Source organism: Schistocerca gregaria, chromosome 3 (assembly GCF_023897955.1).
Source record: "Schistocerca gregaria isolate iqSchGreg1 chromosome 3, iqSchGreg1.2, whole genome shotgun sequence".
NCBI lineage: Eukaryota > Metazoa > Arthropoda > Insecta > Orthoptera > Acrididae > Schistocerca > Schistocerca gregaria.
The window spans coordinates 718269742-718413920 of record NC_064922.1 but is presented as its reverse complement, the minus strand read 5'-3'; positions in this window follow the sequence as shown (position 1 = coordinate 718413920).

Here is a 144179-nt window from a genome sequence, read left to right as displayed (position 1 = left end):
CCACATTTGCAACCGATTTCGTAAACTCCGTTGGCATAAAATTTGTTGGTTGTATCTCTCTTCGAGCCCAGAACGTCTTTCAATTTGTTATTGCTACGAAAAATATGCTGAACACCTGCGCGACGGAGAATTTTGCCCAGGCTTTCTGCATTTCCCTATTGGCCTCCTCCATTGGCGCCATAGTTTTATGTATCATCCTCTTGCCGTAGCCATTAGCTCCAAAAATGGACCTGAGGTTCCATAGTTTAGCTTCGAGACTGTCTTCATTGCTGATCCTCTAGGCCTTTTTAGTTAAAGTTTATAGGGCCAGTTTCTTTTGCGACAATGAAATTTTATTGATTGTGACAACGGTCACGTTAGCCTACGTTTTCATTTAAAGAACCTGTATGGGTAGGAGATTTACGGAAACATCAGGAAGCTTGAATCACTGAACAGAGGCAAACTGCTGAAGGATTTTGCGTTCCTTACGAGGTGCAGGGACACTAGACTTGCGCCAAAATTTTTATGACTTACGCACCACATAAAATCGAACAAGACCAGGAATAGCTGTATACAAACCAGCAAACGTTTGTTGCAGGAAAGAATACGCCACATTCGTGGTAGTCTTGACATGAAGAATATGACATTGTGTGAACTGGACCTCTTTCTGAGTGGAAAACTGGATGAGGATGACTGGGAGAGGGTCGACAGGTTAGCCTTCTAACGAGCCTCAAGATCAAATAAAAGTACCAACAGCCGGCAGATGACGAAGTTCGACAAATTACTACAGAAAACGAGTGAAGGGCCCATTCTCGACATGCGACTCACAGAGGTGAACCTCCCCAGCCACACAAATTGTGGCTTGAGGGATGAACTATGCAATCGCACCAAAACTAGAGCTGGAAGAAGACATTATCGAATTAGTGAAGCCTTCAGTTCGTCATCTACCACGACCAGAGGCAGGAAGATCCGGCACGAAATAATACCAGCCTTGGCGCACCCAAAGTCTCCGATGCAAAACATCAGTAAGGAGGAACGCCATGCCGTTTAGGAGCTGACGAGCAGCTCTCAGATAGCAGTAATACATGCGGACAAGGGAAATGCCACCCAAGTGGTGGACACTGTAGATTATGACAAGCGGATGGAAGATCTTGTGAGTGAACCTATTTACCATGAACTTAAGGGGGACCCGACGGCCAAGATGATGAAATCGATGCAAGCGCTGCTGAAGCAAACTAGGATGAATTCTAAAGCAGCCTGAAGACTCATTCCACAAGCTCCACAGGCACTAAGAATATATGATGTACCGAAGGTCCACAAAGAACTTTCCTTTAAGGCCGAAAATGAGTAGTAATAATTCACCGACCTACAAACCAGCAAAAGAATTGGCTTCGAAGCTTCAATATCTAGTGACCCACACAAATTAATTCGTCAAGGACTCCACCATCTATGGAACACTTTTAAAAGGAAAGCGTGTCTCAGCTACGGCTCTGATGCTCCGTTTTGACGTGGAGTCCTTATTCACGAATGTACGCGTGACGGGCACCACGAACATCTTTTGACGACCACCTGTTTCAAGTGGAAAGGGGATTTCTATGACCAGACAGACGGTGTAGCTATGGGCTCCCCTCTTTCGCCTGTAGCAGCAAACTTTTTATGCAAACGTCTGAAGAAACAGCGCACCATTACGCCCAAACTGTGGCTACGATACGTTGACGATACATTTGTCATCTGACCACACAGGAAGAAGAGCTTCAGAACTTCCACCAACATCTCAATCAGCATCAAAACAAAATTCACTTCACCATAGAAATAGAAAATAATGGGGCATTGCCTTTTCTCGACGTGGAAGTTTACCTTAAGCTTGATGGGACGCTTCAACACAGAGTTTATAGAAAGCCCACCAACACGACAGGTACTTGAATGCATCCTCCCACCACCATTCTACACAAATGAAATCGTTCCTGCAAACATTAACTGAGAGAGCCTACAGGGCTAGCCATGAACAGAATCTCAAAACCCAACTACAGAACCTCAGGTCCATATTTTGGGCTAATGGCTACGACATGAAGATGATACATAAAACTATGGAACCAAAGGAGAAGGGCAATAGGGAAATGCAGAACGTCTGGGCAAAATTCTACAGCTAGCAGGTATTAAGCCGATTTTTCGTAGCAAAAACTAAATAAAACACATTCTGGGCTCGACGAAAGATACAATTCACAAGTTCTATGCCACCGAAGTTTACGAAATCTGGTGCGAATGTGGAATGGTTCATATAGGCGAGACGGGGCGTCCAATAAGAGCAAGGTTGCCTGAACACGAGAGATACATCCGTCTCAAACAATACAACAAATCAGTGGTTTGGCCGGCCGAAGTGGCCATGCGGTTCTAGGCGCTCCAGTCTGGAGCCGGGTGACCGATACGGTCACAGGTTCGAATCTTGCCTCGGGCATGGATGAGTGTGATGTCCTTAGGTTAGTTAGATTTACTTAGTTCTAAGTTCCTGGCTACTGATGACATCAGAAGTTAAGTCGCATAGGGCTCAGAGCTATATGAATGAAATCAGCGGTGGCAGAACACCAGGAACAGTGCAGGAAGAAGATTGAATTTCGAGAGCCCCGTGTGTTGTCGAAACAGCCCTTTAGCTTGTGGAGGAAGATCAGAGAGGGTATAGAAATAGTCAAGCGGCCCGACAACATTAATAGAGACGGGTACCAACTCCCAACGTCTTGGCTACAAGCAGTCAAATCTTTGCGGAAGGACAGCTCTCGCAAAGACGCAAAGCTACAGACTCGCAGTAGGCCACAGCGGCGGAGGGTACACAGAGTGCTGTCCGCCCTAGTAGATAATAGGCAGCTAGTAAACAACACTAGGCAGCAGTCGCCACTCAATTTCCTATTCACCGATTTCCACCAATGGCAAGCAATAAAGAAAACACCATTGGGAAACGCCTATTTCCGTCAATGATAACACGCAATGCAAAGGCCAATAAGGGAACACCTAATACCCTTCCTCCTCACCACTATATCCCCTCCACAGTATATAAGTAATCGGACTGCACCCTGAGGAATGCGTCTTGCAATAGTCGGCGAAACGTCGGAAATTTATTGTTGACAATGTGGTCACAATCCCAGATGAATTTTATTGAGTGACAATCCATTGTGTCGGGCACGGCCGGTTGTCAGTTCCTGGGAAGGAGTTCCATTGTTGCTGCACTTCATCGGTTAATACAGAAACGGTTAATGCTGTTTTTTGGATGACGGTGGATTTGTCGTCCGGTTGTGTCCCGCATCTGCTCAACTGGAGAAAGGTCTGTTGATAGAGCAACCAAGCATCATGTCGACACTGTAATGCATGTTGGGTTGCAACAGCGGTGTGTGAGCGAGCGGTGTACTGTTGAAATAGACCACCTGGAATGCTGCTCATGAATGGAAGCGCAACAGATTGATCACAAATCTTGCTTGGATGGCCACGACAGTGTTTCTGTTGTCATACGAAATTGGAGGCCAGATCATAATTCGAGGTGTTTCTCCAGTGTGTCTAGCACGGAGACAGAACGGTTGCAAGTCCTCAACTGGCGTCCTTCAAACTAACACACGGCAATCACTGGCACCTAGTCAGAATCTGCTTTAGTCAGAAAAGCAGTAGACCCATACGCTGTCTTCCGATGAGCTCTCACTTGAATCCATGGCGGTGGTTTAGGGACAGTAGAATGGGGGCTACAGAGCGTCTTGCTCGGAGCAGTCCTTAAATTAACTGTAATGCCTACTGCCACTCTGATTGCTGCTGCAGTTGTAGTGACACGCGTCACAGCAATAGACTGAACACGATGGTCTTCCCTCTCAATAGCGCCACCCAGTTGTCCAGAGCCATGACCATTTGCGATTGCAGTTTATCGTGACCTCTGCTGCCATCATTTACAGTGGCTCAAATCCTGCCAAGACTTTCTACAGTATCGTAGAAGGAACATCAACCCTCTCGAAGCCATGTTACACGATCTCGTTCAGACCGAGTGAAGTGTTGATACTAAAGTTTTGACTAACATCAACTCAACACGTCCACCCTCAAAGGTAGCTTAAGTTGACGTAGAAACACGCCTACTAACTTTCGTTTAAATGACGCAGCTCCTTCTCGGTGTTGCGATTTTTTTCCGTCAGCGTGTTTACTTGTCGGCAGTCTTCAGCCTGTTTTCATGTAGTTCGTCACCATTTTTCTTCCTATGCCCTTTACTGTCGTTTACAACTTTATGTTGTACCACATAGACGTTTCCCCGATATCTTAACAAATTATGTGGTCGTCATGCTCATTGTTTGTCCTCCATATTTTTCCTATCCGTTTCAAGATTAAAACAGTATTGCTACGAGGGGACAAGAACGAAATCCCAAGTGTGCGAAGAGCTACAGTAATTGAATTCGTAAGTCGCGTTCTTACGTTGTCAGTACGGATTGATTTTTAATTCAGTGGTATTATTAAGAAATGTGTGAAGAACTCTGCCAACAGAACCACAACATCTTGCTACGATTTGTAAGTCGGTGTGGATCTGCAGTTCAAAATCGAGCTACTTGGCACAGTAGTTAGCACACTGAACTCGCGTTCGGGAGGTCGACCATTGAAATCCGTGTCCATCCATCCGGGTTTAGGTTTTCCATGATTTCCTTAAATCATTCCAGGCAGAAGCCACGAAGGTTCTTTTGGAAGGATACGTCCCGTTCCATTCCCCACCCTTGAAACATTCCGCGCCGGCCGTTGTGGCCGAGCGGTTCTACGCACTGCAGTCTGGAACCACGCGACCGCTACGGTCGCAGATTCGAATCCTGCCTCGGGCAGGGATGTATGACATGTCCTTAGGTTAATTAGGTTTAAGTAGTTCTAAGTTATAGGGGACTGATGACCTCAGATGTTGTGCCCTATAGTGCTCAGAGCTATTTGAACCACTGAAACACTCCGAGCTTGTGCTTGGTTTCTATAGACCTTGAGGTCGACAGGACGTTAAGCCCTAATTTTATTTCCTTCTTCAGTTTACAGTTTTCATTTTATTTACACAAGAGATGGAACTCATGAAATGTGGAATAACTAATAAACACAATGACGGGTGAGTGTATCCAACTCCCCGAAGGACTATGGGAGCATAAAATCCGCTTTCCTATGATACATGGGCATGAGTTGTCTCGTGGCACATTAGAAGACGTTATTTATCTGTAAATTGTCCGTTATAAATTATCCACGAACTGGGAAGCGTCGCCTTTGAGGAAACATGTTTATCACACACTATCTATGCCTCACACGACAGTAGTAACCCTGTCATTTAGTGAAAAATTTCAGATCAGTAGAGTGACGTAACAGGTTTAAATACTGATATCGATGTATGTCATATATAACGACAAGGTGCACACATAGATAGATAGAGGGGGGGGGGGGGGGGATGGAGTCAGATGCTGAGGCATGTCGCGCCCGTGTATGTTACTGTAACAGGAGAGACTCAGATACGTGCACAATGCCTCCTGTAATACTTATTCGTTGCCTTTATGGATACATGCATTCATGATAACTTTCTAGTTTCGATCAACAAATTCTCCTGTCTTGTAAGAGGGCCTGGCACCTCTTTTTAAACATTCAGCATACGTTTATATTTACCTCCCTTCACGAACGTTACCAGACATCCCTTTAATCATATATCAGAAATCAATAGTTCCCAAAGGCCGAAATATACTCGTTTTACTTGCATAAGACGGACATAATTACTAGACTGAACCATCAAATTGTTTACGAAGCTTTCAGACTACAAGTTACTTATTCACAGGAAATAAAAACAATTCTCATTTATTTTTCTCAGTTACACATTTTAAATTCACTTTAAGACAAAAGAAAAGGAAGGAATGACGCACCACAAAGGAATTATCCGAATGCGACTGTAATCGGTAAATGTAGTACTTATACGCAGACGGAGAAATGATTACTATTTCATAAAAATTGTATAACATATTCAAGAGAAAGAGCCTCACAAATTGAGGAAGTTAGTAATGCGTTGATCCACATATGGTCCTTATACGAGTAGTTATTTGGCCTGGCACTGATTGATAGAGTAGTCAGATACCATCCTGACGGATTTCGTGCCAAATTCTGTATAATTCCCGAGGTAGATGGTAAAAACCCTAGATGGCCCGCCCATAATGCTCCAAACGTTCTTAATTGCTGAGAGATGTGCCTACCTCTCTGGCCAAGCTAGCATTTGGCAAACAAGAGGGCAACAGTCACTATTACTATCTTTCTGAAACGCAAACCCAGGAAGGCTTGCATTAAAGGCTGAGTAAACGGGGCGTAGAATATCGTCGACTTTTCACCGTGCTTTAAAAGTGCCGCACATGACAACCAAAGGGGTCCCGCTATGATATTCAATGGCATTCCATAACATCAGTCCAGGTTGTCGGGCCGTAAGGCGGACAACAGGCAGGTTCGTCTCCCACCGCTCCAGACACGTCTTACATCTCCTCGGATTGCGATTTCATTGACTGGATTACGACTGTCTTTAGCGAACGATGTCATTTCGATCTGAGCCCCGATGACCAGGCTAGAATTGATATTTTTTGTCCTGCCAATGTTCACACATAAAACTTTACTTTGATATATGCGTGTGTACATTCTAATATGTTTTGCACTGTTACGGAATATACCATTCTCACTGTTCGGGCGATTGAATACTGAATTCGGGTAACACGAAACCAGTCCTCAGTTAAATAAAAGCGAAACTGAAACTTACCACTTTGATTGTTTTGTACATCAATTTGGTTAACATAAGTTAAGTCCCGTTATTAACCCAGAATGGTTGATATCCACAGCTACATATATCTGAAGATGATCCAGAGACATCGAAACACGTCATGTATTTGTGAAACGACGGGTTGTTCTTACAACTACATAGATCTGAACATGTTCCAGAAAGATCGAAACATGTCACTTACTTATGAAACGAGAGGTTGCTGAGGCAACTACATAGATATGATGGTGATCCATAAAGACAGACACATGGTATATATTTAAAAATGTGCAACTGAGAGTGAAGAATAAATTATAATTGTTTTAATCAATACAGTTGCTGTAATCTCGTGACCAATATTTCGGCCGTGCTCGCAGAAATAGTTCTACCGATTGAGGAGAAATAAAATAATCAGACACTGAAATGGGTTACCAAAGGGTAACTGGTAACACTAGTACAGCGTACTCAAAATACGTGATACAGCAGATCTTACTGCCCGACAGAGGTGCAGAGATGCATGTAATTCCTAGACCCAGAAGTGAGCTTAGTCGAGTGTCGTAGAAGGTGTTGGGATATGATAGCGTAGATGGCAGATAATTAAGAATTACCTGTCGAAGAAAGGGTGAGACGATCTCCGATATTTACCGCGATAGACTGTGAGAAACCTCCAATATTTCTTAAATTCTCACAAACGTTAATGCTGCGGAAGTTCTGATGCTTTCTTCAAACATTTACGTGGATTGTCTCGCACGGCATAACATAAACGGGCATACATAACAAGCTAAAGGACGCAGTGAAAAATACCAGACCAGTATTCAGCAACTTCGTCAATCCATCCACGATTTCGTTTTACTCGATTATCGTAATTCAAGTAAGACACATGGCGGAACGGTTCTTTTGAAAGGGCACGACGCATTTCTCAGCACATTATTTGCCATCCTGGCCTTGTGCCCCGTTTGAATACTAATCTTCCTTCCTTCATTTAAAGTAATTATAAATCCTTGAAAAGATCATCGAATCTGAAAGTATTGCACCTCATGTAGTATCAGTTCCTCTCATATACATGCAGAACGGAGATTCAAAGTGCAGGTGTAACTTAGAGATTTAGGTCCAGTTAGCATCTTCCAAAATGTGAGAAAAAGAAACACACTACTGGCCATTAAAACTGCTACACCAAGAACAAATGCAGATGATAAACGGGTATCCATTTGGCAAATATATTATACCAGAACTGTTATATGATTACATTTTCACGCTCTTTGGGTGCATAGATCCCGAGAAATCAGTACCCAGAACACCCACCTCTGGCCGTTATAACTACCTTGATACGCCTGAGCACTGAGCCAAACAGAGCTTGGATGGCGTGTACAGGTACAGATGGCCATGCAGCTTCAACACGATACCACAGTTCATCAAGAGTAGTGACATGCGTATTGTGACGAGCCAATTACTCGGCCACCATTGACCACACGTTTTAAATTGGTGACTGATCTGAAGATTGTGCTGGCCAGGTCAGCAGTCGAACGTTTTCTGTATCCAGAAAGGCCCGTACAGGACCTGAAACATGCGGTCATGCATTATCCTGCTAAAATGTAGGGTTTCGCAGGAATCAAATGAAGGGTAGAGCCATGGATCGTAATGCATCTTAAATGTAATGTCAACTGTTCAAAGTGCCGCCAATGCGAACAAGAGGTGACCGAGACGTGTAACCAATGGCACTCCGTGCCATCACGCCGGGTGATAAGGCCAGCATGGCGATGACGAATACACGCTTCCAATGTGCTTTCACCGCGATGTCGCCAAACACGGATGCGACCCTCATGATGCTGTTAACAGAACCTGGATTCATCGGAAAAATGACGTTTTGCCACCCAGGTTCGTCGTTGAGTAGATCGTCGCAGGCGCTCCTGTCTGTGATGCAGCGTCAAGTGTAACCGCAGCCATGGTCTCCGAGCTAATAGTCCATGTTGCTGCAAACGTCGTCGAACTGTTCGTGCAGATGGTGAAAATCCCGTTAGAAAAATTTATGAATTACTGTGCTGATAAACCCCTTACCATATTTGATTTTCAAACACCTGAGTAAAACTGAACGTACTCAGACATTACTATCTTTACTTATTCTGATCAACACTAAACTGACTCACAATCAACGCAATCTGACTTTCAAAAATCCCTACAAAAGAATGGCCCTGACTAACAATAACCTAGACCTTTCCTGAATCACTTACCTCACAAAAATCTTCGTTACTCGAACTATTGCAATATATAGCGATCGCCAATACTGCCAGCTAAATAACAGCTTCTAACTACTGAAATTACTAACTACTGATAGGCATAGATAGAAAACGAAATATTTTGATAGAGAACAAACAATGCATTTACCTTAATACTGTCCAAAAGTCATATATATCAGTTCGTGCCATCCAGTAATACAAATTTACTCTCTCTGATGGACACACGTCCAGATCATCTGCTCTCAGAACTCTGCCGTCGCTCTCCCCACATCCACCACTGCTGGCGGCTCACTTCCAAATGCACCAGCCTACTTACATAGCCCCCATGCTCCCCCCAAGAAATTGTACCAATTGTTTTGGACAGTCGACAATACAGATTAGAATTTTTTTGTAATTACAATAACAAAGAAATCCAATGCACACACTTATTAATATAATATTGGTCAAAAGCTAAAATTTTCTCACTGTCCATAAAGACAGTCCTGACCACTCATCAAGGTATTAATTACAATTTTATGCACATGTCTGAGCAGTAAAAGAAAATGCTCACAGAAGTAGTGGATTTCCATGAAATCTTGAAGAAGTAGTGTTGTCCTTCCAACAGAAATATAATACTGACTCTTGACATGCTCACAGGTAATGGGCCACAACAGAGCAAACCCACAGCAGAGTCAGTCGACGTTTTGAGGAATATTGATAGGTAGGTCATCACAGAGCAGACCACTGTAGTCCTGTTAGAGTTTACGGTATTGGTGGGCCACCAGAGGTGGAGACTGACTGCAGTCCTTGTAGAAATAACGGTGTTGGTGGGCCATCAAAGATGCAGACCCACTGTAGCCTTGTAGAGATGGCCAGCAGCCCATCTGTTACGACTGTGCGGTGCCCAATCACCATCGAAGAGTCATGTGGACAATATAGAAAGTCCATAAACCACCATTTGGGAATTATCCTTAGAACCTGCAATACTGTTAACCACTCCCTTGCTGAATTATTAACACACGTGCAAACACTAACAGTCCCAACTTCTCACATATTATGCATATACCATGTCCAACAGAAACGTGTGCAGTGAATCGAAACTTAATTTGAAGAACTGCTGTCTATACAATTATGAATTTACTACACGTGAATACAATTACAAAGGTGCAAAATAAATCATTAAAAAACATAATAGTACAGGTAACATTTGTAGTAACACAGGCTTTACAAAAGAATAGAAATAAACATAAACATCAGTGTTACAGGAATTATGACATAATTAAATACATAAAAGATCAGAAAAGCTTTAGAAAATAATGTCCAAACATATTTACAAAGTAAATAATGTATGATTAATGAAATTATATTTGAGGATAACAGTATTCCTCATCACAGTGAATGTAGCTTAGTACTAGAAAAATTCTACAACTTAAATCTTACAAGCTAAACACATAACGACAGGAAAAACACAAATACACAAGGGCACACAAACACATTGCGGAATAACACAAAAGGAAAGGACAGCATTAGTTTTCAGTGTAACATTTGCTACTGCAGTCCAACCCAAAACTTCATTCCATAGATCTTTCCAGCAAAAAAAAATCCTATCTAACCCTGCTGTCCCTAAACCCTACTGTTTTGTTCGTAGCGTCTTTCAGAATAAATATTTCTCTTTGTACCATACTCCTTTTTGCCCAAACTATTTTTCATATAACTTCTGAATGCATTCTTTCCCTATTCTTCATAGTTAGTTTCTTATATAGTCTACCACATCTTAAGCTAACTTAAATCTAATGAGCTCAGACATAATTACCGTGAAACGAGGCAATGCAGCAGCACATACCAAATTAACACAAACAGCAGTGACAAAAAAATGTAAAAATGCAAATTGGCAAAGCAAGCAACAGTATATCTAAATTAGCAAAGCAATTGCAATATTGCAACTAATATCAGACAATGTGCAGCAACAAGAAAAATAAATCAGTAGTAAAACTGGATTAACAGAGTAATACAAAGTCAAATTTGGTAGCGCTATGCCTGGCAATTAGCAGCAGCAAATGCAACAAATTATACATAAATATGACATAGCTAAAGCAGAAAAAATAGTACACTAAAGACCACAATGCAAATATGGGAAACGTCTATTCCCATCTTTGTGTCTATGTCATTAAAGTGGTGGACCGCAACAACTTATTCTACAAAACAAAACAAAAATTACCAAGTACTTGAAAAGAAAATTATGTGTGCAGTTACTGTTACTAGTCCCTTTTTATTGATCTTTCCTTTCCAAGTGCTCCCTTTTTGAAGAATGTGGTTCATAAAATTATAATTTACCAGATCTGTTGACAGAAAGAGTTCACATTAGCAAATGCATTTAATTCTATTTTATAAAACCAATGCTGCAGCACAACTGGAAACCAGATATCAAATGAAATAAGCTACTATGTACAAAGCGAAGTATAAAAACGTCATTCAATAGCCATGTGGCATTTCATAAGTCAGTAGAAATTCCATCAACTCTCGTAGAAAGACATTTGTCATAATCAGGTGTGCAGATGTAAGAATGTATCTCATCAGTTCATAAGCATTTCGTAAGTAGCACAATGAACGAGCTTCACAGTATTGTCATATGTTTCCAGGTAATGCGCTTGTCGTATTTGCCAAGCTTTCTACAAAGGAATGTCAATAGCGAGGTTAATGGCCTCTTTTTTCTCCACCTAATGGCTTCGTCTCCCGGTGACTGTGCCCACAAAGCATTATGTCAGGGTCACTTCTTACCGAAATATTTAGGACAGCAGTTTGCGCTATAGTGACAGTCTCATATAAAAAATTTCACACGTCGAGAATTTGCGTTACAAATAAGTAGAAACAACATCCTATAAATATAACAGTGTCCAAAAAATTTTCTCAACCATAGTCATACATTCACGCATTTACACACACTTTATAACTCTTAAAGTACGATTCTTCGTTTCAAGCATCCTTTTTCACAAATCAGAGTCCCTAACCACTACTTATTATTCCTTACTTTATTACACATATACATATTCGTCGACACTTCTTCAATTTTTCGTCACAATAAATGCATAGCATAATCAAATTCTTCATATAGCATCTGTTTATTGATCATAAACATACCTCAGCAGCATAATACACATCGATGTCGTAATAATAACATAATAACACCTCAGTGAAATCTTAAAAACGTCGTAGCTTTCTGCAATATTTTCCAAACGTAAAAAAAAAAATTCTCTGCTCATTTCAATAGCGTCATCTACCTCAAACGTACTTTAAAAGTCATGATCCCATGCCAAATACATCATTGAAAGCTCTCATAGTGTCACAATGGTTTCGAAAAAATATGAACAGTTCATAAAATACGGACAAAATACAATTTCATAAGTGTGAAGTTATCCAACTCTGTAATTACATAAACATCTGTCACTGACGTAGTGAAAAAACATGTTTGTCTGTCTCAGTTAAATGATCAGATAGCAGTGTACTTCTGTGTTACAGAAATATGGTACCGATGTCTAAAGTTGTATAAGCAAATACCGTATTAGCTACGGCTCCTAGCGCTCGCCACGCTTAGTACACAAAGTAGTCGTGTACCCCCTGAGGATTAATGTAATTATACCCTGAGGTGTTACAGATTACAGCGACGGATTGAAATGTATCACATAAAAACTTTGTATCTTTGTAATTCATAATTCCTTAAAATAAATGTTTTAAGTAGAACATTAATCACTCAAATACGTGTAGCGTCGAGCTAAACTGTGCGTTTTGCTCTAAGATAATCTCTGTCATTACATAAGGGTAAAAAATGTGCCAAGTGTCGTAATTATCGTCGTGCTTAAGCAAAGTTCTGTAGAAGTCAATGTACTTATCTCGTAATAAACAAAAGTAAAATGCTATGTGTATAGATATCGTAGTTATTACGTACGTTACCGTGATTATGAAAGTACTAAACTGTAACGTATTGTTGTGCTACGAAAAAGGTTGTCTCATTGTACCTATACCACAAAAGTTACTACTAAAACATGTTTACTTTCCATAATAATTCAGAAAAACTGTGCAGATATGAAACAGATGAAGTGCTAAAGCAATAATATAAATTGTGTCACTCATTATTAGCGTCGTGGTATAGCCGTATAGCTGTCAAAGAAACCAAATTCTAAGTCATCTTTAATCTCACATAATGTACTTCACATAAAGAATGTCTGTTCAAGTAAACCAAAATGTTGCATTAAAATCTCATTAGCAGTATATGTTCTAAGTATGTTAGCCATATATTCGTTACGTAACCGTGCAACTAAAAAGCAAGAATGTAGAAATAACAACACTGTGTCGTCTGTTCACTATAACAATGCATTCGTAAATATTGTCTGAATATGTTCCCTAGGTTCTAGACTCGGTAGTTAACTTCAAAACATTGCTGCATGTTAATAATTTGTAAGTGGGACAAAGCGTACAAGTAACGTGAAGTGAAAATTTTTATAGCAAAGACTAAGTTAAAAAGCAGATTATCTATCAATAAACGGTTTTACATATGAAATGTGGTGGAATCCTTTACTCTTCCTAATACGCAGATTTTCAACTTCAACGCAATTATCATGTGGTATACGTCAGATTCTGTAAGGTCCATTGTAAATCACAAAGAATTTGTGACACAAGTGTTTCTTCTTATGTGACAACGAATGAGCTTTAATGAGAATTTTCTGACCACCATATAATTTCTTTGCATTTACTTCAGCGCGTAGTTTTCCCCTTTGTCTGCTGCAGAATTTATAATTTTAATAGCCAAATCAATAACGTCTTCGTGTAGAAGTTTACGTATATTTGGAAAAGGTACAAGCTCTCTGATTCTGTTCTGTGGTTCTTCATTGTTCAGTACAAGAATAGGTGGTAAAGCAGTGGTGTCATGAGGCATTTGATTCAGCACGTTTTGAAATAAATGTAAATATCTGTCCCAATACTGATGATTTCTGTGACAATAAAGTTTGCAAAGCTTATTGGTATATTTCAAAATCCGTTCAGACGTGTTACAGTGTGGTGAGTGCAATTAAATAAAAACAGGTTTGATTTTTTGATTCCGAAGCATGTGTGGCCAAACAGCAAATCTGAATTGCGATCCGTTATCTGAAATGACTTTACTAAATTGTCCAACCTCACGTAAGAAATTTTTAACAAAGGCGGTGCACAGACCGTCCAGTGGCTTTACGTAACGGTGTGAAAGAAACAAATTTTGAAGTAAGTTCAACAGCGACTAGAACATGCGAAAATCCATTCGATGTTCTCACAAGGGGTCCCAAGACATCAACAGCAGCAAATTCTTTTAATTTAGAAGGAATGATAGGAAACAACGGAGCACGATATGAGATAGTAGATGGTTTAGTCTTTTGACAATGTTTACAAACAGGCAAGACTCTTCTAATTCTCTTTTAAATATTCGTTAAAATAACAAGTCGTCCGAAGAACATGATAAAATTTTCGTGGACTAAATGTGTACAGCTGAAATGAATGTATCAAATGAGCTCATTAACAAAATCGTCTGGAATGCAAAGTACCCATAGCTTGTCATCAACAGTGCAGCGTTTGAACAGTGTGTTGTTTCTAACCAGATAATAATGCCGAATCTGTGTGTGTGTCTTTTCATGCCATTTACTTTTGATGTCTTTCCAAATCGGATCTTTATCTTGTTCCTGAGCAATGCCCTTTAAAGATGTGGTGATGAAGTTTTCAAAGGCGACTTTCTGAATGTAAAGAATACTGAAATTTTTCTCGTGGTTGCTTTCTGTGTTACTTTTCTGAAGCCAAGCCGGTGCACGGGGCAGTGCGTCTGCAACAATGTTCTCCTTGCCGGGAATGTAGACTATTGTGAAGTGGAATTCTTGCAGAAACAATGCCCAACGTTTTAATCTGTAATGATTTAATTTTGAAGACATAAGAAATTGTAATGCACGATGATCACTGTATACTTCTACGTGCTTACCAGGAAGAAAGAAACGGATTTTGTTAAATGCCCAAACGATAACTAAAGCTTCTAATTCAGTAACGGAAATTTTTTTTTTCTAAGATTGTTAGCACTCGGCTAGCAAAAAGCAATGGTTTTCTGAACAGTAGCGTCATATTCTATGGGTTCTTGAAATAAATGGGCACCAAGGCCAACTTTAGAAGAATCCGTGCTAAGGCAGAAATATTGTGACAGATCTGGATGAGCCAGTATTGGCGTATTAAGTAGCGCTTCTTTCAAAGAGTTGAATTCCAACTGGGCCTTTTCGTCCCAGTTCTAAATAGTATTTTTTCCAGTGAGAGAACAAAGTTTTGGTGTAACTAGAATTTGCACATTCAGAAACCGACGGTAAAAATTTACGAGGCCTAGAAAACTGCGGACTTTTTTGTGTGGGTGGAATAGGAATGGCTCTGATTCCTTTTAACTTTTCAGGTTCCGGCTGAATGCCTTCAGAAGAAATAATGTGCCCCAAAAACGTCACCTTTGTCCTACCGAATTCAGACTTTTCCTAAGTAAACTGTAATTCCATATTTTGTAAAAATACATAACACACTGTTGAGAATGCGATTACTTTGTTCAAATGAGGCTTCTGCTATCAGAATATCGTCCACATATAAGGTGATGTGACGTTTTAAGAACTCAGGTAATATGGATTTTAGCCCACGAATGAATGCTACCGAAGAAATGTTCAAACCAAAATGAGGTTTCCGAAATTGAAAACAATCGCCGAAAAAACAAAGAAAAGCTGTGTATTTTCTACATTCTGGATGAAGTTCGCTCCGATGAAAGCTGGATCTGAGATCAATGAAAGACAACACTTTTACACCATTAACATTTTGAAGAAGTTCTTCCAATGTTTGATGCTTGTCTTTTTCAGGAATGATGATAGTATTGATTTGTCCCGAATGTAAGACAAGCCTGATCAATCGATTTTTCTTCTCAAAAACATGTAATGGATTGTTGTATGAGCTTACTGCGGGCTCAACAATTCCCTTGTCAAGCATAGATTGTATTTCTGTTCTAACACGGTCCCTATAATGTGGCGGAATTACGTACAGTCTAACGCAAAATTTGGTATACTCACGAACACGAAATTGGTATTGAAATCCCTTCATTATTCCTGTTTCATGAGTAAAAGACTGTGGAATGTGCTTGTAAAATCTCAAAAAGGTCAGTGTCATTACAATTCTCAATTGTTTGAATTTTATTCTGAATTAACTCATTAGTATAAAATACGCCGTCGATATCATCCCTATCAATATTTGCAGAGTGATTGTTAGTGTCAAGTTCCGTCGAAAATTCCGGACTATTGTCCAACAGAAGGTTAAGGCGGTTAATTTCCTCGTTATGGTTTGAGAGCCAATCTTCAAATTTCTAAGCTATTGACTTACGTTCTTTCTCTAAACTTATTTCAGAATCGTGAAAGTTTAAGATTGTTTTGTATTCATTCAAAAAGTCTACTCCGCATATAATTTCCGTCTACAGTAACGGAACAATAAGGAAGTTCATAGAGAAGCTGTGGATTTGACAAAGAATTTCTAAGTTGGTTTGTTAGAGTACATCTACAATTTTTCTAAAAATTTAACGTTGTAATTTAATCTTACGTAAAGGAAATGTGTGGCAATCGTTCGATTTGTTACATTTGGTAAAAGCTGTTTCATTAATTACTGAAATTGGACTGCCAGAGTCAAGTAGTGCCGTAAATTTTACGTCATTTATTGTAATGTGAATTACAGGATATGCAATGTTTTACCTCGTGTTCCTGGAGTAAGACGTCCCTAATGTCTTCCATTTTTACGTAATTACTAGCCACGGCAGCTACGCCGTCAGCTTCATAAGTACGTATTGTGGCTGCCAGCGGTGTGAGTCATTCCCTACTGTCTCTTCGTTGGAGCGCATCGTTACTGAGATTAGGAGACCTAACTTCTACAAATTCACTTTGCCGAGAGGGTCCTACCCCGTTTGAATTCCCCCAGTTCTGATGAAATTCAGGTCTGTCGCTATGAAGGTAGTTTCCATAGCTCCTTTTGTGTCGGTCATGTGGTGGAGAATTTCTCCCTGAACCGTAACTGCGCGGTGGACCGTTGCGTCTGAAATGGTTCTGTCTCCCTTGATAATAATTATTTTGGTTCCCATATCGTCTATTTCTCTGAATGTCTCTTAGTCATTACCACGGAGATGTGACCTTTCCCTGTGATTATTACTACTCTGCCAATGGCTGTCATACGGGTGGTGTCTGTTTTGGTCACGATTTGCGTTGTAAGAACAGCTTTGTCGTGTCCAGTTATTATTTCTGTCATAGCGGAATTGTGACGGATGTGATCTATAATTGTTGTGTTCCTGTTTTCGCGTCCCGTGATTGTCAGAGTCAATTTCCAATTCTTGTAACAGTCCCTGAAAAGCTTCAGAGTCGTCTTTGCAACGTCCTGCCAAAATAATATGTTGTAAATGTTCAGGCAATTTGATTAAGCAAATGCGGATGAGTTGTGCGTGGCTGTATAGGTTTGACAGATACTGATTCTTATGCAACATGTCTTCAAAATATTTCACAAGACTGGAAAATTCAGACTGTTGAAAGTGTTTCATCATCATGACTCTATGTTTTACGCAATATTGAGTAGCTTGAGGCCAATAAGCTGACAGGAAGGCATGATAAAATTCTCCTTGACTGTGACAATCGTTAATGACCGACCGCATTCTTATAGCTGGTTCATTCTCTAAGTAGCCACCCATAAATTCTAATCTGCACTCCAATGACCAGTTGGAAGGAAAACAAGGAGAGAATTGATGAAGCCATGCGTGTGGATGAATGTCGTTGCCAGAATTCTTAAATGTTTTGAATTTACGTGTAGTAATGAACAGCTTATAGTCAAAATCATCATGTCGGCAAGTCGCATATCGGTCAATGTTATTTTTTTCGGCGGTTTCATCTCAAAATTCGGTGTACCTTGCCAATTTCTTTCATAAATTCCGAAGTGCCTTGTGTTATTATTTTGTGGCTGTACTGTATTTCTATGTCCCTCTTTCTGTATTGGAGCGCGAGTGTCCTCTGAAATACGTAATTCTTGTATTACTTGTGCCAACTGATCTTGTACTTCCCGGATTTCTCTTTTGTACTGTGTATTAATTTGATTTTGATTTTGTTTGAATTTTCTAATTTGTTCATACTCATCTGTGTCAGTGAAGGCTACTGGTCTTGTGTCATTCATATCATCATCTACCTTTGTAGATAAGTAAGTGAACTGATCCGAAAGTTCGGCTACTTTCTCCGATGGTGAATTTATTTCGTCACTGTGTGTTTCTGAACCTAGTTTCAGAGTGTCCATTTGTGTTGAAATCGTATCTACTGCGTCCTTTAAGGTTTCCTGAACTTTTTCAAGTTGCGTAACTGAATCGGTAGATGCAACTGAGTCAATTTTAGCATGCAAGGCGTCGTGATTTTCATGAACAATAGTTTGCAGTTCTTATATGGGTGCTTCGTGATTCTGTAATGGATTTTCATGACGCGAAAAAATAGGTTGAAAAAGCTCACTAATTTGTGTTTTTACGTAAATACAGACTTTTTGACATTCGATTCGATTTTAAGTAACTCAGCAGTTAAGCCTACACGTGTTAGTTCAAGCGTGGTGTCTAACTTTTGAAGCTGTTGCTGTGTTTGTCTCTGATTTTGTTCCATTGTGTCTAACTGTTGCTGTGTTTGTCTCTCATTTTGTTTCATTTGTTGCTTTATTTGCAAGACTAATGTATTAGTGTCTGGAATATTTCCTCTATGCTTTCCGGCAGTGCATTTGCATCGGCTACATTCACATTTTGACAAGCAGAAAATGTGTCTTGACTTATTTAAGAAAACGATGAGGGCCTAAAACCTGAATCTACAGTATTTGCAAGATTGTGTCCTGTCATTTCGGATTCCTGAGACGAGCTGTTGCCGACCGATCGATCGATAATGCTTCTCTCTTCACTAATTGTTTCACTGTCTACAACACCATTATTTATTGCCTGGTCCGTTTCCCTGCGCACAGTTTGAAACGTCCCCTTAGAAAAATTATTACACGACTGTGCTTAAGCTGACACACAATATTTTTAGCGCAACGCAATCTGACTTTCAAAAATCCCTACGAAAGAATGGCCCTGACTAACATTAACCTATACGTTTCACAAATCACTTACCTCACAAAAATCTTCGTTACTCAAGCTACTGCAATACAGCGAGCGCCACTATTGCCAGCTAAGTAAAAGATTCAAACTACTGAAGGCACCAACTACTGATAGGCATAGTTAGCAAATGAAAGATTTTTAATACAGAACAAACAATGTATTTATCTTAATAGTCATAATATATATCAGTTCATGACACCAATTCTTACAAATTTCAAAACTCCGCCATCTCTCTCCCCACGTCGACCACTGCTGCCGGCTCACATCCAACTGCGCAACGCTACGCGCTGTTAGCATCCAGCTGCCGCTGCCCAACACTACAATGGCAGACAAAAATGCAAACTGGCCACAGACTGCGCACAGCACAGCCAGTGATTTTTCATACAGAGCACTATGTGGCGTTACCAATAATAAAACCTAAACAGCCTACTTACATAGCCCCCATACTCCCCACAAAAAATTTTTACAAATTGTTTTGGGCAGTGGCCAATAATGATTTGATAAAATTTTTCATAATTACTATAACAAAGATATCAAATGCACACACTTATTGATACAATGTTGGTCAGAAGCTAAAATTTTCTCACAGTCCATAAAGACAGTCCTGACCATTCATCAAAGTAAAATTGCAGTGTTTTTCTCAAAGTCTGAGTAGTAAAAGAAAATGCACACAGAAGTAGTGGATTTACATGCAGTCTTGAAGAAGTAGTGTTGTCCCTCCAACGGAAGGACGGTGCTGACTGTTGACATGCAGACAGGTAATGGGCCACAACAGAGCAAACCCACAGCAGAGTCAGTCGAAGTTTTGAAGAATATTGGTAGGTAGGTCATCTCAGAGCAGACCCACTGTAGTCCTGGTAGAGATTACGATATTGATGGGCCACCAGAGATGCAGACCGACTGTAGACCTTGTAGAAATAATGGTATTGGTGGGTCATCAAAGGTGTAGACCCACTGTAGTCCTTGTAGAGATGGCCAGCAGCCATCCGTTTGACCGTGCAGGCGCACAATCACCATTGAAGAGTCTTGTGGATAATATAGCAAGCCCATAACCACCACTTGTGCACTCACAAAAATTGTTTTTGATATGTCCTATGAACCAGCAATGCTGTTAGCCAGTCGCTTACTGAATTATTAACACATGTGCAAACACTATCAGTCCCTACTTCCCACATATTGTCCATATACTATGACCAACAGAAACGTGTGCAGTGAGATGTAATTTACAAGTTACTTAATTTGATGAACTGGTGTCAATTACAATTTTATAACATAAGAATACAATAACAAAGGTACAAAATATATCATTAAAGAACATAATAGTACAGATAACATTTGCTGTAAAGCAGGCTTTACAAAAGAATAGAAATCAACATGCACATCTGTCTTACAAAAATTATGACATAAGTACATACATAAAGATCAGAATAACTTTTGAAACATCAACTTCACATATGAGCAACAAAACAGAACAGATAAATAATGTCTAAATATCTGTACAAAGTAAATAACATATTATTAATGCAAATTATATTTGAGGATAACAGTATTCCTCAACATAATTCATGTAACTGAGTATTAGAAAAATTCTGCAACATAAATCTTATCAGATAAACATATAAAGACCAGAAGAACATAAATACACAAGGGTACACAAACACATAGTGGGATAACACAAGGAAAGGACAGGGTTTATTTTCAGTGTAACATTAGGTACTGCAGTCCAACCCAAACGTCATTCTGTACATCTTTCGTCTTATCTCAACATTTGTTTCCACCAAAATATCCTATCCAAACATGCTTTCTGTATTTTGTTCACATCCGCTTTCAAAAATCGTTTTCCTCCACTGTACACTACTTTTTTGGCCAAATAATTTTCATATAGCTTCTCAATGCATTTCTTCCAATTCATCACAACTCGTTCTCTTTTATAGCCTACCTCATCTTAAGCTAACTTAAATCTACTGAGCTCAGATGCTTAACTAAGGGACGAGCAATGCATCGACACAAAATAATTAATACAAACAGCTATGACCAAAAAAATGCAAGTAAGCGTAGCGAGCAGCAATAAATTTATTAATTTATATCTAAACATGACAAAGCTGAAGCAGAAAAAATATTACAGTAAAAACGTTCAATACCTATGTGACATCTTAACACTAGAGTGATGCATCACGAGAACATACGCTAGCAGATAAGTTACCAAATCGTAAAAAAATTATTTTTGCAATTCCTGTGAAGGGAAATGTCTATTTGTGCTCTCTTTTCCAAGAAAGTACATCATAAAATGATTCTTTACTGGGTCTGTAGACAGAAAAAAGTGATATTAGTACATCTATTAAATTTTATTTTAACCAATGCAGCAGTGCAGATTGAATCTGGATATTAAACAAGATGAGCAATGTCTCAGCTAGAAAGACAATAGATATAAAATGTTTCTCATCATTTCATTTCAGTAAATGTCATAAATTAAGAACTCTACAGTGTAATCATGTTTTCAAGTTTTAGGGTGTCGTATTTACGATGCTTTCTACAAAGGAATGTCAATAGCGAGGATAATGCCTTTTTTTTTCTTGTGCCTCTGAAAGGCACACCCTAATGGCTGGTTTCCAGGTGGCTGTCGCGCAGCTGGGTGCCCACGACGCATTGTGTGCAGGTGGTCACTTAACTGTCTTACCGAAATATTTACAACAGCAGTTTCCGCTACAGTGAGAGTCACATACAAAAATATTTCACAGGTCAAGAATTTGCGTTACATATCTGTAGAAACAAAAACCTATAAATATAATAGTGTCTCAAAATTTTCCGTCGGCATTGTAATACATTCACGCATGTACATACATTTCATAACTCTTAAAGTACGATTCTTGGTTTCCAACAACCTTTTTCACAAAGCAGAGTCCCTAGCCACTACTCATTATTCCTTACCTTATTCGTCGACACTTCTTCAATATTTCATCATAACAGATACGTAGCATAATCAAATAACTCATATAGCATCAGCTCAAACATACCTCAGCAGCATAATTCACATCGTCGTCGTAATAATAACATCACAACACCTCAGTCAAATTCTGAACATCGTCGTAGCTTCCTCCAATAATTTCAAAACCTAAAAAAAATTCTCTGCTCATGTCAAAAGTGTCATCTACCTCAAACCTACTTTAAAAATCATCATTCAAAGCTCTCATAGTATCACAATGATTCCGAAAAAATATGAACAGTTCACACAGTACAAACAAAATACGGTTTCATAAGTGTCAAGTTATCCAACTCCGTAATTGTGTAAACATGCGTCACTGATGTAGTAAAAAAAATGTTTGTCTCTCAGTCAAATTATCAGATAGATGTGTAATTTATGTGTTAGAGAAATATGGTACCTATGTGTAAAATTGTATAATCAAATACCATATTAGCTAGGGCTCCTTGTGCTTGCCAGACACATGGTACACAAAGTAAGTGTGTACCCCCCTGAGGATTAATGTAATTATATCCTCAGGTGGTACAGATTACAGCAATGGAATGAAATGTACTACGGAAAACCTTTGTATCATTGTACTTCAAATATCTTTAAAAATAAATGTTTTTAGTAGAAAATTAGTCACTCAAGTATGTGTACTGTAGCGCTAAACTGTGCGTCGTGTTGTAAGATAATCTCTGTATAAGTGTCGTAGGTATCGTCCTCCGAAAGCTAAGTTCTGCAGAAGTCAATGTACTTATCTCATGATATACAAAAGTGAAATGCTTTGCGTATAGATATCGTAGTTACTACGCTTATTGCCGTGATGAAGTAATTACTGTACTGTAACGTATTGTTGCGCTACGATAAAGGCTGTCTCATTGTAGCTATACCACAAAAGTTACTACTAAAACATGTATTACTTTCCAGAATAATACAGAAAAACTGTGCAGATATAAAACAGATACAGTGCAAAAGCAACATTGTAAATTGTCAATCATTAGTAGCGTCGTGATAAAATCTTGTAGCTGTCACATAAACTAACCAATGAGTCATCTGGTATCTCACAGAAAGTACTTTAAATCCAGAATTTATTTTCAAGTAAACCAAAATGTTTCATTAAAATCTCATTAGCAGTACTGGTAAATGTTCTAAGTATGTCAGCCTTATAGTCGTTACGTAATCGTGCAATTAACAAGCAAGAATGTACACGCACAATAACACTGTTACGTCTGTTCGCTACAAGAATGCATTCGTAATTTCTGTTTAAATAAGTTCTCTTGGTTCTTGACTGGATATTTAACTTCAAACATGGTTACATGTTAACAGATTCTAAGTCTGACAAATTATACTAGAAATGTGAAGTGAAATATTTTATGGCAAAGACAAACTTAAAAAGCAGATTATCTCTTAATAAACGGTTTTACATGTAAAATGTGGTGTAAGCCTTTAATCTTTCTAGTACGCAGACTGTCAACTGAAAAGCAATTATCATGTGGTTACGTCGGTAAGGAAAACTGGAATTTGGCTCAAGGTTAGCTTATGTTATTTTTCTCTGAGCCCGCCGGCGCACGCGGCTGCCTGCGGTGGGAGTCATTGTCTGTTACTTTGTTGACGCCCGTCGTTATTGGGATTTGGAGACCTAACTTCTACAAATTCACCTTCCCGAGAGGGCCCTGCTGTGTTTGAATCCCGCCAGTTCTGATGCAATTCAGGTCTGTCGTTACGATCATATCGTCTGTCGTCATGTTGGTAATTTCTGTAATTAATTTCTTGTCGGTCATGTGGTGGAGAATTTCTCCCTGAATCGTAACTGCGCGCTGGACTGTTGCGTCTGAAGTTATTCTGTCTCTCTTGATAATAATTATTTTGGTTCCCGTATTGTCTGTTTCTCTGATTGTGTCTGTGATATTCATTACTACAGAAATGCAATCTTTGTCTGTAACTATTACTCTGCCAGTGGTTGTCATATGGGTGGTGTCTGTTTTGGTCACGATTTGTGTTGTACGAATAGCCTTGTCGTGTATTATTTCTGTCATCGCGGAATTGTGACAGGTGTGACCTGTAGTGATTGTTTTCCTGTTTTCGCATCCCGCGACTGTCTGTGTCAATTTCTAATTCTTGTAAAAGTCTCTGAAATGCTTCAATGTCGTCTTTGCAACGTCCTGCCAAAATAATATGTCGTAAATGTTCAGGCAATTTGATTAAGCAAATACGGATGAGTTCTGAGGGGCTGTATGGGTTTGAAAGATACTGATTCTTATGTAACATGCCTTCAAAATATTTGACAAGACTGGAAAATTCAGATTGTTCGAAATGTTTCATTATTATGATGCTATGTTTTACTCGGTCTTGTGTAGCTTGAGACCAATATGCTGAGAGGAAGGCATGATAAAATTCTCCTTCACTGTGACAATCCTGAATGACCGATCGCATTCTTACAGCTGGTTCATTCTCCAAGTAGCCACGCATAAATTGTAATCTGTGCTCTAATGACCAGTTGGGAGTAAAAATATGAGAGAATTGATGGAGTCACGCATGTGGATGAATATCGTTGCCAGAATTCTTAAATGTTTTGAATTTATGTGCAGTAATGAACAGCTTATAGTCAAAATCATCGTGTCGGCGGGTAGCATATCGGTCATTGTTACGTCGTGTCGGCGGTTCCATCTCAAAATTCGGTGCACCTTGCCAATTTCTTTCATAATTTCCGAAATGCCCTGTGTTATTATTTTGTGGCTTCTCCGTATTTCTAAGTCCCTCTTCCCGTGTTGGAGTGCGAGTGTCCTCAGAGATACGTAATTCTTGTATTACCTGTGTCAGCTGATCCAGCACTTCCCGGATTTCTCTTTGGTGTTGTGTATTAATTTGATTCTGATTTTGTTCGAATTTCCTAATTTGTTCGCACTCTTCTGTATCATTCAGATCATCATCTACCTTTGTAGATAAGTTAATGAACTGATCTGAAAGTTCGGCTACTTTCTCCAATAGTGAACACATTTCCTCAGTGTGTTGCTCTGAACCAAGTTTCAGAGTGTCCATATGTGTTGAAATCGAATCTACTGTGTCCTTTAAGTTTTCCTGAGTTTTTGCAAGTTGCGTAACCGAATTGGTGGATGCAACTGAGTCGATTTTAGCTTGCAAGGTGTCTTGATGTTCACGAACAATAGTTTGCAGTTCTTTTATGGCTGCTTCATGATTCTGTAATGCATTATCATGCCGGGAAAAAACTGGTTGAAAATGCTCACAAATTTGTGTTTTTACCTCATTATAGATTTTTTGGCATTTCGATTCAATGTTATGTATCTCAGTAGTTAAATCTTCACGTGTTTGTTCAAGTGTGGTGTCTAACTTTTGAAGCTTTTGCTGTGTTTGTCTCTGATTCTGGTGCATTGTGTCTAACTTTTGAAGATTTTGCACCATTTGTTTCTGATTTTGTTCCATTTGTTGCATTAATTGCAATAATAATGTATTAGTGTCTGAAATCTGTTTCTCTATGCTTTTTGGCAGTGCATTTTCACCGGCAACATTTACATTTTGACAGGCAGAAAATGTGTCTTGACTCATTTGAGAAAACTGTGAGGACCCATAACCTAAGTCTACAGTATTTGCAATATTGTGTTCTGTCATTTCGGATACCTGAGGCGAGCTGTTGCCGACTGATCGATCGATAATTGTTCTCTGTTCACTACTTGTTTCATTGTCTACACCATTATTTGCCGCCCGATCCATTTCCCTATGCACAATTACCAAATTACTACTTTCAATGTCTGTTAATTCATTACACAGTGGTGCTGGTAAGCTACGCTCGTCGTCACTATTATTTCTCACTTTACTTTGAAGCCTAGTGTTACGTTTTTCACACGCCATTATTGTCACAATATTTCACACGATAACACATAAAAGCACAATTTGAAGAGCAAAACACAAGAGAACACATTAACATAGCACTGAAAATAATATCTAGTTAATTGCAAGCGAAGCTGCGAAATACTTGGTGCAAATCTACATGCATGCCACAACTGTTTTTCTGTACAACAATGAAAGACTGCAACTACAAAGGAAATTCTCTCTATGATTACGCACTAGAAATAAACAAAGGCTACACTAACTACACAAACTACAAGAAAAAAAAGAAGATTCCAGTGAGGTATCCTTGGCTAAGGGTCGAAGGGTCGACATATGAAACGTCCCCTTAAAAAAAATATTACTCGACTGTGCTTAAGCTGACAATATTTTTAGCGCAACGCAATCTGACTTCCAAAAATCCCTACGAAGAATGGCCCTGACTAACATTAACCTATACGTTTCACAAATCACTTACCTCACAAAAATCTTCATTACTCAAGCTACTGCAATACAGCGAGCGCCACTACTGCCAGCTAAATATAAGATTCAAACTACTGAAGGCACCAACTATTGACAGGCATAGTTAGCAAATGAAAGAATTTAATACAGAATAAACAATCTATTTACCTTAATAGTCATTATATATATATATATATATATATATATATATATATATATATATATATATATATATATATCAGTTCGTGACAACAATTCATACAAATTTCAAAACTCCTCCATCTCTCTCCCCACGTCCACCAGTGCTGGCGGCTCACCACCAACTGCGCAACACTGCGTGCTGTTAGCATCCAGCTGCCGCTGCCCAACACTACAATGGCAGACAACAATGCAAACTAGCCACAGACTGCGCACAGCACAGCCAGTGATTTTTCATACAGAGCGCTATGTGGCGTTACCAATAAGAAAACCTAAACAGCCTACTTACTAGTTACCAAATTACCACTTTGAATGACTGTTAATTTATTACACGTTGGTGCTGATAAGCTGTAATCGTCGTCACTATCATTTCTCCATTTACTTTGGAGCCTATTGTTACGTTTTTCACACGCCATAATTATCACGTACTTCAGACGATTACAAGAAAAGCACAATTTGAAGAGCAAAAGCAGTTAAACACATTTGCATAGCACGATGAATGGTTGTTGGTGAGCGTCTAATTTTGCAAATCTTCTTGTCGAGGTCCTTCCGTGAAATGTATGTGTGAGGACGTAATATGTTGTCCATCCCGTGGAGAATGTGCCGCTCTTAGTTGGATCCTCTCAGTCTCTTCAATCATCAGTCCTACCTGGTAAGGATCCCAGACTTATGAATAACACTCAAGAATCACTCGAGCTGGCGCTTTGTATGCCACTTCTTTCCGTAGGATTATCTCACCCTGGTAACAGTTTTTCCTACTGTTTGTTTTATGTGGTCACTGTACTTGATGTCGTTCAGGATGGTTCTCGCAAATATTTTACGGTAGATTCTGTTTCCAGCAATTTGTCAGCAATGGCGTAGTTGTATAGGAGTAGACCTCTTTTCCTGTATATGCACAATACGTTACACTTTCTGACGTCAGGGTCAACTGCCAGAGCCTGCAGCATTCAGCTGTCCTCTCCAGGTCGTTCTGCAAATCTTTACTGTCTTCTGTTGTTGCTACATTCTTATATATTATTGCATCATCTGCTAACAGTCTTAAGTACTTTCGACGCTTCCTGTTAGATCATCCAAATACAGTGCAGAAGAAGGATTGTGGAAGCTGACTTCAGGAATTCAACGGAACGTTTAAATTGGTTTCTGCGCTTCAAACCACAGAAGACGGTACAGTCACAGGGTGACGGATTGTAACGCTGAACTGCTTCCCCACGTCCGTCTTCTCAGGAGTGCATTTTGCCATGACTTCATTTTTATGGACGATAATGTGCGACCGCATCATACTGCATAGGTGAAAAGAGCTCTTCGAATAAGAGAATATTCGGCGAATGAATTGGTCTGCCGTTCCCCCGACTTAAATCTCATCGAACACGTGTGCGGCGCGTTGGGGTCATGTACTGTAACATGACCACATGTAGCAACTTGGGCCAGTCGTGAACATCGCTGGTGCTGGAATGGAACGCCATATCACAAGAAATCCTTACCAGTCTTATGGCCAGCTTTAGAACACATCGCAGAGAATTCAGTGCCATCCATGGCAATTACACGCCGTATAAAGAACCAAGTCTCATCTTTTGTAATGTCCAGGAGACTGTCACGACTCGCAGTGAGATCAGTGTAATTATTGGCTTTTATAAAAGTGTCATTTGTGTTCGTTTTTATATTACAGTTACCGTCTATGCTATACTGTAGCAGTCATTTCTATGGAGCAGTCAAGTTCTATAGGGTCTGGCAGTGACAAATCATGTGTAAGTTACTTTACTCTTCAAGTTTTGTACACTAGTGTATCACGAACATCAGCATTATCTGTGTTGGAGTGAAATCGCGATCACTGTATTACTTTCTCCTGCTGTTTCCGTAGTCGTTGAGGTCAGTAAATAATATCATACTCTCACTCTGTCAGCTGCGTATGTCATGTACAGAATTTAATATAAGACGATTTAATTCTAACTTACAGATGATGCCAGCTAAACATAGGTTCACCGTAGGATCGGCAATTAGAAGCTGGAGTCTCGTTAGTGTCAGATATGCAGCAGTATCTGTCAGCAGAACCAAGGGTCAAATGGCCACGGGATACTAGCTACGCGAAAGAGTCTTAAGCTAACAATTATAGGACGAATCCGAATAGCGTATGCTAACGAAGAATGTAGCGTGCAGAAGGCTTGCTGAGAAATTGTCGATAACTGTTCAAACGTCTGGGATGATTTGAGAATCCTTTGGCACTGATCGTATCTTGCGTTGTGGCTCTCGACAGCACGCAGTTTCGACGAGGAACTTCGAAATATATTTAATATTAGTTTAATTCATTTCAAAATTGAACAACTTGTAGATATATCATTGATAACTGAGATCTACACAATGTCATCATTATTAGCCATTTCACATCTACTGATGGGCTTACCTGTGGGCGTCCTCTAGACTTTTGCGTTCTTAGGGGTCTTCAGGCGTACGCATCTCTAATGCTTGTTTTGTATATAACCACCATATATTACGACGTCTTAGTAATATTCACATCCTTACCTTAATTCAGAATTATTAACACGCCATAATTAAAAACTCTGAGTTTCATAAACAACATACTCTAAGTATTTTAAACACATTAATTTACCAAAGGCGCTCTTGATTATTTTATCAATCTGTTCACTTCCTGCCCGGTCAGTTCACGCGATCACTTTAATTGCTTTAACTGGATTGTTGTTCCTGCGTTAATTTTTCATTGTCTTCTTCATGTATAATGATACACTTCTTTTAGCGGAATTATAATTTGTCTTCCAAAGAGCTTACCCCCTGACTGTATTTAGTTCTTCCGTTCGTAGTACGTGTTCATTCGCACGTGCAGAAAGCATTACAATCTCTTCAACAAAATGGAGGTGGGCTCCGATATGTTTAATTAACGCGTACACCCTTTCAGTTTTCCCAGTCCTTGGATTTCATAGATTCCCGTAGTGACACTAAGGATACATTTTGTGACATGAAATGTTCATTTCAAGTTCATCAATCAGTTACAATCGAATGTAGGCTTTAGTCAGACGTATAGATTCTTCAGTGTGCTGACATTTGTTCAATCACATGTCCTTTCGCCCTGCTTCTGTTAGTACAGCCTTTTTTTTAAAAAAAAGAATACCGTAAATAAACAAATTCTATGAATTCTATATACAGTGCCGATACATTTGGTAATTCCTATTCACATCTCCATTCTATGGGGCTACTTTCCTCCGTGATCCGATCGGTCGCGAAATGGAAACCACGGCGCCCAGACAACGGCATTTGTTCATCTCTAGGTACCTACTTTCCAGTGACGTCAACACAGAAGACAGCCGACTGTGTTTTCCGGTAATCCCCTACGCTGGTCTGCTGGTCGTCGTATGTGACAAAATGCTGTCCACATAGACAGAGGTCTTTGACGTTCCATTAGGACCAGGGGACATCGGCTGGTACATACTTTTCAATTCAACGAACTTCACCAACAGACGTATACTTTAGCTTATTTTACTTTATTTCGAACGCAACCAGTTTCGCCAATTCTTTTTGCCACTTTCAGCTTATCGTATAGAGCCTTAAAACTGGATACCGTGAATCCCGATCGTTGTGCAACCGTTTCGTACGAAAGCGTGAGCCCAGGTGGCCTCTGTTGGTGTCACTCTTTCGTATGAATCAGTCGCACAACGATTGGGATTCACGATATTCAGTTTTATGATTTCAGTTTTATGATAAGAAATAAGCTAAAGTATACGGCTGTTGGTAAAGTTTATTTAATTGAAAAATGAGATAGAGGTTCATATGACGAAAAGAGTGACAAACAGCGGGACTCCCTGTTCAGGTTCAGACACTTACGATCGAAAACGCTGCAGAAGCATTTTTGTTACGACCGAACATTGTCATTAAGAAGGATAACATTCCCCTTCTCTTGTTCGTGGTTGTACTTTGTAGACGGTTTTCTCGAACCACCTGATCCACTTCCTGAACTAGTTTCGCAGTTGATATTTCCTTCCTTACCTGAGCATTTGCGTCAAGAACACCTGTACCTCCTGCGTAATTCCTCCACCATTGCTGCACTTCACCGTTATGCTTGAGAGTTAGGTTACGTGAGTTGCATGAAACTACGTGGAACATTTCAGCAATACGAGATACAGTGCAGCACTCACTTCACAACTGACAAGAGACTCTTGTTTTAGGCATATTTACGTACTCACTGTACGTGCACATCCGAAAACTGCAATTTGACGCATCTATAGACGCTGCACAACATGTCTGCACAAAAATTCAGCCGATACTGACTGTAGCTTTAATTTTGAGCACGGTAGGACCTGGAAAAAAGGAATAGCAGTAGTATCATAGCAGTCATTGGTACAGTTGTCCATTAGGCTTTATTAGGTTTTTTTCTCTATTGCTCCATTAAACCTTAATGTTTATTTTTCTGCGTCATAGTCGTAACGGCCGTTTTCAACGTTATGAAGAGGAGATAAATGGAACTGGAATTTATGAATAACAAAACATACCCCACTGGTGTACTATTCTACAGTATTCCTTATTTTACAGACCGGTTCATGTATTAAGATAAATATATGAGACTGTGATATTTTTGTGGTCTCAAACATTGAAAATAGTGCATCTATACCGATGACATAAAACATTATGACCAACTGCTTAATAGCTTCCTTCTCAGTCTTTCGAATGAAATGCTTCACTGATTCTATGTGTCAGGGCTCCGACACATGGTTGGTAGGAATTTGGACGTATGTGCCATTAGACGTCTATGCACAAGTCATTTAATTCGTGTAAATAACAGACCGCTTATTTGTGTACGCGGCAATGGCGCCCGATAGCGGGCCAGATGGCTTCCATAGAATATATATCAGGTTACTGTGGTCGCCGAGACTTCAATATGAGTTCATCATAATGCTCCTCAAACCACTCTAGCACGATTCAGTAGGACGTGAACGTTCGACCAATTTCGCCGTTCGCAGGCTCTGTGTAATAATAGTCAGCCCTCGTCTCAAAGGACTTCCGGATCAGCAGCCCGTATCTTCCCTGAGGTGATCCCCCGGCTGAGTCCGCTCGCTTACATTTCTGTTTTTTGCTGCGTCATATGCCGGCAACGACGCCACCAGGCGGCATCAACAGGTGTTGGGAAGGAGTCATAATGTTTTGGCTTATTAGTGCACAGAGTATCTCAGGTAGTTTCGAAAGATGCAAATCCTTTATGTTTGACTTAGGATAAAATCGACAGGAGTTATTTCAGTAAAATGAAATCTAAATTTATTTAGGTTGAGTAAACTATGTGACACATTAAATAATGAAATACCGACAAATTACAATACATTTTCTGGGAAGAAAGGTAAGTTGATGAACATAGAGTAAAATTAGGTGACATGTTTCAAGGGGGATAATCTTGTTCATAAAAGGTACAGTATTACAAATAAGCGAAGTATATGAAGGGAGACTAATCATGTAAATGTAAGAATTTTAATTATACAAAGTGAACTATTTTAACAGCACAAGTGAAACTGCAGTAACTGAAGAAAAGGAGAGAAAGGGCATAAGAGGAAGGCGGTAATTTACAAAGTGGTCTGGATGGGAATTTTAGCAGCATTTGAGTGGCGAGTAGAGGAATGGCGTCTGATCATTCAGTACTAAGACTGTGCAATTGGACCCATGTTAAGCAATTTCCGTCATTGAAAGGTAGTTCACTTTTCTCCTGTTTGGATTTTTCGCAAGACGTCATACTACATCTTGTAACAGCGGCCTTCTTTAAGTGTTTTCTGTTTCTTTTGGTGGAAAGTAGATCTTCGATGGAAAGGTAGAGACAACGGAGGAGATCGGAACATTCGAAAGGAATGGTTGTGTTTACAGAATAAAATGTTTGCGTAGTCTGTATTTAAGATTTATTTACTGCACGGGCTTTTAAATAAATGGTTCAAATGGCTCTGAACACTATGGGACTTAACTCCTGAGGTCATCAGTCCCCTAGAATTTAGAACTACTTAAACCTAGCGAACCTAAGGACATCACCCACATCCATGCCCGAGGCAGGATTCGAACCTGCGACGGTATCGGTCACGCGGTTCCAAACTGAAGCGCCTAGAACCGCACCGCCACACCGGCCGGCCTTGTGTTTATATTTGCTGCTTTCGTCGATGGGGAGGTAAGGTCGTATAGGGCGGGCGCCAGAGACGTGCACGTAACTCATAGTCACAAACTGTCTTCATGCATTCAAAAAATGTGTTTCATAATAATTGCAGCATTGAAAGTAGTCCTTTACGGCAGAATAAACTATAATTCTTACAACCTTTGTCACTGACGGCTTCTAGGTCGTGACGCATTGAGATATCGAAAGAACAACACTGAACTTTATACTGACATCTGGCCTTCAATATTATTTAAAATATAATGAATTTGGTAGAGAAATTAACACTGCTTGGTTTTTATTTCAGGTCTCCGTATGATGTGTGCAGGTTGTCAGAGGCCGCTTCGTCAGCTGGGATAAGGAACTATTACTTACAACTAAGATGGACGAAAGGTTACGAATTTTATCAAGATAATGTTTGTCATTAAGAACTCTTTTCTTCAAACTGAAACACCTTACAAACGCTGATAGATAGTATGGGGTTAATAAATATGTTTAATAAATAGGAGTGGTGTGAGAGGACACGTCAAAGGCAGGAACAGATCCAAAAGTCTGAGAATCTCTGTTTTGGGATGTATATTTTAACAAGTTCCAATGAGGTGTTATTCATAGTCTGTGCTGGTCATCATAACTGGGAAACAAGAACAACATTGCAGTTTACTTGTACAGGTCTTCCTAGTACAGTGCCACTAAAATGAGTCAGGTAAATCTTCAATTATACCGAAGTATTAGATGGAAGGTGGTGTGACGTCAGACTGACGTTTCATGGCCTCTCCATCTAGAGAGTATAGCCGCGTGTTCCTAGGAAATGTTCGATTCATGGTCTCCCAGGTTATAAGAGTACGTCGCTTCAACTTACAATCCATGCGTGAGTACTTTCTTGTAGTTAAGAGTTCTTCTAAACGATCTCAATTTTGTCATCTTGGGGGATGATCAGTTTGGCTTCCGTAGAAATGTTGGAGCACGTGACCCAACGACTTATATTAGAAGCTAGATTAAGGAAGGGTAAACCTACGTTTCTATCATTTGTAGACTTAGAGAAAGCTTTTGAAAATGTTGACTGGAATACTCTCTTTCAAATTCTGAAGGTGGTAGGGGTAAAATACAGGGAGCGAAAGGCTATTTACAGTTTGTACATAAACCAGATGGCAGTTATAAGAGTCGAGGGACATGAAAGGGAAGCAGTGGTTGGGAAGGGAGTGAGATAGGGTTGTAGTCTCTCCTCGATGTTATTCAATCTGTATATTAACCAAGCAATAAAGGAAACAAAAGAAAAGTTCGGAGTAGGTATTAAAATCCATGGAGAAGAAATAAAAGCTTTGAGGTTCGCCGATGACATCGTAATTCTGTCAGAGACAGTAACGGACTAGGAAGAGCAGTTGAACGGAATGGATAGTGTCTTGAAAGGAGGATATAAGATGAACATCAACAAAAGCAAAACGAGGATAATGGAATGTAGTCGAATTAAGTCGGGTGATGCTGAAGGAATTAGATTAGGAAATGAGGCACTTGAAGTAGTAAAGGAGTTTTGCTATTTGGGGAGCAGAATAACTCATGATGGTCGAAGTAGAGAGGATATAACATGTAGACTGGCAATGGCAAGGAAAGCGTTTCTGAAGAAGAGAAATTTGTTAAAATCGAGTATAGATTTAAGTGTCAGGAAGTCAATTCTGAAAGTTTTTGTATGGAGTGTAGCCATGTATGGAAGTGAAACATGGACGATAAATAGTTTGGACAAGAAGAGAATAGAAGCTTTCCAAATGCGTTGCTACCGAAGAATGCTGAAGATTAAATGGGTAGATCACATAACTAATGAGGAAATACTGAATAGAATTGGGGAGAAGTCTGTTGCACAACTTGACCAGAAGAAGGGATCGGTTGGTAGGACATGTTCTGAGGCATCAAGGGATCACCAATTTAGTATTGAAGGGCACCTTGGAGGGTAAAAATCGTAGAGGGAGACCAAGAGATGAATACACTAAGCAGATTAAGAAGGATGTAGGTTGGAGTAGGTACTGGGAGATGAAGAAGCTTGCACAGGATAGAGTAGCATGGAGAGCTGCATCAAACCAGTCTCAGGATTGATGACCACAACAACAACAACAACGGGCAGTTTTAAGTTCAGTATTACTTTCAGTTTTAATCTCAACTAGAAAAAAATCATTTGGCTGCTGGATTATAGCTTACAGCTTCCAGCAGACTTGAGCACTATCCGATAACATCGGAAGGTAAGAGGAGACGATCAACACACCGCTGGTCACAGTAGAATAACGACGACAAACTGCAGTGTACGAGACGTCAACTTCATCATTTCTAAATCAACCACTTCTGTTACCACAATAAATGCTTCTACTGAAATACTGAGAAATAAGAACATGTATAACATAAGGTATTGGCTTACTCGTATTACAAATACCGCTAACGTTTTCTTTTGTGTTTTGGCAAAAAAGTGTGCCACTATTATACTCGAAATCTGTTTACCGAATGATCAGAGTTAAGTGCAGTTTCAAAGACAACATTTACTTAAAATTAACTTCAGACTAACCTGTGCTTAGGTCCATTCCGTATGATATCGTACAGTTAATTTTAATTTCTACATGTGATTTAACTAATATATTGGTCCTAATTGGTGAGCCTATGTGTGAATGTACAAAGTCTGCGTTTTTAAAATTTATGCATTACATTAACAGACAATTCATTATGTTATACATGTTGCATATAGTCATAGTTATGGGTGAAGAAGTGGATTTTGTCAACAAGTGTAGTCAGGGTAGGTATTTTTGGAAATGCAGCAAGTTTGTAACGGAAGTGGGGGTTTCTTAGGAAGGAGACCATCTGGCAGAAGAGAGGCGGAATCAACGTTATAATGTGACTGAGGGTAGGTATCTGTAGTTTCACAGAACGCAAATGCCTTTCCTACAAAAGTCCAATATATTCTAATTAATCACGGTGATTCCGAATGACAAACATTATTTTAAATAGGCGATCGTTATTTACACAATACACTGTACAAGTGAGATAATATGGAAATACCATTTTGATATTTCTGGAAAGTAGTGTAAAACTCAGTTCGTTTGATTTTTCAGTCTGTCGCAATAGTGTATTGTTTACGTTCAGTTTGCGTACAATAAAGTCACTTTATGTTATGTTTAAGATAATTTAGCGGTAACTGCATTTGAATAAGTGCTAAGTTCTAGTTGTAAGTGAAAAAAAAGACTTCTTGCGTTGTATCTTACACATGTAGTGCTAACCTGTAGGTTTGATTTTTGATGCTCGTAGGTAACGTCAATTAGTGTGGTTTAAAGTGTGTCAAGTGATATACTTCTATTTATAAGCGTGTCATCGGTGTTTTATTGCGTGATGATGTGGATGTTGCGTAAGATAATCAAAGAGGGAGTGGTATGGGTATAATGTCGGTTGGAATTTCCCTCGGGTGAATGCAGTGGGGGACTGAATATAGATCCCAACTAGACTCTACGATGGAGCAACGAACTTTGCTAAAGAGACAAGAGAATCGCTCCGCAGGAGGCAAAGCTTTATGCTCTTCAGGCTAGATTAGATCACACGAAATTTGAACTACATACGTTGAAGTTGATAAAAGAACTTGGGAAATGGGTAATGTTAAGAAGGTATAGGCGAAAGGAGAACAGCTCTTAAACTTCATCAACATTTGAGCTAACAGTATACAAAAAATATGACTTGTTGCCTGAAGCCTCGTCCAGCTGTAGGTCACAGTAGGTTTTAGCAGACTTTTAGCAAGAATACTCATAGTAGGTCGGTACCGAAAGAGTGTAGGAAGGAAAGAGTCTCCCTGCTAGGTAGCAGTCATGGGAGTTGAGTAGACCAAATGCTAGTGTATACATTAGGGACAGGGTTCTACGTCGCAAGTATTGTGAAGCCAAGAACAAGCCTTAGACAGGTGACAGAGGACACAGGGAGTTTGTGCAAAGGTTTTAGCAAAGAGCAACATGTTTTTATAGTTGGTCGAGCTGGGAACAGCCTGGCTACGAAAAGTAATTACAGCATTCGGGGTGACCTGGATGCAATACGAGTGGCAACTACACACACAAATGTGAGTTTTGCGGAGGTCCTGCAACGCCATGATCAGTCCTGGGTAAACACTGCTGTGGACCGTATGATCACTGAGTTGAGCAGCTGACCCAAACGAAATTGCATAGGAGTGCAATACCATTTATTACAATGGGGAGATAGATATGTACTGGAATTCCCAAGACCGGAGTAAGAGAGGGAAAGATAGGTGTCCTGAACTTCTTGCAGATAACATACAGGGGGCCACCATCACACATAGCAAGATCTCTGTGGTTACTGCTGTCAGTGTTGCACATTATTTAGGTTTGACTCAGGATTCTGGCAACCTGTTTTCAAAAAAGGGAAAATAAAAAATGGTTAATAATGCACAGAAAGTAAGATTAGCTTATTGCATCAGAATATTTGAGGCTGGAGTAATAAGGCAGAAGAACTTCTTGTCTGTTTACAAAAGCACTGAGACAAGTAGATTTTATAGTCATCAGCACATAGAAATATGAATTAATGCACAAAAATGTTTCACTTTTAATTGTAACTATCCGTAGATCCCAACTGGGAAATTTTTAACTACTTTCAACTATTTATGAGGAATTTAGATTTCTCACTGTGCTATCTGTCAGACAGCAGCAAGCAGTTTATAATCTGTGGTGGTATCAATGTAGATTTCCTGAATGATTCTGATAGGAAAAATTATCTGGAAACCTTATTTGCTTCCTACAATTTGATCTCACTAATTAATTTTCCAGCACACGTCGATAAAGACGGAAGTGTCCTAATCGATGCCGCGCGAGGTACCAGCGCTGACTGCGGCGTCTTGTCACGGCTCTCCCAGTCAGGGGTTCGAGTCCTCCCTCGGGAATGGGTGTATGTGTTGTCCTTAGCGTAAGTTACTTTAAGTTAAAATGGGTAGCACGTAAGCTTAGAGACCTATGACCTCAGCAGTTTGGTCCCGTAAGACCTTACCACAAATTTCCAATTTTTTCCTAATTGATAAAGTTTTCGTTGATGAACCTCAAAGAAGTAAAATATTGGTTTGACGAGTAATAAATACTCTTTCAGATCTTGTTGCACAGTTAGTTAGGATAAATAACACAATGCCTTAGAGTATGGGTACTCCTCAGTGGAAACCATTAGAATAATTGATGACTCCGGGACGACTGTTTTAAGAATAGTTTATGGGAGGTTGTGGGAGGTTTATCTTATAATCAATCAAATCCTAACATAAAATTCAATCTATTCCATGGCAAATTGACATCATTATTTGAAAACAGCTTTTTGAATAACATAAGCAGAAATGACACTGAACAGCTATATAAAAATCATTGATTACTAGAAGGTTTAAAGTATCTTGTGAAAGAAGAGCGAAACGTATCTTTTGAAAAGAACAAGTAGGGATCCTGCAGTAGTTGCCCAGTACAAAAATTCCAAAAAACTACTGAGAAAGGTTCTTAAAATTCAGAGAAGACGCAAATACTGTCAGAAATCAGTACTTCCGGCAACAGACTTTAGGCTGTACAGAATTTAGTGAAGTGCAAGACAGTACCACTAGCCACAGAATGTGACAACGCAACTATTGAACTGAATTGAAGGGCTATAAATGATGAGTGGCTGCTGGCATATGCATTTAATAGTCATTTCATAGATATGGTACAAAACATAGGGGTAAGTAGTTCAAGAGCAAAGTCAAAACGGTATGTTGAAAAGGTAACTTTCATAAAATTCAATCACATGAATGCTTCTCCAACTCCTCCTTCCGAAATTAAGGAAATAATATATTCTCTGAAAAATAAATTATCATCTGGCTTTGATGATGTTTCCAATACCAAAAATTTGTTCCCGTGCAATGAATCCAGTCTCACCTGAAATATGTAATGCGTCACCAGTCAAGATATTTTTCCATGGAGACTGAAATAGGCCAACATTGAACCTCTGTTTATGAAAGGTGATAGGAGAGATGTCAATATCTACCAATCTGTTTCAATTCTGACATCATTTTCCAACACTTTTGAAAAGATGGTGTATTCTAGAAAAATATTTCACTTAAGCAAACATATTATCCCGAGCAAATCTCAGTTCGGGTGTCAGAGGGGTTTCTGTACCAAAAGTTCCATTTACGCACTCACTGACCAGAGTTTAGAGGCACTCAATAATAAAATAGTGCTGGAAGGTATTTCTTGAACCCCTCTGAGGCATCTGACTGTATGGTTCACAGAAGTCTCCCACACAAATTTCTGTTATGTTAATCTTGTAGTATATATAATATTTCCATAAGGTTAGTTTCAGCAGCTATAAAGTATTTTACAAAATGCAAAGTAATCAGCTTATTTTTAAAATGCATTTAAAAAAAATGATGGCATAGCCAACGAATCGATAACGTCACATATAACCAAAAGACTACACGAAGTTGAACTTAGCAATTCAAGCAATACAGTCTAGTGACATAGTTCTGACTGGGGAGAATGCAGATACGGTGTTTCCTGAGGTTTAATCTTTGGTCCACTACTCTTCCTCATATGTGTAAAGGATCTTCAGTCTGTTAAAATCCAAGGAGAATTATTTCTTTCTGTAGGTAACGTTAGTGTTGTAATCAATCCAGCACGTGACAGAAACAGAAGAAAAGGTAAAGGATGTTCTCACAAATATAATTGACTGGTTTTCTGCTAATGCTAAATTTTAAAAAGACACAACGTACTCAGTTCTCTGTACCTAGAGGCACTACACCAACGACAAATCTAACACATGTTGAGGAAGTTGTAAACAGTGTTGAATCTTCTTAAATTTTATTGGCCAATATTGATGAGAATATAAATTTGGAACCCCTGAATCAACCTAGTTCAGCCAAATTTAAGCTTAGCATCATAGTATACCTTTGGGAGAGCGAATTAGTAAGCTGACATATTTGCATAATTTCATTTTTTAATGTCACGTGGCATAACGTTCTGGTTAACTCAAAGAAAACCTTCATCCACATCTACACCTACACCCATACTCCGCAAGCCACCTGCGGATGTGTGTCGAAGAGTATTTTGAGTACCTCTATTGGTTCACCCTTCTATTGCAGTCTCGTGTTGTTCATGGAAAGAAAGATTGTCGATACGCCTCTGTGTGGACTCTAATTGACTCTAATCTCTCTGATTATATCCTCATGGTCTCTTCGCGTGATATGCGTAGGAGGGAGCAATATACTGCTCGACCCTTCAGTGGAGGTTGTTGTTGTCTTCACTCCTGAGACTGGTTTGATGCAGCTCTCCATGCTACTCTATCCAGTGCAAACGTCTTCATCTCCCAGTACTTACTGCCACCTACATCCTTCTTAATCTTCTAAGTGTATTCATCTCTTGGTCTCCCTCTACGATTTTTCCCCTCCACCCTGCCCTCCAATGCTAAAGGTATGTTCTCGAAACTTCAACAAAAGCCTGTACCGAGTTACTGAGCGTCTCTCTTGCAGAGCCTTCCACTGGAGTCTATCTATATCTCCGTAACGCTTTCACGATTACCAAATGATCCTGTAACGAAGCGCGCTGCTCTCCGTTGGGTCTTCTCTATCTCTTCTATCAACCCTGTCAGGTACGGATCCCACACCTGTGAGCAGTATTCAAACAGTGAGCGAAAAAGTGTAGTGTAACCTATTTCCTTTGTTTTCGGACTGCATTTCCTTAACATTCTTCCAATGACTCTCTATCTGGCATTTGCTTTACCGACGATTAATTTTATTTTGTCATTCCATTTTAAATCAAACCTAATGTCTACTCCCAGATAATTTATGGAATTAACTGCGTCCAGTTGCTGACCTGCTATATTGAAGCTAAATGATAAAGGATCTTTCTTTCTACGTGTTCTCAGCAAATTACACTTGTCTTCATTGCGATTCAATTGCCATTCCCTGCACCATGCGTCGATTCGTTGCAGATTCTCCTGCACTTCAGTACCATTTTCCATTGTTACAGCCTCTCGATATGCTACAGCATCATCCGCAAAAAGCCTCAGTGAACCTCCAATGTTATCCACAAGGTCATTTATATATCTTGTGAATAGCAACGGTACTACGACACTCCCCTGCGGCACAACTGAAATCACTCCTAATTCGGAAGACTTCTCTCCATTAAGAATGACATGCTGCGTTCTGTTGTCTGGGAACTCGTCCATCCAATCACACAATTGGTCTGATAGTCCATATGCTCTTACTTTGTTCTTTAAGCGACTGTGGGGGACTGTATCGAACACCTTGCGGAAGTCAAGGAACATAACATCTACCTGGAAACCTATGTCTATGACCCTCTGAGTCACGTGTACGAATAGCATGAGCTGAGTTTCACACGATCGTCTTTTTCGAAAGCCATGCTGTTTCATACAGAGTATATTTCTAGTCTCCAGAAAAGGCATTATACTCGAGCATAATACGTTTTCCATAATTCTACAACTGATCCACGTTAGAGATATAGGTCTATAGTTCTACACATCTGTTCGACGTCCCTTCTTGAAAACGGGAATTACCTGTGCTCTTTCCAAATCCTTTGGAACGCTGCGCTATTCTAGAGACCTACGGTACACCGCTGCAAGAAGGGGGACAAGTTCCTTCACGTACTCTGTGTAAAATCGAACTGGTATTTCATCAGGTCCATCAGCCTTTCCTCTTTTAAGCAAATTTTAATTGTTTTTCTATCCCTCTGTCATCTATTTCGATAAATATTGTTTTGTCATCTGTGCGACAATCTAGAAAAGGAATTACAGTGCCATCTTCCACTGTGAAACAGCATTGGAGAAAGACATTTAGTATTTCGGCCTTTAGTCTACCATACTCTGTTTCAGTGTCATTTTGGTCACAGAGTGTGTGGACATTTTGTTTTGATCCACCTACCGATTTCACATAAGACCAAAATTTCTTAGGATTTTCTGCCAAGTCGGTACATACAACTTTACTTTCGAACTTGTTGAACGCTTCTCGCACAGCCCTCTTCACAACACACTTCGTGTAATTTTTGTTTGTCTGCAAGGCTTTGGCTATGTTTATGTTTGCTGTGAAGTTCCCTTTGCTTCCGTAGTTTTCTAACTCGGTTGTTGTGCCTCGATGGCTTTTTCCGTATCTTAGGATCTTGCTTGGCAGATACTCTTCTAATGTATATTGTACCAGAAAGGTGCTGTAAAAATAATATATGGTGCTTACCCATAATCATCTTGTAGACGTCTGTTTAAGGAGTTAGGCATCGTGACTAAAGTTTGACTATATACAGGTTCCCTCATGAAGTTAGTTATAAATAATATTCTATAGTTCAAAAGGAACAGTGACGTAACCAGAAATTAAAATTACGTTCATTACTTGTCTTTAGCACAAAAAGAGCTGAACAATGGCGCAACAAAAATGTTTGAGTTCTTATTGTGTGATATAAAAAATTGTAACAAACTGAGACTGTTTCGACTTCACAGCTCGTTTCATTCTGTAAGAGAATTTTTATTACAGTAGTGTGACTAACTCAGACCTGTTTATTTTTGTAAAATAAATAAAAAACTAAAAAAGTAATGTTTTAAATGTTTTGAATGTAGCCGTATGTACAAATTAATTAGCGAATTAACGACGTAAATAGGAAAGGTCTGTTTTCAAATCGTTATCACTTGTTGCAAAAATGATCCATGGAGCATGTAACTAAGTAACTAACTTGACATAGGCAATAACTCTCTCTGCTTTCTAAGAATAACTCCCTGAAAGGTGTCCCTCATATTGAGAAAGAAAGAGTGGAACGGACGGGGTAGTTTTTAAATTCTTATTGTTCTGTCACTTTATAATTGAACTAAGCTAGTTAGTGACAGTATATAACGCTGTATCTATATTGTATGTTAGAATCTTAAGTGTACTTTCTATTTAACTGAAAAGGCACCAGCGAACACTTTTTTTGCATTATTTTAGCAAATTTCATTTTTTAAAAGTACACAATAAAGGCGGATTTCGTTAATTTACATATTACGTATTTACTGAATGAACAATTTTCTTATGCAAATAATGTCCAGAAAGAGAATATCATATTTGACATGAACTGGAATGAAAGTCTTTTGATTAAATAGCCAACAAAGATATAGAAGTATCTACTGACTGATTAAGCAGGTGCGCCGTACAGGGAAAATTTTAATTTAAATGCAAAAGGAACCCCAAAATTAATGAAGGGATAAGAGTAATATAATTTCAGGGAATGGAATCCCCACAGCCACAGTAGAGAACATTTTAAATTCTAAAATTAATTAAAAGCTACCAGCATATTCCCTGTAAACACTGCTGCTGCTTACAAATTTCGCAGAATGGTGCAACAGGAACGAAAGTTCCAGTCCACGTGCCTGACAGCCAACAAATCCACATAGTACGGTATAACTTCTTTGTACACGAAGGCAATGGAACGAAAGTCGTCTTACTGGGTGCAAGGATACGTGGAAATCCTGAAGGTCAGTCCCAACTTCGCTTAATTACATCAGTCACGATAATTTTGTAATTAGTTTCAAACATTTCAGGTAATGAGTTTTGCAAGAGCTTAGTTGTTAACTAACAGTAATTATTTCCTATTGCAGTCATACTGTTGACATGTAAACAGATGTAATTACTATATTGCTGATGAAGTTAGGAAAATAGCGCATAGAAATCCTTCCAGATTTCTTATAGCTGATTTCAAAACGTGGTAAGATCATCAGATCGTAATTAGTTTCCAGTAATTAACACTTATACGATGGCATCTTTTTATTTAGATATTTTTGGAGGTTTCGTCATCAAGAAGGTTTATTTCAGTCTCTTATTGTCGCATAAAGTTCATACCGACAGAAATACATTCACAGAAAGCAGAAAAGTTGTTAGCATTTGGACTAATAATTTTTAGACCAACACACCAGAGACACACACGCCTAAGTCCATGGCACCTGCTGGCAGCACGATATATTTCTTTATAATTATTACGTGCTTGGCGTTAGTCAGAGTATGTTTTTATCTGAAGATCTAGTACATAGCACAAAGCAGACAGCGTATATTATTTATTATAAGCGACTATCTTTCAGTTGTTTTTGACAATTCTGTTGTCATACAAAAAGAGGAGATACAGTTACCGAAAAGTGTTGTTAACTTACGATAAAATGGAATCAATCTGTAGAGACGTCTTCCTATAAGAGCTGATATAACATGTAACTCAACAATACGAGAAATATGACTGGTTTGGTGAGACTATTGTTTCTACAGGGTGTTCAGAAATTTCCTTTACAAATTTCTTTGCCTTGTAGAGAGGAGAGAGTCCATAACATATTGAATACGATGTCAGGTCTGGAAACTTACCGTTTCCGTCCTACGACATTTGCATATCAGATGTGTAACTCATTTTTGTTTAAAGACGTAAATTATGGGCGATGCAGTACAATAATTAGGTAAAGTTGGACATAAAACACGAAGAAACATCGATGTATCGCTTAAGCAACACATTCTCCATCCCACCTAGTGGTTTCAGATTCTAGTGCAAAGTACAGAACTCATGCCTCTGTCTCTATAGGAGTCTCGTAAATTAAAATTTGCATACACTCCACAAGAAAGAGACCATAGGTGCTAAATCCAGGGATCGCAGGGCCCATGTGGTTGGACAACCTTGTCCTATCTATCTTTCACCATGTGGCCTGTTGAAACGTCTTGGAACCACACGTGAGAAGTGAGACCGTGCACGATCATACTGAAACCACATATCCAGACGGACATTAAGTGACACGACTTCCATGAATGGGTCCAGTAAGTTTTGTAGGGAGATCACTATGCACGACTCAACTGAAAACGCCGAAGAACGGAAATGATACGTCTCTGAACACTGCTTCTTTTTCAAAATATTATGTATGTATTCACTCCCTTCTAAGAGTCCTAGAAGTTTGTAACGAGATTTCCGAATATCCCGTGTGTTTCGATTAACATTTGAAGTAATTAATATTACTTACGTTTTCCATGCCAGTTTTGTGTGATGGAATGGTTAGCGAGCGTTTGGTCTTGTATCTGGAGCCTGAAGTCGTTAAAAAATTTTTAGGATACTTCGTTATTTTAAAAGCCCAATACAATACAGACGTCTGAAATAGAGGGTAACTGCGGGTTCCGGCCCAAATCGTTGACTCATCATCTGTGAGCACTTTTCTTTCCGGAGTCATATCACAGCTGGTGCCGTTGTGTTCGTCATACTTAAAGTCGCTGGCGACACGTGGGTACGTTACCTACGGCAGTGGAAGATAATAGTGTGGGGGCGAGGGTCATGCAATGGGAATCCCGCTGACCATTTTACACGTGCCCAAAGCTATCGTTCCAGTTCTGTATCTGCAGTGAAAAGACCCCTTGATATTTTTTTTTTTTTACTACAACAACTTATTCCGTAATAATCCTAAGGATCGGGCAGCATCTCACCAGCATTACTGGGGTAGCACCGATGTGACAATGGCGTCACAAAAGTATTACACTGGTGTCAATGACATGATGCATTTCCGCCTGTACTGTATGAGAGGCATGTGTGCATGACCGCGACTGCCACATATCGCCTGCCTTGACACACACGCGTGGCGATTTTGTCACAAGTGTAACGCCATGCCAGCCAAAAACAACACTGACATCCGATGCACAACATGCAGACGGACACCGTATAATGAGATAAGGCTGCTGTGCTGTACATTCCTTTGCACGTATGTTATAGAGCTTTTATGAGAGGAAAAAGATATTCTACTTTAGTAATGAAAAGGCTTAAGAAATCTTAATTTCTTGCACCCTGTTTTTTAAAAGTACCGAGGTAAAATTAATAATAACAGGTACTGACAAGGCCACGAGTCAGTTTCTTGAAAAGCTAACCATGTCATCGCAAGTAATACTGTTTACAGTCAATTACAGCTTAAACGAGACTGCATGTAAATGCGCCAGCCAGGTGTGGTATCGGTTCATGAGCTTTATCCAGTGATACAGTGACATAATGAGGCTGAAGTAACAGTATCCCTAGATGAGAGGAATTGTCTATATAGTGTCATTGGCTGCTTTATTCCATTGAAGGACTCTCTCCCCGTCTGTGATACTAGATGACGACAATTTCACAGAAGGCGACTTCACATGAAGAGTTAGTCTTTAACAAGAGAGAGTTCAGTGATCTACTGGAACATCTTTTTAAGAATGTAATATATTCGAGTCGTGCAATTCAGCAAGCCTTAGACTGTCGACAAGCGGGCAAATATGTGTCTATCACCTCTAAAAGAGTGGTATACAGAACGTTGTTCTAGTGACATCTTGTTGTCGTTTTGTTTGTCGGGCGGAGAAGAACTGATCTTTTTGGGTAGTTCGTCGGGCTGCCTTTCGGTTGAGTTGCCTTCCAATTAAGAGGTTTTCGGTCTGGCTGGCTGTCTCACCTAAATGTGTGACAGTGTTACGCCGCTCCGTGTGTGTTACACAGTGCTTTCCTATTTAGAGTTCAGCTAAGCTTTTGCTTATTAAAATTGCAATGTTTTTCTTCTTATGTCTTAAGTCAAAAAAATTTTTTTTCTTGTTTGGTATGTGGCCTTCAGCCGACTGTTAGCCTCTCAAAATTAAATCTCAAAATTCCTCGTGTTTAGGCCTTAAGTCATAAATTTGTTTTAAGTTAGTATATGCCCTTCAGCCCAGTTTTCAGCCTTTTGAAATCCAAGGGAGTAATATGTTGTCTAGGTCTTTCTAGTTTGTATGTGGCCTGCAGTCGTTTTTCAGCTTAATTTAAGAATTGGAAATTTCTTAGTCTGGGCTTAAATCCCTGAGATTGTTTGGGTTTCATATGCGGCTTTCAGCCGAGTTTTAAGCTATCTTAATATTAAAAATTAAAAATCCTAGTCTTGCCCTTAAGTGATGTGATTTTTATTCCATACTATGAGGAATTCAGCCGCGTTTTACACGCGGCTGAATATATATATATATATATATATATATATATATATATATATATATATATATATATATATATATATGCTCCCTTCGGCAGAGTTTTCCAGCCTATTTAAATTGAATCTTTGTCTCGGCCTTAAGCCACAACACTGTTCGCGATTGATGTGTGGCCTTCAGCTGAGTTCTATGGGAAAAATTTAAGCTAAGGCTTTCAGCCTATTTATATTGAAAATAAAACAAATTTCTAAAGAAGTGAAACCTCCAGAAGATCTCCTGTACCTCAGTTAATTGCTCAGGCCCTGTACCTTGGATTTTCGATGTGTCCTTCATCCGATCTAAATTAAATCAAAGGAGGTCTTTCTTTAAAACCTTGAAAGTTTATGATTCTTGCTTGTGTGAGTGTGTGTTTTAACAAATAATGTTTATATGTGTAGTGCAACTGACAGTAAGTTATTTTGGCCACTTTCCACAATTATAACCTCATCCGCTCTGTTCATCTAGCACAGAGATTTCAATATTCTACATTGCTGAAACTCAGAAAAATAAGCCGAGGTACAGTCTACATTATAGAAACCTCCAAAAAAGCCTCAGTTCTGGAAAGACACTTACTAGAATACTCATGGCATCGACTTCCACCAGAATTCCTTGTTGAAGGAGTACATTGATGTTAATACCGATAAGAGAGCTCTCTTGATGTGTGATATGCAAAATAACTTTTATAAATTAATGAATAATAAAGTTTTGGTGAAAACCGTGAAAACGGTAGAAGCCACTGTGCAATTCATTTTGTTTAGTTATGGGATGGTCTTTGAGGTGCAAGAGATTATAACACCGGGTCCCATTTTATGCAGGGCACAATCTTCCTAGAAGGAACAGTCGCTGTGATGATGGCTAAACCTGTCTGCAGTTGTATGTGTGTTCTGGACCTCTTTAAATTTTGCATGTACTGATTTCACTATGACTTTGCACAATGTAACTTCGCCGATAACAAGTTTCAATTGTAGAGATACAGACAATTTCATCCATAGTGTGCAACGCTGCAATCCATACGAAAGAAGTATATGCTACAGCAAGGAATTTGGGAAGTCTGTATATGCAGTCCACAATCCTTAAGACATACCTCACAACAAAGAAGTTGGTGGTCTGATAGCAGAAGAGCTGAACGTTTCACGGACTGTGGAATCTGTGTGACTCAGATCGAAAATGTATGCATACAACATAGATACAGGTGCCACCTGAAGGCGTCACTGGGAGTCATCATGATAACTGCAGTGAGTGCCTCAAAACTATTTCAGATGATTCTCTGCATATCGTGTGACAAATAGTGTTTTGATCATGGGGCCACGAAGTACACACTGTACTGCAGCTGAAAGTCAGCCTGGTGTGCGTTAATGACAAACAATTCATCTGCGTGGAGAGGATGACAACTCTCCATTGTCACATAATTCGCTTAAGTGTTACTGAATGTGTGTGTGTGTGTGTGTGTGTGTGTGTGTAGAATAGATAGGCGAAGCATTTGTGATAATCTGTCATACATGTGAAGAGTTTATACTTCTGCAACCTTGAATACGCAGATCACCTTCGTTTAAAAAATAGTCTCTGAAAATTTTTTTCACTGCTGTATACTATGCCATAAAGAAGAAATTCGTAGTAGTATTAGCGTCAAAAAATGTAAGTGTACCTTTGCAGTATTGCATGCACAGATGAACTTTCACTGTATGTATATAAACCATGTTTTAAAATAATTATTTGAATATATAGTTATGGAAATATATGTACACATCTTTAAACAGTATAAAAATAAGAATTATTGTCAATAAACATCTTTGGTTACATTTCTCTCATTACTTACAAAGGAATCTAGTCCTGGCATGTGAGGAATTAATTTGAAAACAAAAAAATGTTATTCGCCGACTGTGCTGCACACACTCTTTCTACAAGAATATAAGCATTTTACACACGATTATAAATTAAATAAAAGGTTAGTCAGTTGTACAAGTCAGGTGGGCCCATGCCACTGCTTGTGGCCAACACACATGGTGTGTTGGGATCGAGAGTGGTGCCCTGACTCTGCTGTCTTTACTTGTCAGACAGGCTGATAGCTAGGCCTCGTTTCTGTATGTCCTGTATGCCCAATGGAGCTTTTTCTACCTGCCATACAGGTGCTACCAGCTGTTCTAGTTGGTAGACAGTCATATTATGAAATCGTTGCTCAGTGCAGTTTGATGGCAGTGGTGACTCATTACATATTTTATCTGAAGTTGAGTGAAAGGGTAGGACAACAATAACAGTTTATTTTCGTTTTATTCTTTTTTCATAAATATATGTGTATAAATCACCGCATAATTATTCAGTGCGTTCCTTTTTTGTAGTATTGTCCCAATAATAGGATTTAAATGTTTTAAATTCAGCATGAACCATATTCAGGCCTGTAGGTGCAAACACGTACATACATGTTCCTTAATTTCATTTTCTGCCTACAGATTTTACAGCTAAAGGTTCAACACTTGCGTTCTTTGACACTCATTGAAAATAAGTTGACATACACCATTCTAATAACTTAATATTTAGACTATTCGAATGCTAATACTCTACGGTCATAGATCGCAGGACTAATATATGAACGTGCTTATGTTAATCTGTTTACAACAATTGCTAGTGCACAGTATAGATCGCAAAAGCTCAGAACACTTGAACGCATTATGTACCGGTATGTGTTTGTACCCCCTGAGGTTAATACAGGTACAGCTTTGCTGTACACATCAGTTATTGAAACATTATGGCCAAACATAAGAACACCAGTATCATTATGAAACATATCGTATTCCATCGTCATTTTCTGCTCTGTATACTCCCTAATGCTGAACAGATAGTCCCACTTTCACCTGAAAACTGAACATTACCACCAATATACTGAACGTCTACTAACCACTTCAAAGTCACTGTCAGGTGCTAGATCTTCATTCACTCGTTTAGAACAACTCGTAGTCAGTCGTATGTACTGACTAATAACGGAAATTTTGCCGGACTTAGCTCAGGCTCAACGGCTTGATGAATATCTGATGATGACAGATAACAATTGAATGACAGATGGTCCAGTATACGACGACTGTCATCATCTTTGATCTACTCTTATGGCAAAGTGGGCGATGGTATATTGAACACATGAGGTCTGCACTGGCACTTCTCTTGGGGTACACTTCACAGCTAGAATGAAAAATGACAAAACGAAACTGTAGACGGATACCTGTATTTCGAAATACGTATTTATAAGTGATGAATAACAGTATTAGTATCAATTGATGGATAAATACTTACTTATAACTTTCTTCTGCTTTTTGTGCTATCTATGCTGATATCACTTGATGACAACTTCTTTACTCACATAACGACATCAGACGATACCTATTGGACTGGTTGTTCACGTGCAAAGCCACTGCACGTTTCAATGCGCATGATATTTTTCTAACTGCAGAAGCTGTTGCTTTTCTAAAGTATAATGTATATATCATCTTAATAGATTATAGTCTTGTATTGTGTTACTAATGTAATGTTACTGAATTTTTCTTGTCATACATGGTTGAGTGGGGGAAACTGACCACATTAACACTATGACACAGCGTCATACACGAGATTTTCGTGTTGCAGACCACTGAGTTCTAAACATTTTGTACTTATCCTTTCTGCTTCTGTTCTTGTACCAAGCTGTCCTGTACTGAATACACGTTACCCAAATACATAGATTAGTGACTGTTAATTTTCACGTTAGTGTTACTTCATGGTGTGTCTTAATCTGTGAAGCATGCTGAAACTCTTTTATGTTCCCAGTTACTGATTTCATTGCCACTAATAGTAAAAAAATATTTTTAGTGCTAAACACTTTTAAGAGTATTTTAAAAGTTTCCACGGAATTGTAAAGACTCGTAATGAAGTCAACATGGATCGAGAAACTAATAGTATGTTCCACCAATAGTGAAAGAGAATGAACCAATAGCTCCAACTTACTACACAGCGACCAAATAGCGACTTTATTTTGCGGATTGCAGTTGCTGATTGCTCTACTGTCTGCAGTACTAAATCAGGTAGAAGATATACCCATCAAGGAGGATCTAGCGAACAGTCATCTAACAGGACCTATTGGATATACTCGACAAGCAGGAATGTGGCACAGATGCCCACTTGGCAAGTTTTTGCGTGTATTCGTATCAAACGAGATTTGACTGAAGAGTATCATGGGACTTTAACGAATGAGAAATCCTAATTACATTAGGTGCAGGTGGGTCTACCTGAGGCTATGTTAACTGGGGAATAGTTCAAGGAATAGCAAGTTCCACTGTTACACACAGTTAGGCAAGTGTCTGAACGAATAACGAGTCTTTCTGCTCATCACCACAGGAGAATTAGGGAGCACTTGGCTCTAGAAGACACTCAATTTGCTTAGGACTTGTGGTGAGGGGCAGTTGACAGGGATGCTTATACAGCCATAAATAATGACAAAAAGGTGCATGCGATTGTGATCCAAATTTAAATAGTGGATGTTGCTTCCGACAAAGTTGCTGAATAGCTAGTGCATAATGTGAACGAACGTATCGGCAGCGACCTTACTGGGTGGCGTAATCTTGTTAAGGAACAGTTAGAATCAGTCAAATTAAACAGATGGAAGTGTGGGGAGTGGTACCTGACTGTCTTGTAAAATAACAACTCAACCACATGATGTTTCAAAAACAACAAATAAACTAAATCGCTTAATGACTAAATGAGTCTATATACAGCTTAAGGGAGGTGACTTCCCTTTTGAGTGGGGATTTTTGGTTATTCCTAACCTGACGTTAACATCAAATTACAATGAAAATTGTGTGTGGTATCCTGTCAGTGCCAAAAGAATTATTGAGTTTAATTAAAAGAAGCTAACAACCATCCTTTATTTTGTCATCAGTCTACTGACTGGTTTGATGCGGCCCGCCACGAATTTCCTTCCTGTGCTAACCTCTTCATCTCAGAGTAGCACTTGCAACCTACGTCCTCAATTATTTGCTTGACGTATTCCAATCTCTGTCTTCCTCTACAGTTTTTGCCCTCTACAGCTCCCTCTAGCACCATGGAAGTCATTCCCTCATGTTTTAGCAAATGTCCTCTAATCCTGTCCCTTCTCCTTATCAGTGTTTTCCACATATTCCTCTCCGATCCTGCTTAGAACCTCCTCATCCCTTACCTTATCAGTCCACCTAATTTTTAACATTCGTCTACAGCACCACATTTCAAATGCTTCGATTCTCTTCTGTTCAGGTTATCCCACAGTCCTTGTTTCACTACCATACAATGCTGTACTCCAGACGTACATCCTCAGAAATTTCTTCCTCAAATTAAGGCCGGTATTTGATATTAGTAGACTTCTCTTGGCCAGAAATGCCTTTTTTGACATAGCGAGTCTGCTTTCGATGTGCTCCTTGCTCCGTCCGTCATTGGTTATTTTACTGCCTAGGTAGCAGAATTCCTTAACTTCATTGACTTCGTGACCATCAATCCTGATGTTAAGTTTCTCGCTGTTCTCATTTCTACTACTTCTCATTACCTTCGTCTTTCTCCGATTTACTCTCATACCATACTGTGTTCACATTAGACTGTTCATTCCGTTCAGCAGATCATTTAATTCTTCTTCACTTTCACTCAGGATAGAAATGTCATCAGCGGATCGTATCATAGATATCCTTTCACCTTGTATTTTAAATCCACTCCTGAACCTTTCCTTTATTTCCAATATTGCTTCCTCGATGTACAGATTGAAGAGTAGGGGCGAAAGGCTACAGCCTTGTCTTACACACTTCTTAATACGAGCACTTCCTTCTTTATCGACCACTCTTATTATTCCCTCTTGGTTGTTGTACATATTGAATATGACCCGTCTCTCCCTATAGCTTACCCCTACTTTTTTCAGAATCTTGAAGAGCTTGCATCATTTTATATTGTCGAACGCTTTTTCCAGGTCGACAAATCCTATGAACGTGTCTTAATTTTTCTTTAGCCTTGTTTCCATTATTAGCCGTAAGGTCAGAATTGCTTCTCTCGTACCTTTACTTTTCCTAAAGCCAAAATGATCGTCACCTAGCGCATTCTCAATTTTCTTTTCCATTCTTCTGTGTATTATTCTTGTAAGCATCCTCGATGCATGAGCTGTCAAGCTGATTGTGCGATAATTCTCGCACTTGTCAGCTCTTGCCGTCTTCGGAATTGTGTGGATGATGCATTTCCGATAGTCAGATGGTATGTCGCCAGACTCATATATTCTACATACCAACGTGAATAGTCGTTTTGTTGCCACTTCGACCTAATGATTTTAGAAATTCTGATGGAATGTTATCCATCCCTTCTGCCATATTTGACCGTAAGTCCTCCAAAGGTCTATTAAATTCCGATTATAATACTGGATCCCCTATCTCTTGTAAATCGACTCCTGTTTCTTCTTCTATCACATCAGACAAATCTTCACCCTCATAGAGTCTTTCAATGTATTCTTTCCACCTATCTGCTCTCTCATATGCATTTAACAGTGGAATTCCAGTTGCACTCTTAATGTTACCACCGTTGCTTTTAATGTCACCAAAGGTTGTTTTGACTTTCCTGTATGCTGAGTCTGTCCTTCCGACAATCATATCTTTTTCGATGTCATCACATTTTTCCCGTCGCCATTTCGTCTTAGCTTCCCTGCACTTCCTATTTATTTCATTCCTCAGCGACTTGTATTTCTGTATTCCTGATTATCCCGGAACATGTTTGTACTTCCTCCTTTCATCAATCAACTGAAGTATTTCTTCTGTTACCCATGGTATCTTCGCAGCTACCTTCTTTGTACATATGTTTTCCTTCCCAACTACTGTGATTGCCCTTTTTAGAGACGTCCATTCCTCTTCAACTATGTTGCCTACTGCGCTATTCCTTATTTCTGTATCTATAGCGTTAGAGAACTTCAAACGTATCTCGTCATTCTTTAGAACTTCCGTATCCCACTTCTTAGCGTATTGATTCTTCCTGAGTAATGTCTTGAACTTCAGCCTACTCTTCATCACTACTATATTGTGATCTGAGTCTATATCTGCTCCTGGGTACGCCTTACAATCCATTATCTGATTTCGGAATCTCTGTCTGACCATGATGTAATCTAATTGAAATTTTCCCGTATCTCCCGGCCTTTTCCAAGTATACCTCCTCCTCTTGTGATTCTTGAACAGGGTATTCGCCACTACTAGCTGAAACTTGTTACAGAACTCAATTAGTCTTTCTCCTCTTCCATTTCTTGTCCCTAGCCCTTATTCTCCTGTAACCTTTTCTTCTATTCCTTCCCCTTCAACTGCATTCCAGTCGCCCATGACTTTTAGATTTTCGTCCCCCTTTACATACTGCATTACCTTTTCAATATCCTCATACACTTTCTCTATCTGTTCATATTTAGCTTGCTACGTCGGCATGTATACCTGAACTACCGCTGTCGGTATTGGTCTGCTGTCGATTCTGATTAGAAGAACCCGATAATTGAACTGTTCACAGTAACACACCCTCTGACCTACCTTCCTTTTCATAACGAAACCTACACCTGTTATACCATTTTCTTCTGCTGTTGATATTACCCGATACTCACCTGACCAGAAATCCTTGTCTTCCTTCCACTTCACTTCACCGACCCCTACTATATCTAGATTGAGCTTTTGTATTTCCCTTTTCAGATTTTCTAGTTTCCCTACCACGTTCAAGCTTTTGACATTCTACGCCCCGACTCGTAGAACGTTATCCTTTCGTTGATTATTCAATCTTTTATCTCATGGTAACCTCCCCCTTGGCAGTCCCCTCCCAGAGATCCGAATGGAGGACTATTCCGGAATCTTTTGCCAATGGAGAGATCATCATGACACTTCTTCAACTACAGGCCACATGTCCTGTGGATACAGTGGTTTCCATTGCCTTCTGCACCCTCATGTCATCATTGCTGATCATTGCTGATTCTTCCGCCTTTAGGGGCAATTTCCCACCCCTAGGACAAGAGTGTGCCCTTAACCTCTATCCGCTCCTCCGCCCTCTTTGACAAGGCCGTTGGTAGAATGAGGCTGACTTCTTATGCCGGAAGTCTTCGGCCGCCAATGCTGATTATTTATCAGAATTTAGGTAGTGGCGGGGACCGAAGACGTTTTGATTATGAATCAAAGACGCTACCCCTAGACCACGGGTACATCCTAATGGAAGTAAATATAACAAAATTCAGTTCAGTAACGCTTAAAATGTTGCCCTGAGTCAGGTCATACAAATAAATTAATAGCTAAATGGGTGTATATACAGCCTAAGCTTGATGACTTGAATTTTGAATAGAGATTTCTAATACAATGTTAAAATTATATATATATATATATATATATATATATATATATATATATATATATATATATATATGTGTGTGTGTGTGTGTGTGTGTGTGTGTGTGTCTGTGTACAAAGGTTCTCAACAATGTTCTAATTAAATATGAGAAAATTTGACTGATGAAATATCAGTGTAATGCACTAACACATATGACAAATGACAATTCAAGTGAATGAGGGCACTTTTTAAGACGATGAATGATCATTTTAATATTTAGTTCAGTATGCGATGCCGTCCGCTGTGGCCGAGTGGTTCTAGGCGCTTCAGTCTGGAACCTCGCTGCTGCTATAGTCGCAGGTTCGAATCCGGCCGCAGGCATGGATGTGTGTGATGTCCTTTGGTTAGTTAGATTTAAGTAGTTCGAAGTCTAGGGGACTGATGAACTCTGATGATAAGTCCGACAGTGCTTAGAGCCATTTGAACCAGTGAACCTGTATGCCATACATTTTTTAAGGTACAGAGTATGTTAATTTTTGATTTTCCTTGTAGTTTTCGAATAGTTGTTTGCACCTTTCTCTTACAGAAAGTTTTTCTATTAGTTCTGTGAGGACATGTTCAACTACATTACAACAAGATGATAATCAGATTACAAACACAATGCATATATTCATTATATATGCTAATATCATTCACCTAGTGTCATGAGAATGACTGAATGAATGATCTCCCCCTTACTGGCTGCCATCTTCGTTTGCATCCCTTGTATAGTTATTTTGATAATGATTTATGTTTATCTCGCTATCCCACTTACTGATCTTGATAGAGGTATATGTGTTTCTGTGGAGGCTGGTACGAGTCATTATCACTGAGGCAGGTGCGCCCCTCTTGAGATGCAGATGTGATTAAGTGTACAGTACTTGTCTGCCCAGTTCCAGAGCATCTGGATTGCTTCGAGGTGCACATTTCTAGTTTATTCTTGATTAACGAATGTAGTTATTGATGTACAAACAAATAAGATATCCAGTGGGTGCAAAAGGGTTATTATCAAAACAATTGTAATTTATAGAGGATCGTAAAATTACTTAATATAGTCATTTTGTACATTCAGTTTCGTTATCACTGAATAAAGTATTGACTCAAATACTGTAAGATCTTTGAACAGTATGGAGAATATTTTGAGTCCCTGGAAATAAGACTACAGCAGCTTGTCATTTTTTAGTATCTGTAAGCGGAACTGACACTTCTCTCTGGGCTGCAAGAAGTGACAAATTCATAAAACCTCAGTTGTAAAGGCCACGAGAACGTAAATGATGCAGTGCATATGAGCTGCGGTCGAGTCTGTCATAGAGTCAGTGAGTTGTTGCTGGACATGTATTGCATCACAGGCAACAATATTAACTTGATACATGAATAATTGGATAACTCCATTTAAGCCCGTCTGGATAATCTTATACAGTGCTCTGCAAAGACACTTGTTACTGAACTTGAGACTTCCTGAATAGGTTTAGCCGACAAACTCAGAAAAATTATGGCTGCATGCTGACGTCTCGATTGAACTGGAATTAATAGAAAATTAACAGGTTAACGTCTGGCCTTCTGAATGAGATCGATACTCCCATATCACTTACTATTTCTGTTGGATTAGTTTATTCTGCCTCTGCTACTACAGGTGTACATTCAGGCTCTTAATAAGTATCATTACAGGAAGTTGTTATTTTAATTCATACTTGTACGAATGGTACAAGTCGACTCATAATTGATTCCTGGATGGTGCTCTCCAAGTCCTTTCCCGTGCCTTCCTGAGGGTCCTGGCAGCGTCCTAGGTCACACATACGTCTGACTGATAGCCAAAAAGGGCTTTCGTGTCCATAACTCCAAATCAATCACCACCATCTCTTCTAACTTGCTGTTGTCTCCTGGCCACCACCTTCACCTCGAGATCGTCGATTAAAAAATATTTATACAGAACGTTCTCTCCTCTGAATTTATGTTCAACGTAAGAACCTCCTCCACTTAAATCACAAAATGAACTTAGAGAGAGAGATGCAAGGGATTTTGACAGTCAAATTTGAAATTATCACGAACATTTAAGTAAATTTCAACAACTGTACCTATGCAGTATGAAGTATTTTTCCTACATCTTTGTATCTAAGGTTGCACTAGTGCTAGTATATTGCGAATAGTAATACTGCAATAGATGTCATCATTGAGAAACACAGTCATAGTGGCTGAATCAGATAAAGAAACCTGTTGTGTGTAATGCTAAGTTTCAAATTCCTTACTTCCACAGAGCAGAAAAAATCCAAGATGAAATTAATAATCTATCACAATGATTTACGTAAACTGAATAGTTGCAGTACTGTTTAACTGACAAAGTCTTGTTCCCATATGGGAGCCATATAAAACGTCCTTATTTTTATTACCTATTTGGCGTTAGTCAGAGTATAGTTTTATCTGGCGATGCAGTAAAGAGCGCAAAAGCGAAGGACGCTTATTGATTATAGGGAAGGGCTACCATTCAAATGATAATTTTGCTGACACCGATGAAACGGAGATATGGATATGGAACTGTATTCTTAACTTACGATAAAGTTGACGTAGGATTGCTCTGAGATAACGAAATGTGTAGAAACAGTCTAAAGAAGAGCTAATATTTTCTGTAACTCGACAAGGCAAGACATGTATGACGTCTGTTCAGACAATGCCTCTATGTTTTCGTTTTCATAAATTAATATTATTTACGTCTTTCATGCCAGTATTGTAGGGAAGCATTATTTGTGTGCTTATGGTCTTGTGATTAGATGGCAGTCCTCAAATAATGTTGAGAATATTTCGAACGCAAAATACGATGCACACATCATTGTCCATTAGTGTACAAAAGCACTATACACTGCGTTAAGTGCGTTACTTCTCTAACTACAGTAGTATGCAACTTGGTAAGTAATAGTGTAAAAGCCATGCTGCAATTCGGATGGTGGGCAATTTTCCGGTAGGAGCAGTGTCAGGTATGATTGGTGTAGGGAGAGAGGGGGGGAGAGGGAAGGCAGTGGGAGAGGTGGTTGTGGCTGGCTAGCGTGTAGGAGCGACCCAAGCCGTTTGCCTTCACAACATACCCACTCTGCACTCCATACTCTAACGCTCCTAGGTGTTTATCCTACCTATCAGCAACTAGACCACCTGTGGAGGCAGCCATGCCACATACCAACTCTACTGCAAAATCCGCACGACTTTGTGTGAAGTTATCACTCTCAACCAGCTGCCGGCCAGAATGAATGGCACAGACAAACTGTTGCAAGGAACAAAGTTGAACCTTTGGTGGAACAACATGCAATTCAGCATAACATGCACATTTTCAATGGCTGCTTAACCGCTTGGGTCATCTCGATCACTCCCTCTACTACCATAGGGGGACTTTATCCTTGCAACATACCCTTCAACAATTTTTCTGGGCTCAGTCACCAGTAAATGAGTGCCCCCATAACCTCCATCCAAGCTTCTCCTTCCTCTATCCTATCTCGACCTCCCACTTCACACACCCATATCACTTTGTATATGCACCGATAACTCACCAGCTCTGACACTCGCACGTCATTTGCATAGCCTGTGCACCTGTCACTGACAGCTAGAAAATCGACTGCTACCTCCGAGCCACTACACTCCCCCACATTCTTGTTCTTGCTTCCTGCCTCTCTTTCCCTTTACCTAAAGCACCCGACAGAAATTCCACCTCTATGTAGTCCACCTGCCAAACTGCAGCACTAGAACTATGCATCCAGCTAAAATCTTGCAGGGACATAGGGATGCATGTGCGGTTGTGAAAATGTGTATGTGTTCCCCACCGAGTAAGTTTGGCCACCGGATTGCAAGTCTTATTCCAGGTGACACCGAATTGGGCAACTGTTTGTCATTGGTGAAGAAGATGAGAACACAGCATCCAATCCACAAATGGAGAAAATCTCCAACCAAGCTGCGAATCGAACCTCGGCGTGATGCATGGGAGGCAAACACGTTGCAACTCAGCTAAGCAGGCAGTATCCGATACTAACGTTCAATAACTGACTTATTAGGCTACTGAAATTTGGTGTTTTGTTGGTGTCTTCGGCCACGTATTTCGACAACATGCGCTGTCTGACCTATAGATGTTTTGCCATATTGGCAACGTCTCTGGCAGACCTCAAAATTTCGTAGTCCATGATCATCTTTGACACTACCAAGTAGCGCCCATATTTGGTAACTGGTGGGCAACAGACCATCTTCTCTTGGTGGTTCGGGAGACATCGTTCTCTCTTATCGGATAGTGCTCTACAAAAAGGAATAAATGTAGTGGCCACATCTTCCTGAATTACCTCTTCTCAGACAGTTTTGCAATGAACGTAGGACGTAGACGTTTCCGCTGATCAGTCGTAACATCTTAAATAAATCCAGAAAAACCACTGTTAATCTGAGTAGGAAGAGGAAGATGATATTGTATAATGAAGTTTTAACCTTTCCTCTACTTCTTCCATTCCTTTATTGGCTCATATGTTATTACAGAATCTCTTTATTTTACATCAGGCATTATTCTAAGCCTTATTTAGGCCCGATTAGAGTTTTCTTTAAGGTTTGTTACAGTCTCAACACTACTCAGATTATTGTTTCAATGCAACGGATAACGTTAGCCTACTATTAACATGTTCCACTACAGCCGATACAGAGGGAGGTTCCCATACGATTCTTCTTTGATATGCTTCATTCATTAACTCATATACTAAGCTAAATGGAAGCAAAAAATGTTAACTTTTTTTATCCTTTTATCAAATCTCAAACTGATTTTAAGGTTACACACAGGGAAATGTAATCTAATCAACACCAGGTTTGGCTCAGTTACAAAATTAGGGTTTTATTATACGTAAGTTCAATGTCACACAATTATTCGTATATTATATTCCGTAAGCAGAATATTAAAAAGGATTTTTCACAAATCCAATTGAATAGCAGTCATAATAAAAATGGAAAAATAATAATAATACAATAAAATATATCAGTAACCATACATTGGCCTCCTACATTAATAAAATGGTTGCCATGCCTACCGAGCTCATTTACGACTCTACAATACACACTCTGCATGCCAATGCTAAACTTTGCTGCCCAATAAAGACGTGGGATGGGCAACAGGATAGTGGGAATGGCTGAGCGAGTTACAATGCATACCTTTCACAAATTACAACATGACCCACACAACCACACTTGCATTTTGGCATCTCACAGATGATAATGATCACTAAACAACATATTAGCTCTTCTGTAAACTACCGCACACAACATCAACACAGTTGGCACTCAAAATTCTACTACGGCACATTTTAGCAGCCACACATATTTTTATCATACTTTAATGGAAAATTTTACTTATTCATTACGATGTTAATAATCAGAAGACATGCCCATATGAATCAACCCCTTAGCATCCCATAAAATGATTTGATGCAAAGCACATGGTTCCACCAGTCACCCAAGGACACACACGAAAATACGTAATTCAGCATAACAGTGAAAATGTCATCAAGCACATTGACCATAAACATTTTTATCTACTGGTTTGCATTGAAATAATTAAGCACTGAAGGTGCCTTTACCCACTCATCTGCTGGCCTCTGTCCCCACAGTGGTTTGGCTCGAAAATTTGTAAACAGTCACCCATAATGAAAAAATTCCTCTAAATTGAAAATATATTCTCAAAACATATGTCAAACAAGTATTTGATGTTAACTATCAATTTAACAGATACAAATAACTGAAATACCAAAAGTTACAGTCCTCTGCTGATGGCAAATGCCGTCTGTTATAGGTGTGACCGGCCGACCACAGCTATTTCCATATCGCAAAATAATTAAAATTGTCGAATCTCTCGATGTATGCTGTCCAAGCTTTACATGAAAGGCAACTTTCCGTGTAAAATATGTCACAATATAAGTCATGTTTAACAACGTTATCTCACCATCTCCGCTGGTGCCTCTGGAATACGTCCTGACCCTAGGTCTTCCCGCTGCTGAGTACTAAATATGGCAGAAGCTACCCAAACGACCACCTATTTAAACGAAACATGAAAGACGCTGCTCATTAGCTGTTTCCTGCATCGTCCTCCAGAAACAGGTGAAACTCGGACAAGCCACTGCCAACTCTACGCTTGCTCCACCTGACGTCAAAGATTGGCTAATTCAGTACCATAGCCATGGTTAATAATCCATACTTCTACTACAAAAACCATTACTTTGAGTCACTCACATCCATAACGAAGGGGTGAAGGAATAAAGGAAGTGTGGCAGAAAGATAAAAATAAAACTCCAATGACAACTTCCCATGCCCAGCTGGCTACAGGGGTAACTGCACGTCATGCACATTAATTTGAAGAAAGAAAATTGCCTCAAAGGGTCAAATGGAGCGTACTACAGTACCGCTTCAAAGTTACTTGGGGTACAGGAGGAAGAACAGCATAGGTGTTCCCTGCACGCATACTTGGACGAGAATCAACGACGACAGGAACAGTGGCGAAAGAGAGCCAGCGCGCACGCAGCGGATAGAACGGCAGAGGGGGAAAGAGATGAAAGTGTCGCATCAGTCCCCGACCGGTTAGTTTATCTGTACGTCTGATGACGTGATCGCTTGCTGAAATATTGTGTCCGTTGGCCACTGACAAGTGGCCTTCAACGATTTCTTTAGCAAGAGATGTTATCCTTCTCAGTAGGTAACATAACTCAAAAGGGAAAATCCATTGCCTGCCAAACCTTACTATGAGCCTTTTGCAGACGGCAGTGCATTGGAGCAACTGTAGTTATTTTGCATTTTGTGCAAAAACACGGCGTGCTGTTAATGAAGAAGTAAAAACATAGTTGAGAAGACCGTAAAGTAATTTCAATACCATATGAATGAGTAAATTGTTGATTAACATTTCGAGAATATGGAGGAGTATAAGTGACAGAGCGACAGATAAAAAGGGATAGTAGTTCTGTGAAATGGAAAATAATGTTAAAGCTGAGACATCTGACGAGGTGGACTGGAATATAATATTGTGCTATGGTATATTAGCAGCGGAAAGAACTTTTAGTACAGTCATTTGGTTCTCAAAAAGGACGTTACCGGGTAAGTTCTCGGAGAGTTTTTAAAATATGTATTATTATCCATTTTGATGTACACTTTTCGAATTTTCACTTTGCCACAACATACCTTTGTTGCTTCGGCCGCCATACTCGAAAAATTCCACCCAAAAACTACACTAAAGAAAACTCCCTATAATTTATGAGGTAACCCCATTAGGTCAGAGGCATGAAATGACGCGCACCCTAGGCGTTAGGCCCAACTCTTCTACACATCTGCGACATGGCTCGAATTTTCTTCCTGAACCATCAGTACGTGTGTTATTCACGGTTTTGTAGCCATGGCTTCTAAGGAAGTGAACTGTTTTAATTGGAAAAATCCATTGCAAGGAAGTGAGGTGAGTAAACTGAAGGAAAAAGAACTGAAGAAATTTCGTGTGTTCATGGAAAGGACACAAGAGCAGACTCTTGGAAGGACAGAGTTCGTTAGTGTTTCCCGATGGGTCTAAAAAGTGCTATTATACTGAGAAATTAATCTCTGCATCTTTGCGCAGAGCAAACGATGTCGCTCCTTCCCATCCACAACTGCGATCCACTATCCAAATATTCTCATTCAAGGATCATTCTTTTTTGTGCGATGCGTAAATAACGGCAGAGTTTGTAGTGAAATAAAGACAGGTACGTTTGTGTGATCGTAATACTATACATAACGTGCGTATATTATAGATGCATATTTGCATCTTTGCCACTCACAGAAGCAGCAGCAGCAGGACAACATTCGTTCGGAGCCTCTCAGCAGATTCAGCAGCGGTATGGACCTGAAAAAAATATAGAGCGGTGGGGATGGAAAAAAGTAATTATGGGCTAATTCCTGTCACTAAACTCGAGCGCCTATTTGCAGAAACCCTGTTAAAACTTATTTCTTGCTAAAGCAAAAAAGAATGTAGGGGAACCTGCGGATTGAGAAAGGAGGGGTTAAAGTGCTCTGTTATTTGCACGAATTTAATTTCCGATATTCCAGTACAAGATGGGGATGAAGAGGAAGAAAAAAAGACACTTCTCGAGCAAACGTATGACGAAATTCAGGAATAAGTTGATTACAACGAACTGGTAATTCTATCACGGATAACGTGGAAAAAATTTCTATTTCTGACGTTCCACTCCTTACTGAAGACAATCAAATCGCAAAATCCGGCCCACCATGAATTGAGGAGCAGAGAACAATGTGCTAAATTTTGTAATAGCGCGTTACATGTATACTACACCTACTGCGGTACCACAAAAAGAAGTCGTGACATTTAGTCATCCGAACTGGTGGGGTGAGAAGGGAGTTTTTTGGTCAAAACGCATGTTGCAGCTCGTACGCTAAAGCTAATCATTTCACAAATAATGAAAGATACCACATAAATCACACGAAATTCTCTGAGATTAAATTTTTTACAATTCTGTTTTCATCGTAAAATGAACCGGAAAAGAGATATTGTTAAACCTTTAAAGGGGCACCATTTTTCGGCTATGTTGACAAGAGCGTCTAGGATGCAACATGGAAAAATAAAAATTCGAAAAGCGTACATCTTTTTTCTTTAATCCCAAAAAACTTTCCAGGTAAAATTCTCAAATCACTATATTATTTCTCGAACTGTTGGCTGGTAGACCTGTAATGTTAACTGGATTATTAGCATTCTGCATTTCATTTCCTTTTCATTACTTAATGAGTTAACTGCTGCCTGAAAACAGGCAATTGGTAGTTACCCTCTACGATTCAATACGAGATAGCAATTTTGTGTTACCACTGAGGTACAGTTTCACCGTTATCAGCATGAGGTGCCGATAAGTAAACTGTGGATCACGGTTACAATATTATTGAAACGTAGCGTCAAAGCTAATAGTTCTGATATTTATATGACACTTTCACTTGACAGTGGTAATCAGTGTGTGTATTCACCTTCCTGTACTCCTGTTACATGTCATATAAGATTATTTACAATCGATGCACTTTTAACCACTGACTAGCGTAAGTATTCCTACAGAAACAATAACTCATCTAAATCGTAACCCGAATATTTCTTGCCGGCCGCGGTGGCCGAGAGGTTCTAGGCGCTTCAGTCCGGAACCGCGCAACTGATACGGTCGCAGGTTCGAATAGTGCTTCGGGCATGGATGTGTGTGTTGTCCTTAGGTTAGTTAGCTTTAAGAAGTTCTAAGTATGTTATCAAGACAAGCACTATAAACAATGAACCTGTAGATCCCGGGAGGTTGCGACGCAGTCAGCGCAATAGTTCAGTGAATACGTCCGCGAATACAAAAATGAGAACAGTTCTGACTTTGGGTTATGTGCGCTAAGATGGACTGAGAAATATGATGCTAAGAGTTCAGATCAAGATGGCGACCCAGAGAGGAACATTACAGTCGGAAATGCTATTCCAAGCGAACACTAAACAGCAAGTGAACTTTCTGCCGAATAGTATGGCGACGAAGATGCCATCCAGGTTTCTGGAAGTGAAGAAGAAAGCTGTATGTTCAGCGCACTGCAAATGTACAAGACTTCTAGGTGGTATATCTTTCAATACGCTTCTTTTGACAGTTGTCAGTATTTTACAGTTTTTGTGTAGAAGTAAACGTATGCCCTTTCCTTTTATCTTGGACCTAAACAATTTTGTATTCAATAGAAAATAATTTTCATTTCAGCTAGTTTTCTTGTATAGTAGATCTAACAGAAAGACTATATTTATTTTTATAATACTAGTAGTTCCATTTTTTTCGCCTTACTTTGTTTCTAAATTACCTCCAAATACAAAACTTTGTTTCTTCATAAGTATCTGATTACGTATGCGTCCCAACAATTACAAAGAAAAACCATAATCAGATACACTGCATCTTTTTTGGAGTCCCCAGGACTCCACAGCATATTTAGTGTTAACCGCCGCTGAGCGTAGTGCCTCGTGAACGGTTACCTCAGTTTGTCGAGAGGTTGTACGCACACAAATGCTTCCTGCGATGTGCCTTTTTGTTGGCTTCCTACCAAGCTTAATTAAATTATCACAGTGTTTCAAATGGTCAGATTAGCAAATGCTGTTCGATTCAATAGTTTCCACACTCATTGTTAGCGTGTCCACAGACAATGATAAGGTTTTTTTTTTTTAAATAAAATGAGGGCAGTCCAGTACCCCCTGAATCGGTGAAATGTGTCCACGGGTCACATAAACATGGCTGGCCGGGTTTATCAGCTTTTCAGCCGTGGTGCGCCGCCAGCGCTGTGGTAAACCCGGAGCGTTAGCGCGCGGACAGCACGTGTGTGTGCGGTGCTAATGGCCCTCTGCAGCATGTGTGGCAATATTTGCTGGCCGACTCGTGCTACTTTTGCGTGTTACCAACATTTCTGTCATTAGTTGTCATAGCTTGCAACAAATTATGAGTACGTAATAAGTGTCTTCTATCGAATATCCATTGTATTCTGATAGACAGCACAGGTTTCCTCCAGCCCACGCTAAATAAAAATGTCTATTACGTGAATGTCCATTGCTATGATTATAAAAATGTGTGTTCGTGAATTAACCCATCTCGCTGCACCAAAACATTTCTGAAGCATTTAAAGCAGTATTACTAGCAGACACTTTGATAAAGTTACATTTTGGTTAATCGCCAGTTTCAGTTACAACTTTTCGTTTACATATGTGCCACCTTAGCAGCTTCCAGCTACAGCGAAATATCCGTCAAGCTGGGATAGTGATCTTGTTCAATCGGTGACATTCATGGATATTCAATAAGAGGAGTTGTCATCATGACTCATACTTGAAGCCGACGGCCGCGTTGTCAGCTGCCCCAACACATTACCTTCTGGTGTAAGTGTTTTCATACAAAACTATCAGCTTTTGTAATTTACTAGTGTACTAGTCTCATTGTGGTCTGAAATTCAAAAGACTGCCATCTAGTGTGTAAATGGATTCTTTCGAGAGGTATTTTCTTTTATATAAATCAATTTTGGTTGCTCAGATCCCTTTTACTACTGATTACGCAAAGAAGAGTAGTACCTTTGTTACAGTTTCTTTTACCATTATTTATGCGCAGATAGTTCAACAGGTTTCTGTACATTTATAACCAATCACAAATGTAATTGGGAAGATTTGCAGCACCAGCACCAACACTCATGGCCGAGTGCACCAACCCCAGTCGAAAAGCATGATAACCAAGGTCACGCTATCATGGTTAAAAGTAAATCGTGTTCAAAATGTTTCTGCAGTGAACCAACGTTAATCGCTGGTCAGCAAACCGTCGTCAGCCAACCGTGCATTTGACCGCGGTAAACTCTGTACACTGGAATGGAACGTGCCCTGGCGATGCTAAGATATTAGTAAACTTGAAATTGCATCGCTGGTCAGTCACATTCTCTCTGCTAAGTTTTCCGTCGGCACGCAGAAGTGTATATACTTAACTCGGTACCTGTTACTGAAATGTTCGTTTTTTTGGAGAGTAATGGAGCATAAAAGAAGAACCTCGAATTCCTCAAAGTACGAGATAGATGTGCTTCTTGGGCGGGTGGGTGCAAATGTACCCGTTCTTCAAAATAAGAAAACTGACAGGTGCAGTTTTAATGAAAAGCAGGTAATGCGGTACCATTTGGAGGCGCAATTTAATTCTACTGCTGGTGCGTTTTCTCATAAATTAATAACTTTTCTGGGTTCATAGTAAGCATAGAATACGACATAATCTGGCTTTTAGTTGGAAACCTGAAAGTCTTACAGGCGTACCACTGAAACATGTGATAGGGCTACGTACATTTAAAGGTGGAATTGTTTTGTTTGATTAAACTTGAAATCCAATGCCATGCTACTGTTAACTAAATATTACGTGTCTAATGGAAGCTTTCTTGTTGAAAATTGTTAACATACGTTTCTCAGCTAGCCCTGTGCCGTATTCTTCATATATGACTATACCACTTCCTTTTTAATGAACATATATGTAAACAACAGCCATATAAAGGGCTTAGATTTTTATTGCAGTTATAAGTTAAGAGCCTCAGAATTTAAAATAGACTTATGCATGTTACTTATGAATGTAAATAACACAAGAATTAATTTATGTTTCTACAAACTACAAAAATTATTTAATTCCAGGTGTGACAAACAGGTCCTGTGACAAGCTGAAAACCTGTTATGAGAACATGAAAAGAAGACTTCGAAAAGATCTTACAGAAGAAAAAGTGGAAGTGTATAAATAGGTAGGGGGAAGCCAACCAAATAAACCGAGATTCATGATCGTGCAAATCTGTTAGATATTTTTGATTCCTTAATGAAACTCTAATAAATGTATACGATTACAATGCACAGTTAAGTATGGTTGAGGATGTTGTTAACATGGAGTGCAGTGCAGTGCAGTGCAGTGAGAACAAGCCACCTACTTCAGTTGTCGAGTGAGCACAGTTCACACAACCTAGCACTTCCCACACACCTACGTAACACAAAGTACAGAGATAACAAAGAATGTTCTGTGGGATGTCACCCAGCTGTATTCTGTTTCGCAGTCTCCTGATCCACCCAAAGAAAACATTTGCAACCCGCAAAATACATGGCATCGTCGCAGGATGCCTGCTAAACTAGGGCCATCAAGTCCGGGAACAGTAATTGAAAATGTGTGCAAGAAGAGAGTGGAAGTACTGGGGGCCCACTAACATATGATGAAGGCAGAAAATAAGAAGGAGCTGAGGATCAAAAATTTAAAGATTCTAGCCCTAAAAGAAAAGCTAAAATACTGAAAGAAGAAACGTGCCACTAATACGTGAATTTTTCCTGTGACAGTGAATTTTTATAATTATTTTCAGCTGTGTTTTATTCCACTGTATTAAAGTTGTCACACAGTTCAAACTGCTTCTCTGTGTTTGTCCCGTTAGTGATGACTACAACTATTCTAATTGTTGTCTGTCTAATATCTGCTTGCAGCCCGTATGGTCTGAACTAAGTTTCATCCAGTCACTTAAAGTTAGAAGTACTTCATCAATAAAAACAGTTTAGCAACGCTGCTGTTTACATAAGTAGGCTACATGTCAGTTGCAGGCTTGTAGGCGTGATGTCAGGTACCAATTTCTACTCAAATGACTTAACAATGAGGTACACTGTTAATGAAAGAAAATAATGGTAGTAAAGCATCCTTGTTACTCCAACTGCCGGCCGCGGTGGTTTCGAGGTTCTAGGCGCTCAGTCCGGAACCGTGCGACTGCTACGGTAACAGGTTCGAATCCTGCCTCGGGCATGGATGTGTGTGATGTCCTTAGGTTAGTTAGGTTTAAGTAGTTCTAAGTTCTATGGGACTAATGACCACAGCAGTTGAGTCCCATAGTGCTCAGAGCCATTTGAACTATTTTACTCCTACTTTGAGCTGAACGCAATCTGCTAATGTGTGTATTGCCAACAGTAAAATTCAAAGGCGATGGGTGTTATGGTTTGGTCGTGTTTTTCGTATAGGGGGCTTGCACCTCTTCTTGTTTTGCGTGGCACTATCACAGCACAGAACTACACTGATGTTTTAAGTACCTTCTTGATTCCCACTGTTGAAGAGCAATTTGGTGATGGCGACTGCATCTTTCAACACGATCGAGCAGCTGTTCATAAAGCACGGCCTGTGGCGGAGTGGGTAGACAAGAATGACAGCCATGTAATGGAGTGGCCTGGGCAGAGTCCAGCCGACCTGAATCCTATAGAACACCTTTGGTATGCTTTGGAACGCGGGCTTCACGCCAAGCCTCACCGATGGACTTCGATACCTCTCCTCAGTGCAGCACTCCGTGAAGAATGGGCTACTATTCCCCAAGAAACCTTCCAGCACCAGATTGAACGTATGCCTGAAAGAGTGGAGGTTGTCATCAAGGCTAAGTGTGAACCAGCACCATATTGAAATTCAGCACTGTAGATGGAGGTCGGCACCAACCAGTAAGTCATTTTTAGTCAGGTGTCCTGATACGTTTGATCACATAATGTACCAGTTCGGTTTAGGCTTTTGTTCAGTTCTGATGTACTTGGACAAATTTGTAGCGCATCTGTAGACATCCATTCGAGTCTTGCTCATAGACTGATAGGCGAAAAATTATGATATATCGGTGAAGAACAGTGACAGACCATCACTCATACACTTATAGGGTGTGTCACCTAACTCCACTACCTCATATGTTACAGAAACGAAACAAACTGTGAAAAACGCCATTGGGCATGGATGTACCCACGTCAAGGTCTCACTAAGAGGGCAGGAACGCACAGTCCATAAATGTAAACAGACATTACTTTCAGGACGAACTTACTTTTACTTAAATGACACATTTACTTTCTTTCGGAACTGAATTACTTTATTATCTATTTACTTATGTTTTGCTTGAAGTAAGTAGCTGTGACTAACATTTCCTATTACTCGGGCATAATATCCAATACAAATCAAATTTAAAATAATGTCACCAAAGACGTTGAGGAAGCAGTTATATTTTTGCTTACATTATTTGATATTTGGTTTTTAGCAAACATGACGCAATGCATTAGTATTAGGAGATGTTAATCACATATAGGTACGAGAAGCAAAAAATAAGGTAAAATAAAAAAGTGGAAAAATTTAAAAAGTGAAATAAATAAATCTAACGTTTTCGAACTTAAGCTCTTTCCCTGACGTAAATGCATATCTCTCATTTATGGTTTTCTATTCATTTTAGCGGTTGTTGCATTCCTTCACAACTCTATTACACCATTACAGCCGGTCTGCCTTCTTCCTTTATCATATTTTGGCATTCACAATTTTGTTTTCTTGGTTTTCAGTATTTATGCTTTGTGAACGATTCTCAGTCGTGAAGACGTTTTGTTGTGGTATGATCACTGCAGGTGATACCATTGTTTGTACAGTGTGACTCAGCGTAATCTTTAATGAAGGCCTATCTGTTTATTACAGTATACTAATTTTATTGCTTTTTGTAGTACTATATTACTACTGTATTTTGTTTAAGGGCTGCTATTAACACTCCACTGGACAGGTGGCGTCTTTTGAGACCCCATACCACTTATACTTCTTGCACTTCATTGTTTATTGGACCTGCAACGCTCATGATCTTTGAGATTTCTCTCGTAGTTACGATCTACATGTCTTCTACACAGAAAAGCCATTAATTAAGTATTTCATTAATTTATGATGACTTAGTTTAGAAATCAACGAAAATAGGTACTTAGGGTCTTCAGAGACTCCAGCTGGTTTACCTGACTCAGTGTAGCCAGAAAATGGCTGAAGCTGGCAGAACTTATGAACACTGTAGATTACTCAGTTGTTAAGCTTGACACAGCATTGTTTATGCGAGGAAAGTGGATGGTGGCTGTCTTTATTAGGTAAGCACGGTATTTATTTTTAAATCTTACAGTTTTACATTCATGTATGATATTGTTCATAAAAAGAAAGAAATCTCTGGTCCTTTTAACGTAAGTAAGTCAAAATTATGAAAACTGTACGAGCTGTAGCAAACACTGTTTTCTTATAAGTTAGGTTAAAGTTTAACTATAGGATTAATTTTTTGTTTAGGGTTGATGGACAACTTTTTTGGGCTGAAGAGGCTGGTAAAATTCTTCTTCAGGTGTGGGATACTGCTGGTGTCGATAATGCAAGTATTTCTGACGTGAATGATGATGAATGCTTGCCCCCAGATAGTGAAGAGGAGGAAAGCAGTGATGTTATTGAAGAGGAAGATGATGAAAAAGATAGATATTGTATCGACGATGATGTAACTGTAAGCAAAGACAACACTAAGGAAGATTATACCATTGGAAAAAATGGTTCACCTTAATTCCATAAAAGAAGATCTAAAGCAAAGGGAATGAGAAGTATGCTAGTAGTACACATAAGGTGTGCAAACAACTAGATGATGTAACTGTAAGCAGTGACAACACTACGGAAGATTATACCATTGGAAAAAAGTGGTTCACCTTAATTCCATAAAAGAAGATCTAAAGCAAAGTGGAATGAAAAGTATGCTAGTAGTACACATAAGGTGTGCAAACGACTAGATGCAGAAGAATTAGAGGCCTACATTTGCTTGCTTATATCTTTGGGAGACTACAGATCAGGAAGGGAGGACTTGAGTGAACAGTAGAAGGAAGAACATGGCAGGCCTATTTTCAGAGCAACAATGCGCCTAACAAGGTTTCAAGTCATGACACACTTTCTCAGGTTTGACAGTAAGGAAACAAGGGAAGATAGTAGGATTCATGGTCAATCAGCTGCGTTTACAGACATCTGGAAAATGTTCATTTCACAGATTTCTTCCATATACAGTCCAGGCTTTGACATAACATCGACGAACAGCTTGTTGCGTTTAGAGAGAAATATCGATTTCGACATTATTAGAAAAGCAAGCCCGCTGAATATGATATAAAAAAGACGGTGCGCTTGAGATTCTAGAAATGCATTTCCACAGAATGGACAGATTTACTTGGGGAAACAGTCCGGTCAACAGAGAGAAGTAAATTAGTGACCCAGAGTCATAAGAGAACTAACTACAGGAGTTTTTCCAGCAGCATACCTCTAGTGGGAGAACTGTTTGAGGTGAAAAACACCTATGTCGGAACTCTAAGGAAAACCAACATTGAAATTACTGAGGAGCTGCAGCCACATCGATCAGTAGAAGTAAATTCCCTTGGGTTTGGATTCTCTGATTCCATATCACTAATACCATACGTACCAAAGAAGTCATCAGCAGTTACACGTGTCTCCTTACACTCATCACGAACTGTAGTTGGTTACGAAAAGAACCCGGAAGTAATAGAGCATTACAGCAAACTTAACGGGGGTGTTGACACCATGGATCAACTTGTGGGAACCTATAGCGTGAAACGCAACACCAATCGCTGGCCCCTTCTATTCTTCTATAATATGATCGACATTGCTGGAATCACTGCAATGATTTCATGGTAGAATCTTCACCCACAAGACCTGACTTCTAATCACAAGAATTGGCGGTTACTGCTGCAGTCAGGACAACATCCTTACATCAATACAGGACTACTTCATAGGAGGTGACTTCAAAATGGAGCAAAAAGTGGTCTTCTTGCTATTCGATATGACTATGAGCCTACAGGAATCAGTACATCTGTGGACCGTCAACTCACCAACAAAAAACTAAGTTGAATTTTGATCCAAGGAACCTAAAATAATTAAAACAATTTGTAATTACTGAGGAAAACTTGTATGCAGTTCTCAATACAGCCAGATTGTGATATGCTTTGAATGTGATAAAAATGAGTAATTATATCGTGGTGACACAGCCTTTCCTATAACAGTAAAATTAGAACAGGTATTTGATATACTGAAGTTTCCATTTAATTATGGTTTTTGTTATTATCTCTGTATATACAAAAAAAGCAGATACATAATAAAATGTATCATTTGTCTTCAGAAGGATAAAATAAAACGGTATGTCCTGATAATGCTTAATATGTAAGAAAGTGAGCTGTAAAAAATAAAAGATATTTTTGCAACCAAAAGCTAAGCAAAACAAAATGTCCGCAAATTGTATAATGATTTACTTTCGTCACTACAGAGTAAAAACAAATTTTCTTTTGATTATATGATTCACGAATAATAAAAACAATGTGGAACGTAACAACTTGATATTAAAACAAGGAAATAATGGCAAAACCCAACAATAAATAAAGTACTCCAGTCATATGAACTGGGGTCTCGAAAGAATCCCAAGTGACAAGTCACGTAACTTTTCCAATATGCCCATGGGAGGGCTAATACAATGAATGGGTACATGACAATTCATTGAGAAGAATCTTTGTCATCTATTTCATTTTACGTTCTTGATGTTTTTGATCTATTTCCTTATACTTTTTACTAATGCACATGTCTGGTAAATTTATTTTACCCCTTCGGTGGGCGCGCCTGCGGCAGATACCGGAAAGATTTAGTTTTCTGTTAGTATCACAGATAGCGTTACAGTTGCGTCCACGTCTAGATACGTATTGGTTGTTCTCAACGGATGTCACCAATTACAACATTTGCGCTATTCACGCTTTCAGCAATTTGGTCGCTATTGTTGTTTGAATGGTGAGTGTTGCGTTTGCGGTGTGTTTGCCGCTACGCTCCTTGTGATATAAATATTTTCTATACTTGTGTTTTTCTTTCGCCTCAAGGCAGTCTTTGTTTTATATTAGTATATAATGAATATTCGGATCGAATCAAACTTCCCATATACAATGTTCATTACTTTTAACTGCTTTGGACATTGATTTGCTACAATATATTACTTTTCCAAAAACATGTTTTTCATTAGGTCTCACAAAAGGGTGGAAATGGAGAAAAAGAAGCCATTTCACAAGCTCCGTCTAATTGTACGTCTTTAATACTAAGAGAAAGTACTGCGAAAATTGTCAGAAGAAGAATTACAAGAAAGTCAGATTCATGTGAATCTCAGTCGGAAGAGGAAGTTACTGAAAACGAAAACTCCAACAGGGACTCCGAAAAATCAACACAGGAAACATATGACCGTCTGCTTGTAGACGGGAGACAAAAAAAGAGGATAACCGATTTTACATCTACATCTACATTCATACTCCGCAAGCCACACAACGATCACAACGATGTGTGACGGAGGGCACTTTACGTGCCACTGTCATTACCTCCCTTTTCTGTTCCAGTCGCGTATGGTTGGCGGGAAGAACGACTGTCTGAAAGACTCCTTCAGCGCTCGACTCTCTCTTGTTTCACATTCGTGATCTCCTCGCGAGGTATAAGTAGGGGGAAACAGTATATTCGATACCTCATCCAGAAACGCACCCTCTCGAAACCTGGCGAGCAAGCTACACCGCGATGCAGAGCGCCTCTCTTGCAGAGTCTGCCACTTGAGTTTGCTAAACATCTCCGTAACGCTGTCACGGTTACCAAATAACACTGTGACGAAACGCGCCGCTCTTCTTTGGATCGTCTCTGTCTCCTCCGTCAACCCAATCTGGTACGTATCCCACACTGATGAGCAATACTCAAGTATAGGTCGAACGAGTGTTTTTTAAACCACCTCGTTTGTTGATGGACTACATTTTCTAAGGACTCTCCCAATGAATCTCAACCTTGTACCCGCCTCACCAACAATTAATTTTATATGATCACTCCATTTCGAATCGTTCTGCACGTATACTCTTAGATATTTTACAGAAGTAACTGCTACCAGTGTTTGTTCCGCTATCACATAATCATACAATAAAGGATCCTTCTTTCTATATATTCGCAATACATTACATTTGTCTATCTTGAGGGTGAGTTGCCACTCCCTACACCAAGTGTCTATCCGTTGCAGATCTTCCCACAATTTTATAATGCAGCAACTTCTCTGTATACTACAGGAGCATCCGCGAAAAGCCGCATGGAGCATCCGCGAAAAGCCGCATGGAAGTTCCGACACTATCTACTAGGTCATTTATATATATTGTGAAAAGCAATGGTCGCATAAAACTCCCCTGTGGAACGCCTGTAGTTAAATTAACGTCTGTAGACGTCTCTCCATTGATAACAACATGCTGTGTTCTGTTTGCTAAAAACTCTTCAATCCAGCCACACAGCTGGTCTGATATTCCGTAGGCTCTTACTTTGGTTATCAGGCGACAGTGCGGAACTGTATCGAACGCCTTCCGGAAGTCTAGAAAAATAGCATCAACCTGGGAGCCTGTATCTAATAATTTCTGGGTCTCATGAACAAATAAGCGAGTTGGGTCTCATACGATCGCTGTTTCCGGAATCCACGTTGATTCCTACAGAGTAGATTCTGGGTTTCCAAAAACGACGTGATACTCGAGCAAAAAACATGTTCTAAAATTCTGCAACAGATCGACGTCAGAGATATAGGTCTATAGTTTTATTGTTTTAAGTAGGAAAAGATGAAGAAATGATTTGGTTAAGTTAACCGCTTCCTTCTTCTCCTAACGCCATGGCCAAGAACATCCTAAAAGATTTGGCGGTCCAAATGCAAGTTCTGAAATTACGGAAAAAGAAATTGATGCATTTTACCTATTTATTACTGATGAGATGATTATTTTTCCTTAGATTAAATTGTAAAACTAACTGCAGTGCAAAAGCCGGAACGCTCCCACTCATGGAAGTATGAAAGACGCGTCCACCGAAGGGTTAAATAGAGATAGTTGATGCTGCATAACAAATTGGATCTCTGTATGTAACCTTCATCACTTTTTCGATTAATACAAGAACCTAAATATGCTATCAATGAGGCACTGAAACTGAAAACTAAATAAAATTATTATATAAAATTACGCTATTTGTATCTATCTTCTTCATGGCCAGCCACAGACCCATTCCATTTAAGCAAGATGGAATTACATAAATAGCACCTCTAGTTTTCATTTAGTTAGATAAGTTGAACATGTGTAATTAAAAAAAAGAAAAAAGACACGTCTGTGTGATGACAGAGATGTCTCTTTACTTTTAGGGGTTGCGCATTCCTGCTTATCGTATGAGTTCCTGACATAGTTGCATGCCTGGCCAATTGCGTATTTCACATTTCCTTTTGTTTTGGAAGTTTATGAGGTGGCAAAGTCAGGTGTAAATCCCTGTATAGTGAAAAAAATGTCTTCCGGTATTAGAGATACGGTTTAGCCCAGAACACTTACATATCCACCTGGACAACTACATTCAAGCGTATGGTGGCGGTGCACGTTGTAGTAATTCAGGAACGTATCTCTCTCGTCGACGAGCAAATATCAATTTGGCCGTCGTAGACGAATATATGTGCTAGTGTATCACACAACTGACTCTTTCTCCTGTGTGGGTACACAGTCAGACTGCTGTTATTTTTATTCCTTCTTGCAAGTCTCCCGTAGGTAACGTACGTCTGACAACTGATGAAGTTGTAAGTAAAAGTCCACGAAATCCTGCCCCATTCTTTCGATGGGTAAATTTTGTAATATGGAGATGCGGATGGATGCTGGAGTGCTCGGTGATATGTAAAAGCTGTATAATGGTGGACAGTTTCCTCTCCATGTAACTTGCAGCTATGAAATACGATTGCACAGCACGCAGTTGAGGTAACATCTCGAATATGGAAATTTGCGGATAGATGTCACTCGGCCTAGAGGCGTCAAACAACGCTTTAGTGAGTGTTTCCAGTAGATGAAAAAAATCTTGCAAATTGGTCTGGCCTAAATGATATTGAAATCTACTAGACAACTGCGGTAACTCAAGCAGGTTTCGGATGTGGGTGAAGCTGTTGTTTGGAAAAGTTTTTTGAAGGACGACACAATTGTCAAAGCCACGACTCTGAGAAATTGTTTCCGCATTGCGAGGTAAGGGAGGAGGGTCTGTTAGGTGAATGCATAGCTGTCACTGAAATGGGCTTTTAACAATGTATTGAAATGCCGTAGTCTGTTCCATGATAAAGTTCTTTAAGAAGATGGAGCACAACTGCATGGTTAGCTGAGATGAATATTTTCAACTGCTTTTGGAACGCGACAGCCTGGAGCAAATGTGATTCGCACTTCACTTCTCCACTGCTCGTCAGTAGCGGGGAAACTGGCCGCCTAGTGAACGTGCAGCTGCTGTCCTCATCACGTACTTGTATGAGGTGTGCACTGTCTCCTTTATCAGCAGGTGTGTGACGTTCTCTTCATCTGCGCATGCCTGCACGCCATACAAACATACACATGTAATGGGAAACAGCCGAGGACAAAATGGAAGCTATGACGTCCCTCCCTTTCGTTAGCAATAGGGTACTACAGTTTATAACACACGGTGACATCGCATAAAAATTTTATTGTTTATCAATCCATGTATATTCAAGTGCAACAAATGTGATAACAAACAATTCTAAAGAAGTTCTCGTATGTTTTTAAGGTTACAGCAATGTCCAGAGACGTGGAGATGTGGCTTAGTATCGGATTTGAAGTCCACGGTTTTAAATGGCACGATTTAGGTTTAATAGATATTCTGTCAGAAAATGTAGTTTACTTTACATTCCACTTAAAAGTTCACACTTAGTACCACATTTACACACGAAAATCTCAACACAGAAATATTTTCGTTGACTATCTGCCACAAACAATGCGAAGAACTTTACATATGTTAACTGGGCCTGCATCAGTAACAGTCTGGCGCAGTTAACATCAGCGAACAATAATATATGGTCAGCTTTTCTCTCTCTAAACCGAACGTTCATTGAGGATATGTGAAGATTTTTAATAATAACAGTAGATACTGGTTGTTAAAACCTCTGCAAATATTGAAAACTGTAAACGTTCCGATATGTTACAATATCAATGAAATATCAGAATAAGAAGTATAAAAATATAAATGGTGACATACGTTTTATCTGCATTTGAAATAGTCTGTTAAAACTATTAATGAATGACGAGTTTTGTCTGAACAGGATCTGCTGCAGAATTTCAGTAAATTAAATTTAATAACGCTTCTTTGCATAAAGTGAACATATCGATGGACAACCAAAAGGTATATTTACCGAAAAATTTACGCTAGAGACTTTGAAACGTTCATAAATATACACAGTAATGGATTACGTACTTTGTAAATAGAAACAAGACAAATATAGCCAGAATTTAGGTGGTACGTCACTAGTTGGGAAGAATATTCTGTGTGACCCTGTTTTATTAATGACCCTGAATAGGTGGTTTATAACAGCCCAAGCATAGAATGCCACCGATAGGGGGAACCCCTGTCCCTGACTTCGATTAAAGTTTTGTGCGACATGTGGTACTGATGGACCCTAATTCTTATTTTGGTGCGCAACCTCATGCTGTTGTAGTACAAAAACCTAGGGCCCAAAGCCGTCAGTTAGTTGTCCGTGTAAGAATGATCTGTCTGTCGTAAACATTCTGGGAAACTAAAAATGCAAAAAAAAGTAAGTGTTGGCATAGGACCTCTTGGTTACAATGTCTCTGTATAGCGTAAGGTTCCCTCCCATGGCTCTATCTGGTACTACACCAGATTGGTAGTCTACAAATTTAGATTAATTATCTTCCCCGTTGGTGCGTTAAGTATCCGAATGAACTGACTTGAGTTGCGTGATAGTCCGATAATGCTGCAATTTTCACGGTTTAGTTTGTTTGGCTGTTGTGATGGTGATATCATTTGTGAAAGTATATGGTAATGGTAGTTAGATTTATAGGATTTTCCGGTCTGATTTGTGAATATCAGCCAACAGACAAACAATAATAGATAATGTTAATAGTAATAGCTTGCAACACAAGTGAAACACAAGGACCAACAATATCATTGTATTCACAAACTTTCATACCAAATTAAATTACATCGACACTTACATTAATTCTGTTGCTGTGTGTAACAATGGGTACGCCTAATGAGATTGAGCTCAGTAAAACCTTGTCAAAGAATGCGAAAGACTGGACAGAGATTCAGAGCACTTTCTTCTCCTTGGGATCGGAGACTGCCCCTGAGGTGGAAGAATCAGCTATGACCAACAGCAAGAGGATTTAGGAGGAAATGGAAGTCACCGAGTAAAGACATGTATCTTGTATACAGAGAATATGTGGCCTGTAATTCAGAAAGTGTCACGATGACCTTTCGGGAGACAAAGGACTCCTGAACTATCCCCCATTCCGATATCCGGGAGAGGACGGCCAAGGGGGATGTGATCATGAGACAATGATTGAATAACTAACGAAGGGATAACTTTCTACGACTAGGGGCCTGGAATGTCGTAAGTCTGAAAGTGATAGAAAAACTACAATATCTCAAAAGGGAAATGCAAAGGCTTAATTTAGATACCGAAGGGGCCAGTGAAGTGAAACCGAAAGAAGAACAGGATTTATGGACAGATAAGTATAGGGCAATACCAAAAGCAGAAGAAAATGTTATAACGGGAGTGGAATTCGTTAAGAATGGAAAGGTGGGGCACAGAGACTGTTCTGTGAACAGTTCAGTGAAATGGTTGTTCGTATCAGAATCGACAGTAATCAAACACCGACAACGATAGTTGAGGTGTACATGACATCATCGCACGCTGAAGATGAAGAGAAAAAGTATATAGGATGTGGAAATGATAATACAATAACTAAAGGGAGATGAAAATTTCATTTTCATGGGAGACTGAAATACATTTGTGGGGGAAGGAGCAGAACATAACGTTACAGGAGGGTATCGGCTTGTGACAAGTAATAAGAGAGGAGAAAGTCTCATTGAGTTCAGTAATAAATTTCATCTTGTGATAGTGAATACACTGTTCAAGAATCATAAGAGGCGGAGGTATAATGGGACAAGGCCGCGTGATACGGGAAGATTTCAGTTTGATAACATCATGGTCAGGCAGAGATTCCTAAATCAGATACGGGATTGCAAAGCATACCCAGGAGCAGATATAGACTGAGATCACAATCTAGTAATGATGAAGGGTAGGCTAAAGTTTAAGACCTTAGTTACGAAAAATAAGTCCGGAAAGAAGTGAGGTACTGAAGTACTAAGGAATGACGTTGTAAGCTTGGAGTTGCTTACGCTATATATAGTCGTTAAGGAACTGCTCAGCAGACACTACTTTTGAATAGAAAAACAAAGCTATAAAGAAGGTAACAGCGTAGAAACTATTGCTAACAGAAGAAATATTTCATTTGATCGATGAAAGAAGAAAGTAAAAGAATATAGGTAGCAGAGGAATAAAATAAATAGAAAGAAGAGGGGAGCCAAGACGAAATGGCTGCATGAAAGATGGCAAGAAATCGGAACAGAAATTATTGTCGGAATAACTAATTCACCTTATAGGAAAGTCAAAAAAACCTTCGGTGGAATTAAAGCAAGGCTGGCTATATTAAGAGTACAACGGGAATTCCACTGATAAATGCAGAGGATAGAACGGATATGTGTAAAGTGTATATTGAAGACCTCTATGAGGGGACAGTAAAAATAGACTCAATGTAGGAAAGATAGGCGATCCTGTACTAGAATCAGAATTTAAGAGAGCTTTAGAGGACTTCATATCAAATAAGACGGAAGGGATAGATAACATTCCATCAGAATTCCTAAAACCATTCAGGGCAGTGGCAACGAATGGACTATTCACTTCAGTGTGCAGAGTGTATGAATGTGATGACATACCGTTTGACTTTCGGAAAAAAATTCATCCATACAGTTCCGAAGACTGATAGAGCTGACAGGTGCGAGAATTATCGCAGAATGAATTTTACTGCTCACGTATCCAAGCTGCCGACACGAATAATGTGCAGAAGAACGGAAAAGAAAATTGAGGAGTGTTAAAAGACGATCGGTTTGGCTTTAGGAAGGGTAAAGCACCTGACGTTGCTGTTGATAATGAAAGCGAGATTAAACATTCGTATGATTTGTCGATCTGAAAAATGCGTAAGGCTGTGTAAAATGGTGCAAGACGTTCGAAATTCTGAAGAAGATAGGGTAAACTGTAGGGAGAGACGAGTAATATACAATATGTACGAGGGCCAAGGAGTAATAATAGTGGACGACCAAGAACGAAGTGCTCAGACTGAAAAGGGTGCGGACGTAGTTTTTTGCCTCTACTGTTCAATCTATACGGCTAATAAGTAACGATGAAAATAAAGAAAGGTTCAGGAGTGAAACCAAATTAGTGAATTCGCTATCCTGCGTGAAAGTAAAGAAAAATTATATGATCTACTGAATGGAATAAATACTGTAATGTGCATAAATTATGAATTGAGACTAAACAGGAGAAAGGCGAATGTTATGAGGAGCAGTAGAAATGAGAACCACGAGAAATTTAATATCAGTATTGATGGCCACTAAGTACATGAAGTTAAGGGATTCGGCTACCTAGGCAGCAAAATAACCCCGTAACGGACGGAGCAAGGAGGACATCAAAAGCAGAATAGAACTGCCAGAAACGGCATTCCTGGCCAAGAGAAGCTCACTAGTTTCAAACATCGGCCTTGATTTGAGTAAGAAATTTCTGAGAATGTACGTTGGAGCACAGCATCGTACGGATGTGAAACATGGACTGTTGAAAAACCAGAAGAGAAAAGAATCGGAGCATTTGAGGTGTAGTGCTACAGATAAATACTGAAAGTCAGATAGGAATTAGGAAGTTCTACGCAGAATTGTAGAGGAATGGAATACGTGGAAAACACTGACACGGAGCAGGGAAAGGACAATAGGACATATGTTAAGATATCCGGGAATAACTTCCGTGGTACTAGAGGAAGCTGTAGAGGGTAACAACTGAAGAGGATGACAGAGTTTGGAATACATCCAGCAAATAATTGAGGACGCAGGTTGCATGTGCTACTCTGAGATGCAGAGGCAGGTGCAGGACAGTCAGAAGACTGATGACTCAAAAAAATTAATAAATCAACAAATGTAATATAATAGAAATAAAAGCTTTTGGCGTAGAATCTGCTTAAGGCGCGTTATTAGCTGGGGGATCGGAGCTGCTGTAAGATTTTCATTACTTCTTCTAGGTTGAAGGCTTGAGATTGTAGAAGGGTCGACCTCTCCGTCTTATGCCGAGGTTTAGGGGTTCGATTAAGTCATACCGGAAACTATGCAGCAGCCGCGTTCGCATTTCTGTAAAATACCTGATACTACTCGGCTATTTAATCTTTATCTACCTATGTGTATTATAAGTTCGTTTATGTTCTGTAATTAAGAGATGTATGACCGTGGGTGTTGTATCCACAGACCCAACCAACCAACTCGCGCACACGCGCCCTGACCGTGACATCGATGGCAACAGTTCTTGTCGCGGCCGTCGGCGTCTCAGGGCGTTACCGCCGACGGAAGAGGTCGCGCCATGGCTGAGCTCGGGTCCGCAGTGCCCTCTGCCTTTTGCACATAAGGAGGAGCGCTGGCCCCGAGACGACCTCCCGCAAACTCGACCCTCCTCACCCGCATGTCCCGCCCATCCTCTCCCAACCCCGCCCGCTGCCGCGCCTGTATTCCCACGTCCCACCCGGTCTCCATCTCTCCACCCTCCTTACCCTCTCCCAAGGTGGCTTCCGGTAGCTCCCCCTCCCTGATGATGTCCTCCTCCCCTCCACCTACCCCTCCTATCAACTTTGATCCTCCCTCCCTCTTCCTCTGTCTGTTCCTTTGGGCACCCCTCCCCCGGGCTTCCCCTCCCCTGTCCCTCTCCCCCTCGTCCCATCTCCTCAGCTATTGGCATCTTTGTTCTCCCCTCCCCACCCTCTCCCCCCCTCACCTTTCTTCCCCTCTTGGCAGGTCCCCGGACTCGCACACGCTACGTGGACTTTTGCGTGCCGGAGATAATCGCCATCTGTGTCTCGTATGTGTGTGACGTCGTTTTGTTCACAAAACCTCCGTTCAATCCGGAGGGAATCTGGTCGACCGCATAGTTTCAACATCTATAATGGACAGTCTTTCAGTCTTTAACTGTGTTAGACTGAACATGACCCACCGATGTAACCTCTGTTTACGAGGCAATGGAGGCATCTTTGAACCTCTGCTGTAATTGAAGAAATCGTGTTTTGTTAATGTTGTTGCCTCTAGGAAAAGAATATTTAAAACTTGTTAGACACAGTTCTTATTCTCTAAGGAAATCACATCAGAAAAGATATTTCCATAGGCCCACCCATCACCCTAGAGTTTGGTAGTTAATTAATTTTCGTACAAGAAAACGCACTATACCGGTTTTAAAAGTCCTCACAGGTAATCATGACATTTGAGAAAAATATTCCTTTTGGTGTCTCTTGCAATCTGCCAGAACTTGTCGGTTTAAATAATATTCCCTCTGTGACCAACCAAAGTGAGCCACTCTTGCAACCAGAACGAAAATGATGCAAAGTACAAGAGACAGGAACCTGCGACCGTATCGATCGCGTGGTTCCAGACTGTAGGGCCTAGAACCGCTCGGCCACAACGGCCGGCCAGTTGTTAAAATGCAGCATTACTACCCCTCTATCATCTCATTTATGTCGCATTAGTGGTTTTTACTCTTCCATTAGAGCCATCACCTGGAGAAAAATTTTACATCTCTGCTCTGCGAATGAGTTCGAACTGACATGTAGACTTTGTTGGTTGTAGCCAGAGACTGGCAATCGGCTGTTCCACGGGGGGGGGGGGGGGGGGGGGGGGGGCGTGGGCCCTCTTTGGAAGGGTAAATGAAGAGAAAGTTATTTCTCACGGTAAGTACACGTAACTTAGCCGCCCACACACGCGCTCTGCAAAGATGCCGTGTCGGAACGCTAAAGCCCACAGAACTGCCCTCAGGACGCCCATCTGTCACCATATGTATATACGTTACTCCCAAAAACTGAGGCGTGTGGAGGCTCGGCGCTGTCCTGTCACTAGCTGGGCCAGAGAACGCACTTTTCCTCTGACGCCTACATACTACCTTGCAAATTTCTTGTCGGAGTGGTCTGCCGGGATTCGCTTGTGTTGGGGCTTTCAAATCAAAGTATTTTCTCTGCTGTTCTAAATGGGGTGGCTTTGAAGGGCCGGTTTGCGAAATGCAATTCGTCCTAAAGCCGATTACTGATGTCGATGTGTGGAAGCTCTCTCTGGCACACAGCCAGGCACTCTTTTTGTTTTGCCGACACAAATACGAGTAGATGAAGGAATGTTAAAGCTTTCTGAATAACAGGATGCCGCGGTCACCTGACGCCCGTTTCGCTGTTAAAACAGCTCCCTCTCTCTCTCTCTCTCTCTCTCTCTTCCTTTCTTTCTCTCTCTCCCTCCCTCTCTCTCTCTCTCTCTCTCTATCTCTCTCTCTCTATCTCTCTCTGTTGCGTCCTACGTGGAATTTTCGAATAAATTATATTTTTTGGAGATCTAGTGGTGAAGCGGCTTATATGTCCCGATTTCCACTCCCAATTGGCTTACCGTATTAGGTGTAGGGGCGTTTCTTTTCCACGGACACTAAGGAGTGTACGAAGAGACAATATTAATGAGTTCATTTCGTTCTGATTCTTCAATAAAAATGGTCTAGTTTTGTCACCGAAGAGAGCGCTCACCCTGTGAGATACTGGTGGCTGTAGATGTTAGCTGACTGGCGCCAGACATTGATGTAAGCGGCCTTCGCCTCCATAACAGAATTGTGAGAGGAGCCGACTACGGCTTCAAGTCCCTGTAGGCGTCTTTTCGTCTGTGGTCTCTGCTTTGGCCGGTATCTGAGAGATTCCCCGAAACAGGACATGAATGCGAGCTTATGTAATTCAATCTTGTCTAAATGTAAAAATGGGACAGCGGCTGGTCTATGATTTACAGAGAACACACACCCAACGATCATAGATTTGTGCCGGCTAGAGTGGCCGAGCGGTTCTAGGCGCTACAGTCGGGAGCCGCGTGACCGCTACGGTTGCAGGTTCGAATCCTGCCTCGGGAATGGATGTGTGTGTTGTCCTTAGGTTACTTAGGTTTAAGTAGTTCTTAGTTGTAGGGGACTGATGACCTCAGCAGTTAAGTCCCCTAGTGCTCAGAGCCATTTGAACCATACATTTGTGTAATAATTGTATTACGCTTCCAGTTTTTGTGCCTCATTGGCACCATCTTCATGCCCATATACACGGAACGAGATAAGCCATCCAGTCGTTTGTGCTTACTAAAGGAACCACTGCCTCAAATTTGCGTACACATATGTACAATAACGTGGACGCTTCTCACGTCCAACGACAACTAATGTTCCGGCGTAACAGCAAGCGCCGGCACGTCAGTATGGAACATAAGCGCATAGAAGGCTGTGAGACGACGTCAGCCAATAGTACGCTGACTAGGACCGCACGACAACACGAGCGACCTTTATCTGAAGAGAATACCATATAAGCTCCGCTCCAGCGAGTCTCGGCCGTACTAGAATAGCAACACTAGCAGAGCCACGCTAGAACCCCTGCACTAGACGACCCGCGCTAGAAGAGTCGCAGTAGCAGACGATCCGTCATCCTAACGCTTCAGCTGAGATTTGTGCCTTATATTAATTGCTTGCATGGAAATTGTATATAGCGAAGGACACTGAAAATTTACATGTCTCTAATTGCTTGCGACACTTTATTGTAGAAACGAAAGCTATGTACTGTAAATTCTATTACTGTAATAAACTTGCTTGTATGTTGTCTAGCCATCCGAGAAAACAGCTTCCTAGGCACCCTATATTACACTAGTGGGCAGGATCCCACAACTACGATTGTGAAGTGCCCACGTCTGTTGAGAAATGACGACTGAAAATAGTTTTATGTAGCAGTTCCATTTAGTAAGCACAAACTACTGTGTGGCTTCTCTCGTTTCGTGTAAAGCGCCCTGCAGAGTTAGACAAGTTCGCAATGGTGTGCAATGAGATATTTTACGTGCATATCGCAGATTAATTTCTACAAACAAGCGGCCAAATTCTGAACATCTCTAAGACCTTTTTTTCTTAGATTTGCAGATGTGAGTTACTAATTCCTAGCCACCACCTTTGACACATAACAATAACAGAAATTCTTCTATGGAATAGATGGAGACGTAAAGGAGAAAACAATAACAGAAATTCTTCTATAGAATAGATGGAGAGGTAAAGGAGAAAATATCTCTCTTTGTTAGCAAATTTTATTTCGCTGTCTGTCAGACATTTTATATCACTGGAAAACAGATACAAAACTTTGTTGCAGCATTGTGCACCTCTTTTGTGCTAAAGACTATCATAATTTGGAGTACTGAATACCACGTTTCCTTCTGGTATTGCAGTTATGTACCTCATTGTTCTTTTAAACCATAGTGGATTATTTACAACAAACCTCATGACAGGATAAACACATAGTGAAACAGTATGCTCAACTCCTTAAACAGACGTCTACTAAATGATTTTGGGTGAGCACCACATATTATTTTTACAGCGCGTTTTTGTGTAATGAATTCTTTCTTTTTTAACATATGTTGCCGCGAAACAGTGTTCCATATGTCGTTATTCAATGAAATATGCAAAATATTTCAACTCCTTACGTGTCTCTTCTCAAGATTTGCAACCAAGTTAAGAGGAAATTTGGCTGAACTAAATTTTGTTAATTCAAAATATTTCATTTTTTTCAACTTAAATTCTCATCAGTATCGACCGCTAAGAATTTTGTACTTTCCTTCCTGTTTCTTATTTCCTCCCCATGTGTTACACGTATCATAAGTGTAGTATCTCTAGATATGCACCACTGAATACGTTGTCTCTTTTTAAAACTGAGGATGAGACCATTCGCAGATAAGCAGTCAATGATACTTTCGAGTACTTTGTTTACCGTTTCTTCTCTTTACTTATGTACGCTTGGACTGATTACAATACTAATGTTATCAGTAAAAAGAACTTATTCTGCTTGTTGTATACTAGACGGAAGGTCATTTACATACGCAAGGAACAGTAGTGTACAGAAGATTGAAACTTGGGGAACCCCGTACGTGATTTCTTCCCAGTCAGAATTATGTCCCTGGTCTATATTGCTTGAATTACTATGTAGAACTATATGCAACCCTTTGGTTAAATATGACATTATCCATTAGTTAGCTATACCATCAATCCCGTAAAACATCAAATTACCTAGGAGATTACCGTGATTCACACATTCTAATTTCTCAGAGAGCTCGCGGAAAACACCAGCAGGCGCTATTTTATTATTTAATGCTTGTAAAATCTCGTGAGTGAACGTGTAAATGGTATTCTCAGCAGAGCAACCCACCTGAAATCGGAACTGTGATTTTGCTAAGGATGCTATTGTTGTCGCCAATGTGAGATACTATTGTAGAATATATCACCTTCTCAAAAATTTTGGAGAACGATGCCATCAATAAAACAGGTGTGTTCTTATGGACATCTCTCTGTATCACCATTCTTAAAGAGACATGTAACAATGGCATAATTTAGTCTCTCTGGAAATATGCCTTGAATTGTGATGAGTTACAAATTTCATGTAAGACGGTGGTTATTACAGTACAACAAATTTTAATACTCTGTCGGGAGCACTACCATAATCAACTGAGCTTTTATTTTCGGGATAATTTTCTCAGTTTCAGAAGGAGAAGTTTGAGATACATACATTTGGCTGAATTTTGTGGAAGTTACATTTTCAACATACCGTTGACTTTTGGTCTTCAACTGTTGATCCCCATGCTTCCTGCTGTATTTATGAAACGATTAATAAACTCATTTCTTACCTGTGACAGACCATTTATAAACAGTCCCTTCGGTTCAATAGGAAAGTTCTCTAGTTCTATGGCTGGTTGTCCTGTATCTCGTTTCACTACACTCGATATAGCCTTAAGTCTGTTGTCGGAAGTACTAATTGTTGATACCATGTGCGTTTTCTTTGATTTTTTAATAACCATACTTAGTAATTTTGAGTAGTTTGTGTAGTGTGCAGCTACTGGAGGATCCCCACTTGTTCTTGTCAAAATATAAATTTCACTTTTTGTTTCACAATATACTTTAATTCCTCATTTGATCCATGGCTTTTCAAGTGGTTTTTTAGACTTTAGTGCACCGAAACTAGTAGCATATTAAAATTCTTTCATAAACTTATGGCTGTTGGATACCTTTTATCTATAAGTCAAATAAAGTTCGTGATAGAAATCCTCTGAGGGATTCCGTGTAGTTCCGAGATTAAGTTCCTCTTCTGTTTCAACTATCCCTTTCATTCATCCTAATAGATCGTTGGCCCCACATTTCGTGCTAAAGTGGCCCATATAGTGTCGTGCACAAATTATCAACTCCTTGTGTGACTGTGTAATCTAAGACATTTAATGCCCAGTAGAACTGTCTCTATTTCTTTGTTGAAGGCCACCTTAAACAAGACAGTTTGGAATGACGGTTTCGCCCATCTATCCTTCCCTTTCAATGCAACCCACCAGATGACGTCTGCTATGTAACCCAGTAATATCCGATTGCTTATCAACTGCTTGTTATTGTTATTTTGGTTCATATGTAGATGTTTTTTCCATTATAGCTAATACACTTGTGTGTGCTCTTTAGAGTAAATTAAATTGGGCAAACTGGACTTATTCTGTTTGTTCTTCGTTTAATCACTTCGTGTCCCTTTCTCTTACTTATGTGATAGTGCTTGATCGGCGTCCATAGGTTCATTTTCAAGGGCTGTCTACTTCGTTATTCGCGTTATTCCTTGTACAACTTTTCTTTGCATTACGCGCCTTAAGTTCTGGGGAATATATCGGTCTCTGGTAGAGACCAGTCGGAAGCAGATACAAGACAGGCAACTGTAAGTCAAGTCTATATGACCGACATCTTGCACCTGTACTGTCTGATTAATGATAGGTTTTCTGTAAATGTTCCAAAAACTCATATAGTTATTAGAGCGCTGCAGTGTTTTTGAGCGGATCGCCTCCTCTGTGTCTTTGTCTAGTTAGGTCTTAAAACTGTGTGATTTACGACTTGGCGCAACTGTGCCACCACTAAATTCGCGTTTAATATCTGTAGCAGCAATCGGTTCATTTACTTTGTATGTTAGATAACCTTTGTTTAGACGGCACATGTTACTGCCCTTTTAAATACTTTGACGTGTATGGCGCCACTGATACTGACAGGCAGTGTGATCCCATAAACAAGTTGCAGCATTTCACAATCTATTATATCCGGCCGTAATTTCCTATGAGCAAATCTATGATCTAAATGGGTAATACCGGTAGCTATTTCACAGATGAAGGCTGACTGCTGTAGGTGCCACTCGGGTCACACATCAATCAACTGTGGTTTTCTCGATATGTGATACAGTTCAACGCAATAATTTTAACAAAAAAATGGTTCAAATGGCTCTGAGCACTATGGGACTTAACATCTTAGGTCATCAGTCCCCTAGAACTTAGAACTACTTAAACCTAACTAAGGACATCACACGACACCCAGCTATTACGAGGCAGAGAAAATCCCTGACCCCGCCGGGAATCGAACCCGGGAACACGGGCGTGGGAAGCGAGAACGCTACCGCACAACCACGAGATGCGGACTAATTTTAACAAAGACATGGCGTTAACCCTTGGGTAAGAGCTGAATCTATTTTCCTTTTCTCCAAAAAAGATATGAAAATTGTTAGTTGGACCGATCTGTGTATGTAGAGGAGGCGGACGGTCTCCCAGCTTCTAATGCCAAGCTCCAGCTAGTGATTGGTTTGTACTAAAGTGGGTGTAGCCTAAGCATGCAAATGGGCTATGCTACCGAGCTGCAGAGGAAGGCTGTAGAGAAAGGGAAGAGCACTCTTATTCTGGCACTTTGCTAGTAAAGAACGGCAGGTCATTACCTAGATGGTGAGACATAAGTCCTTGCTTATGTGCAACTTACAGTGTTTGCCAGTCACCATTTGTAGTATCAAAGGTATTGCTGCTTGCATCACGGACACAACGAGCTATGCATGGATGGACTTATTTGTTCTTAGACAGCCGTCTAAACATTTGATATATTCCGTCACTCATAGTTGTGACATGGAGTAAAATTGGTTTGGTTTTTCTGACCAGTAAACGGGTCCACCTCCACGTTTGAATCCATGGTGGTTTCAGAGGCTCGTAGGGAAGGAAGTAGTTGCATTCCGAGTCAGCCGAATGCGCGACCGCGTACTTGCATATTTCCGGGCACGCGCCATTAAAAACATTGTCGTTGGCCGTGACTGCAGTTGGCGAGCGTGTGGTGCTGTGCCGCCCTTACCTGCTGAAGGGTAAAGTATTCGCTGCTATGGCTTAGGGCTCCAATATATGCTTCCCAGCACCCTGTTCTTTAGAACCATAATTTTCTTTATGGAATAATAGAGTATAGATGTTTATTAGCAGCGAAGTTTTTGGGCCATACCACAGATCCACATTTATGAAAGATGAAGCAATTAGTTCTGGTGACGGTGATCTGTTGATCCCCAGCTGACCACTTCGTTAACCATAGACCGCATATTACTGAAAGCTTTTGTCAGATAAAAATGTTTGTGCAGCGTTTCTTTAGCCATCTTTTGCTATGATGATGTTGAGAATGAATAAATCAATTGTTGCTTAGACCACAGCTCTACCCAGTGCTCTGATTTACATAACCCTTGCTATTTTATTAAAGTCTTGGTTGCAACTTAAGGAGTCGGATGCTTGCAATTGGCGAAGATCTGCCGGGATCTACATCTTTGGCACTTCTGTCCACATTACAGCTCTGGCTCTGAGCACTATGTGACTTAACTTCTGAGGTCATCAGTCCCCTAGAACTTAGAACTACTTAAACATAACTAACATAAGGACATCACATCCATGCCCGAGGCAGGATTCGAATCTGCGACCGTAGCGGTCGCTCGGCTCCAGACTGTAGCACCTAGAACCGATGGCCACTCCGGCCGGCAGAAAAAATATGGTTTATTAGGATGTTGTAGATACTTATTTCTCTGATTGTGTTGTTTATGTATTTAACTGTTTTATTTATAGTGCATTTGGACCAGTGACTTCGGAATAACATGTTGACCGTTTTCCCGTCGTTGCCAGCGCGCTGTCGAATGTTTTTTTGTGTGTTTACTGATGTATTTGTTTTGTATTTGATTGTTTGTTGGTTCTGTATCTATCGTACTACAGTCATAGACTGCAAACTGCTATGCATCTTTTTTTTGGGGGGGGGGGGGCATCTGTATTTTTACTGCGTATAACTTCTGAGTTAGATAATACTGTTTTCTTGTTGTACAGATAATTGAAGTTTGTTGTTGATAGTGAATTTAATTGGTAACTAGAAGTAGGGCACAGAGGCAAGTAGACTGGGAGAGGGAAAATGAAGCATATGTCATGGAGGAGGAGCGCAATGATATGGTGGAGGTACTGTTTGACTTCGGAGGCGTTACTGTTGAACGATGTTAGCAACAACGGTGTCATGCAGCAAGGAAATCAGGGAGACAAAAACGATATCGTTATCTCGAGGGGATAGTGTCAGATAGCTTGTGATAGATAATGTGAGCGTACCACAACTTATCGAAGCAGTGATGATTATCAGAAACCTGGACAGGGATGACAGGGAGGTATCAGAACGCAATGATGTGGAAAGAACACAGAAAATGTCAAGTATGAGTTATGTCGATCACTGAACTGAGGAAAAGGAAGATGACTTCAACCTGGTGGTATTTTTAATGGGACTCGAGGAGAAAATTGATGGACTAAAAGGAATGGAGGAGAAGATTAATGGGGTGAGGACAGACGTAAAAAAATCGGTGCTCAGGTAAATCAAATGGACAAATCAACTCCACGAAAACTTACATAAAGTAAACACCAAAGGAATCAAAAGTTTAAAGATTGCACAAGAGGCTAAGAAGATGGCAGAGGGCGCCAAGACGGTAGCAACTTTGGCAAGACGAGTAGCAGGTGAAACACAGCAAAGGCACAGAACAGCAAGGGCGACAGAAAGTGATCAGTTTGAACAAGAAGATCGAAAGTGTGAACAAGCGGCAAAATGTCGTGGATTAGCGCATCGACACGGAAATACGTGAAGCCACTGATCTTCGTGCGACAGCGGTCCAAGGAGAAGAAATTGGATAAGGCCCTAAGGAAACGATTTCAAATGCGGCCAAGCGCGAACACAACAGAACCAGAAACAACTTCGGCCGGTACGGATAACTGCATACCTTTAGCAGGGAGCAGAGGACATGGGGAGATGAAAGTTGCATTTTTTCGAAGCCGTCGAAGCAGCACAGATGAGGGTATGTCGTATGAGGACTTCCAAAGAACTGTCGCTTTCCCTACGACGGAAGTTGTGGATGAAAGGCCAATCGATTTTCAACAATTCTCACAAATCTTAAAATTCAAAATTTTCCGAAGTTCAGGCAATTTCACTCATCCACAAACTTAGATATCGCAATATGACCTCTCTCTACCTCCGAATTGGAGTTTAAAATACAAATTAGACTTTATCTGCGGGCTCTTGCTAGAGTCAAGTTTGGAGAAAATGTGCGGAATATCATTTACTTTTCGGAGTTACCAGGAGTTCAAGGACAGCTTCCTAAATACCTACTGGTCCAAAGAGAGGCAAGAGCGCCTCAAGAACGAGATGATTGTTGGCACAGATTTCGAGAGTTCAGAGTACAAAAGCCCTGTCAAGTTCCTTGATGCTATGATTGACCAGAATCATTATCTTTATGTATCTCGCTCTACCGATGAAATCATACGTCATTGTTACACCAAACTTCCGTCAGCATATCAAGAAGTATTAGCTGGCATGTGTAATGTCGAGCAAAGTACTATCTTTAACACTCTTTACGAATTAGAGTTCGTATTCCGAGCAGAGAATATCGGAGAACTCAGAAGACAGTCTGGCGAATACCTTGTTGGCCCTATGTCGCATCCACGACATAACAATTATAATAATATGAACGGAAATGTGCGAAATGGAACGCCTTAGGGAAACCATTTGATCGGGAAATTTCATGAGTAATGAAATGGAGCAAAGAAGTGACTGGAATGTCAACCGTTAACAGCTATGGTTATGTACTACGCAACACAGGCTGGAATGGAAGGAGGAATGAAGGCTATGGGCCACAAATCAATGGATGGCGAAATCATGGATCCGGTTTTAATGAAAACAGTAGATGTGGGCGTATTAACAATGGGGGAAACGGAAATGGAGGTAATTTCGAGGAAATTAAGATTCGGGGACCGAACCCAGGACACGGGGCGCGAGGAAATGTCAACCAACTTCAGTGACTAGTTGAATGTGCAGAAGGGACACAAAAACCATCTGCAACCGAACGCGGACCTAGCCTCACAAGTGTCATTAGATACGACAATCTTGAAGGAGTGTTGCTAAAAGAAAGAGAGGGTTCACTCATAATGATGTGCATCCAGTGATTATGGTAGCCAAAGGGGGACAGGAAGTTACAGCAATAGCGGATAGTGGCAGTGAGATTTCAGCCATCGTAAAAGATACTTATAGACAGTTTCAGGAACTGAATGACTAGGGGGAACTATCGATCAAGAGATTACGAATAGAAGGAGCGACAGTAGGGAAGGTAACTGAAGTGAACATGCAGACTAGGGTACAGCTACTTTGTCAAGGTCACCTGTTGGTGAGAATCTTCCTGATTGTGCTAATACTGACAAGTGAGCTGACTATCAGAACCGATTTTCTAAGTGAGTGCAATGCAATACTAGGCATAGGTCGCAGTACAGCAACATTCAATAGGGATGAAAGCATCATTCTTCGATTCATTGATCGGGCGATGTCGGCGCAAGTCCGGCAAGGTGCCTTAAGATCTGCTTACATCCAGAAGACTTGCATTTACAAAAGTCGTATTCAGTGGTGAGAGATGAAAGGGATTGCCACAGTGACACAGAGGACATCGAGGGGGAGATCTGTCATGCGATACAGGAGAGGGTTTGTGGTATTGACAATATTACCGAAGAGGATAGGGCAGAAGTACAAACCATGCCACTTAACTACATTGAAGTGTTCATACCTAAGACAGGAGCCACCAATAATTTCCAGAATGCATTCCGTGTCAAAGAACATCAGAAGTTCTTCATCCTACCTTATCCCATCTCAATACCATACAGAGAAATAGTCCAGAGAGAAGTACGGAAGATGTTGCAAGAACGGATCATTGAAACTGGTGTCTCCACTAGCAATAATCCATTGCAGCAAGTTGAAAGGAAGGATGGGTCGATACGTCTCGTGCTTGATTCGAGGCAAATCAATACGACAGTCTTGCCAGAAACAGACCATCTGGAGAAGCTGGAAGATCTCTCGCAAGGATTTCATGGTGAAAAGTGGTATCGTCCATTGATGTCCGTTAAAGTTTCTGGGTAATTTAATTACACCCTTCGTGTAGCCAATACACAGTTTTCCTAGCTGAAGGACGCTTCAGTCAGTTTCGGAGATTGTCCTTTGGCCTCAGTATATCGCCAGCACCGTTCATTAGGGGCCTGAACGCAATTTTGACCGAAAGGCTGCAGAGCAACATCTCGTGCTACGTTGATGATATCCTCATCGCAAAACCCTATTCGGATGACCATAACAAGGTCCTTGGCGAACTGCTACGAGCACTAAGACAACATGTTGTCACAATTAATTAGGAAAAATTTTGTTTCGGTGCGAGGAAGGTGGATTTTCTTGGGCACGTGATTTCAGCAGAAGGGATTGCACCTAATCCGGAAAAACTCGAAGCAACAGTCCAATTCCCAAGACCACAGACCAAGAAGGATCTCAGAGGGTTCCTGGAAGTCGTAAATTTTTATAAGAAGTTCATTATAACTATGGAGAATGGCACTCTAAGGCTTTGTGCCTTAACAGGAAAGAAGACGCCTTGGATATGGGATGCGGCAGAGGCTCATGAAATCCATTTGCTTAAACAGGCCCTTCTGGAGGCATCTTCCTAGCTCATCCTGACTTGACAGCGGATTTTTGCGTGTGGACTGATGCAGCGAAAAGAGCTCTTGGCGTACGTAGTAGTAGTCCCACAAGTTATGGAAGAGGTCACATTAGAAAACAAGAACATAGCATTTGGGAGCCGGGTCCTTACGAAGTGCGAAAGCAATTACTGTATAGCTGAGTTGGAGGCATTGGGTATCTTCTGGGCTTTCTAAAAATTCAAATATTTCCTGCTCGGACACAATGCCGACGTCTGTACACTCCACAGAGCGTTGGAGATTTTGCTGTTGGCCTAATTGGGACACGATAGGCTGACATGGTGGGTTCTGGTCTTCAAGCAATTTGACTTCAGCATCACACATTTCCTGGGAAAAATACATGTAACTGCGGATGCACTTTCACATTCACCGAATGAGAGACCAGATGCAAAGGGAGAAGATGTGTAGGATAGTCACTTTAGTCTATTCTATATATGTTGAGTCGCTTTTGTGATCCTCATTAATGCATCATGATGGGGCATAAGAAGAAAGCACGATAAAGTTCCGGAGTTGGAAGAGGACCTTATTCCACCGACGAAACGTAACAAGCACTATATGCTGCCTTTGTATACCAGACGAGTTAGTTAATAAGTTAATCAGGTACATCCACTTACGTTATTGTCAGTTCGGATCACGGAAATGATTGCTTACATTGGAGGATATGTGTCATTTTAAGGACATGAAATGACGCATATGGACGGTTCCATTCTTATACAAAGCCTGTCAGAAGGCAAAACCAGACAGCCAGACAATGAAGGCACACCACCATCCAATCGTTCCAAACAAACTGCGACACATGGCGGCAGCGGACTTAATGGAACCGCTCCTGGTCATTCGGCGTGGTTTTCGGCACATTTTAGTAGTCGTTGAGTTAATACCGAAGTTTGCTACATTTACTCCGTTACGACGAGCCACGGCAATCGTGGTTTGCAAAGCGTTAACAAAAGACTTCCTAGCGCAAGTAGTCAGGTTGAACAAAATTATTACCGATAACGGGGCTCAATTCATGTCAAAAAGGTGTAAGGACACTCCAGAGAGATGAAGGATGGCACCCATTTACATATGAGGACATCACCCGAATTCGAACCCTGCCGATTGATGGACGAAGGACCTGAAGAATATGGGTCGCATATCGACAGCACAGCATGCGGGAAGTGATGTAGCTGGATTTCCAAACTTTGAATGAACCTCCACATGGTTCAATTCTCTTTCCGCTGATAACTGTGTTGAAGAACAGAGAGCGAACAAAGAAAGTATGGGAGCTAGTGGAGTTTCCATTGGGGAAATAGATTCCACAACAAGAGATAAACGGGGTGACGCTGATAAGAAATTCAGGAAGACGGAAAGAGAAGGATGGAGCTAGAAGAAAAGAAGCCTCATGTCCACGAATTTCGTGTGGGACAGAAGGTTCTCGTCAAATCATTTAGGCTCTCCAACAAACAGAAGAAACACTGCCATAAGTTCTTCAACCGTTATATTGGAGCTCCTCGGATACGTCGTGTCACGCACGAGAATGCATATGAGCTGGAGTTCCTAAGATCTGGGCGTTCGGCAGGAACGCATCACATAGCGCACATTAAACCCTTCACTGAATAAAGTTGGAATTTACGACAGAAACAGTTACAGCAAGAAAAAGGGGAAGAGAAGAAAATAGAAAGGGGGAGGGACATATGGTGGCAATTTCTTATCCTGAACAAGCCACAGATAGTTTAATGGCTGGTGGCAGCCGAACATAAGCGTAGTAGTATAAGTTTTGTTTATTATAATAGTGTTAAGGACAACGATCATTTCTTTAGAATTTTTGTGATTAATGAGCAAAGGATTTTCTCGTATTACTGCTAGCCGTAAGAGTTTGGCATTGACAGAATTTCAATATAAAAGTATTTCTTCGTCACATATATCAACTTTATAGATCTTCAGACTGTCATTACAGAGCTGACTAATTATAATTTTTTAGAGTAGAAATATGCCGATTTCACGACGAACACTTCTTATAGCAGTATTGCAGTTTGCACGGAACAACAGAATCAGATGTCACAACAACGATAGAATTTTGTGTCTTTGAGTCAGAAACACGTGCATGAATATTGGGTACGGAATTCTTCTCGTAACATCTTGGAGTTCAGCTACAATCAAAATTCTCCTCTTTATTGTGTTTGCATCCCGGTAAACGCCCTTATACGAACCACTATACAATTGGTAGCATAGTTTGTGAGAGAGGTGTCGCTGAGATTAGTTTGCGAGACTCGTGGAGGTAACTGCAGGATGCTCGTGTATTGCCTATGCGAGAGGCGTGTTGAATTTCTTGTGTGTTTTCGCCATGGTTTGTCATCAATGCCCAGTGGTGTGCGTCTTAGCTGTGGACTGATTATTGTCATCGCCAGTGGCACGATGTATTTGTGGTGTCTTTTTCGTCTTAGGATGTCGCCTTTGATGCAAAGTTTCATGTGAATATGATATTTTATTCGAATGTAGTTACACAGATTAGCTATCGCGTCTTATTCGATTGTTGTCCATTGTGGTTATTCACTTATAGTTTTCACATGTGGTTTTCGGCACTGTTGTGCAATGGCATTCATGTGGGCTTTCGCGAGTGGTTCTCGAGTGCCTGAATGGTAAATATAGCGAAATAGATTGTACTAAGTGGTGTAAGACAGTATGTGCGGTCACTTCGGTATGTTTTCGCACAGTGAGTGAAGCACACCATCAATTTCTGAGAAATATAGGAATGTTAGAAATAGAGATTTTCAGTCAGATATCGACAATACTTTGTGTTTTATTATGTTTGTTTCAGCAGCTATAGTGCAAAATTTGCACACTAACCTCAGAAATTTTTGTGTCACTTTCAGCAAAAAGAGAATTTCGCAGCGGTACTGTTTATCCCGCATTACACAGAGAGCAGACGAGTGACGTCAGCACTCATCGAGATTCACGTCATATGCCAGCGTTAGTGTCGCCATAATGACTAAGTAATGTGGAAGTAATCTCTAATACCATCAGTAGTTTGATTGTCTTTTATAGTAGTTGCGTTGCATGAAAAAGTTGTAGATGTAGATGGTGTGAGACAGACTGAAGTGAATGTGGAGTCCAAGCCAACTTAGTACTCTGAGTTGCATGAAAGGTTGTGGGAAATTAACAAACACTATCATACATTCCAACAGCATGAACTCACCACTACTTAAGATTATAAAGGTTTAGACAAAGGAAACTAATAATTTAACATTATTGCTGTAATACAATCAAAGAATAATTTATGAATTGAATAAGCTTTTAATTATTTTTTTTCAGAAGATCTCTGTAAACAATTCTATTTTCTTATTCTTTAGGAGTAATCACGTTAAGCAACCATGTACAATTTTGTTATAATTTTCTCTGTACTTGTCCTGTTAACATATTTGTAAAAACACAGCATTAAGCCCACATGTAAGCATTGTGCAGACTACGGGAGCTGAGTCGATGGCGGCAATGTATCAGGCACTTGGAGAGGACACTGATACTGGGGTGGCTTCAGCAGCTGGCACCTGGTAAAGCGAGGCAATCAAGGACATTCCCCAGCACTGTTAGATGCATGGGGCGCAGCAGGCTGCAATCAGCATTGACTACCATAGCGACAGCAGGGCAGGCTGGTCGACAGGACATCATCGGGATACGTGAATGGAGGTAGGTGTAGTTTAGCCTCCGCGCCATGTGATGTCGAAGGTCTGGTGTCCTGGTGGCAAGCGAGTACTTTCAATACCCATTTGGGCTTCCAAGATCCCGTGGGACCTACCGATGAATGGAAGGGCAAGGGTGGCCAAATGGGTGAAGATGCAGAGTCCTGAATGGAGGTACGTACGTGTTAGGAGACATGGGACGACGCAGGAAGCGACAGGAAGTAGTATTCATCTAAAGCCTGTGTCCATTGTAGTGCTGTGTTTATTCGGGGGACAATTGTAAATTGAAAATACTGGACTTCATAAAGACCTTTGTGATAGGAGCTGTAGGAGGTATTAGTTGTTTTCATAAGTTTGTTTTGTATGTGCCTTGATATTTTCGTTTTTACAAGTTTACATGTATTTTCTGAGTTTTCTTACGAAGTTCTACTTTTTTCTGAGTGAACTCATATATTATTTTTCGTTTTTTGGTAAAGATTCACTTGTTTCCTGTCATGAATACGTTGTTTTGATGTGTTGTCACATCTGTGTACTAAAGGAACAGATTGACACGTGTTAAAGAAATAAGCTGAACAGATGACACATGCCACAAGAGCATTACAATTCTTTTATATTGGGGGAATGTGGAAACATTCGTGATCCATGTTCAGTCAAAGGCTGAATGCAGGCATGTGTGTAGTAATTTTCTATGGGGCACGGAATCCTCATAACAACAATATTATGTTCTGGTTAGGGAAGTAACATTATCTGGCCCCCGTTACAGGATGAATGAGTAGATAAATTTCTGCATGACCTCTATGGCTCTGAGTACTATGGGACTCAACTTCTGAGGTCATTAGTACTCCAAAACTTAGAACTAGTTAAACCTAACTAACCGAAGAACATCACACACATCCATGCCCGAGGCAGGATTCGAACCTGCGATCGTAGCGGTCTCGCGGTTCCAGACTGCAGCGCCTAGAACTGCACGGCCACTTCGGCCGGCCATGACCCTGTAACCGCTTAGTAATTATCGTAAGACCCTAGGTTGAATGTGGTGAAGACATGGTATAACATTGTGCTGGGGTTTATGGTGAACGAAGATCGATACATGTTCATTTATTTGATAAAGATCCAACTAAATTGTCACAATTTATTCTGTTCTGTGTCACACTAACCATTTTACAGTGTGACACTCTCCAAGAACAAATTTGAGAGGATTGTAGAGGTTGTGAGACATTGCTGGACGCTCTCATTTTTGATACGGTCTCGTGTTGCTTAATGATCACAGGGAAGGTTATGTCTATTACTTTGTTGCTATATTTGATACATTCTGACTTCATTCATATGATGAAATGGTTCGTTGTAGTTAACGTTGTTGCTTTCGTGCTGTAGTGAATTTACAGTAGTAGGCTCTACCAGCGTTCGAAGGAAGAGTGTGCCCTTTAATTGGCTGCAGTAAAAGCGCACAATGGCTGAGAGCGGAGTGGAGCTTTTCTCTGTGGAACCTGTGTGAAAACGTTTTGTGACATCCAAGTCGCCCATTCTAATTGTGCAGACACATTGTGTGGTGTTGGCCGAGGAATCGCTGCTGCTACGATCAGGGTATTCTAAGATCTGAGAGTGTGCAATAAAGCAGAGTATGGGCCCTTGTTAGGTAGAAAGTAGATGCGATGGCAGAGAGTTTCTGCGAATTCCGTGGGACAGGGCAGTGGTGCCCAGGCGTGCAGGCCCTCCTACAAAACATATTTGTGAAGGCACGAGGCTCTTAGTTTATGGGCATTCCTTGGAAAGTTTGAAATGGACGCAACGGTGAAGATAATTAGCTTTTTATGCGGGGCAGGGGTGTGGTTCCATCCAAGCCATGTTTTTAGCAAAGGCACGGCGTTAACGTGGGGGAAAGGGGGCGCGAAACTGAATCGTTTTTCCTTTTCTCCCAATTACTTTTTAAAGTCGGTGGTTGGCCAAATCCGTGTATGCAGAGCAGTGGGACGGTCTCCCAGCTTCGACTGCCGTGCTCACTTCTGATTGGCTTGTCGTCAAATTATACTTTACACCTGAAAATCAAGTTTCAATGGAGGCATGCATTGTAGCCATTCTAGCCATTGTAGGCGCGCTCTGCGATTTGTCCATTTGCGGCTCTGATCGTCGTCTCTATCCCTTTAAAGCTATGTAATATTCATGGTCGAAGACAATATCGATATAGGTGGTGACCTTACCCATCAGATGTTTCAAATATATGATCTAGAAAAAAGAGGTATGAAAAAGCGATTATGGAGATCCTTAACCACTGAAGGTCAACGAATGACAAGACAGTTACTGTCCTCGAAGTTAGTGTAAATGGAAGCAAGGGGAGATGAACGGGAAACTAGATAATTTTGCTGAGAAGCCATCACTGAAGAGTGAAGTTACTGAGGGGGAAACAAAACAGGCCGAGTTTCAGGAACTACGTTTTCAAGTGGCCGTCATTCTGAAAAAAATAACAGGACATTAGATTTTCGAGTCACACGCCATAGGGAACTTAATATTGACATTGTACATACATTTAATTTTGCCTGTGAACCTATACTTCAGCCTCAATCGTGCGAAGTATTGAGTGGCCCAATCCACGCAGAGATACTTTGACCAGCATTTTGTGCTGCATAGGCTCATCAGATTACAGGACAAAAGCTTTTACCTCGAATTTAAGATTCGTACTTTTATTCGTTACCAAAGATCTGTATGAAAAATAATTTCTTGCCGAAAAATGTTTAACGTGAGTACAAAATAGGGCTTCGGGACCGTAAAACCCTTTTAAACGGTAAGTTTGCCAATGACATTGTAATTCTGCCATAGATGGTAACGTGTTGCGATCATCAACTGAATGAAATTGATAGGGTACTGGACAGAGGTCGTAAGGCGAATATCAAAAGTAAATCAAGGGTAATGATATGTGTTCGAATTATATCAGGAGTTATTATGGGAATTAAAACGGCTCAAATTGCTCTGAGCACTATGGGACTTAACATCTGAGGTCATCAGTCCCCTAGAACTTATACCTAACTAACCTAAGGATATCACACACATCCCTGCCCGCGGCAGGTTTCGAACCCGAGGTCGTAGCAGCCGCGCGGATCCGGACTCAAGTGCGTTGAACCGCTTGGCCACCGTGGCCGGCTATTGTGGGATTAAAACTATAATACACTCAGTATTAGAGTGATAGTCACTTGCGATTTTCAACCTGGGCAGCAAAATAATTGTCAGTGGTCGAAGTAGAACGCATGTAAAATTTTCTGAAAAAGTAGTTTTATACGGAAGAGTAACGTAAGTGTTAAAAAAACTTGTTTGAAACTAATTGTATGGAGTGTAGCGTAATATAGAAATAAATGTAGATAAACAAAAGGAAAACAAAAGTTCTGAAAATGTGGTGTCATTGAAGAATGATTAAGATTGTTTGGGTATGTACAATAACTGGAGTAGTACTGAATCGAAATAGAGGCTTATGGCACAAGCTAACTGAACGAGAGTAATGGCGGTTACCACAGAACATGAGACATCAGGATTAGTGAATTTGGTGATGGAGGGGCTTTGAGGGTAAATTATATCGAAGGGGAACAAGACACGATTACAGTGAACATGTTCAGATGGATGTAGAGTGCACGAGTTACGCAGAGGGATATTTATAACTTCCTGTTCTTATTTCCTGCTTAGCATGCAGCTAAGGTTTTTCCTTATTTTTATTTGAAAACTCGTTGCTTTACCCTCACTCTTCCCACAGCACGTATGGTCGCTTAAAGAATACCTTTAATCACGCAAATATATTACACATTTTTAATATCGCACTTCTACAGTGAAACACAAAACCAACTTACATCTTCATTTGAGTGATTTAAATTGCACTCAATGCGCTACAGATTTTCTGACAGCACAATTTATTCTCGAGTAAATATATCTATCGGCTTCTGACGAAACCTTTTAACTGAAATGATACAAGGGCGCACTGGATGGGTCACCAACATATGATCCTTTTCTGTCAAACGACTTTAAAACCTCTTTATCATTGTCCCAAAAGAATTTAATTTTTTATCGAATCTCCCACGACATTGGAGTGACCTTAAAAATGACGAACGGTGTGCGAAACCATTTATACGCATGATATGACTTTATACATTATTAATGATCTGCACTATTTACCGATTTATATTGAGAGCTACAACGGCGTGGTGAAAAGTAGTGCCTCCCATGTTTTTACAGAAAAGTCTTTACGTTCTTCAAACGAAAAAGCCTTACATCTTTATTATTCAAATCTACGTGTTTATTTCTCAACTTAGTCACGATGGCGACGAATACATTTACCATCGAGAGACCAGACTGTTGGTACCGTCTTTGTGGAGTAATAGACTTTATTAATGGGGTTGCAACTTCACCTATGCTAGTACAATATGATTCCCTGGAGATTCGATAAAATATCAAATGATTGTGGGTGTGATGATAAATTGCTCTTACAGTTGTGTAACAAAAAACTACTGTATCTCGAAATACTTAAAATTATCAGTCTTACTTCTACTGCTGCAACTGGTAGGTATTTGATGAAACAATGAAAACCAGTAGACTATGAGATCAAAACCACTAACTGTAATAGTTAGTAACTGTAATAGTTGTAATAGTCCTTTGCTGTGAATTCTAGTTGGTGTACATGTAATCAATTAAATTATCGTCTCTGAATAACCATTTCTGTTTTTCCTTACAGTAAATGATATTGTCGACCACTTGCATTTAAGAGGTCGTTTATACTTTTTCCTTTATCTGTGGCTGCAGCTTACTGACTTGACAGTGTTATTCGGCAACAAACAAGCATCTGATTTATCTTCTAGGGCTCAGCTAGGGCGTGTAATTAACCCAGAGCCTGCCAACTAGAACACATTAATCACGGAGGTCAGGCAGGATCAGCTTGGTGCGTAAACAAACCATCAGTCTTACACAAATGCCCGGCGATGTTAAACACGTTACACACCTGCGACACCAGTAGTACACGTCTCCCTTCAAGTAACTTTTTCTGTGAGTTCGTAAGTTGCTATAGTACCAGAATTGCGTCATATTAGGGTTGATGTTCGCAATTATGCCATTAAAATGCGATAGACATTTTGGAAATCTAAAGAGAACTGCTACTATCCAGACCACGTAAGAATTGAAGGAGTGATAATTAGGAAGATTGTAATTTATGAGTTCCTGACTATAACTAAACATACCCGTATCTTAGCTAATTGTTCTTGGAGTACATTGTGAATTGAATTCGAACCCGTTTTATGTAAGAGTATTGCACATTTCGAACCATTCTACGATTCAATAGTGGAAAAACTAAACCACTTCCATACTTAGATTCATAACCGTATATCTTCGTGGCTTTCTTATATACTACTCAATGGAGGGAAATACAATAAGTTATAAAGCAGTTAGCGACAGGTTGTGCCCTTTGCCAGCTAGGGCAAATTTTATCAATGTGACGATGATTTATGCTTATGCCCCTACGAAGGAATCAGATGAAGATGAGAAGGATGCATTTTACTGCAAACGGAAATGGGAAATCAGCAATGTTCAAAGGCATGACGGAGAAATGATCCTTTGGGATCTGAATGCAAAACTATTGAAAGAAGAAATGTATATAAACACAATAGGAAATGACAGTCTGGATGAAGTCAGTAATGATTACGGTGTAAGGCCGATAGACGTCGGTCGTCAATGACAAAAGGATGAAAGTAATCCCAGGAAGCATATTAAGAAATGCACACGGGTGTCGCCAGACGGACTTACCAGGAACCAGATAGGGCAGGTAATTATAGATAAACGGCATGTGTCAGACGTAGTGGAGGTCTGTAGCAGCAGAGGGAAAGACGGAGACACACGCCATTACTTATTGTGGGTCAGATATAGACAGAAGATAGATATGATGAGAAACAAGAGATGTAGGGGTCAAGTGAAAGACAATATAGTAATTCCCCAAATTAAGCGAAAGTAGGAAGAACGCCATAGACATAGGCGTAGATTATCACTATAAGAAACAGCGCTTGAATGAAAGGGGATGTGAAAACCAAATGAGGGATACTAAAAACAGTCGTCAGTGTAGCTACTGGGGTGGACAGAATACTGAAGAGCAATGACGTGCTTTATTGAGAAATACTCATGATACTCAAGAAAAAAATGAAACGAGACAAAGAACGCTGCAAAGGAAATCAAGAATAGCAGCCGAGGACTCTAGAGAGAAAGCAGCACGTAAATTTTGTTGGGTGAACGGAGGACAAGATGAAAGGAGGAAGGCAGAGCTGTTTGAAGGAATAAGAACAATGAGATACAAAATTTCGATGAAAAATCTAGAGAAATGATCCAGGCATCGCAACCGAGAGCACCCGTTCATGAGGACAAAGAAGGAAAACTAACTGGAGATAAAAGCAATCATTTGGGAAAATGGCAGGAGAATTTTTGTGACTTACTTGGTGGAAAGTAGAGAGGGAAGAGGGAGAATACTTTGAATGAGGGAGAGGAGGAACAGAGCCTGGAACTGGAATTAGAATCAGAAGTGGAGGAGCAGGCACTCGAACCACCATACTTAGAAAAATTGAAGACTGGAATTAAAAACTAAAAGAATAGTAAACCAGCAGGAGAAAATGGCATAAGGACCGAATGATTAATATTTGGGGCTGATAATGAATTGATGAACGAAATATGGATAAAGGAAGTAATGGCTAACAACTACAGGATGGGAATAATGCGGCCACTACATAAGAAAGGGAGCACAGACAGAGGACAGCAACTACTGCGGGATTACTCTCTCAGATACAACGTGCAAGGAGTTTAGAAAGATCTTAGCCTCTCGGCTAGAATGCCGGGTGAAACTGATACTTAGGTATTATCAGGTTGGATTTAGGAGGAATATATCCACAAACAACTAAACTCTTTCATTGAGGCAAGTGCTAGGGAAATTTTACTTAAAATAAAGCCACTACATCAGTTGTACGTTGATTTTAAACAAGCATAAAACAGCCTAGACAGGAAAAAGATTCTTCCAAGTATGATGGATTTTAGAACACCGCTAAAATTAGTGAGACTGACCGAAATGACTATATTAGCAACAGTTTGAAAGGTCAGAATAAAGCAAGAGTTGTCAGGAAATGGCTGCGGTAAGGAGATGTGATCTGTGCGCTACTGTTTAACTTAGCAATAGAGAAGGTCGTTCGACAGATGCCAACAAACTCAGGAGGAACTCTTTTTAACCAGTAGGTCCTGCTGGCGACACACGATGATATAGCATTAACTGCAAGAAATGTCAGAGCCTTGAAGGATAATTATGCTCAACTGGGAGATGTAGTGCGGAATATAGAACTGGTGGGGATAGAGTAGACTCTTGAATAAGGTAACTGGGAAAGAATATCAAAGAGTGGAAAACTTAAGTACCTACGGTTGATAGTAACAGAAGGGGAATGACAGGTCGGACGGAATTTGTCGCCTACGCAGAACAACTATTAGTTGTAGTCACTGCAAACAGCACAGCACAGTTAGAAGAGAAAGCCAATGGGATACTACAAACAATTACACAATGGTGTCACCGCAATAAACTCAGGATAGCCGGAAACAAAACAATATACACATTACTGAATGGTTAACTCCAAAGGAATCCTTCTGTTAAAACATGTGACACAACCATCAAACGAGCACACGTTACTCGCTATCTAAGGGTACACATGGATGAAAAATTGAATTTCCAGGAACACATACGGCTAACGACAGAGAAAGCAGAAAAAATACTACACAAATTAGTGAGGCTAAATTCAAAACAGTACATGCTACCTCTACCAGTCATACCGACATACCATCGAGCGCTCTTCGAATCAGTACACAGCTTCGCAGCTAGTACGTGGGTACATAGACTGAAAGGTACTGGTTGCAGCTAGTACGTGGGTACATAGACTGAAAGGTACTGGTTGGAGATGGGAGATTATATAAGATACACGCAGTAACTGGTGTGCCGATAGAGACGATACGTCACCTTCAAAATTGGCGTTTGGATACATGGCAGGGTGAGGGGATGTAAGACATAAGGGACGTAGACGGCACAACTTCCTCCCTGACATAAGGGAGCGGTTGAGAATGAAATACATCGATCCCAACCGCGGTGTGACACGGACCTTATCCCACGCACTTAAATAGCGTGAGTCTGAGGCAGACACGTACAGGCACATGGTGGAAGAAGGTTCCCAGAACACTGTCTTTTTCTGCCGGGAATACACGAACAATAGACATACACTACACTTAGGCTACACTGAAACAGACGCAGATATATACATGGTAATAAGAGACGAGGAACAATCGGCACAATTAAATGTATTGACAAACTACTACTACTACTACGTGATCAGGTCCAGTGGACCACACGCATCTACAAGTTTCCTCGTCCAATGTATTCTGTCCATTGCTGCTATCCGCCATTCGTCCACATCTATTGATATTTGTTTTAAATCTTCATGGAGTCCATCCATCCAGCGCTTCTTGGGTCTCCCTGGCGGTCTCTTTCCTGTAGGTGTGAAACCCAGGAGCTGCCGAGGCCATCTGTGATCCTCCACCCGGGCCACATGGCCGGCCCACTGTATTGGTTTGGCTTTCACAGCTCCTGCTTTGTTGGGCTGCTGGTGAAGTTCCTCAAGCTCTAGGTTATATCTGATAGGTTATATCTGATCCTCCATTCCCCTGTATCTGCATCCAGAACCGGACCGAAGATCTTCGGAAGATCTTTTCTCTCAAAGACAAGGAGGTTATGGAAGTCCTGTTTCCGTATACTCCATGTCTCACAGCCATATAGAACAACAGGCTGGATCAGGGTTTTGTACAGTCGAATCTTGAACTGTCTGGAGAGAGATTTGGACCGAAGCAGTTGTGCTAGGCTGTGGTAAGATCGGTTTCCTGCTTGTATTCTGGCATTGATCTCTGCTTTACATGACGAGTTCTCAGTGACAAGTGCCCCTAGGTATTTGAATTCTTGCTCTCTCTTGTAGGAATGGTCCCCAACCTGCAGTGATTGTAGATGATCAGCAGTCCGACAATGACCACGCGTATTGACAAACAGTATTTTAAAAACAACACACGAAGAGTACATGCGGATACGACATAACAGACATGCCTATGTGCAACGTAAAAGAAATCTCCAGCTGGTGGACAGCGATACCCACAGTGACAGCGAAAACAGAGCCAATGAAGAGAAACGGGAAGAGGAATCCGAGATGTGACAGTAAATAAGCATAAGCTGCCGGCGATCTAGCTAAGAAATCACCAAATGCTGCACACAAATGGGCACCTAAACTTAAGGCATAGGATTAGTAATAAATAGTATAAGCGATACTATGTCTCTACTAATAACCATTTCTTTGTTTGTGTGTGTGTGAGAGAGAGAGAGATAGAGAGACACTGGCGGTCAGCAGCTCGTAGAAACCATTCCTAGGTATTCACCGTCAGTGACATTCGGTGATGGTAGTAACAAAATATCTTCTCAATCCTATCATCTTTTCATGTTCTTCTTAAAAAAGAAACAGAATTTTATTAATATTTGAACCTCAAATTATTGTTTTATGGAAAATTATTATTCTTTGTATATGTTGTAGATAAAACAAAAGAAAAGAAAACTGCAAAAATATGAAAAACGAATATTGTAATGTGTACGACCTGTTTTAAAACATCAGGTAAAAGGTCTATAATTTGGCAATACATAAATAAAAGAGTAAAATTTCATACCTGCCCTATACGAGAGAGACGCATTGAACTCAACAGTTTTCATGCAAGATGGGTCCCCAGCACACAAAGCTCGTGAAGTTCGCCTGCTTCTCCAAAACAATTTTGGAACCGGTCTAATTATCAACCGATCGTTACCAAATGCTTGTCGAGTACTACCACCTGCTCTCATTCCCTGCGGTCTCTGGTTGCGGGACTACCGAAGGACAGAGTTTACCAGGGGAACATTCAAACATGTGCTGATCTGAAACGCAGAATATCAAGAGAGATAGCCAGTATACCTACGGACTCGCTTTGTTCTGCTGTGCACAATGGAATCCAGCGCTGTCAGCCTCTTATGAACACTGATGGGAGTAATATTAAGCCCCTTTTGTAGCAGTAATGGTACCGGAATGTAATGGTATGGTGTACCGTAGCAGCAGATTAAAAGTATTTGAGTTGAAATTATTCTGCGTTATTTCTCCTCCCGATGTCATTGACATTGACGATACTTAGTTTGGTACTGGTACTGTAACATGTTACATTGCGAAAGTTAAATTATAACTACTCGATACTTCCAACCAAGCTTATGTTTCACTTAGCTGTGATTTATCAGCCTCCTCTTAACGTCTTCCTTCAACATCTGCCTTCCGTCTCGTAAGAAGGTTAAGTATTTACTGTTTTCGCCTCGTGGCGTGATCTGAAGTTGAATCACAGTTTGTCTATGAACTTATTTACAATCAGGTGGTTAGCTTGGCCACTTACCTTCTTAGCTTTTAGTAACTTATCATATCAGTTTTGTCTGATGACGTAAGTTTTCACTCGTTGTACTTAAAAGCGATATCTCTGTTCATCAGGCTATTTGTATGTCTGTGCCTAGGGGCGTGTACCCACTGATTGTTTAGAAAAGGGGGAGTTTGGCGATCGGCGTGTCGGACCTGGCCTAAGTAATTGCTCGATGTGTGGTGGCTTCATAATAAGGAGATTTGATGGTTTCTCTTTCCGTTTAAGGAATTCCTTTTAGGTGAAACTGAATTATTTGTAGTATTTTGTCAAACATATGCCTGTTTTGCAGACTGTTTTCCTATCATGGTGTACTTCTTATAAAACACTGTTAATTGGAGAATTCTTGAGCTTGGAAGTTAATCCTATATCCTTTAACAAAGGAATAGAAAATTTGATGAAATTGTTTAATCGATTACACGAACTGTTCTTAAACTGTTTTATGAGATTATGTGTTATTGTCACAATATATCAAGGTGATGATGACGTAACTGGAAAACTTAGAGTCCCTGAGAGTGTGAGTAGAAATCTTGATAATAATGATGTTCAGTCCTTACTTTCTCTGCTTCTCTGGTGCTTCCACTCCTAGCCAACCTTATGACAGTAGTGACTACCATTCTGGAAGCAATGCATGTTTGCTTCTGAAAGTTGAGTTATACTGTACATCAACCGTATTTAAAATTCTACTTTAATACTAGTTAGTATTAAAGCATGATCTGTTGCTTTTTAGCTTTAGGTTTGAAGTCGAGTCATGGGGTGACTGGGCTGTAATCGCAAAGACGAGTTCTGATACTAAAATAAAAGCCAAGGGCTGGCAGAGGTTAGTGACGTCACAGAGCTATCGGTGTGACTTCGTGCTTGCATGAGTGCAGGTGGCGGCAGTGCATATTGCTCAGGAGAGCGTGGCCATCGATCATCGAGTTCTTCCCCTTTAGAGACAGAGGAGATATTAAAGATGCTTCTGTTTAGTGCCCCAGCGCCCATTCAGCTGTACCGCATGTGGGTGTAAATTAAGCGTTGGTTGCAATAGCCACGGATTCCCTATTAAAACCTGAGGTTGATCAAGTCCATAATAGAGCGATAGCTTTGCAAATTAGTTGAAGCGCCTTAAACTAGAAGGGTGATCAGTTTCTTAGTATCTTGCAAAATCCTGTGGTTATTGGAAATGGAGCCATTTCTTCGGGTCACAGAGGTAGAGCTGTAGAGAATCCACAATACTGTTTTGCTAAATTACCTAAACCCTTCTTGGATCTATTGTGCGGGGTAGAATGCTTTGCTATCGATACTCAGTAGGAGTTGGTAAAATTTTTGTGAAATGCCTTTTTACTACAGTCTCTGATTGTGATCACAGACTGGAATGAAAAAGCATTCTACAGTATTGGATCACTGTTTGTATACGCGATTATGTCGCAGTTGGTAAACTTTTGTAGTTTAGTATCGTCTTAGAACAAGAAATTAACGCTTTGGAAATATTGTGGGAAGTCATTTCCTATTTGATGTATCCTTCGTGTCAAGGGTCATTGCCTGAAAAGATCAGTGAAATCTGGGCGAAGAAGGAATGTTTAAGCGAATTTCCTTCCGCATGCTGAGGGAGATCCTGTGTACCAGGGTTAAGATCGATCCCTTTAATGAATATTTTCTTCATGTGAAATATCAATACAAGAACATAGTGCAGTGTATTCTCGAAGTGCACACGGCCGCGACCTTTGGTATAGAGTTGGTTGAGCGTGAGATTGTTAGCACCATTTTGCAAAGGATTAAAATGGATAATCACTGTGGGATCTAGTTTGTCGAGAGGCCGACAACGTATCGTGACTTGGATAAATTACTCACCTTTGGGATGGGGTCAAACAAGCTGATCAAAGAAGAGTCAGTGAGAAGACGTCATCTCAGTCTAACGCCAAACCCACCTCAGGCGCGGTTTCCGCTGGTAAGATGAGGTACCACCAAGGTTGGTGTGTCATCGCTGTGTTCGGCAGGGGTACTTTGCTCGCAAGTGCGAGTTCAACGGAGAAATAAGTGTGGCAGGGGGGACGGCGTGGCATTTCTTTCACGTTGTCGAGTGCATGTAGAAAAGTAAAAGGGTTGACCCATAACGCTCGTCCGCTGGTGTGAGTGTACATGAGTCATGAGCCATTGTGTACATAATTAGATTCCGACAGTAGTGTCTAGTATTCATGGTGGTGTCTGTTTGTTCTGCTTCTCAATAACTATATAACCGAAATATCATCGCGTTTCAGATTTTTACTTCAAGTGGCAAATGTGAACACCATGAGATTTAATTGACGATCGACACTAGTATTACGCAAAATGGGGGTGTAGCAGATGAGACTTCTGCAGTTCTCAGTGAAGCTTTATGCGCTGTTATGCGGCATCGCTTGCGTTCTTTACCTTGTTGGTGTTCGTCAGGGGGCGCGGGCAGCGCAGCAGCCACCCAGCTCGCCGTCTCGGAACTAACTCCTCTCCTCACTTCTCCTTACTACCATTTACCGAAATTGGTTTAAAAAAAAACTATCTGGCTGTGTTTTCATCTGACCAATCAGGGTCTCAATGTTAACCTTAAGCTCCGCCTAGAAAACTTCTGTCTGTCCAATGAGGAACGTTATACTTTTCGTGGTGGGGCCATGTTTATAACGTTTGCAACGCAACAGAAGCGCGAAAAAGTCTCACGCTAAAACTTGCAGCTGGTGTGGTCCTTTTAGCGTTATCGTAAGATCTATACTGTTCTTCTGGAGGGCTCTATCTTTTAACATGGGCTGCGGGGTGGTCCTAACGTAACAGAGACACGAAAAAGTCTCACGCTAAAACTTGCGGGTGGTGTGGCCCTTTTTGTGTTATCGTAAGATCTATACTGTTTTTCTGGAGGGCTGTAGCTTTTAACATGGACCGGGGGGAGGTCCTTGACGTAACAGCGACGCGAAAAAGTCTCACGCTAAAACTTGTGGGTGGGGTGGTCTTAGCGGTTAGCTGGCGATGTGGGCGTCCGTAAATCCCTTATCGTAGGGCATTCCACCTTAACAAGGTTCTGCTCTAGGCTTCTGTTCTCGTTTCTCCCCGCGGAACTGCGTCTGTCTCACGGTGGGGAGGTATGACATGCATTTAGGCATTCTTGTGTATGTCTGTGGTATTCCATTTGCTCACTCGTTACTCGTATTACTTTGGTTGATTTAATGTACCGATTTATTCGGAGCTATGTGACATATTACTGGATTTCCTTATCATGTCAGGGTTTTCATGGAAGGTGTTGGATTTGCCTGACCCCTTACAAGTGTATCCTTAATGAGTCGTAGGTGGTACTTCAGACACAGAACCAATTGGAAGTTTCTCAGTTGAAAGCATGTGGCTAGAAGTTGCAGAACTATTGATGGTCAAGCACTTTCTCTGATAGGACCCGTGTGCGTTTCTTGTTGTGTTGGGAATTTTATTGGCTGATGGAGATACTGGTGGCAGCAGGCTTAAGCGCCCACCTCCTCTTGCGGTGTGATTTAGAAAATAAAACGGGATTAGTTTTACATGATGCCCTTGGGAAATGTTACTTCGGATTTCAGCCTCAGGTGAAGTATTGCTTGTGCCGCCTTTCTAGGAGGGCAGGTCTTTGTAAGTGGGGAGGAGTTCGATGTTGCGCACATACCTCCTGATCAGGCTGATGCTCTCCTTCATATTGAGAGGCATCCACATGCCTTGCTCATACTGTGGCATCAAGCAGTCAGGCCTGCAAGATGAGTGGTCTGCCAAGCGAGTGGATTCATTCTTATTTATCGAGTAACATGAACTCTCGTACTCACAATTAAGTTACAAATTATCCTCCTGTATGAATATTACGCAACGGAAACGCACATCTGACTATCAGTAATTTACAGAACTCTGACTGTTCACTACGCTCTGGCAATAACACATTTTCTTTCTTATTTAACGGCTTTGATCAACACGTGGCCATCGCACTGAACATGAATGGCTCACACATTATAAATTCTGGATGTCATGACAACATACAATTCGAAGGAAAGGCCACCAATCTTTTTCTTTTCACTATCTTCCTTATTCCGATAAATTCTATAACCTAAACACACACATTCTATAACCTACAACAATAACACGTGAATAATTCCGCCCAGTGGGCATGGCTTTACATTGGTGATTTTCTATCTTATGGTCTCGTAATTATTTAACGCTACAGTGCACTTTCTGGATAGGATGGTGGATCTTTTGCTATATCTCACACTTTGACTCTCACAACCTTCATCACGAAACTTTCCTGCAAACCGAGCCGTACAAAAGGAACATGCATAACCCACTACCTCTGAAACTACCTTGCCACTGTACCATGCAAACCACACATACTTAAATTACATTACTTACACCACATAGCAACATGGAATACAACACAAGGAATAGTCACAACATTATCACTTTCAGCTTTCCCATTTCAACTAGTATTCATCCCAGTTTCACACGACACTGCCTCACTTCGTAACTTTTCTTTCCTACTACGAAATCTGGAGGATATATGCACGTCTTCCTGTGCAATGCAAGCCAAGTGGCGTTGCTGGATGGACGGCTGATTCACCTTGCCTCTCTCTCAGAGTATTATAGTTTGAATAAAGTGTCACATGGAAACATAACAGGGAAAATAATATTAAGAACATATTCATCACACACGCGAATCCTCAACTGATACCACGGACGAGTACTTCTCTTTATCCTTTGTCTCACACACAGATCGAGACTCACACAGTACTCACCACGTGGATGTACTCGTCTCTAATTTCAAGTCCTGCACATGCCATTTCTTAAATATTTCCAACTTATAGTACACATGCTAGTAATTCAGTTTAACTTAAGCAGTTGGATGTATTTCAACTTATTGATACATGTAGTTTCATTGTGACCCTTGGTCACTTCTGAAGATTACTAAGATCCCCTTCATAATACCTGCCTGACATTTAATTCTCCCCACAAAAGTTACTGAAGTAGAGACATTATTATTCTAAGCTACTCTTAAGTATTTCACAAGCATACCATGTCTCCACTCTTTTGTCTTTACGGAGCACACCTAGGACAGGTCTTATCAACACTAGATCCAGCGGCAGAGTGCTGAAACATGGCGTTTCTTCAGGTCCTACAGCACCTCTGCCGAAGTGGGGGAGCACTTTGCTACCGTATTGGTCAGCCACATTTCACACGCTCAAAGCTCCAGTAAATTTCATGTCTTTGGATCCAACAAAGACGGCCAAAGGATCGTCTCAAAGATGATCATATATTATCATTCACTATCTGCGGTTAGCAGAAGACCATACATTCATTCATTTCACAGATCTCACCAAACTGGATGTAGGGATTTACTTTGTGGGAGTGCACATGTGATTAATTAAATAAATAAATAGTCATCCTTTCCCACACTGGTATCCAGCTTTGCTGCATTAATTGAAATTGAGTTATTTCTACAAAAAATATGTTGTTCGGACAAGAATAATGAAGTATGTTGTACCTATTTTCAACGTCGGGTGGTTCTGTACCCTTTCAATATGTTGCATGGTTTTCAGAAATGTTGACCGACAAGTTAGTTGTGACTTACCGAATCGAATATCGGCTGCTATTTTCAACCATTTTCCAGTCAGCTGAGGGGTTTATAAGGCTGTCTACCTAGCCACTTTCATCTGCGATGTTTTAGGTGTCTAAGAATAACTGGGGGGGGGGGGGCATTTCAAACCCATTGTGGACTAAATCCTTAGTCGTAGGATACTCTTACAGTCTGTCCGCCTACCTTCTCCCGTAAATTATTTCCAAAGATTGCTTAGCTATTTATTTGTTCCGTTAAACCTGTTGCGAAAAACGGGCCAGCCGGCAGGCTGTGTCTGATGTGCTTAAGATCTTTTAGCGTTATGCTCCTGCTGCGGCCATTCCTGACCTCAATCAACCATTTGTGGTTCAAACCGAAACCTTCAACATTGCTGTATTGCTTCAGGAGCAATATGGTGAGCAGAGGCCCTTGTCGATCTTCAGCTGAAAAGAAATGCTCTACTTGAGTGATGGAAGTTCTGGCTTTCCTCTTCGCGCTAGAGAAATTTAAATATTATATTGAACACCACGCATTCACAATGGAGACGGACAACCAGGTGCTTATTTCGGCTCTGGCTTGGTCGCCCGAAACTAGGTCTACTGTGAGGTGGGATGTCCGAATTTTGCCTTCCCCTTCAATGTGCAACACGTTAGGAGGTGGGAAAACGTTGTAGTGGATATAATGAGCAGAACGAGGAGGAGAAGACAGGTTCTCCTTCCCGTAATAGCGAAGCTTTAGAAGGTCTTGTCAATTCAGTCCTTACCGAGGTTCCGGTATTGTTTGCTGATCTTGAGAAAAAGCAAGAGCAGGAGGATACCAATTTGGGCTCCATTAGGGAGCATTTGAGAGCCAGTCAGCAAGTTCCCAGGTACGAATTACGAAAGGACATTCTCTGCCATGACAGGTGCTGGTGTGAAAAACGTAAAATCGTTCTACCTGCCTGCTTGTCCCAGATGTTCAAAAATATTATCATACTTCTTTTACTGATCTGGAGGTGTATAAAGCCATTCACAAGAGCCGCCAGATTGTCGCGGCGGAGATTCGAGTCCTCCCTCGGGCATGGGAGTGTGTGTGTGTTTGTCCTTAGGATAATTTAGATTAATTAGTGTGTAAGCTTAGGGACTGATGACGTCAGCAGTAAGTCCCATAAGATATCACATAAATTAGAACATTTGCACAAGACCTCTGAGTCGCTAATCTGGTCCGCAGTGTATGATGATGTTATAAAAGTGATAGGCAGTGTTGGGCACGCAAGATGACTAAGCACCATTCCAGCGGGCTTAGGGGGCTGCAACTGTCCACTTGGATGGAGTCCCAATGAAACGTCTTTTTATCGATTACGTCGGTCCCCTTCCACGGACTCAATGTGGACAGCGCTATATATTTGTGGCAGCTAATGTTTTCACTCAGTTCAGTTACTAGCTCTCCAGTAGTGGTATTCCTGCCGGACAAAGTATTACGCAAGTAAGTAAGATTATCTCTTGGCTCTCCCGTCCGAAGGTTGTATTAAACACTAATGCGCCTTCTTTCTCTTTGAGGAAGTTTCGGTTCTTCTGTTTCCGATCAGAGGTTAAAAAATTCACCATGACACATTTTTACCACTAACCCTCGTTCACGGAGCAGGTTAATCGTAACCTAATGTCCACTCTGATTATTTTTCACTCTAACGCTCAAACTAAATAGGATTATTGTTTTCCAAGGTTGAACCTGATCTTTAATATTGCGAGACATGGGGTGCAAAGAGCTACCTGTGCTTCCCTCATGTTTGCCTATCCCCTTAATTAGCCTTTATAAAATATCTGCTCCGTACATGATTTGTTACTGAATAACATTCGTTCAGTAAATGTAAATGTGGCGTGACTAATGCCTCGCGTCCGGTAGACCGTTCGCCGGATGCAAATCTTTCGATTTGACTCCACTTCGGCGACTTGGGCGTCGATGGGGATGAAATGATGATGATTATGACAACACAACACTCAGTCACTGAGCGCAGAAAATCCCCGACCCAGCCGGGAATCGAATCCGGGCCCGTGGGATTGACGTTCTGTCGTCCTGACCACTCATCTACCGGGTGCGGAAATTCGTTCAGTGTTAATGAAGGATAGCTGGCGTAGATCCAGCGCACATACTCAGAGCGCCCATAAAGGGAAGAGGTACGGTATAATCAGAAGTGACGTCTGGGGAACATTCAGGTCTGGCATATAGTCTTCTTGAGAAATTTTTGGGAATTAACACACTGCGAGTAAGGCGTCTGGAGAACTGCCACACCGCTTTGTAGGCCGACATGACGCAATGGAGATATCCACTCCATTCATGCTTATGCACCGTAACGAAGAGAGAGGAAATCAGTTCCGCCCGTGCACCTTAGTCACGATAAAAGAAGTAGTATTAATTAAATCTCTCTTGTTATCCGTGTTCATGCCGGGGTTCCTGTTTTGGGAGAGGAAATTGAACCATTGCGCGAACGGTACCTCCCGCCACGCCTCCTGGATCGCGATCTTTGGCTTGAAAAGGGCGTGGCACATTTTCAGCGAGTAGCGCTGATGCCAATTTTCAGGAGAGTTAGTGAGCAAAGCAGCACGGACTGCTCATGTCTGCAGGGAAATGAACTGGCTGTTTATACTACCACCCAAGTGACTTCGAAGTCTGTCTGTCTGAGCATCTTCCAGACACAGTGCGACAGAAACAGCAGTGGACGCCATATTCCTTGGGCAAACCAGATTTAGAGACTGGCGATGGGTCGACTGGCGATGGGTCGACTCGCGATTGGTCGACGTCATCCACACACCGCCTGGTGACTTCAAGGTGTTCCACTGTTTGTCACCGCACAGCGAGTTTGGACTTATAGCCTGCTGTTCGGATGCAGAGAAAACGGAGCATTCGTAAAGACTGACGCTGCTCCCCGCTGTGAGCGTGGTGTTATGACTGGTTAGGTTGGTGCCCGTGTATGTGTCTTGCTTCTTCAATATCGGACTCAGTTCAACCTAGTGTTTTTGTTCCCTATTCCTGTGTTTGGCCAAACGATTTGAGGAGAGTGTCGCTAGAATGAAAACATAATACAGTAGTATCAATTTGGTAAATGTCATAGGGTTGTTATATGATTGTGTGATTCAAATTATTGGGGCTTTAAACTGTTTGGCGTTATGTACATTTTTAATGATCGGTATGTCATTATTCGTGACACTACAATATTTTTGTTTGCCTGGTACGCTGTGCACGGAATCGTCAATTCTTTCTGAGTAGTTGTTTGTAGCCTACAAGCCTATGCGTCTTAGTGGGCAAATTTTGTCGCATGCATTATTTTGGGTTATACTACTAAGTAAAGCCTGTGTTTAACTTAGATGAGATTTATCAGGCAAATTGTTCACGTCTTCCTTCTACCTGTGTTGTCCGTCCCAAGAGACGGTTAAGTATTTACTGTTTCCGCCTCATGTCGCGATTTAAAGCTGAATCTCGGCTGGTCGCTGAACTTCTGTGCAGTCGGACGTAAATGCGGGTGGTTGCCTTGGCAGTTACCCTCTTATCTTTTAGGAACCTATCGCATTTATTTTGTCTGCGCTGCCAGCGTGTAATCTGATGACTTAAGTTCTTAATCCTTTCAGTTAAAAGTTAGTTATATGTTCATCAGTTTGTCATTCTATGTTTGTGATTTTTTACGCGTATCGACTGATAGCTTAGAAAAGGAGGAGGGTGGTAATCAGCGTATCGGGCCTACCCTGATTCATTTCGGGGCCTTTTTTTATTTTCTTCTAATGAATTCGTTTCAAGTAAACCTTAGTTATTAATGGAATTTTAGACAAACACATTCTAAAGAGGTTTATTGTTTGCTGGTTTTGAAGACTTTTTTCCTATCATGTTATACATGCTATAAAATAGTGTTACTTGGGGTATTCTTGAGTTTTGTACTTAATCGTGTATCCTTTGAAAAAGAAAAGATCTTTTGAAGTTATTGTTTAATCAACTGTCAGCAACTGTACGTAAATTCCTTTACCAACTGAATGTTTTGTCATAATGTGTCAAGTCCTTGTTGACCTAATTGGTAAAGATACTCGTCCTGAGGGGTGTTAATAATTTTGGTACGAATGACGTTCAGTCCTTACTTTGCCCAGTCCTTACACTACCAGAAATAGCTATACCACAATGCGCAGTACTTTGGTCTTCCACTCCTTCGTGAAGATGATAATCATGTAATGTATCATTCGCATTATATGTTCGTACAAGGCGAGTTTTCGTCTTCTATTCAATCTGTGTTGGTTTCTGGAGTGACAGTCACTTGCCTAAACATTGTGTCTCATTCATAGTCTTGCTGAGATGTTCTACTCGATTTTCTGAGGTAGTACATCTCATGATATATCAAGATCATCTTTTTACTGAGATACTCCATTTCTACAACTTCCAGTTTGTTTCTATTTTTTCGAGTAATTTCCCAGCATTCTCATCCGTTGGTCGTTATTGGTTCCACGATACTTCTGTATCTGTTAAAAGCAATTATCATTTATTCATCACTCTCAGTAACGCATTGTATGTTACATGACTTGTTAAGACACCCCTGGTTCATCTTGAGTTCTAAGAACTAAAGATGAGCCAAAGGGAACGAAACATCTCATGCAATTAAAATGTGCAACTGATACTGATGAACAAATTAAAATACTTTTTTTATATTAACACCGATTCTTATTCTCTCGGAACGAATATGTCAGCTATATTGACTTGTATGGAGCATCTTCATTACTTTCCAACTTACATTAGACCATAAAAGAGGATTTATCTTCTGGATCGCTGCTTTCCTATGGACAACTCCTTGCAGTACTTCTCACTTACGTGTTCCGTTTTGCAGTAGGATACTACACAAATAGGTAAAATTTTTACATGCATTGATGAGTGGGCCATTTACCATCATGCTCTCTACATTTTCTCCACAAGCACAGTTATTCAGTATTCTGAAAATTAGTTTCAGTACCCATGTATTATAATCTTCTCATTATTATCTTAGCATATAGCCGACACCCTCTCATTCACTGCCCACCACTACCTGATCATCTGGGAAGAGAAAAGTGTACAAACACTGGTCCCTTGTTATCTGAATGCCCATTCCTGCATGATTCTGACTACACAGGCTTTCTGGATGTACATATTAAACAATGTAAAAGGTAAGCAGCATCCATGTTTTAGTTCATTTGTAGTTCGGAAAGGCTGTGACGAAACTTTATTATACACTCTGCTAGCTTGTATATACTGCACATATTTCTAACTTACGTCTTTTAATGCTCATCTTCCCTCTCACTTCAAACAGTTTTTCCAGTGGCATTGTGTCATATGTCTTTTCGGTATACATATATATACACTAAATAGCTACTCATATTTCTTTCTGGCGTCTTTGCCAGTCATCGTCTTAAAGGAAAAATATTGTCACTACAAAATCTTCCTTTCGGGAAACCACTTTGTTCAGCATCCATCAACATTCCCCCTACCATGACTTTTATGACTCGACCATACAACCTACCAACAGCGTTTGTAAGTCTTACTCCATGAAAATTTCCAGATACCTTCTTACTACCTTTCTTATATACTAGACCAACATACGTTAACTTCCATTCCTTGGACACTTATTTTCCCTCTAAAATGCGTGTATTATACAACTTGCTCAAACGTTCCGGTAAGAAACCTCACGAATGCATCACTAATTCTATTGGTGTGTTTCCTAGTCCAGGAGATTTTCAATTTCTCTCACAGATACTCCAACGTCTGTTCTTTTATTGGGTCTACATTTCTCACACATAATTAATTGTGGAATTGCAGTTGTACTCATTATACCCTATTTTCTCGTTCGTTGTCGTGAAATCATTTTCCAATTCGTTAATACCAATAACACGTATGTGGCCTCACCTTCGCTTTTCTTACACCCTTCACTGTATCTCAGGGTTCTACTAACTTTTTATCGCTTGTACATCTATCAGTCGTCTCACATTTATTTTCAATATCAATTTCTCTATTACTAATTTCCTTCTTTAACCTCCCTCTTTGTTTCCATGAACTTTTTCTGTCATCCTCGTCTCTATTCACTTCTATCTTTTCCTCAATCTTCCCCGTCCATCATGCCGGACTTTGTTTCCTGCTTTTGCCTTGAGGACCTAGTACATCATATGCTGCCTCACCTCATTAATGCATCCCTTTTATTTGTTGAAATTTTCCTTCGGCATTTGCACCTTCATTTGAATTTTGCAGCTTTCTAGCTAGTCTCACTTTACATAGACATTTATTATTTTATACTACACTCCTGGAAATGGAAAAAAGAACACATTGACACCGGTGTGTCAGACCCACAATACTTGCTCCGGACATTGCGAGAGGGCTGTACAAGCAGTGATCACACGCACGGCACAGCGGACACACCACGAACCGCGGTGTTGGCCATCGAATGGCGCTGGCTGCGCAGCATTTGTGCACCGCCGCCGTCAGTGTCAGCCAGTTTTCCGTGGCATACGGAGCTCCATCGCAGTCTTTAACACTGGTAGCATGTCGCGACAGCGTGGACGTGAACCGTATGTGCAGTTGACGGACTTTGAGCGAGGGCATATTGTGGGCATGTGGGAGGCCGGGTGAACGTACCGCCAAATTGCTCAACACGTGGGGCGTGAGGTCTCCACAGTACATCGATGTTGTCGCCAGTGGTCGGCGGAAGGTGCACGTGCCCGTCGATCTGGGACTGGACCGCAGCGACGCACGGATGCACGCCAAGACCGTAGGATCCTACGCAGTGCCGTAGGGGACCGCACCGCCACGTCCCAGCAAATTAGGGACACTGTTGCTCCTGGGGTATCGGCGAGGACCATTCGCAACCGTCTCCATGAAGCTGGGCTACGGTCCCGCACACCGCGACAGGCGTGAATGGAGGGACGAATGGAGACGTGTCGTCTTCTGCGATGAGAGTCGTTTCTGCCTTGGTGCCAATGATGGTCGTATGCGTGTTTGGCGCCGTGCAGGTGAGCGCCACAATCAGGACTGCATACGACCGAGGCACACAGGGCCAACACCCGGCATCATGGTGTGGGGAGCGATCTCCTACACTGGCCGTACACCTCTTGTGATCGTCGAGGGGACACTGAATAGTGCACGGTACATCCAAACCGTCATCGAACCCATCGTTCTACCATTCCTAGACCGGCAAGCGAACTTGCTGTTCCAACAGGACAATGCACGTCCGCATGTATCCCGTGCCACCCAACGTGCTCTAGAAGGTGTAAGTCAACTAGCCTGGCCAGCAAGATCTCCGGATCTCTCCCCCATTGAGCATGTTTGGGACTGGATGAAGCGTCGTCTCACGCGGTCTGCACGTTCAGCACGAACGCTGGTCCAACTGAGGCGCCAGGTGGAAATGGCATGGCAAGCCGTTCCACAGAACTACATCCAGCATCTCTACGATCGTCTCCATGGGAGAATAGCAGCCTGCATTGCTGCGAAAGGTGGATATACACTGTACTAGTGCCGACATAGTGCATGCTCTGTTGCCTGTGTCTATATGTCTGTGGTTCTGTCAGTGTGATCATGTGATGTATCTGACCCCAGGAATGTGTCAATGAAGTTTCCCCTTCCTGGGACAATGAATTCACGGTGTTCTTATTTCAATTTCCAGGAGTGTATTTAGATCATGCCTAACAGAAACCAGAGTTTTAATAGGCGCTCTATCTTTCTGAGACACAGTTATTTCCCCCACATGTAAAGATAAACTTTTCTCCAAGCTGGATGTGGCTGGAGTCAGATTCCGGGCCTCTATCAACCCTTACTTCACTAACCCCAAGTTCAGAATATTTCTTTTGTTAGAGGTAATCTACGAATATTCTCTGATCTCTTGAATTACTCCGTCACGTGTATTTATGTATCCATATATAGGCGAATAAACCATCTAAAATGTTCAAATGCAGTACAGTGAATGTACTTACTAGTCTTTTGCCATTTTAAATTGCAGCAGCCTTGAAACTGACGACGAGGATTGAGGTGAGCGAAGGTGCCAGGGCAGAGAAAACGTTAATTAAAATTTTTCACGAACTTGTATTTTAATATTTAACTTTTAAAAATGTCACAAATAGTAAGAAGGTGCTTCATTTTAATCATTAACGTAAATTGATGTACTTTGACAAAGCTTTCTTGAGAACTTGAAGTCAATAAGAGGAAAGAGGATAGTCTGAATTCTCGAACAATGACAGATTTAAGAATTATAAATACTTTCTGAATAGCAGTTCGGAATCCAGGTCAGTGTTCGCCTCTGCGCAGGAGAGTAACTGTTCAAATAATTGAATACAGTTTCGTAGTACAACTACAAAAGAGAAAAGTTTACACTAAAATAGTCACAATTTATAACACATTTATGCAAGCGAACATGACACAAAAATAGTCACCGTACGAAATAAAACAGGTGAAAACCGACTTATTATGGGAGCAGATGAATGACTTCAATTTAATATATGTCCTCTAACCAGCTTGTGACTGACAATAAGCATTTAAACCATTAGCTTAAATCATTGCCGGCCATAGTGTCCGAGCGGTTCTAGGCGCTAAAGTCTGGAACTGCGGGACCGCTACGGTAGCAGGTTCGAATCCTGCCTCGGGCGTGGATGTGTGTGATGTCCTTAGGTTAGTTAGGTTTAAGTAGTTCTAAGTTCTTGGGGACTGATGACCTCAGAAATTAAGTCCATAGTGTTCAAAGCCATTTGAACCATTTTAACTTAAATCATTGAAACAGTAACACCTTTTACTTCAGTAGCAGAAACGTTAAATCGATTTATGCCAAGACTAGTACAATAATAGCAGATCAAGTTATGCACATAGTTCAGCCCACAGGAGCGTTTTACATATTTTTTTCTTGTATTAGGACGACAGGGAATGCAATTTTAGTGCAACATGGAACATAAATGCAAGTGACTGTGCTGTACACTGTTTACATAAAACTAAGTCCTTATAACCACTTCCAAGAGAAGTCAAGATAATATGGTTGACGAGTAAAACGTAACGATTTTTGTTTGTTTGGAACAACTGAAATTAATTGTGTCAAGTAGGATTTGACGCAGTTATAGAATTAACCTTTAATTATACTATTAATACACAGATTCACAAAACATGTCCATAGCTTACCTTTATAAATGGAGCCGAGTGACTTCTCCAGATTAGTTCCAAAGCCTATCCCAGTCATCAACAACCAACATGCTGCAAATTGTAAATGTCATACCACTGCACATGGCTCCTCGAGCACCCCACACTAACCGGAAGGTGTTTCGGTCCACTAGACCTCACTTATAAAAGATAGATCATTATCAAATGATGCCGGATACGCGGATCTATGCTGCAGTTAAAACAGATTAATCATTTAAAAGTAGTAGTCTCCATAATTTGACCACCACGCCCGGTTAGTTTTTGGCGACACAAATCAAAATCGTCCTCTTTCAGTTTGCAGACATGTAATTCAGATGCGCCATTATTAAGCACACGCTGACACACAGAATATCAGTCTTAAGTCACTGGGGCTGAAGTACCTGACTGACTGCCTGCCGAGTTTGAGAGAGTGTGGCGACACGGTATGTCTTTGCATCGCCACCGTGGAGCCACCTAGACGGGCGCTACAACGCATGTTGGCCCACGGTACCGTGCAGAGATGATCATAACTGATCGATTATTGATACCAGGATTAGACTCTACCCACCTTTTCCATATCTTCTTACTACTTCAGCAACCACCTATGAGCCTATTGTTCCATTAAAATCTCTCATAAGGTCTACTTCCTTTCGAGACTTTATATTTTCCAGAACACTTGCAACTTCCCCATCTTTCATTTTGCTATTTCGTAATTTGTTGGGACATACACTGCCACTATCGTGTACCCATGATCCCGCTTGGAAAACAACACAGTTATAATTTTTTCATTTATTTGTTTTCTCTGCGTCAAACAGTCTTCTCATAAACGCGTCACAAATTTTCGGACCTGATGTCTTCTCCACGGTCGTAATGCACCAGTAAGTCGACTGTGTCTTTCAGTGAAGACTAACCATTTTGTGTCTGCGCATCCACACTTCCACACGTTATCTGTTGCCCAGGGGAAAATAAACATTAGTAGCTTACGCTTGCCATAAGTAATTAGCGGTACTATCAAACAATAAAGCACAGTTCCACTTACATTCTTTACATCATGTACGTTCAACATCCATTTGGCCAAGTCCATCGTATGATTAAAATTTTCTGTTGGAATACTACAGTCGTAAATCTGCAACAGTAATTTCAGTAGTATTAAACGATCATAATAGTATATTCTCAGCATGTTCTCAGTATGCTGGCAAGGAAATATTCGATACAGTCTCTGTCTGGTTGTCTGGTTGCTAGTTCAAATGGCTCTGAGCACTATGGGACTTAACATCTAACGTCATCAGTCCGTTAGAGCTTAGAACTAATTACATCTTTTTTTGTCATCAGTCTACTGACTGGTTTGATGCGGCCAGCCACGAATTCCTCTCCTGTGCTAACCTCTCCATCTCAGAGTAGCACTTGCAACCTACGTCCTCAATTATTGGGTTAACGTATTCCAATCTCTGTCTTCCTCTACAGTTTTTGCCCTCTACAGCTGCCTCTAGTACCATGGAAGTCATTCCCTCATGTCTTAGCAGATGTCCTATAATCCTGTCCCTTCTCATTATAAGTGTTTTCCACATCTTCTTTTCCTCTCCGATTCTGCGTAGAACCTCCTCATTCCTTACCTTATCAGTACGCCTAGTTTTCAACATTCGTCGGTAGCACCACATCTCAAATGCTTCGATTCTCTTCTGTTCCGGTTTTCCCAGAGTCCATGTTTTACTACCATACAATGCTGTACTCCAGACGTACATCCTCAGAAATTTCTTCCTCAAATTAAGGCCGGTATTTGATATTAGTAGACTTATCTTTCCCAGAAATGCCTTTTTTGCCATAGCGAGTCTGGTTTTGATGTTCTCCTTGCTCCGTCCGTCATTGGTTATTTTTCTGCCTAGGAAGCAGAATTCCTTAATTTCATTGACTTCGTGACCATCAATCCTGATCTTAAGTTTCTCGGTGTTCTCATTTCTACTACTTTTCATTACCTTCGTCTTTCTCCGATTTACTCTCAAACCATTCTGTGTACTCATTACACTGTTCATTCCGTTCAGCAGATCATTTAATTCTTCTTCACTTTCACTAAGGATAGAAATGTCATCAGCGAATCGTATCATTGATATCCGTTCACCTTAAATTTTAATTCCACTCCTGAACCTTTCCTTTATTTCTAATATTGCTTCCTCGATGTACAGATTCAAGAGTAGGGGCGAAAGGCTACAGCCTTGTCTTACACCCTTCTTAATACGAGCACTTCGTTCTTGATCGTCCACTCTTATTATTCCCTCTTGGTTGTTGTACATATTGTATATGACCCGTCTCTCCCTATAGCTTACCCCTACTTTTTCAGAATCTTGAACAGCTTGCACCATTTTAAGTTGTCGAACGCTTTTTCCAGGTCGACAAATCCTATGAACGTGTCTTGATTTCTCTTTAGCCTTGCTTCCATTATTAGCCATAACGTCAGAATTGCTTCTCTCGTACCTTTACTTTTCCTAAAGCCAAACTGATCGTCACCTAGCGCATTCTCATTTATCTTTTCCATTCTTCAGTATATTATTCTTGTAAGCAGCTTCGATGCATGAGCTGTTAAGCTGATTGTGCGGTAATTCTCGCACTTGTCAGCTCTTGCCGTCTTCGGAATTGTCTGGATGATGCTTTTCCGAAAGTCAGATGGTATGTCGCCAGACTCATAGATTCTACACACCAACGTGAATAGTCGTTTTGTTGCCACTTCCCCTAATGATCTTAGAAATTCTGATGGAATGTTATCTATCCCTTCTGCCTTATTTGACCGTAAGTCCCCCAAAGCTCTTTTAAATTCCGATTCTAATACTGGATCCCCTATCTCTTCTAGATCGACTCCTGTTTCTTCTTCTATCACATCAGACAAATCTTCATCCTCATAGAGGCTTTCAATGTATTCTTTCCACCTATCTGCTCTCTCCTCTGCATTTAACAGTGGAATTCCCGTTGCACTCTTAATGTTACCACCGTTGCTTTTAATGTCACCAAAGGTTGTTTTGACTTTCCTGTATGCTGAGTCTGTCCTTCCGACAATCATATCTTTTTCGATGTCTTCACATTTTTCCTGCAGCCATCTCGTCTTAGCTTCCCTGCACTTCCTATTTATTTCATTCCTCAGCGACTTGTATTTCTGTATTCCTGATTTTGCCGGAATATGTTTGTACTTCCTCCTTTCATCAATCAATTGAAGTATTTCTTCTGTTACCCATGGTTTCTTCGCAGCTACCTTCTTTGTACCTGTGTTTTCCTTCCCAACTTCTGTGATGGTCCTTTTTAAAGACGTCCATTCCTCTTCAACTGTGTTGCCTACTGCGCTATTCCTTATTGCTGTACCTATAGCGTTAGAGAACTTCAAACGTATCTCGTCTTTCTTTAGAACTTCTGTATCCCACTTCTTAGCGTATTGATTCTTCCTGACTAATGTCTTGAACTTCAGCCTACTCTTCATCACTACTATATTGTGATCTGAGTGTGTATCTGCTCCTGGGTACGCCTTACAATCCAGTATCTGATTTCGGAATCTCAGTCTGACCATGATGTAATCTAATTGAAATCTTCCCGTATCTCCCGGCCTTTTCCAAGTATACCTCCTCCTCTTGTGATTCTTGAACAGGGTATTCGCTATTACTAGCTGAAACTTGTTAAAGAACTCAGTTAGTCTTTCTCCTCTTTCATTCCTTGTCCCAAGCCCATATTATCCTGTAACGTTTTCTTCTACTCCTTCCCCTACAACTGCATTCCAGTCGCCCATGACTATTAGATTTTCGTCCTCCTTTATATACTGCATTACCCTTTCAATATCCTCATACACTTTCTCTATTTGTTCATCTTCAGCTTCCGACGTCGGCATGTATACCTGAACTATCGTTGTCGGTGTTGGTCTGCTGTCGATTCTGATTAGAACAACCCGGTCACTGAACTGTTCACAGTATCACACCCTCTGCCCTACCCTCCTATTCATAACGAGTCCTACCTGTTATACCATTTTCTGCTGCTGTTGATATTACCCGATATTCATCTGACCAGAAATCCTTGTCTTCTTTCCACTTCACTTTACTGACCCCTACTATATCTAGATTGAGCCTTTGCATTTCCCTTTCAAGATTTACTAGTTTCCTTATCACGTTCAAGCTTCTGACATTCCACGCTCCGACTCGTAGAGCATTATCCTTTCGATGATTATTCAGTCTTTTTCTCATGGTAACCTCCCCTTGGCAGTCCCCTTCCGGAGATCCGAATGGGGGACTATTCCGGAATCTTTTGCCAATGGAGAGATCATCATGACACTTCTTCAACTGCAGGCCACATGTCCTGTGGATACACGTTACGTGTCTTTAATGCAGTGGTTTCCATTGCCTAACTAACATAAAGACATTACACACATCCATGTCCGAGGCAGGATTCGAACCTGCGACGGTAGCGGACGCGCGGTTCCAGACTGAAGCGCCTAGAACCGCTCGGCCACACCGGCCGGCTGGGTACTAGTCATACACCTCGTAAGGATATAAGCTTTTTAGAAGAGGTTGATATCTTATGCTTAGTAATACCCAGTAAAATGGAGTTCCACAATCCATAACAGTGAGTAAAGTGTGTAGTTCTTCTAGAAATAGCACCGTCATTGTGGTTGTCTGCCTTCACTTCTGTGAAGAACAGTAATACTTTGTAACCTAAAGACCCAGAACCCATAAAATAATGCTACTTTTTTCAAAATTGATTGGGCAATGTTGTGTTTAGCGCGTTTGAAAAGAGTGTAGCGTCCAACACAACGATTGTTTGTTGAAGCTTTCATTGCGTCATACCCGTAAAAGTCGTCTATCTTTTGATGTTCTTCTTGTGTACACGGTACGATATGTGGTGGACTGACTTTATTGCAACAAGAATAAAAAGTTTAAGCGATAGTGAACGTAATCGATTAGGGCCACCGTAACAGTTTCTTCATGTAAAATAGGGACGATCTTTCGAAATTTCTCTCATACACTTGTCCTTATCCGAGAAGTTTGTGTTTTTGCTTCTACAAATTATTTAAAATTCAATGCTTGTGCCATCCTTCAGAGCAACCGTGCATCACGAATGCACTTAAAGACAATGATATGAATATGTGGCATATGTCGAAAAAAATCACTACTGCGATTAACTTCAAAGTAGATACCGAGAAAGTGAACAACACTAAGCAAATCAGAAGAAAAGGAACTGTCGTTTATAGAGAGGGCTACCACGAAAATTGGATAGTCAAATACTGCTGTGCCGGACGAAATAACATTCATCGGCACAGTGGTACGTTCTTAGGTTTGATTCTGGAGGATGAAGGGTTGATACTATAACTCACACAAAATATGACAGAATGTATTGTAATTGTCAATGCGGCAGGGTCTGCAGCTGCGATCATTCTTAAGAAATATTTCTTGGTGTGTTCAGCTGGCATTCTCTTTATTTCCTGCACGATTGTATAATTTTAGCCTTAGACCATTTTCAGGTATATTTACGATAACCTGAAAAAGATGAAATACCTAACTTCGTCACAATCCATGACCACAGTTTGTTACTATCGTCGGACGCCAACTTATCACATTATACAGTACAAGATAAGAAATCATTCTCTCAAAGAAACAAACTGCTAAGTACAATTTATTAAGTAAAAACTATATAGTTTCGTCTGATCCAATTCTTACACTGCTTGCTGTGTTGATACGATGTTGTTGACAATTAATGCAGTCAGGGCTATACGGCACTCCTCTCTGACGTAAGTTACCAGGTTCCAGCGGTGGCGTGTGTAACTCTTCAAGGTGTCTGCTCCAATTTCGCTCATTCTTTGCTGCGTCTGGTGGCAATTATGCTTACTTGTTGTTCCGTCGCCAGGTACCAGCTTTGGCTTGCGACTTGTTTTTCGGACGACACCACAAATGTAGTAACAAGAAAGGTAACTGCGAAGAGACTTGGGTAACACAGAAACGGAGCTACAAAAAAAGACAGGAGTAATGGCAGCAGAAGGCATGTGAAAATATTGAAACAGAAACGAACATTAAGAGGATTCGCTTAAAAAGTATTAAGTCAAAATAATCATAGGTGCAGTTGAAAGCAAAGAGCTACTCCACTGTTAAACTCAAGAGTGCTAAGGGAGACACTCAACGAGGGGGAGTTCGTGTTGGATCAGAAGATGGAAGAAGAAATGTGTGTCGGTGTGGAAGACGTAAGGGATCCACTATTAGAGTCAAAAACTAGCAGATCCTTACTTATTTATACTAGGGATTGAGGAACCACGAAGTCTGGATTGAATATGAAATGTTTATTAGGACTTAGACGCCTTTCGGCTAAAAACCTAGCCTGCTCACGTCATAAAATTTCTTGATTAATGTTGGTGCCATTAGGAAACACACATCGTTAAAATCTTTCTTAAAAGAACAACATCCATCCATGATGTAGTCAAAAACTTTTTCATCCTTCGTGGCCGGTGAAATTGAACAATGATCATAAAACAAAGACTGCATACCATTATAAATTAGTTACTGGCTTTCTACGTTGTAATGGCATAACGCCTTTGTTTTGTGATCATCGTTCAATTACACTGGCCAAGATCGATGGAAAGCTGTTTTCAATTATGTCATTGAACGGATGTCGTCATTTTAAGAAGGATTTTAACGGTGTGTAAAACCGTAATGGCACCAACACTAATAAAGATCAGAAAGTGGATGCCCTCAGCGACTGTTTGTGACTCATAAACCATAGAATTCAGCCATCAGTCGACCTGATTTTATTATGGAACTCTGGATTTGCATAATAAAATCCAAACAGGGCAACTGATTGCTGTTCTATATAATTTATAACTAATCAAGACCTTTTTACGACATGAACAGGCTACGTTGTTAGCCGAAAGGGGTAATCAGTCCACATCAAGAAGACATCATGTGCGATCTGGACTTTATCGATTTTAAATGCCTAAGATAAAAAAGGAATTTACAACAGATCGCGTATCTCCTGATTGACACTGTCAGTAACATACAGGTTTGGTTGTCATGTAAACAGGGCTTTGGTTGACTTGCATTCAACTACAGCAAAAGGAGTAGACAATATTCCCTCAATATTTCTAAAACTGTTGAAGAAAGTGCCAACCAAATGACTTTTAATGTTGGTTTATAGAATCTACGAATCTGTAAAAATACTATCAGGCCACGCTTTCGTTAATCTTTTGTGAGCACAATCCCTAAATCCCTAAGAGGACTGCCGGCCGTGGTGGTCTCGCGGTTCTAGGCGCGCAGTCCGGAACCGTGCCACTGCTAAGATCGCAGGTTCGAATCCTGCCTCGGGCATGGATGTGTGTGATATCCTTAGGTTAGTTAGGTTTAAGTAGTTCTAAGCTCTAGGGGACTGATGACCACAGCAGTTGAGTCCCATAGTGCTCAAAAGCCATTTGAACCCTAAGAGGACTAGGGTAGAAAAGTGCGACAACCATAGCACAATGCGCTTAACAGCTAATACGTTCAAGTTGCTGACAAGAGAAATACACAGAAGAAGGGAAATGCTAACTGAGGACTTGTAAACGATGATCAGATTAGCTTTAACAAAGGTAAATACATTAGAGCGGAGGTTCGGAAATTGCGCTTGATGGTGGAAGGAAGACTTTAGCAAAATCAAGCCACGTTCTAGGAATGGTCGACCTAGAAGAAGCTTGCGACGACGTCCTTGGCTCATGATATCCTAAATTCTCAGGAGAACAGTGTACGCCACGGGGGAAGGTCGGTACTATGCAGTAAAAGAACAAATAAGGGGAAAATGAATGAATCACAAAAACAAAGTGCTCGGATTCAAAGATTATAAGACGTGAATATATTCTTTCTCCCCTACTGTTCAATTTACACATCGGAAGTTCAGATTTGGAATTAACATTTAGGGTGAGAGCACAACAATATAAGATTCGTTGCCGACGTTTCTACCTGCACTGAAAATTGGAAAAGAACTATCAGGAACGTTTGAATGAAATAAATTGTCCTACGACCACAAACTATGGACTGAGAGTAAACCAAATGAAGAGGAAAATAAATAGGGGTAGTAGTAACGACAATAGTGATGAACTTAAAGTCGAAATTGTGGACCACAAATTCGACAATTTGAAGGATATCTGCCGTGGAAAGAGAATTCAAAAATAACCAAGAGGTATTGAGGAATATGGTGCAAGTGCTACTCTGAAATGAGGAGGTCGCCACAGGAGCGGCAATCATGGCGGGCAGCATGGAACCAATCAGAGGACAAACGACCTTCCCAAACATTTGCAGAATAAAGTGTGAAAACACACTGACTATTTGCAAGCAATCCAGTATGAGGTTCCAAGCGTATCTTCAAATGTCTGCAGTGAAGTACAAAAATCAAAGCTAGAGACTATAGTTGTAATAGGTATGCGCTGCAAATCGTCTAAGTGACATTAAACAAAGATTGTCACAATGCACTTTTGATGATGTGTAAAAAGTCGATCTTAACCCTTTCGTGGTTGATGGGTCGTATATGTCCCACTAACTTTGAGCGCCAGTTCGAGTGTCGGGATATATGTTATACAGCTCTGCACGGTGCTGCCATCTAGGGACGACTGTAATGAACCCGAGAAAAAATCGGGACTGCACTGCAAAGGCAATAGAGAAGGCGGTGAGCAGACATTATTTGTAAAGTTATTTAAGGGTTTGAAATATAATGTGATGCTGTTTTGTTCCTTTTCACACTGAAAATAATACAGTTAATGATTGCTATTAATGAATTATCATTACTACTTTGCAGATACTAAAAGACAGTGAGATTATCCATTATATTTTCTCGCTGCCACAGGATCCTGTTGATTCAGAAGCTGAAGCTGATTATCTAGAAGAGGGGAATACTTCCGATGCAGAGTCATCTAGAAGTGGTATGCCACATGAGGTATCAGAAAATGGAACAGCAGGTGGTAGTTCAGACATTTCACAAATAAGAATTAACACTGACAGTAGAATTGCAAATGTCTTTCCTGATATTTTCGCTGATGAGAACTCTTATGAAAAGGCTGAACATAATGTATGTGTTATAAACACTGAAGAGGCAGGAGATCAAGATGTAAGTGATTCAGACAGTGACTGGATTGATGTTACGACATGCTTTGAAAACACTGTGATTCTGTGTAAGGAGCCAAAATCGAAAATAGATTTCAGTGTAACATACAGTGAATGTGTTTATTTTGAGAAACTTTTTTGCAAAAACATTATGGAGCACACATGTTTTCAAACAAATGTATATGCTGCTCAGAAGAAGTGTCAAATGGAAGAAATGACTGTTCCTGAACTGAAGGCATTCATAGGCATGCTCATAATAATGGGTATCCATCAACTACCAGCAGCTGACAAATATTGGAGTTCAGATCCAATGTTGAACGTGAGTTCAGTTTCAATCGTCATGACACTGTCAAGATACAAGAAAATCGTACAGAACCTGCACTGCAATTACAACAGTGTTATTCGTCCTCGAAAAACAGAAACACAGTATGACAAACCTTATAAAATTAGACCCATTATTGCAGAACTAAACAAAAGCTGTTTTGCAGTATGTGAGCCATTTCTACATTAGCTGTAGACGAATCAGTGGTGGTATTCAAGGGAGTTACGTCTCTCAAGCAGTTTATGCCCATGAAGCCAATAAAGTGGGGCTACCAAATTTGCTGTATACAGCACCCCAATACAAGACTTCAAGAATTATGAGATGTGTGAACGATTGGTTCTGGAACTGTGTCAACCATTTTTTTACACAGGCAGACAAATTGTTTTCGATCATTTCTTCACAACTTACAAGTTGATGAAAGGACTGAGGAACAAAGGCCTCTATAGTTGTGGAACTGTAAGAGGAAAGAGGAAAGGACTACCAGGACTATCAGAAAACAAAAAAGTGATCTCAAACGTGGAGAGTTTCAGTTTGCAGTAAAGTGTGTTGTAGCTGCTGTGAAATGACAACAAAGCAGTTTGCCTTCTTTCCACATACAACAATAGAAAATATATTCAAATTTATTGAAAGAAAACTGAAAGATGGCTCTAAGGTAGCTGTATCCTGACCTGAAGTAGTAAGTCATTACAGTAACACAATGGACGGCGTTGACCGATTTGATCAGCTACGTGAAAGATACATGGTAAGCAGACGATCCATAAAAGGGTGGTATCGACTATTTTTTTTTTCTTGATCTGGCTATTATCAACTCTTCATGGTTCATGGGACATATGTGTCCCTCTTCCTGTGGTGAGATAATGGAGAACTTAAAAATATTTTGGTGGTGAAAATATAATAATGGGACTGAAAAGAAACTGATATCACCTTAATATTTTAAAAATCTGTAAAAAATGAGTTTCATCCATGAAAGAGTTAACTAGGAAGTGGGTTAATTACATAAGGGAAAGGATATCAAATGTTTTTTCTTAGGTAAACTGCTGTTTCACCTTTTGTTAAGTTTGTAGTCTTCTTTGAGTCATACATCTGTGTATGTGCGAGGAGAAGACACAGAGTCAGTGTAAGAATATATGTGGTAAGGAAACCTTGGTTGTTGCACGAGGTTAGGTCTACGTAACGTCATAGTTAACGGAAAAGTCAGTAGAAAGCTGTCGATCAGTTAGCACATCATGTGTCACAGACAGCTCTTCTACTGTGCAGTCCCGATTCACACATGCATTGTTTATCGCTTCCAACTGTCAACTGCAGTACAGTATAGGTTTGCCGTAAATAGAGATATTAACCACCAAGAGCAACGACAAACTGTTGAACGAATTTTGCGTAATGCGTCCTGCCTGCCGTATCAGGAAGCTCATATCAACTGCGATTCATATTAAACCTGTCAGCTTTCGTATAGATTATCCACCATCAGCACGTACAGTGACAATCGGGATTTGTTTCACTCACGCAGATACTGGCGGGACACGTGAAATACGTGGATAAGCTGTTCATCGGTCGCGGTTTCCTGCCACGCACTGAAAAAAAAGCAGCTGATATGTCAATTGCGACAAATCAAATATCAGTATGTGTTTCAGAATTGCGATGCGAGAGTGTGGACCTACATACAAGTCTTAATGCGTGAAATCCGACAGGTAAGCGTGCATTCATCGCAGTGAAATTAGCGTTCATACATTTGATTTTGGTTAAATATTTGAGCCACCAGCGTGCTACATTCACTGCAAAATTTACGCGATGAAGAACACTGAAAACAAGTCTAGATACTGTGATCGGCATTTGTCAGTTACTGAACAGTTCTTTAGTTCTCGGCTTCGGTATGTGTTTCGGAAACATGAAGCTCGATCACGGCAAGCCATGTGAGGCAAATACCGCTGGGGGCCAAATAATAAAAACCAACAATGTTACAACTGCTTACTGCTAGGAACAGAAAGATTTACGGTCACAGTGTAAAGAATGATCTTACGAAGTTGACTTCCCTCTCGAAATAGTATATGTTCTGAGTATGCTACAAGTGTCATACGGTATTATGTTTAGTTTCACCTCTAAACAGCAGTATATATATTGCCTTCATATGGGGAACGTTTTCGACTTTTTCGAATATTTTAGTGACAAAAGCCTCGACCAAATAAAATTTCTAATTTATCTGACTAACTACACTGCCCACCCACATTAATTTTATCACTTATCAAAAGTCTGTATAACAACCTTTGGCAGCGCTGACCACTGCAAGACGAGAGGAAAGAGAGTCAATGACTATCTGGAACTTAACCGACAATGATGTGGAGCCTTGCACACCACAGTACCTGCTACAGCTTCTCAGTTGAGGCTCCATGGCGCGAAAAGTCCCATCGAAGTTGTCACATTTTCGATGGGGTTTAAATCTGGGGAGTTAGATAGCCAGGATAGTACAGCGAACTCATTGAAGTGCTCTTCGAACCACGCATATTCACAGCGGGTTGTATCACATGTTGCATTGTCGTGCAGGTAGGAGCCACAGTGGCGAGGAAAAAAACTTCATGCAGGGGCGGACAAGGTGCGCAAGGATAGGTACGTACTTGTGTTGACCCATTGCGCCATCCAGAATTTTGAGATCACCCAGGGAATGTCACAAAGGCAGTCCTTTGCTCTTAACGCTTTGTCCTTGTTTGATTTCAGAAGATTCGCGCTGATGCATATCTGTCCGATTGACTATTACACTTGATTCTTCTGTAATCAGTGTGTAACACTACCGTCTGTTACTGCTATACCATAACCTCGAAGCTGGAGTCAGTTTGTAAAATAGAACTATTTTGTTAGAGTAATTATGCTATAAAGCAACAGAGCGGTGTTACGGTCTGAGAGGAATTTTGTTAGGTTGACCATGTTATATCTAACGGAGGTGGCTTATCGGACACGAAAGATAGACTTGCGTAAATATTGGAACAGTAACATACAATATTTTTGCCGGTCTACACTATTCAAAGAGCAAGGAAAACGGTCGCCAACCTACTTAGGCAAGAGAATTATTAACATTCTTGTTTAAGAAAATAGATATAACTTTAACGGACAAACACAACCTATACTTCACCACACGCGAGGGCAAACACTGCAAAACCAGTCACTCAACGACATCACTTACTCAGTCCACGACTAAACAACCACAGATTGCTACTCACCCTCTCCGTCACGAGTTTTATGCATCTGAAGAACTTCAGGGGATCTATTATGCTTCCCAAGTAGATCGGCTTCAGGGAATCAACATATCCTACAGTAAATGCAATAATAAAGTAACAGCAAAACGGAAATCACATTTTAGGATTCAGCTTGACTTAAGAATACATGCAGCCTTGTATTTTAGCGGATTCAGATATTGAAAGAGAATTATCAATTTTAAGTTGATGTTATTTTACTTTTATGGAATGGATTGGACCATATACAATGCAGCTCCACTGTGAGTGCTATTGTTGAAACAGTGATGGGCTACTTATGTTCGAATACGTGTGTCTGACGGCTACCTAAAGAAATGTACTTGAGATACCAGAGATTCTTCAAGTACTGCCCTTTCCCTTGGCTGCTGCCTCATCTCCAGGAAGTACATGACCCATTACCCAAGTTGAATGCGAGTGTCGTGTCAGTAGTACATCCAAGGGCAATATGCTGTTAGGCAGTGGCCAGGGAGAGCTTAGGGTACTACAGCCTTCTTTTCTTTGTGTAACGCAGCGGCTACCGGTTACGTTAACCGTGAGTAAATTCTTGGCTATAAAATTTAAGTTAACTGTGCCGTGAAGGAACAAGTACTTCAGTACTTCCGAAGTATTATTAAGGTAACAATTAACTAAAACTTAACAAGAATTACAACAAAATACTAATGCTCCTGTAAGTCAGTTGTTACCGCTGTCAACGGTATCTCCCCTCTTGATAAACGAAAGCTAAACAGTTAAAGCATAAGACAACAAATGCTGGTCAAAAGATCCTTTAAAAGAATTTAGACACCAATAACACTAAAAGGACTAAACGTAAAATGATCCCTCTGTGGTAGTTGCCCTTTTAGTTTAAAAGGACACAGCCCTAAGAGATCAAGTAACTTGGCTACAAGGGAGAGGGTTGAGCACACTTGGCGAAAACTTGGAAATAGATATTACCAAAACAGAACTACAAAACTGACGGCAGAGAGTTGAGCACCAAGCAGTCAATGATCTTTAAATCGGTGCAGCGTAAACAAGACCCGTCGTCCGGAACGAGGGTCACAGAAATGTCAAAGAAAGGTCAACATTCGGACTTCTACCTAGAACAGTAAGGAAGTTAGACAAATATCTGGCCGAACTACTCATCAGACAGTCTGGCCGGAATACACTAGTGACGGCTGACACGCTGCAGTAACTGACGCGGAACTTTTTACTGTAAGCTCCCGCAAACAGGCTCTGCTACTGCAAAATGTGCACGCTAGAAACCTCTCCAAAACTAACCCGGAACAAGTACGCTGCGCCTCTTACGCCGTCCACTCCACAACTTCCACCGACCCTCGTCGCCTCCGTCATCTCCACCGTTCCTTCGCCAGAGAGCACTAGAACCCCAGATAGCCAAAGACGATGCTGAAGATGAGGTATCGATTTCGTCATTCACTTCCCAGAGGACCGAACTCCCGGGAAATGAGATCGGAAAGGAAAGCACATAAATTAATTAGAATTGGGTGGGTTAATCTGGCTGATGTGCCTTCTCTGCCTGTCTAGATTGTCGCACGCCGCGTCCTTCACTCTTAGCGTGACACCTCCAGGACGCCGCCACAAGCTTGCTAGATACCTTGCCTTCCTTATCATGGCCTTCAAATTTGCGGACATATACCATGACGCTTACTTAGAATTTGCAAGCCGGCGTCTGCAGCTGTAGCGCGCATCTTCCCTTTGGTGGACCATAGCGATCCCTCACCCTGCGCCAATTTTCTATAATTACTTCCTTACTAACCTGATCTGAAATCATATCAGCTGTTTACCGCAGGTCACAATGCTGTGAATGTACAGAGTGTGCAAAAATGAAGGACGCTGACACGGCTCGATGGCCTTCATGTCTCTCTGTGCTGAAGGCAAAATCCAACTTCGGAAAGTAGTGATTCCACTTCAGTTGCTTCTCCGAGAGATAAGTGCTGCTTTCAGATTCCTATTAACCTTTACCGCGAAAGATGTGTCGGGGTGGTAGTTACAAGATGGATGGGATGCCAAACAAAACCGGCGAAAAAATAAATATAACGATGACGCGCCGGAGTCGGGAAGGGACCAATCATAGTCGATAAAAAGGGTTTCCATAGGATGTTCGGTAAGGGTAGACTGCAACAACCCACTCTTGTCACCCACATTAGACTTTGCACGTTTACTTTCACGGCATTGCTCAACCATCTACCTAACATGCCTGTAGAGGGAGGGTCATGACGCGTGCTGTTTAACATTATGGATAGATTACACAGTAAACTAATTTTCCACTGCCTATCGTCCTTAGTCGGTAAACACCAAATGCCCTTTTTAGGTTGAAGACACTGTTTGTTTTGGGACAATTCCGGATAGATATATTGTGATTGGGCAAGGTCGCTAAATAACTGAGGCAACTGACATCGGCTTCCATATCAGTCACTCGCGGAAAAACATTCCCTTCATCCCTAGACTCAAACGTATGGGTTAGCGTGTCAGCAGCGACATTTTCACTGCCTCTTATGTACTTTACCAGAAACGTGAACGCCGAAATTAGCACCGCCCGTCTCGCAAAACACCCCTTTTACCAGGACACGCTAGGACCCATGAAAGGGCATGATTGTCCGGTTCCAAGGTGAACTCACGGTGTTCTTAGAACTTGAACTTCTCTGTTAAAAAGAGAGCAGCAAGGGCCTCAAGTTCACAGGTGGAGTACCTGACCTCAGTAGCTGTCAAAGCGCGTAATGCCTAAACAATTGATCGACGTTCCCCATTCTATTGCTGCTACAAACGGCTGCTAACACAGAATTCGACGTGCCGGTTTCCAATATAAAAGGTAAATCATAACTGGGGACGGCTAGTGCGGGGGGGGGGGGGGGGGTTACTAAGTGGATCTTCAGTGCATCGAAGTCCGCCTGCCGACTTTCAGTCCACCTAAACGGTTGTCGCTTTCTGTAAATTCGAAGGGGCAGGTAGCATGGCGAATTTAGGCACAAACCCAAGAAAAAGGTTATCATACCGGTAAATAGAGCTACTCTCTTTTTATTTGCAGGAGGATGAAAATAGTGAATATCCCGCGATCGGGTCTGGTCCATTCGAAACCCGTGAAATAAAACTAGAATGGAAATCCCTAACCGCATTAAGTTAACTTTCGAAACTTTAACAGTTAGGCACGCTACCCCCAATCTTGGCAACACCTGACGAAAGTGGCTCAGGCATCCGAGAAAAGTCCTGCCGTAAATGACTACTTAATCTCGACGGTTGCAAGCGGAATGGAACTTGATATCATCCAAAACAGAATCGAGCAAGAGGGACAAAACCGCTGGTCTAGTAAACAACCATAAAGGGACACGACTAAATTCGCACAAATTCCTATCAGTAACAAATACTGTCGCAGCATTTGATTCCCACATCAGAGGAATTTGATAATAGCGAGAAATCCCGGCAAATGTCCGATCAAACTACTCATTAAACGATCCGGCAGGAATACACTAGTCAAAACTGGCACGCCGCTGTAACTGCCGCAGAACTTTATATCGTTAATGTCATGACAAGGGCGTCCGCAGCTGCAACATGAGCACTCCACGAATACAGCCAAGCTAACCCTAAATACGTACGCTTCGCCTCGTTCACCATCTTCTCCCAAGATTCCCCATATCCCTTGGCCCGGTTGTCAACGTCATCGCTCCTCCGCCAGAAAGCGTTAACTCCCAGATACGCAAAGATGATGCTCAAGCTCCCCCGGTACGAGGTATCGACCTCACCACACGGCTCTTGCTTATGTGTCTATGCCTCAACGCCTTATACATCGAGATCGAAGAGATTTTTACCGTTGCGACTGAGGAATAGAGTTGAAATAACTGCAGATCTTATCGCAAAAAAGGTGGTTCTATGGATCTGAAGATGGCTACCAGAACGGCCGAAACCGGTTATCATTTTAAATAAATTATAATTTGCTGTATTGACTGCTCCAGTAAGTGACCTTATAATAAATCTTCAGATCGCCGTTACGTACACCCCAAAACCGTACTGTTCTTTTTATAGAAGACTTAAGTCACCAAAAAGTCGATTGAAAAAGTTACAATTTTGGAGTGATGGGTCAGAGAATACATCCTGCGAAAACATACTAAATTTTCTCCTTGAAAACTACTTACCAGTGACACTACCCATGTGTCACTCGCTGATTCCGATACACTTCAAAAATGTTGTAGTGTATGAGACGTATTTTTTATACGTGCCTATACGGCCATTGAAGTGGAGAAAATCCTCCAGAAGAAAAAGCAGTTGTTATCTTTCGAGCCCATATCATCGAAACAGTAGGAGATATAACAAAAAACATTATTTGCATGGCTGATACTGTACTGTGCAATCACATATTTAAAGATTATGATATATTCCGAAATGTTTCCTTCAACTCAGTTGTAATAGTAAATAGTCTATGTGTAGTCAGTGTAATAGTATATTTAACAGAAAATTCAACTATATATGATAACGTTAAATCCCGAAATCGTGGAAGTCAGGTGTCAGTCGGATGTTCCCCTATACACCGCTAGAAAGGCGCTCTGTGCGCCGTATGACGCTTGATATACATGGCGATTATGATGTTTGTAATTTCACAGTTGAACCATAAAAGACGGGCTCCTGAAGAAATTAATTGAAACGATAAGGTCTCGCTCTCTGTCGAGTCCGAGAATAGCCAACATGGAGTTGTCGGGAGGCTGATCCACTTTCATGGTCTTTGTTTTATTTATTTATTGTTTGTTTCGTTTCTTTGGTTATTTGGATTTGGATACGACGTTTCAATTTTACTTTGTTATTTTGCAGTATTTAGGTTATGTTGCATTATCTTTGATAGTCTGTGCAATAGTGAGTGAACGTTGTATTATCCACTGCAAAAAAAGTGCTGCATACAGATACACATTGGGCACCACGCACATCTGATTATTGCAATATTACTGCACAATGTAAAGCATATATCACAATTTTTAAAGCAATAATTAACAGGTGGTTCACATTTTTCAGGTTTTTCTGTGATGTATCCGCTCTTAAATCACTCATATCTAAACATATTTACAAATCGAATGAAAACTAATTATAATTTAAAGATCGAATTTTTAGTATATTATTACTCACGTGCAAATTTGCATCATAGCCTTACAGTAGGATTACACCAAAGAAATGGTTTAGAAAAATTTTCCACTGTCTGAATGTGTAAACTTAAAGTGGCTGCATTAAGCCGGTTGTTCCAGGAGCAATCGTCATAATTTTTACGTCCTTATTACCTTTTCCTTCCCTGTTAAATGCTTTTACCGTTTCTCTTGTCTAGGAATTCCAACACAGAACAAATCGTTCACCAGTAGCGTATAATTAAACACCCGCAAACCACTTTACTGCTAGATCTGAAGTTAGTTTTTAGATGTTGAAGCAAATGCAACAGTATTATCGGCTTTATAAATATTTTATCGATGAGTGGGTCAAAACCGATCGTCTGTATCCTGCATGACTATGAGCAAAGAGGGTTCTAAAACACCACTTGCAGATAAGATTAGCTGTATTGTCTAGCTATGGGCTAATGCATTCAATGATACAGCGAGATATTTAATTTTGGGTGTTCCTTTAAAGGATAGTGTACGATCTACGTGTGTTAACCAACTAAATCCAGATTGGTCTGAACTGTAGACATTGTCCCCTCCTAATGATGCAATATTCAGTTTTACCTCTGACACAAACGCATTAGCTTTTTCTACTAATTGTTCTATACTGATTAATGTTTTTGAGTAACAAATTTATTAATCTTTCTGGAAATAATTTTAGGCCTTACTTTAGAATGGGGAACCTTTTTCTTAGATACCGTGAACAGGTGGCACGGGAAACTGACTTCATCTTTCGCCCTCAAAGCCCAACGTTTCAGGTCCAGATCATGAACAAGTAGTGATTTATCGCTTGCCTTCAGGAACTGTTCCAATACATATTTGGAAAACTGTAATAATTTGTCGCTTTGTGTCCCACCTTCAGTGACCTGACTTTCCCGTCAGTATAGTGACTTTGTATTCTTAACCTTTCTAAATTACGATGGACTATTGTGAAACTCTTATTCCCCTTCATTCTATGCCAAAATGTAAATGCCTTTTTAGTATTTTAAATCAATTACCAGTTTACTCTTATTACTGTCTTCCAAAACATCCCCATGATTCTCTTGAAACACTTCTTCCACTGTCACAACCACAGGTAATACACTCTAGTCATCACAGGCCGAATTATTATATGTGTATATTGATAAGTCGATGTTGATGGAATCTTTAAACAGATTCGCTAAATGTAATGCGAACGATGTTTCTTCGTCAGTAATGATAGAGGCGACATCGTATTGCGGATGATCGAAGCTTTGCTGTAATACATTTTTTGGATTTATCGTCCTGTATTCCAAATAACAGTGTTTACACTCAGTCTGTTATACTCTGTACACGCTATTAGATTTCAATCCGACGTGTCGTCTGAATATTCGGGCAGCCTGTTTATGGCAGCTGTGATTACCAAACGGCAGTAAATGCACCTGTACGCACGCAGTTGAAGTGCATGCATATCTGTCCAATTGTCCGGCCGTCCATCACTTCCTCGTGTTTCTACCGAGCGATTCAATGTCTACACCCGCCGTGCAGCATGACGCGTATTGGTGTAAATTCGAGGCGGCCAGGCGCACGTGTGCGGAGGTCTAGGGTAAACCGAGAGCGTCATGCTCTCGTCACCACATTCCGACCCTCTCCCTCCCCCTCCCACCCAGAGTACACTGTCGCATTATAGGTCGCAATATACATGTGGCCAAAATGAGTTCATATTAACGCTTCCCACATGTCATAGTCATTGCAACCATTGTAACAATTTTCCGTAATACCCTCTTCGGGCAATAAATCACAAATGAATGGAATAAGGAAATAAGGATTTACTGTATGACGATTCCTGCTGGAACAACCGGTTTAATCCAGCCACTTGATGTTTACACGTTCAGACCGTGGAAGAATTTTCTAAACCAGTGCTCTGATGTAATCCTACTATAGGCTATAATGGAAATTTGCATTGGAGGAATAATATAGTGAAAATTCTACCTTTGAATCATAATCAGTATTATTCCGATTTGTGAACATGTTTAGATATGAGTGATTCTAGAGCGGATACATCACTGAAAAACCTGATAAATATGAACCTCCTGTTAATTATTGCTTTAAAAATTGTGATACATGCTGTAAATTGAGCAATAATATAGCAATAATCAGATGTGCATGATGCACAATGTCTGTGTGTATCCAGCACTCCTTTGCAGTGGATAGTAAAACGTTTACTCACTATTGCACTGACTATCGAAGATAATGCAACACAACCTAAATACTGTGAAATAACAAAGAAGATGTCCAACGTAGTATCCAAATACTAAAAACCGAAGAAACGATCAAACAATAAACAAAAAACCAAGACGGCGAAGAAATAAAACAGGGTCAGCCTCCCGCCACCTCCACGTTGGCTACTCTCGGACTCGACTGAGAGCGAGACCTTACTGTTTCAATTAATTTCTTCAGGAGTCCCTCTTTTATGGTTCCACCGTGAAATTTCAAACAACACAAACGCCATGTATGATATGCGTCATACTGCTCACAAAGCGCCCGTATAGCAGTATATAGGGGTACCTCATATTTATATATGACTACCACGACTTCGGGATGTAACTTTATCATACGTGGTTGAATTTGTTGTTACATATGCTACAGATATACTACACAACAATTTCTTACCCTTTCAATAATTTCCAGGTGAGGGAAGGATATCCGAATGTGTCAGAGTGCTTAAAGACTTGACAGCACAGTTGTTAAGTACAGCCGGCCGGAGTGGCTGAGCGGTTCTGGCCCTACAGTCCGGGACCGCGCGACCGCTACGGTCGCAGATTCGAATCCTGCCTCGGGCATGGATGTGTGTGATGTCCTTAGGTTATTTAGAAATAAGTAGTTCGAAGTTCTAGGGGCTGATGACATAAGTTAAGTCCCATGGAGGTCAGGGCCATTTGAACCATTTTGTAAAGTACAGTAGCATGCATGGAAATAACGTTTAAGCATTTTCTGTTGTATCTCCTGCTGTTTCGACGATATGTGCTCAGAAAGATAACAACCATTTTTCCTCGGGATGGGTTTTCGCCTCTTCAACGGCTATATGGACACGTATAATAATGTGTGTTACATATTTTGACCCAGACGTAACGGAATCGGCGAGTGGCACTTACATATGTAGTGTTCCTTGTTAAAAGGAAGAGTGCGGAAGCCCACTCATAGCGTAAATTTATCATATTTAATAGCGACAAATGCACCACACTTATTTAAAGAGTAAATATGTAGCAAATATAGCAGC